Genomic DNA, 127599 nt, shown 5'->3' on the forward strand with positions numbered 1-127599 from the left:
CATTGTTAGAGATGGAAAATGATTTGTGTTCTTCCTTACTTCTGTATTTATGCTAGTTTCAGTTTTAAAACTATATATTATGTGCTCAATAATAAACTTTTTAAAATTGCTGTTGCTAAACAGGACAATCCTCGCAGTGTCTGCATTGAGATGGGGCATGAATAGGAAGATGTGCACTTGATCTGTCTCCTTTTCCTTTCAGAAGGACATTGAAAGTGTGTGCTCCCACATCTACTGCAAACGCTTTCTGCATCTCAGGTATGCAACAAGCTAGCAAAAGGCCTTTTTCTTAAGCAGTATATAAGTTCTGTTTTCTTTCCTCTTTCACAATTCAAAAGATGGAGAGGCACCTGGTAGGGGAAGCGCTGCAGCTCAGCAGTAAAAGATGTGCTTTGCTGCAAAAGGGTTCCAGTTCAGTCCCAATATCTCTAGGTAGAGCTGGGAAACACACCTGCCAACCTCTGGACAGACATTGCCAGTGAGTGTTGACAATACAGGATTAGGAAGATGCTCGGCTTAGCTCTGTGTAGGGCAACTTCCTATATCCTCACTTCACCCTACAGACACACTGTCAACTCTGCTGCTTCCATGAGATTATGCAGCTAAAATCAAGAGTCCAGGGGTGCCATCTTCTGGGGGAAACACGCAAGGCACAAAGGGGCTTTGCAAAACTGCTGTGGCCTCTTTCGTTCCCATCCTCCACTATCCAGTTCACCCATTCTCTCCTGGAAGATTTTGAGTAAGATACAGTTGAAGCGCAGGACGAGATCAGAAACATAGATCAGCCAAATTTGTGGGCCGACTCTGACACCAATCCATAACATTCAGAAGCAAATTGCCCATTTGTAAATGGGAACGCCGGACATTTTCACAGAAGTACGTATCTCACTCGATGGCTTTGCAGAAGAATACGAGAAATGCCTCCTTCCAAACGTATTTCGTTGGGGGACAAGAGCAGGCAACAGAAAAGTACCTCTAACAGGGCATTAAGGTCTTTGGGTGGTGGAGGTGTGAACTCATCCTGACTTTGGGCCAAAATTAGATGGGGCACAAGAGACATGGGAAAAGGCCTTGTGGGTCTGGCCACAGATGCATCTTGTCTAGCATCCTGCACAATGGCTAAGCAGCTGACTCCTGGTAAGTAAAAAACAGCACATGAAGGGAATAGTTCTCCCAAAGTATTGCTCCCCCAACAACTGATACCTTTTCGTTTTCACCTTATGCTGCAAACATCAGTGGGAAGTGCAGGGGGAGGGCAGCTTCAAATGGGAAAACACCTTTCCCCACAACACCACAGCCCCAAGCCATTCCAACTGTTTCTCCTTGCGACAGCTGCTAGTCACATCTTAGAGCAGGCATAGGCAACCTTGGATCTCCAGATGTTTTGGAACTACAACTCCCATGATCCCTAGCTAACAGGGCCAGTGGCCAGGGACCATGGGAGTTGTAGTTCCAAAACAGCTGGGGAGCCAAGGTTGCCTATGCCTGTCATAGAGCATGCAGGAAATCCTAACCACAGATTACCCACATTAACATCAAGTTGCACTTGTTGTCGTCATTTCTTCATTTTGCATCTCGCTCCCCACTGAGACTCACCAGAGTCTCATTGACAGTGAGAGAACCTTCATAAGTGGGAAGATATGACGCTGCCTTATACCAAATCAGACCATTGGTCTATCTAGCTCAGTATTCTGTACACTGATTGGGTTTCACAGATCCTATCCAACGCTCCCTGCAACATTGGAGGGAGGCTCTTTTGCATGCAGGAGGAGGTGTTCTGCTACCTCACCATGACAGCTGGTGGCAGAGGTAGTGCACTCCGATCCATGTTCACTCAGACACAATCTGTGCTCAGTGGGGCTTACTCCCTTGTAACCACGTTTAGGACTGCAGCCTTAAATGCTCCAATCCTATTCATTTCAATGGGAAACTTTAAAGCCAATGCCTGTAACAATTAAGCAAATTTCCTATAAAGGGACATTGGCCTCTGAACTGCTGGATTAAAATAAATAAATACCGGTAGCTGTGCATGTTTGCTATATTTGCATTTCTTAAAAAGTAGCGATTGCTCCCAGGTCAGTCCATGTCATCACACCTGTACACCTGCCTGGACTACAGCTCTTGCACTCTCTGGCACCTGCTATACGAACAGTCCTTTAAGAGCTTCTAGAGCTGATAATTTGAAGGCCGTAAGAAAAACACTTGAGGCAACACAGTGCTGCATGAACACAAGGCAGCACTACGAAACCAACACACACATCTTTTGAGGAGAAAAAGGGGGCATGCCAAGACAGCAGCAATGGACACTTCTTGTTGCAATTTACCTCAGGCCAGTAGCAAGCGTAATGGCTGAGAGCGGGGAAAGGACGCTTTTCTTAAAAAGAATGAAAAACAGCCTCAAGCAGCTGCACTCATGAGCACAGGAGCATTCAAGAGAACTTTGCCTCCTCAAAAATGCCCCTCAGCTGCTTATTTCCTAAGAGGGGAAAAAGCAGTGTTTGGGGGTCGGGGGGGGGGTGTTAGAAAAAGAAACCAATCAAAGCAGAAATGATTATGTGCCACCTTTCTCTGCCCCCTGCCCCCCAATACCTCCATGATGTAAGATGATAGCCTCTCATGTTGGCATTTCATTAAAGCCAAGTCCAAACTTCATCACACACATGCAGCTTGCTCCTCATAATATTATTGGCTGATGTGCATGCATGCATACGAAGATCGCTTAAGCACAGCGCAGTGCCATAAAAGTTTCATGTATGGAGCTTCCTTTTCCAAGATCTTAAGAAGCGCCAGCAACCTCTTAAAGAAACGAGCGGACGTCAGCCAACTGTTCTGCAGTGGGAGGAGGGAGGCACAGACAAGGGGGCTCTATCAGTTCCATAACTATTTGCAAGCGTGGCATCACTATGCACAGGAACACATCACGGAGCACTCTGAACACACTATGGCATTCCCTTGAAAAGGAGCCTAGTCCAGAGACGGCATTATTATCAATTTGTGATGGGTTGGAAGGTTCGCAGGCCATGAAGGACTTGCTCACAAATTTATTGACAGCTGCACGAATAATTATAGCTAGAAAGTGGAAGGTGCAAGCAGAATATAAAATGGAAGAATGGTATGAAGAGGATATAGCTATTAATGATAAATTAACATGTGCCATTAAGGTAAGACGGGGAATATGCAGGAGAAATGATTTTGAGGAGATGTGGAAGGCATTTTCAGAATTTGTACTGTTAAAACAGAAAGGGGTCAAACCATCGCAAGAAGTGTTGAAATTTTGGGAGGTTGGATAGTTACAATGGAATGGTCTCGGTGGTGGGGTGCACATTTTTATTCTTATTTATTTATGATTATTACTTTGTCCAAAAAAAAAGTATTAATGGGGTCACTTTCCCCCATGGTTGCTTGCTTATTGTTTTATTTTATTGAGATTATTATTGTAAAAGTAAATAAGAACAGAAAAAAAAACAAAGGAACAAAAGAAAGAAAGAAAAGGAGACTACATAAATAGGAGTGCAGAGCCATCAAACAAAAGGAGGGATATCCATGGGGTATCAGCAGGGGAACAGAAGGCACCAAGAGGGACTGAGAAGAGACAGAACCCCCTCACAGATGCTCTCTTCTCCTTACTGGAACATTTGTCGGTAGGTCTTTGGTGGAAAACTATACCCTGGAGCAAACTGCCATGGGCATGCCAAGGAAGAGTGCAGAGCTCCCTTCCTGAGTGCATGTCTCTTGGGTTAGGCTGGTGCTGTACATATGAAGAGTCCTGCTGCATCTGGCCCAAGGCCCACCTAGTCCAGCATCCTGTTCTCAGTGGCCAACCGTGTAAAGTACACAAACGGCACCCAAATGCAACAACCCTTTCCCTACCTGTGGGACCCAGCAACTGTAGCCCTCTAAGGCACGTAACTTTTCTGATCTGCACTTCCCAGTGTGTCAGTGTGAGAGTCAGTGTGGTGTAGTGGTTAAGAGCGGTGGACTCATACTGAAGAACCAGGTTCGAGTCTCCGCTCGTCCACATGCAGCTGCTGGATGACCTTGGGCTAGTCACACTTCTCTGAAGTCTCTCAGCCTCACTCACCTCGCAGAGTGTTTGTTGTGGGGGAGGAAGGAAAAGGAGATTGTTAGCCACTTTGAGACTCCTTAGGGTAGTGATAAAGCGGGATATGAAATCCAAACTACTCTTCTTCTTCTTCTTCTTCTTCTTCTTCTTCTTCTTCTTCTTCTTCTTCTTCTTCTTCTTCTTCTTCTTCTTCTTCCCAATTCTGCCTCCGCGATGCTGCAGCTGATTTACAGGAACAGAGGCTCTGATAAAGCACTTCAAAGCTCCTGCAGTTCGGCTTCCCCCATTTGTACGGCGGGCTTAATAGTTGCTGAATGGATGCCATATAAACACAACATATTAGTGCGATTAACCGCCTCTAAAATTGCCATAGGATACAGATAGCATGGGAAGCGGAGAGAGAGCCCTGCTTGGGAAGGAGCCGAGCCTGCCAGCCTGACGGTTGGTATCTGCACTGTGGCGGCTGGAAAGCAGCAAGCCCATCGGCAGCTGAATTATTAAACCTTAATCAAGTTACATTGAGTGGGCGACAGTTATTCAATAACACTCGAGCAATTCCAGCCACACAAGGCTTTTAAGAAAATAAATCAGCCAGCCATTTTATGTACGAAACTGTCCACAAAGAGGGAAGGATGCAGGGAAAACTGTGTAATTAATAGCGTAGAATTAACATACTGAATGCCAAAATAAAAAAATGAATGAATGAATGAATTTCAGGTGAAGGAAACAAAACTTCATGCCTTTGTTTAAAGGAGTGGAAACAGACACCTGCTTTTAGGTCAAAGGTGCAGCAACTTTTTGGGGGCAAAAGCGCCACATTTCCTCATGAGTAACTTTCTGGGGGCCAAGCTCCAACAGTGGGTGGGGCCAGTGACAAAAGTGGGTGGAGCAATGGTTGTGGCTCTTCATCCAAAGATTTCAGGGCAGCTCACAAGATAAAAATACAGGATAAAGGCAGTAAGCTACACTAAACTTAATCACCAGAAGAAAAACAAGGAAAAGGCCCCGTTTTTATTTATTTATTTAAAGCAAACATAAATCTATCTAGCACAATAGTTGTCTTTTAAATGAAACACTTAATAATTCATAAATGTGTGCAGTGACTGTTGCTACAGGAACCAGTTGCCATTAGCAACCTTTCTCAGTACATCCAAGTCTATCACAGAGCCGCCTGTTAACGCGAATACAGAGTGACAAAACTTTCTCTCCTCCATCACCAGATTGGTGCTACATGCTACTGAATTCATTCCAGCCGTTTAAACTTGGAACTGAAAAGTTCACACATGAGGCATGCCTGCCGCGTGAGAGAACGCACTGCAGCCTGGATGTTCTGTTTCAGAAGCTGTGCCTCAGTGAGGAGGAAAAGACCAACACCCCACACCTCTCAGCAAACACCTTTCAAGAGTGCGCTGAGGCTGCAAGCTAGCCTATTAGCGGCGTCCATGCTTCTTAGTCCCCCATTTCAGATGCAGAAGACACAGTCCGCTTCATCGGCTGCTCTTTGTTCCTGCTACAAGCTGAGTTATGAGCCTCTCTAGGAATATGTACAAGAGGTCCTGATCATCATTATGAGCTTATGTCAGGCATCGGACCAAGAAAGTGTTGAAGTCTTTGCTTCTGAAGGGGAAGAAAATCATGCCATTTCATTGAAAAGTTAAAAAAAAATAACAATGATGTTTGGGTTATGAGGAGGAAGAGAAACCCAAAGATTGGCTGTTGGTAAAATATCACAGCCAGGTTGGCAAGACAGGAGAGTTATCTTCCGCATGTGAAAAGCTGTTGGAATCCTTTAGCCAGAAGGCTTTATTTATTTGCAACGGCAGAAAGCTGGTCCCGTATCCTTCCCAGGCCATCTAACATAGTGTCCAATGTTTGCTTATTCAACTCTACTGTCAATGCTGAGGTTGTGAAGTCATTCCCACACAAGGCAGCATCTTCCTGAATCTGAAAAAGAAAAAAGACCCCAGAGCTTGAAATCACCATCAAAAACCCCTTCTTGGTTTAATCCCAGCCCTCCTTCTCTTTTGGCAGATTAATATTTCTACTGACAGAGAATAGGATATTTCCTTTTCCTTAAGGAACACAAAATGTCTTTTTCAATGTGCAGCTTCTACCAAACCCAACCAGGAAGGATGATTCGGTGGATAAGCCATAAATTCTAAAGCAGGGCTATTCAACAAGATGTCCTCTCCAATATTGCTGGGCTACAACTCCCAGCAGACTGACCACTAGGGCTCTGCTGGCAAGCACTAATGGGAGTTGGATTCCTACAGGATCTGCAGGGCTTGGCTACATCTGCTTTATCTTCTTAACATTCTTGAACTCCAGTTTATCTAGTCACCTTTCAAGAAAAGGAGTCACAGAAGTCCTAACTAGAGACTAACCCGATGCTTTCCTTCTTCTGGGTTAGCTGACTCATCATACCTTCTGAATGCAGCTTTGCTGTTCTTGCATAAAACAAGGAATGCACAAAAAGCTGGCGCTTCTGCTTTGCAGTAGATGCAAAGTCCCCATTACTGAACAGTCATCACTCCATCAATTAAGCCTCTATCAATACACTGGGTTGGAGCCACACTAAGTAAGCTACACTTAGTATGGATCTAGCCCACTTAGTGTGGATCCAACCTAGTTTATGGGATTTTCACCACTGAAATAAATGGGACTTTACACTTAAGTCTTGGTGATATAGTGTGACCTGGTAATAGCGTGAGTAAGCCATTGTACAAGTAGAGCTTCAGAAGCTGTGGGAAACTGTCTAGAGGCCGGGGGGGGGGGGCAAGAGAGACAGACAGTCACAGGCAATCAAGTGTCATCACAGATGCTCGCAATTTGCAACTCTCCCCTCATTGTGCTGTGGCTTTTCAGTGGCTTCACAATCCCAGACAAGCTGTAAAGCAAATATATTTTCTCAGCCTCTGGTACATTGCTAATAGGTAGGACTGTGTCAAGCATGGTGGGTCACAAGCTAAACAGTCTTTGAAGACTCGGGGGGGGGGATATTAACGGGGGGGGCATAGCCTGTGGCGGGGAGGGGGAGGGGGATAAGGATCTGCCTATTTGTTTCTCTTCATGAAGTGGGAAATGAATGGCTCTCTCTCAAGAAGCAATACCTTCAGCTGCAGCAGGCAGGTAGGGACAGCCATTCTGCTGATACTGTCCGAGGAGGTCTTGATATCCACCCTCCAGTCCAGATCCACAAGCCGGGGCAGGGAAACTGGAATTAAAATGGAATGAATGAACACACAGACCTTTGAATTGTAATTATCAGGATACCAAACTCACGGACCTCACTCCAAGGGTCATTTCAGAGCTATTCCAGGGGATATCTCTGTGAGCAAATAAAAAAAAAACACCTGGAAGGGTTCGCATGCTAATGGCAAAACTGTAGCTTTTATATAAAACTTCACCCGCGTGTAAGGTTGGGAAGAAGTGCAGCTCATCAGCAGAGCTTATGCATGCCGAGGGGGACCAGAGTTCAGGGTCAGAACGTCCCAGGCGGATATGGCTCAAAGGATCACAGGACCAAGTCAGACCAGTGGTTTTGTCAAGTCCAGTTTTGTCAAGGCAGACTCACAGTGGCTCCCCAGAGTTTCAGGCAGGGGTCTCTCCAGGCCTATCTTGAATTGGGGGATTGAATCTGGGACCTTTTGAAAGCAAAGCCAGTGCTCTAACTCAAGAAGTGTTAGGTTTTGGGGAAGTCTGATAATTATGATAAATAATGTTCTCGGGGGCAAAAAAAGTGTGTGCTCTGTCAATCAGTTTTGGCCTCTTCCTAATCAGGTGGCAGGTGATGTGGGTGACCTCTACCCAAGACCCTGTTTCATGCTGGCGTTTGGAGGATTTAAAATATGTTTCCAGCATTGTTTGCTGTGTATGTTCTGGCTCTGAAAAGAATATATTGGCTCTTGATCCTGCCAAGATAGACAAGCCATAAATAAGAATCAAGCTGGCTAAAAAGAGCCCCATTTCCCTTGAGAACGCTAAAGGTCAGACAAGGCTTCTCTTCAAGCAGAGACAAGAAGGGTCTGGCTCGGCCTGTTAAAATGACAACAGCAGCAGCAACAACAGAGCGTGAACTCTCCACTTTAGTCCCCAGAGCTGTGAAGAGAATTCGGACTAGGCAAGGTGTCCCCAAGATCGCCATGTGGTTGCCTGTATGTAGTTGCTGGAAGAGGAAGGGACGTAGCAGCAGAAAAGATGAAGGAGGACCCCGTTGTCTGCCACAGAGCAATGTGGTAACCATTCTCTGTTTCGGCAATGCTTAAAAGTCATACTTAGAGTTCTTAATAAAGTTTATTTGAATCTCATTTCCAGGTAATACTGAAGCGCATGTTTGAGAGCTCCAACACAACGTGATTAAGAAATCCAGTCCCAAGGTTATCCATGCAATGTAAATTTAGTACTGTGAATACATGTAATTTAGGAACGCGGGTGGCGCTGTGGGTTAAACCACAAAGCCTAGGGCTTGCCGATCAGAAGGTCAGCGGTTTGAATCCCCATGACGGAGTGAGCTCCTTTTGCTCGGTCCCAGCTCCTGCCAACCTAGCAGTTCAAAAGCACCTCAAAGTGGAAGTAGATAAATAGGTACAGTGGGAAGGTAAACAGCATTTCCGTGCACTGCTCTGGTTCGCCAGAAGTGGCTTAGTCATGCTGGCCACATGACTCGGAAGCTGTACAACGGCTCCCTTGGCCAGTAAAGCGAGATGAGCGCCACATCTCCAGGGTCATCCACGACTGGACCTAATGGTCAGGGGTTCCTTTACCTTTACCTTTTGCATGTGAATACTCACTACTATTAGTCCTCTCCGATTCTATGAAAACAATACTCCCATTCTCTTGACTGAACCTTTTTATGGTCTGAAGTAATAGCTAACCTTGCATCATGGATCTATAATGGCAAGTTGCCACTTGGTCCTTTGTTTTGCTGTATTGTAAAATAGTCTGATGATTCAAGGATTATTATTTTTTTTAAAAAAATGACACACATTTCAAGCCCATTTTCATATTCATAAGAGCCAGAAATTTTGTTGTTGTTTTTAATTTAAAAAAATCAGTTTGCAGGGTGCCAAATTCCGTATCCTTAACCTTAATTCTGCACTTGAATAGAACAGAATTAAAAGAATGTTGGCAAACATTTGAAAAATTGACGGAGGGAGCACAATTATGACAGTGATCTCATTTTTTTAAAAGAGTATTAGCAGCTATTTACTAAATCCCACTGCATTCAGCAGGGTTTACTCCCAAATAAGTGTATACAGGATTGTAACCTCAGTCCTCCATCCAATCTGGCTGAACTGACTTGGAGTTACTTTCGTGCGTTTTTTTGTTTTGTTTTTTTCATCTTTTTTCATCATCCCCTTTCCCTCTGACAAGCTTCCAGTTTGAGTGGTGCTGTGGGTAGGCACTCAGCAGCCACAAATAAATCAGGTTCTGAAAACCAACCAATGGAAAGAACACAACTGCAATTCTGGTGCCTGCTAATGAAAGGATGCCCTTATAGTGCATGGGATATCAGCCCCTGGGTGCCCCAGGGACACTTCTACTTGATTGATGACTCCTGGAGCAAAACCTTGACCTTATTTCTAAAAGAGCTGCAGAAAACAGTAATCGTGCAAATGTTTAGGAAGCAAGAAATCCCAAATATTCTGCAGATTGCAATCCAAAACAAACTTACTAGGGAGCCAACTCTCATTGAATTCAATGGGACTTGCTTCCAAACAAGCATACAGTCATACCTCGGGTTGAGTTCGCTGCTGGTTGCATACTTTCAGGATAAGTACGCAGCAGACCCGAAAGTGTTTACTTTCGGGTTCTGCTGTGCGCAGAAGCGTTCTGTGTGCTTCGCGCGTGCACAAAAGCACTGCTCTGGTTACGTACTTTTTGGGGTGCAAATGGCACCCCAGAATGGATCAGGTACATATCCGAGATACCACTGTACTTGGAATTGGGGCTTGCTCAATTTATCTACCAAGTCATTTGAAAAGCTGCTGTTTAATTCAACGCCACAGCTGACAACCAGCTAAGGACTTTTAACATGGCCTTTATTAAACAACCACCACCAAATCCTAATATCACTACATTTAGGGTTTCCATCTTTATTTTCATCCCCATCCTATCTTTTAAAAATCTCTTTAGACTACCACGAACCTTGAAGGCATTATATAAACAACAATAATAGATTCCTTGCCACGAAAAAGCATCACCTACAATAGTCCACTTCTCTCTCTCTCTCACACACACACACATCTTGTGCCAAAAAAAAAAAGCCAATACAGCTCTAGAACAAGGTGGGGAGAGGAATTTATCCAAACCGGTATTTGAAAAGAAATCAACCTTGTATTGGCATGAGCTACCGTTTGTTTTTCCCCCTGCCAGAATGAGATACCAGTCCTATCGTCCAACATCACAAAGACACCATATGTGCGAGCTGGAAGAGCCAGAGGCAACATAGTGAGGATGCTCAAAAATTAATTCCTTCCGCAGCCGAAGGATAAACTTTTTACAGGATAATTGCTAACAAGGCTGCTACATTATATGGTGAACCAAGACCAAGATTCCCACGCCCTACTAATAACTCTGCTGGTAAGTAAGCACTTAACTGAACAAACAAACAAACAAACAAACAAGCAATCACATTTTGCTTTCCTGTTTACTCTTTCCTCCACTTCCTCTGTTTCCTATGTTGGTTTTTAAATTGTAAGCTTCATGGGACAGGGGCCAATCCTCTCGTAACATGCACACCGATGGCACAGTTTAGTCACTGAGGTGTTCATTCCACACCTTTTACTAATGAATACCATGTAGATGCTTGTAATTCGTTCATACAGCACAAACTTTCCATATAGAAGGTTGCTAGTCAAAAGTTAGATAAGCAGCAGAGCTAAAAAAGATGGTTTCATACTATGAGGAAAGGAGCTGCCACTACTGACACTACCTATGTGTGGTGATGATGGTTATATTATTATTATTACCCTTCATCCGAAGATCACAGGGCAGTTCACAACATGAAAACATATAATACATAACAAAACAAAAACAAAACAATAATCCCCCTCTGTCAAACACATTTAAATGTCCACAGAATGCTTAATCAGCCAAAGGCCTGGTTATAGAAAAACATTTTTGCCCAGCACCTCAAGATATGTAATGAGGGTGCCAGCTGAGTCTCCCTGGGGAGAGCATTGCACAAATGGGGAGCCACCACAGAAAAGGCCCGTTCTCGTGTTGCCACCCTCCGGACCTCTTGCAGAAGAGGCATATGAAGAAGGGCCTCAGATTATGATTGCAGGGTCTGGGTTGGTTCATATGAAGGTAGGGGAGATGGTCCTTGAGGTACTGCAGTCCCGAGCTGTTTAAGGCTTTAGAGGTCAAAACTAGCACTTTGGCCTGGAAACCAATTGGCAGCCAGTGCAGTCAGGCCAGGATGGGTATAATATGCTCAAATAGTATTGCCCCAGGGAGCAACCTGGCTGCCGAATTCTGAACCATCTTCAGAGTCAACCCTCAGCATACAGTGTTGGAGTAATCTAACTTAGAGGTTTCCAGAGCATAGACAAGAGAAGTTAGGCTATCCCAGATAGGGGTGCAGCTGGGCCACCAGCCAAAGCTAATGGAAGGCACTCCACACGACTGAGGTCACCTGAGCCTCAAGCCACAGCAAAGGATCCAGAAGTACCCCCCAAGCTACATACCTGCTCCTTCATAGGGAGTGTAACCCTATTAAGAGCAGGCAACCCCCTATCTATCCAGTTTAGAGAACTGCCCACTAACATTGCCTCAGTCTTATCTGGATTGAGCTTCAGTTTGGTGCCTCTCATCCAGTCCATTCCCAAGGCAAGACAACCTAATAAATACCCCCAATAAATGTAAGGGATGCGAACTGCTCCTCCACAAAGCCCATTACTTACTTTGACTGGCTTGTGCTTCATTTCTCCAGGCAGAGCTGAAAAGAGCAGAGAAAACACAAATATGCACCATTTGTCTTTGAAACACAGAGTAGCAGCAGGGACTGAAAGTGGATTCAGGAAACTATTTTCACCACATGAAGTACCATTTTGCAGCCATCAAGTCTGAAGGAGTCCAAAGCACAAGAGGTTTCAGCCCCACCAGTTTTAATAAAACGAAAATTTGACAATTTTCAATATGCTACAGATTCTATGGAGGGCAATTGATCTGATTTAGAGTGCAATCAGATCCACGTCTACTCAGAAGTAAGTCCTATTGGGGCAAACTCCCAGGGATGTGGGGTACGGCTGCAGCCTTATTCCACCATTCAGGGAGTGCAAAAGTCACTTCCCATTGAGAGGGACAGGTCATCACTGCCTGCCTTTAATTCTAACACATGGTGACCATCTAATTGTGAATCTGGTGTTACCACACACCCAATGACCAGCTAGAAAGCAGGGACAACTGGATAACAGTGTGAAGCCTGACTAATCTACCAATCCACTGCCTTTGGGTTTTTTTTGTCCAACACCACAAACCTGACGGGAAGGGCTGCAGCTCAGGGTCACAGCACATGTTTTGCATGCCAAAAGTCCCAAGTGTGATCCCAGGTATATCCAGGCATGGCTGAGAAAGACTCCTCCCTGAAACCCTGCTTGTCAGTGGAGACAATGCTGAGCTACACAGACCAGTGGTCTAATTCTATGGAAAACAGCTTCAATGACACTTACGCATTTTCCAGGATTATCTTGGTCAAGAGGTTTTTTAGATTCTGGTGGAATCCTTCTGGAAAGAGGGCGAGAATTTCTTCTGGTGATGTCAGACCATGATAGACTGTGTGTCTTGTAAGATTGTGCAAAGATCGGATCAGCTGCAAGAGGAACCAGACAGATCTTTCAGGTACAATGTCAACAACACGTGGCAATCTCTCTCTCTCACCTTCAATCCAGCACCAACACACTATATCATATATATGCACTCTGCTGCCTGATTCCCATCAGTCCAGTTCACCATTTGGCCTCTGCCCTTTAATCCTGAACCCTGATCTCTTCTTGCCCCCTGAGCTAGAGTCTCTCTTCTTCCTGTTCTGAGCTCTTGCTGCTCAATCTTTCCACCTAACCAGCCCCTTCCTCCTCAGGATGATGATGTTGTTGTTGTTGATGATGATGATGATGAAGATGATGATGATAATAATAATAACAATAATAATAATAATAATAATAATAATAATTTATTCATACAATGCCGATCTGTCTGGGTTTCCCCAGCAACTCTGGGCGGCTACCAACAGAATATTATTAATAATGAAAAAAGTGATAAAACATCAGGATTTGTCAAAAAAGCCAACTTGACTTAATAGCACAGCACATGTCTATTCAGTGGGACTTACTCCCAGATAATCATGCACAGGGTTACAGCCTAAATCTTACCTGACTTGCTTCATTTGGGGTAACCGAGAGACTGGAACACGTGTTCTCGATCAGTTTGTCAGAACCACTTGCAGAGCTAGAAAAGCACTCCTGGCATAACTGCCGAACTACATCCTTCGATGAAGCCTGGCAAAGAGAAATGAACAGTGAGCCTTTTCAAAACACAGGATGTGGCGCAGCTCAAATTTATCTTTGCACAAACTAAGGAAAACTAGCTCATATCAGCTGCCATTAGCCATGTAAGCTGAACTGGATCCCATCTACAGAGGTTATTATACCTCTTAATATCATAAACTGGGGTGGGGAAATAGGAAAGGCCATCAATGTCATGTCCGGATATAGTTATCTATTCTCATTTCCTTTTCAGGCATGGCTCACTGATAACTAACTATTTAGCTGTACAACCTTATTTTATAAGTATTTATAAACTGCACTTTCATATATTCTGGAAGTGCAATGCAATGGGACTTAATGAACGCAATTGTGAACACAGGATTGTGAATGTAAAAAGAGCCAAAGGCCTATTTAGTTCAGCATGCTGTTCCCACAGTGGCCAACCTTCAAGCAGGACCAGAGTGTGAAAGCACTTTCCTCACCGAGCTCATGAAAGCTCATACCAATGACAAACTTACTTGGTCTCTAAGGTGCTACCGGAAGGAATTTTTTTATTTTGTTTTGACTACAGCAAACCACCACAGCTACCTACATGTAACTTGTTACTCCAAGCAACTGGCATACATTGGCATACAGTGGTACCTCGAGTTACAGACGCTTCAGGTTACAGACTCCACTAACCCAGAAATAGTACCTCGGGTAAAGAACTTTGCTTCAGGATGAGAACAGAAATCATGCTCTGGCGGTGCAGCGGCAGCAGGAGGCCCCATTAGCTAAAGTGGTACCTCAGGTTAAGAACAGTTTCAGGTTAAGAACGGACCTCCAGAACGAATTAAGTTCTTAACCCAAGGTACCACTGTACTGCCTCTGACAAGGGTGGCAGAATGTAGGATGATCAACAGCTACTAGCCATGATGGCTCTCTTCCCTGAATTTCTGTAATCTTCTTTTAAAGCCATCAAAGTTGATGGCTGTTACTAAATTTTGCGGGAGCATGAAGGAAAATGTTAAATCTTCCAACATTCAGTGTCATTGGATAGCCCTAAACAAACCAAAGGATATTACCATTTTTTTGGAGGGGGGAAAGGCTATTTAACCTTACATGTCAGCATCAATGAAAAATCCCTCCCATGTAGTCTATAAAATGTGACACAATGTTTCTAGGCATGCATCCTGGTTGGTTTTCAAACAGAAGAATGAGCCCATTGAAAACACGATTCTGCTAACTAACAGGTTCCTTAAAAGAGGGGAGGAAATAACAGTGACTTCAGCGAACTTCAATCTGATCAGAGCTCCAATTCTGACTCCACCATGATCTCATTTGAAGAGCTTTCTTTTCTTTTCTATTTATAATTTTAAAATTTATACATTTCAATAATTTTGCAGTCATTTTAATATTTTCTAATTTGACTTTCCCCTCTTTCTGCAGTTCCTTAAATTTATTTTTTACATTTTCTGCATATTCCAAATTAACTTTACTTACTCATTTATTCATCTATACTCTTATAAAACTGCAGATTATTATAGTAATCCTGCCAATGTTCTTATCTGTTCACAGTTTATTTGTAAATATTCAATAAACCATTTCCATTCATTTATTAAAAAGTTTGTTATCTTGATTTCTTATTTTTGCATCCATTCTTCTTTCGCTGGGACTTCTTCAATCATTTGAAGGGCTTTCGACAAATCATTTATACATCATTAAAAATTATCAGAGCTGAGAGATCTTCCAGTAAACAACAACTGCCCGAAAATAAATAAATATGCACCTACTTTCAACAAGATCTGAAGCGCCGCGAACTCCTCCTCGCCCACTGCAGCCATACTTCCTTCTTTCATGTGACCTGATGCCACCCAACATCGGAAGAAGAGAGGGTGATTGTAGTCACGTGGCAGCTTGTAAGGCTGCTTTGCATTGTGGGAGCTGTAGTCCCTTCGTGAGCCTGACGGAGGAGGAAGCTTTAGTTACAGGTAGGTAGCCGTGTTGGTCTGAGTCGAAGCAAAATAAAAAAATTCCTTCAGTAGCACCTTAAAGACCAACTAAGTTTATATTTTGGTATGAGCTTTCGTGTGCATGCACACTTCTTCAGATACACTAGGAGGAGGAAGCTTGTTAGGCTGCTATGGGAAAGTACTGTACAGTATCTGTTTGGCAACGGAAGTCGTGAAGCTCATTTCCTTGGCGCAGCTCGTTCGTTTTTCCTTAACTTGCGCAAGAGAAGCTGTGTGACCCTGCGTAAATTTTACAGGGCTGATGAATGGCGAGATACTTAGTCTGATTATTAAAATTCGGGCTGCCTGCTTCGCAAGATGCAAATCAAACCAGTTGCTTAAATCCTTGACCGAGGAGAAAACGCAAGACGCGCGCGCGTGTGTGTTTACGTTGAGATCGCGTTATCTCCAGAAAACAAAGGGACTTAAAGAAGGAAAAACAACAGAAACAAAGGAGGCTGCTTTTGCGGTGTAATATCACCGATTCATCAAGTTCAGTATTAGCTCGGCATGATTTCTCTCCGGAGTCCGGGATTCCAAAGCAAGGAAACAACATCTGGAGATGCTAAGGATTGAATATTTTGCATGCAAAACATGCACTCTTCCACAATGTTGCAACCCTTCCCAGGCACTAGAAAATGATAACATGCCCATCGCTACTAGCTTTCTTTTGGGTGGGCGCTCATTTCAGCTCCAGGCTGTCATTATTTTGTGGGAGGGATTCAGCTGCAGCCTGACAAAACGGGCTTGCACAAGTGGAGTCAAATTCTGTGCTCTTCTTCAGCAAAGGCACGTAAGGAACATAGGGACTTTTTGTAGTAAAAATTGATGGGGAAATGCACTAGAAAGGGTGAGGTAGCAACCATAGATAATAGAATCCTAGAGTTGGAAGAGACCCTGAGGATCATAGTCCAACCCCCTGCAAGACAGGAATATGCAGCTGTCCCATACAGGGACCAAACCTGCAACCTTGGCATTATCAGCATTGTGCTCTAACTGAGCTATCCAGGTTTTTGTCGTTGTTTAGTCATGTCCGACTCTTCGTGACCCCATGGACCAGAGCACACCAGGCACTCCTGTCTTCCACTGCCTCCCGCAGTTTGGTCAGACTCATGTTCGTAGCTTCGAGAACACTGTCCAACCATCTCGTCCTCTGTCATCCCCTTCTCCTTGTGCCCTCAATCTTTCCCAACATCAGGGTCTTTTCCAGGGGGTCTTCTCTTCTCATGAGGTGGCCAAAGTCTTGGAGCCTCAGCTTCAGGATCTGTCCTTCCAGTGAGCACTCAGGGCTGATTTCCTTCAGAATGGAGAGGTTTGATCTTCTTGCAGTCCATGGGACTCTCAAGAGTCTCCTCCAGCATCATAATTCAAAAGCATCAATTCTTCGGCGATCAGCCTTCTTTATGGTCCAGCTCTCACTTCCATACATCACTACTGGGAAAACCATAGCTTTAACTATACGGACCTATCCAGGTTAGAAATTGTATAACTGCAGTGGAAACAAATTGGGATGAACTCTCAATAAACAGGTTGTCTGGAGGCAACCCAATAATTTTTTTTTTCTAATTTGTTGTGGGTTTAAAAAACAAGTAGCATGCCAGTAATATCTTGCCTGTGCCCTCATGGCTGCAAAGTAGTCAATAAATCCACAGATGTACAATACAGTATATGGTATAAAAAAGGGCGGCATTTAAATCCCCTGCCCCAATGTTTTAGTCCATAATTATGCTGTTACAGCCTACTTTTTCACTCTGCAGCTCTCACTCCAAAGTAAGTGCTCATGGGTTTAGGACAGTTTTCCTATAATGGCTTCACGTGAGTGGGAGAGGGGTGCCATTTGAGCTGTGAATTCTGTTTTCATTGTAAAGGGCTTTCTGAACAAGGGAAGGGTCCTTAGCTCAGTGGTAGAACACCTGCTTTGCATGCAGAAGGTCCCAAGTTCAACCCCTGGCATCTCAAGGTAGTGCTGGGAATGTCCCCTGTAGGAAAATAGAACAGGGGCTGGTTAATGTGGACAATAGATGATAGACCGAGGATAATTGGTAATTAGGCAGCTTCTAGTATTCCTGTTCCAGTAGCTGGATGTCTGAGTACTATTGGCATGTGACAACCTTCTTGCCCTCCCTCAGCCACATTGGTAGATGTGCTGTCTTCAGACATTCCAAGGGAAGTTAGAAGAAAGATTCAGAATAAATGCTTCCTGAGCACATTCTCTGTATACCTTAAATTACCGCCCGTCCCCCACCCATACTTAAGATCAGGGAGGAGCCCACCCTTAGACTGGCATCTCCAGCTGGGACTGGGAAATGCTCTGTGCGGAAACCCTGGAGATTTGCTGCCAGTGTTGACAGTAGCAAGCTAAATGAACCAATGGACTGACAGTATAAGGCAGCTCCGTATGTTCATCTTCTTACCTGATCAAGTCCTGTTGACTCTGGAGGGCTTATTTCAGACTAGACCTTTATAGGCTACTGCTGTTCAAACAGAGCAACAATGGAATCCAGCCACGCTCCACCGTGAACTACACATGTGCCTTAAAACAGTCCCCAGAAACCTCTGCCATGTGTTGGATGAATTCGGAAAAAGGCACCCTAAAGTGGGATATCTGAAAGCTACTGCTCTACGTCCTCGAGGCTAGTGGGTAAATCTTCCTATGCAATAAAAGTTCAGATCTCATTTCTGTGAGCAAGATCTTCTTCTGCCCTATTTAATTCATCTCTCTCCCACCTACAGTGCCTTATACATTACATATTCCAAAGGCTTCTTTATTTGTGCATATCTTTCAAACTGCTGGCAACACAGGTTTCATTTGCATTTTTCTCCTGAAATAAATCACAGAATGCATCTAACCAAACACACAAAAGTTGTTTGCACTGCATTGGAAATGCAGGACTTTCCTAAGGGATGGGCTTCTGTTTGCAGAAGTCCTGGGTTCAATTTCAAATTTCTCTAGTTACAAGAGTAGAAGAAATGTCGAAGAAAGTATAATTTCTCTTCTGTTTTTTTTTTTAATGAGCAGTAGGAAAAGAGATTCCTGAGGGAGCTGTTTGAGAGTATCATTTTACCATCTGCGGCCTCTTGAAATTAATTAAGATTGATCAGCTGTGAGGAGGGACCACTTACATGGATTCCTTTGAAACATTAAAGAGGCTTTAAGGAGACTGTGTAGTAGAGAGCATTATCTGCAATGTGAAAGGAAAAGGGCAGACATTTTCCATACAGGTTTTTGCACATAGGATTGCTATGTAGTTGGTTAACAGATTTCTGGATGTGCAGGCCCCTTGATTTCTCAATCAAAAGTGCGTGTGCAGAGTGCATATCTTTCTATACCTTGGACATATGTAATATTGATTTGCACAGTCTGAAGTTGTGGGTTCTTTCCTGACTCTGAATTGTTCTGTCTGGAATAACCCTGGTTAAATTCCTTGATTGTCCTGTGTGGTGTACTTCTAATGGTTGCTCTGTCATTAGAGTTCAAAATTATTTTGTTCATGGGGTGTGTGGGTGTATGATAGCAACCCTGACACTTCTGTTGAAAGGATTAAACGATTTTGAAGTGAATTTGCACACAGACAAGGGCTAACCATAGTTTTGGCAGCTGTGGGCTTGGTTGATGCCAGCAGAACTGGCTTTGTATATAGCAATCTAGTACTTCTTTTAAATAGATTTAGAGTTAACCAAACAGCATAAAAGTGTGTTGTGTAATATTGGGCTGCATTCAATCAACCTAAATCCTACTCAGAGCAGAACCATTGAAATTAAAGCACTTAAGCACCATGTCCATTAATTTCAATAGGTTTACTCAAAGGAGGACTAATGTTAAATACCACACATTGTGTCTATAATTATCTGCACATCTGGTGAATGCTTTACTCAACTCTTAAACAAGTACTTTGGTTAAAAAGGCGAAAATTCTGGTGGCAGTGCTGGACACTTTTATTATGTGGTTGATCTTGTCTCAGCTGCATTATACCCCACCCTGCTATTTTTCTAGAAAAAGAGGCCTCCCTTTTTCTCCCTTGTTCTCTTATCCACCTGAGAAGTGCTGGAACTGAGTCCTGGTGAGTCCCGGTGGAAAAAAGACACACACACAACTCACACCCTCATACACAAATACTGTATATTTCTGCGTATAAGACTACTTTTTAACCCAGGAAAATCTTCTCAAAAGTCGGGGGTTGTCTTATACGCTGGGTCGTATTTCTTATACGGCGAGTATATCCCAAACTCTATCTTTTAACTGGAAAAGTTGGGGGTCGTCTTATATGCCCGGAATATACAGTACTCTCCTGAATAACTTTTAAGGACATTGACTGAGACTGCTTCCACACTCAGATACTTGGCTTGTTCAACAAGGATGTTTTGCTGCCACCATTATCACTTTTAATGTGCTACTATTGCTATTTTCAGTGTTTCCCTTAAGGCATCGGTGTTGCTTATTAAACTAGCCACCACAAATATTTCCAAACTGAAGGGTCATACAAATAGGGCTAGATAACAGTATGGCTAGAATGCCTATTGCAGAGAAGAATATTTTTGTATTTAGCATTATAGTATAATGCGCTTGTTGTTGGCATCATTTGGACTCATTGATCAAGGTTGTGCCATTCCCAGGGATGCTTGCTTATTGATTGCAAAAGCTGGCTGACGTCTTTTTCAAGGTCTTGGGCTCCCTCTGGTTCCCCACTCTCACTCCATTCATCTCTTTGGACTGTGTTCTCTTTGCAGTGATTACTGCAGCTCATTGCCTGATGTCCGTTCATAGGAAATGCATTACCTTTTAACTTGATCGGATCACTCAGTCCTTGGGCTATTATCTAATTGCATGCTCTCACTCTGAAAGCTCTCACCCATCTTTCGGATATTATCTCCCTTCCTTTGTGGGTGGGATATAGAGGCAGCTTGACCCTCCTATAAGGGACAGCAAGGCAGCAGCTGCTTGAGATGGCAGATTTTGGATTTCATGAAATATATGGTAGCTGATGATTTTGCCCTATGGGGCACAACCTACAGGGAAGTCCCTACCAAAATGAAGAGCACTTGTGGTTTTGCATAGTCTCCATGCATTCCAATGTTGCTTGCATAGGAGAACAACCTCTCTTGGACCATCCTTTAAAAAAATCATTACTGGAAATTTGTAGCTAAAGATTTGGGTAGATAGTTAAAATCAACATGTCCAACCCGGAGCCTGGATTTTAGGTTGCATAAGCCTTGAAAAATGGGCATTCTGGGAAAGTGGCAGGGGTAGGACAGGGCATGGGAGACATATGCTGGGTCTTAACTTTGTTTAGCTCAGTCACACGATCTGGCAACCCAGCTGAACTTACACTGGCGAAAAGGGTGGCGTAAGTCAACATCTCTTTGAAAGGTTCATGGGACTGCATTTTGGTTGATTTGGGGCTACTGAGTGAGAACTACTATTTGCGCCACAGCAACACAGGAAGAGCAACTATCCTGCCTCCACACAGCTGTCTATGGTGTCAATGGGTTGGTGTTTTTGCTGGCCCCTACAAAGGGCAGCTTTTAACTGGCAACCAGCTTGCAGCAGTAGAGTCACTTTTATGCTCAATCTTAGCTTTGCTTCTCTCTACGAGGCACACACTGGAGAGTCAGGATCACTAAAGGCAGGACTACACATTTCTGGATTGTGATTGGTTTGGGGAGGAATGCTTGTGTTCTCAAAAGTGGTTCCAATGTAACTTTCAGAGATCCCCAGCTAGATGTTGGAAATTGAAAATAGATGTAATATCTGGCATAGAAGAATATCAGACCCAAGGTGGTTCTTTGGTCACCCCATATTAGGCCAACCATTAAAAAAATTGCTTTCCTAAGAGGAGGCTGAAAAAAGAGTGGTCTTTGCTGTTTCAAATGGTGACAATGGAACCTGTGGTTCTAGGAGCACTCAATTCCCTTACACTGTTATTGTGAGCAGATGTAACATTCCATAAGAGCTACCAGATGCCAAAATTTGGCAGGGCTTCAAGCCCTTTATTTTTGTGCAATAGGGATCTGATCCATTTAATGTCATCATGAAGAAGAGATACTCTAAAAGTTAATGGCTCTCATCTAGTACAAGGACTGGCTTTCCTCAACTGCGTTAAATTCTCTGCAATACTACCTTTCAGTTTAGGACCAGCCATGTTCTTGTGGCTTTCCAAAACACAAGATGTCCAGAGATGAAAAGGCAATTTACATTCGTTTTCAGCAATCCAGTATCCAGTGAACCTGCCCATGGCACGAGATCAGTCCCAAATCTAAGTATGGGTCCTTGGGGGACAATTTCACAAAGCAAAGATGAAAAGGCAGCATTATCATTTTAGAAAGAAGGGAATCTCATCATTCTCAGTGGGTTTATTTCCAAATAAACATGTTCATGGGTAGGGTAGCAATTGCAGTGAGCTTGCAGTGGGCAAATCCCCATACAGTATTTGAGCATGGTCCACTCACCCATCTTCACCTTATTGGCCTGTTTTTGTGCACGATAAATTTAGTGAAAGAAGCTAATGGTTGATTATGAGTTTATTACCTCATGTGAGGAAGTTTCAACTGAACTGATCATTGTAACAGGCTTCATATACAGGCATCATTGAAAGGAAAGATAAACCCATCTAAACTTTGTAGGTGAGGATGATACTGAAATTATATTTGTACTGTCCATGAAATGTAAGGTTTCTCTGTCCTTCAACTGATTAACATTTGGAAAATTTAGAAGAGAGATGGCAATGATGATCATTTCCAGTGGCTTCCAGATGCAAAGCCTTGATGAAAGTTTTTGCAGCTCACTTTCACTTTAAATATGATAATAGTTTGTGTCAGACAGGTAAAAGAAAAGAGAAAACTGTTCTCAATATGAACATGTACCTCTTGGTTTAAGACAAAAACAAATATCATGTAGAAGCAGCTGGAAGGAATTTCCTTTGCTTGACCGTGCCACATCTAAGCTACCAGATCACGTAAAGGGAAGTCAAGACACCTCTTGATATTATTTCATCCCCTAAAGGACTTGAGACAACCGTCCAACCTCTCTAGTACCAACCAATATGCAGCAAATGTTCAGCACAAACTATCCCAGTAAGGATTTAAGCTAATTGGGAGCTCCATATTGCTGCTGGTTTATAAAGTGTCTCATTATGGTTGTAAAACATCACCACTGATAGCATAATTCAAAGCCAGAGGTGCTCCTAGGAATGCCCCCTCATTTGAGGAAACTGAAAGCAGGAACCTTCCAAAGGACATTTTACATGTTTAATAGCACTTTCTCCTCTTTTTACACCCTCAGAAACACTGTGAAGCAGACTAGGACGAGACACACAGCATTCAAACAAAGCCTCCCACACGTTCAACGAAAGTGTGATGAGGAAAGGCCCTGCTGACCACACATTGACACTGATGCTCCCATTGATTGTGCTCTTCCTTGCAGCCTGTTGCAGCCATGCATTCAGTGGTCTGGGAGAGAGAGAGAGAGAGAGAGAGAGAGAGAGAGAGAGAGAGAGAGAGAGAGAGAGAGAGAGAGAGAGAGATGGCAGAAAATGGCTTCAGAGTCCTGGTGACTTGGTTTGTTTCAATATCATTTTATTGTGATTTTATTCATTTATTTAATTTTATTTGTATGCCACCTTAAAGGCGGAATATACATAAATAAACCTGTGGCTGGCTAATCAGGGGTTCCAGTTGGGTGGAAGAATCTGACAGCCTCCTTATCTCTAGTGCCCAAGTTGTGGGCAGTGATGGCATTCCTACTACATGCTTATGTGTTCATTGCATGTGTGCACTCCTTTTTTGGGGGGGGGTTGTAAAAAGAAGGTGCTGATACTCATATACATAAAAGTGTGGTGGGTGCCAACACAAACCAGCCCCCCCCCCAGTTCACATCTGATTTTTCTACCGCTACTAACACTGGCTCCCTGTTGTTGCTTTAATGCAATTAACCATTTTACTTGCTTTTTGATACATATCTCCTCTAATCTTGTTACATCCAACTGGCCAAATCCTTTAGAAACTTTAATTAATACCCAGAACCCTTGTAATATCATGATTCTTTATAGAAGGGTAAGACACCGTCAGGTCGATTAAGCACCCAATTGAGCCTGAGTTGGGGGAAATTGGTGTAGCGGTCTCTGATCAATGGAAACACTTCAGTTTAATAAAAGGTGAACGAAAGCAGGTTTCTGTTTGCCTTGGAACATTTGTTGTTGCTGCTGCTGCTATTGCAGCCCTTTGCAATTGGCAAATTAGGGAACTGAGCCAAGCTCGGAGAAGGAGGAAGGCAAAAATCGACTTGAAACGGAGGCAATTTTTAAACTTCCTTCCATGGAAAAGAGAAACAACAGAAGTGAACAACGTGAAGGAAAAGAATGTGATGGATGCTTGCTTTGAAGAAAGGTTTAAGAGTGCAATTCAAAATTTAAGGGTGGTGGGGCACAGCTGAAGGTGTTTAAACTGCTGATCTAATGCCCTGCTAGGCTGTCTGGCTGCTGCAATGAAAGTGATGTTGGAGGTGCATTCTTCTGACCCCCAGTCCATTTTGCAGTTGCTTTTTATTTTATTTTTAATTGCTCCTGGTGGAAACAATAGAATGGAAAGAAGAAGGGGAGATGTCAACCAGTCCCTGAGCCAAGTTCCTGAACTGTTTGCAACATGACCCCCACTTTTTTTTTTTTTTACTTAACTGATGTTAGAGACTGATGTTACTTAACTGATGTCAGTGTCACGGCCATGGTATGTGTGACAGTAGCTCACTTTCCTCAAAATCACTTACGATCCTAGCAATGCAGAAAGAGCACTCCAAAACTTCAGCTGTCAGTACTACAAATGTCTTCAGAACAGATTTCAGAGGAAGACAGCGCTAGGGAAAGGAATAAAACCCCAGAAAGTGACATGGCTATAATTACCTTGAGCCCATCCAGATTTGCAGTCAATGAAGTGAGCGCTAGTTCACGAAAAGCCCATAACAGAATTTGTACATCTTTAAGGTGCCACGACACCTTGTCATTTATATTTCTTATAATGTGACTCACCGTCATTCCAAAGACATGGTTGGAATTACCAAGCAGTGCAGGGGATAAGGAGAATTGGAGAGACCTGGGTTCAAATCCGCAGCCTTTATTTTAATTATTTATTGATTTAACGTATTTCCATCCCACCCTTCCATTTAAGCAAGAGAAACACCGCCACCACCACTCAGGGTGACTTGAAACCCAATTTTGAAAACAATCGCAAACATCTCAACAAGAATTTAAATCAGGCACCCCCAAACTTCAGCCCTCCAGATGTTTTGGACTACAATTCCCATCATCCCTGACCACTGGTCCTCTTAGCTAGGGATCATGGGAGTTGTAGGCCAAAACATCTGGAGGGCTGCAGTTTGGGGGTGCCTCATTTAAATACTAAAAGATGGCACAGCAGACGAGCACAACCTGGGCTAGTTCTATAAAAAAATGATCAGAAATACTTTCAGTTTGGCCTGCCAAAAGAGGAAGGTCCTCATCAGACGACAGCAAACCAGAGAGGAAGCAAGACAACTGCCCCAGGCTGGCTATTTAGGGGTGGGATTCAACCACATACCAGCAAACTCCGGTTGCACAATTACACTTGAGTGATTTTTGTGCAATATAGCCAATTCCCTGCAAAGCCAGACACTTTGTGTTTGGGAAATGATAGGGAAATGCACTGGAAAGTGTGGGAGGACAATGGTAAGACACAGCATTGTCTAACATCCCCATAAATCGGAACACATGCTCAATAAATAGCCTAACCTTCCTGTAACTTGTGTGCGAAGAAATCAGGAGCAATGCAATAAACAAGTTGTCTGAAAGCAACCACTGAGTAAGATGGTCCAACCCCCTAGGTGTTGCCACAGAGAAGGCTCACTGCTATATAGGTACCTGCCAAAATTATTTTGGATACCAGCAGGATTGTGAGTAGAGTCTCTCTAGTACAGGTGTAGGGAACCTTTGGCCCTCCAGATGCTGATGAATGACAACACCCATCACCCCTGACGATGCTTGCTAGGGCTGATGGGAATTGTAGTTTAGCAACATTTGGAGGGCCAAAGGTTCCCCAGTCCTGTTCTTGTGGATCTTAAAGAGCAGGCAGGCAACCAAAGACAGTCATTTAGGTGTCCTGGTCCTAATCTGTGTTTCAGAGCTTCATATAGCCATGAAGTTTGCTTGGCGCTCTTGGGTCCTTCATAATCTCTCCCTTTACCCTTTCTCACTGTGAAGATAAAAAGGAATTGAGCCGAGAAATGTGTGTGTTGCCCTGAGCCCCTTGAGAAAGGGCAGGCGGAAATGTAAAATATTTTTTTCGGAGGTAATATGATTTCAAAAGTTATTCCACCACATTACTCACTGTGTGCTTGTATAAACTTTAAAAAACACACAGTAAAAACAACAAGAACAAGGTTTTGCATCCAGGCAATTTAAACATAATCAGAAGGTCTGTTTTCTCTAACCAATATATATTATGTAAATTAAGAGGGTGGGGAAAAGGTATAATTACATTTATTTAATAAGACTTCTGCTACCATAATTTGCACGTTTTAGGCTTCTGGCTACATGCACACATCAGAAACAAATATAATAATCAGTACATGGTAACAGAAACAAAGCTGTACTAGAGTTGAGAATTAGGCTATGTGAATGAAACACAGCATTTAAAATTCCATTCTCATTACGTTTGTCTTTTGAAAGCATTCCTCTCCTTGTGACTTACCAAACCTCTTTATTTGTTAACCTCATCGCTTCCAGTCTTTGCCACGAGGTGTCACTGGTTTGCCCACCCATGGGACTTGCACGCTTCTGTCATCTTGTTCCCTTCCTGTTAAATAGAATTGAATGCCATTGCTCATTCTGATCGAAGTTGGAAATAAACAGCTAGACGTGGAAATGAATGCGACTTGTGGAAATGTTGATATGGAGCTGGAGGGAACGGTATCCCGTAAACATCAGCTGCTTAATTCTTTTTCCAGTTTTGAAAATAATGAATTTAGCCTGTGCTTGAGGCTCTGCCACACCATTAGGCAGCTGCTCCAGATGGCAGATATTGTGAACCATTAAAGAGCAGCACACTGTTAGTTATTTAATCGACTATGATATTTTTACTTCTGGTAGGTGCCATTTGGATTTTCTACCTCAGGCACCAAGCATCTCAGAATTGGCGTATAGCTCCGGACAGTGATTAGCACAAGAGACATAAAGAAGAATTCTCTAAAGGTGAGAGCTCGCAGCCTGCGCTGCATATATCAGGGGTCACCTCACCAACATGTTGCCCACAAAAACACCTCCCTCCCTGAAATTAAGCTTGAAAGGAGCATTCTGTTACTGTCAAGAGAACACGCCGTGGTGTGAGTTGCAGGGCATGTCATGTTTTCAAATGCCCCCCCCCAAAGTTAGCAACCCCTGGCATAGGTCAGTGCCATGGATTGGCTGGATGTAGAGGCACCAGCTGGAGAACCCCCAAGGGAAACCCCCCCCCCCAGGAGAAGAAGGTCAGAGCCAGGGGTCTGGCGTTGGGACGACAATGAGTGAGCAGAGGAGGAAGAGGGAGCAGACTGGAAGGAAGAGGTGTCAGAAGCAAAAGAGGGGTAACAGGGTTTAGTGAGCAGAAAGAGGCTGGGGCAGATAGCAGGACAGGCTCAGATGCAGAAAAGGAGGCTGGAGAGGAGGGGGCTAAAGAGGCAGTGATTAAGAATCCAGGGAGTCTCCCCATCCTGCTGAGACCAGCTCCACTCTCCTTTGGTCTCCTAGAACACAGAGAGAAATAAAAAGGGCAGAGGAGAGATTGCTTGCATGCAGGCATAATCTACATCTGCTTGGAAAAAAACCCTGGAGGGGAAGGGACCTAGGAAGTCCTTGTAGCTGCCTCAATGGGGCAAGAACAACTGGGAAGAGTTTCTGGGATCACTAGGTTTGCATTGTTTTGATTTTTGTGAATAAAGAGTTAACTTCACAGACAGTGTTTTTTTATATATTGCAGACCTTCACCTGACTCCAGCTCCTGACATTTAAACTGTGCTGATCTGGTATAAGCCTCAGTATAAAAATTAAGAAGCAAACAGATGAAATCAATGTTCCAAAACTCTTCTGGCCTCCGACCAAACAGATACGTACAAAATATAACACCAGATGAAACAATTCCCTCTCTTTTAAAAGGCCATATATTTGGGTAAAAATTCCATCTGAACCACAGTCTATTACGTGGTAAATGAAGCTTGCTTAGCGAAAAATTAATACAGGCATTTTCTCCAGAAAGCAAAACAGTTACCACTATGTACCAATTCATTATTCTAATTCCCATCCCTGGATCAGGAATGTTATCATAATTAACAGCAGCAGCTGTCTGGGGCCTGAAACTCACAGAGAGGCACAGAACGGAAGAGATGTGCTAGAGACATCAGGAGGAGATGTTTGCGTGGCGGCAGCGCCATCTGTCAATCTGTCACTCCTCTGCTCTTGGGGAGATGAGTCAGAGCTGTCTTCAAGCAAGTGTCTGAATGGCAAATGCTTGACCATTACCCCTCTGGCAGATTTTGTAGCTGTGCCACTCTTGAATGAGACCAGCAACTGCCACTGTGCTGCACCAACTCAGAAACAGCGAAGTGTCATCACAGCTGCCTGTATGTACTCCCTCTCATTGCTTGCCCAACTGGGGAATCATCATGGGATGCAGTCACAGTTGCCAAATCTTGGCCCATTCCACATATTCCCTGAAATAGCACCATAAATCCTGCTGCAGTGATTCGTTAACATGCTGTGAAACACTGAGGCTGCATCATCTTCTGCCAGGCGAGGTAAAGGGAACTTGCAAATTGTGGTAGAATGAAGATGGGGGAAAGAAGTAGGAGGGGGGTTATTGGTTTGTTCTGTTCTTGTTTTTATTGTGTGTTTTGCATTGCTATCTTGTTTTTTGTGCTCAAAATGCCCTGAGATCTTCCAATGCAGTATACAAATTTAATGATAAATAAATAAAGCAAAGAAGACAAAGAGGGGTGATCAGAACAAGAATTCCCTCCCCATTGTAAGGTTCCACTTGGATCTGGTGGAGGCTAAGATGCCTAGGTAAAGGTAACTGACCATTAGGTCCAGTTGTGGATGACTGGGGTTGCGGCATTCATCTCGCTTTACTGGCCGAGGGAGCCGGCATACAGCTTCCGGGTCATGTGGCCAGCATGACTAAGCCGCTTCTGGTGAACCAGAGCAGTGCACGGAAATGCCGTTTACCTTCCCACTGGAGTGGTACCTATTTATCTACCTGCACTTTGACGTGCTTTTGAACTGCTAGATTGGCAGGAGCTGGGACCGAGCAACGGGAGCTCACCCCGTCGCGGGGATTCAAACCGCCGACCTTCTGATTAGCAAGCCCTAGGCGCCACCCCTGTCCCATGCCTAACCACCCCCTTATTTATGAAGTCATTTATTTAGATTTTTAGCTGGCCAGATCTCAAGTGCCCTGGGCAGATCTATGAGTATATTAAAACATACAAAACCTAGCCAGTTAAGATTAGTGGAAGAAACAGATTGCCATTGTTATCTGAGATAGTCAAGAACACATTATTTTCAATGACTTGCCCAAGCGCATAAAGCAAGTCGGTGTCAGAAGAACTAAGTGCCCTGGTTAGGCAGTGTGGTGGTACAGTTCTTTTGTACAAAGACCTCAACTCTCACCTTACCATCCTTTTTTTCTGCTCAGAAATCCACATGTAAGACTAGAACTTTGGGAATCTTCCTCAGTTTGATCTGCGCCAAGGTCTCTCCCTGGGATGTTGCGCTCTTGTTTTTCTCTGGCTGGTACACTGAGCAGAGAAGCTGATTTCATCCCTCATTGTCACAATGAGGGTATTATATTCTGAACTTTAATTCAAAACACCATTCAACAAAGAGAATCTTGTCACGCAGTGCCAGGGCCTGTACTGAGATCTTAAGGCACAATCAGTCCTAACTTATGCTAGGTGCATAAATGGTTTCCTTGCTGTCTGGTTAAGTACCGCTTCCCACTTAGGGTCCCATTGCTTTGATAAGAGAACGTATTTCTGGCATGCCATCTGCATTATAGTGAAGGTTTCCTGTTTATTTTACATATCCTCTGGGCCTTTGCAAGAAGTATTTCCCTCCGACAAGCTGAAAGACAATATAGATGCATCGTTTTTGTGTGTTAAGTCAGGGCTGGGGAATATTTGACTATGTGCACATTACTGGCTTACAATGCAGGCTGGCCATTCTTTTTCTCAATTCAGCTCGTTTTCGGCAAAATACAGTATTTCATAAGACGCGACAGGATCAATACAAAATAGGTATAGATTGTGACTAATGTCGTGTGTACACGGCTTCCCAAACCAGCGATGGTAGTGCACTGGATGCAGAGTAAATGGGCCACATTCACACCATACATTTAAAGCACTATGATACCACTTCAGATGGTCATGGCTTCCCCCCAAAGAATTCTGGGATATGTAGTTTGTCAAGGGTGCTGAGAGTTGTTAGGAAACTCCTCTTAATCTCACTGAGCTACGATTCCCAGAGTTCCCCGTGAAAAGGGATTGATTGTTAAACAGCTCTGGGAAGGGAATTGGCATTTCCTAGCAACAGCAGTCACAAAATTAAAAGACGCCTGCTTCTTGGGAGAAAAGCAATGACAAACCTAGACAGCATCTTAAAAAGCAGAGACATCACCTTGCCTACAAAGGTCCGTATAGTTAAAGCTATGGTTTTCCCAGTAGTGATGTATGGAAGTGAGAGCTGGACCATAAAGAAGGCTGATCACCGAAGAATTGATGCTTTTGAATTATGGTGCTGCAGGAGACTCTTGAGAGTCCCATGGATTGCAAGAAGATCAAACCTATGCATTCTGAAGGAAATCAGCCCTGAGTGCTCACTGGAAGGACAGATTGCAAAGCTGAGGCTCCAATACTTTGGCCACCTCATGAGAAGAGAAGACTCCCTGGAAAAGACCCTGATGTTGGGAAAGATTGAGGGCACTAGGAGAAGGGGACAACAGAGGATGAGATGGTTGGACAGTGTTCTCGAAGCTACAAACATGAGTCTGACCAAACTGCGGGAGGCAGTGGAAGACAAGAGTGCCTGGCGTGCTCTGGTCCATGGGGTCACGAAGAGTCAGACACGACTAAACGACTAAGCAAGCAAGCAAGCAAGTAACTCTCTGCACCCTTAACAAACAATGGCTCCCATCATTATTTGGGGTGGGGGTGGGGATTCATGACTGTTTAAAGTGGAAGATGGCATGGTGTGAAAGTGGCCACAGTCTTTTATCAGCCTGAGGGCCACATTCCTTATGGATATCCTTTCAGGGGCTGCATGCCAGGGCTAGACAGGGCCAGAGGCAATGGATGAGGCTCTTTTGTACAGTGGGCTGCATTCCAGCCCCCCAAAAGCCAGAGGATCCTACATGCCCCCCTCCATCTCTCCATCCAAGCAAGCAAGCAAGCAAGCAAGCAAGCAAGCAAGCAAGCGAAATTAGCACAGCTGAATGACACATTGAAGCCAGGCAAAATCACTTGAGGGCACAGAGCAGGGGCAGAGAGTGCCATGGCCTAGAGAGAGCCCTGAGGGCCAGGCAGAGAAGCCTGGAGGGCCACAGGCAGGCCTGAAGTTCCCTCTGTGTTAAGTGAACCTGCAGCTTTGCGAGCAAGCCGCTTAAGCACTATCCTTTTTGATCTACCGATTGGATGATGTTCGTCGAGAAAAGCAGGAGGTTAACGATGCATGCAGAGGAAGCGCTGTGTTGGAAAAACACGCCACATTTTCATGGAGGAATATTTGCACACAAACACACTCACCTTTTTTTGCTGATGTGGGCATTTCAGGAAGCACAGCTCTTAAGAGACCTGCATCCCATGTCGCTTAGTTTAGCTCAGGAAAGCACGACCCACAGTCATTTTCCCTCTCGGTCTTCCTGTGCTAGGAAATGTAAAAACAGCTATGGTGTTTCTCAACTTCCTACAAATGAAGGTGACCATATAGAGCCGGTCCTCTTCCTTCCTCTCAGAACCCTCTGATGATACATTACCGTATTTCCACTACAAGATGCCAATGTTGCTGTGAAGGAAACAATGTAAACTCATTAGTGTAACGCAGAATAACTTTAAACGGGCATGTGTGCAAGTTAGGCCTACATGAGGCCAGGAGGTCCTCCCACCCACATGGCATGCATTAAGCTAAACATGAAATTAGCTGCCCAAACTACATACCTACAGTAGTGCCAGATTTCACAAATGATTGTAAACTCATCTATAAATTTACAGGAAATGGCTATAAAAATGTGTCACACAATATTTAGCCACACCCCTCCCTGGCTCTCCTTTGACCTGGCTGGAATATGTCTATGAACTGTAGTATTGCCTTTGCCTGGGTGGAGAGATATAAGTGTTGACACCTCCAGTGTTTCTGTGGCTTGCTTTGCACAGGGAAGAATCCCCAACCACCATTGGCATGTAACCACTGAAATGCCAATGGGTTGCCCATGTTGGAAAGCCCTGAAAAGTGTTTCCCCACGCTGGAGATACGGCACTCTCAAATTAACCTTGGGAACTGTAGTTCTGCCAAGATTCCATCACCTTTGTAAAGTCCCAGGAATTTACTCTTAATTCAATTTTGTTTTTGTTTTGTGCACCACTCAGTTTTTAGGTCATGTTTATCTTATTATTAGGAAAGTTTATTGAATGTTGTTGCATTTTTTATTGTTTTTATGTAAACCACTTAGAGACTTTTATTATCTGAAGCAGATAAATAAATAAGTAACTGACCTAATCGATCTAGAATAATGGACCAAGTGGATAATGGTATTTCAAGCAAGGTGTTTCTAAATCAATGAATGCTTTAATAATGATAATGGGCATTTTCTACCTTTCTTTGCCTAGTAAAATCAATGTAAAATGTCACATAATTCCTCATTTGCAGTCATGTCGCTTCTCCCATCACGGCGCTACATTGTTAAAAGAAGTCTCAGTCCGTCAAATTCCTTTCCGCACACAAATTGTTAAAGGCACGGGAGCTCTGGTGATCCACATTAATTCTGGCAACTCTGTTCTCCACAAAAGGCTCTAGTCTGCTCCATTTTCCTGATGCATGAGACAAGTGAAGTAGGAAGCAAAAAAAAAAGTGCCACATACATACAGGGAAGGGATTTAGCTCAATGGGCAGAGGACGTGTTTTGCATCCTGAAGATACCAGCTTCAGTCCTCAGCATCTCTCAGGGAAGACTAACTGTTTGAGACCCTAGAGAGTTGTTGCCAGTTTAGACAGAAGGGGGCTAGTTGAATCAATGGTCTGATTCAGTTTAAGGCAGCTTTGCATGCTCATTCTGTTCTGCACGTTCATTTCTGAATTCCCCTTCATTTTTCAGACTGTGCAGAGGAATCCCAGAGTAACATTCCCCATTGTAATTCTGCTTAGAATCTGCAGCATCTAACACATGCAGGAAAGCAGGGCTAGTATGATTAACTGGAACTGAATCTATGCCCTTAGACGGAGAACAGGATACAGGATGACTGTAGTACGGCCTGCACTTCCTGGATGGAAGTCTGGTCAAAGGGGGTGGCATGCTTTCTTCCGGGGCTATTGTTCATTCTCAGCCTTAAGCCCTAGCCTTTCTTATTTACCTATCCGGACCGACCATCTGCTTGCATATTAGATGTTGTTTGTTCCATAAACAATGGCATCTCATTGTGATGATAATATATGCACTCTAGCTATGCACTTCCTTATCTTCCTAAGTTTATCTGGCACATTGGCTTTCTTGTGCCATTGCTAGCAGAATGTGAAATATTGCGACATTTGGTTTCTTTGTGCAACAATAAATGAAGAACGTTCACCGACAAGGAAAGCATTCGGATTATCTTCCACTTTAAACAGTAATGAATCCCACCCCCCACCCCAAATAATGATGGGGCATTCTAGGAAAATGAAGATGGTGGGCAGCCTCAGCCAGAACTTCACTTTTCTGCACCCTAGTACCATAAATGTTAAAACAGTGCAGGAGAGTTTGTTGTGGGAACTGCTGTCAGCCCCAATGGGGCTCCTGGGCTCCTGACCATGCCAGGTGCTGAAGGTGGGTCCACATTAGGGATGTGTGAGAGTTTCAGTCTGGTTTGCATTAAAAGGGGAACTTACCTAATTCACACTTTCTGAGATCATCCATGAACTGAAACATCACCACCCTTTGAATTTTGCACATCTCCAAATTTTGCAGTGCAGTTCTTCAGCAAAGCATTGTCTACAAAAATCCCCTTTTTAGAAGTTTTACAAAATATACAACACAAATAAAGACCCAGATATCAGTAGCACAGAAGGATCTATAGCAGGCATCCCCAAACTTTGGCCCTCCAGATGTTTTTGACCACTGGTCCTGTTAGCTAGGGATCATGGGAGTTGTAGGCCAAAACATCTGGAGGGCCGCAGTCTGGGGATGCCTGATCTACAGAGTCTGCTTCTGATACTGCAGAGTAGTTATATTAAAGTATAATAACTATAAGTCGTGGGGCTGGGAGCTGGGTCTGCGCCCTTGGTGGGGGCTAACTTCACTAACTCCTAGGGATGCCTTTGGACCTATAGTATCCTGCATTGCATTTTGATAGCCTATAACATTCTGTTATAAAGCAAACAAACCCAGCATTTTACACAGAGCTGGAATTATGAGAGGCACTCTCTTAAACAGGGCAGTTTTGAAAAAAAGTTCATCTGGCGAATGCAAGACCATTATGCAAGGCCAAGTGACTGTGTGTGTGACCACTTAGGTAGGCTTGGGACTGGCAGACTAAGTCTCTTTATGGAGAGAATAAAATCTGGGAGTTCAAATGAACTATTCACTTGTTATGTGCATAATTGCTGTAGGTGAGTGTTCTTTGTGTTGTAAAGGGTAGGATAGTCCTGTCACGAATAGCGAAAGGGCATCATTTTCCCATGGGAACTCACAGTTGTGGAGTAACAGTGATTTAGTCCAGGAAGCTAAGTTCAGGGTGAAGCACTTCTGGGGGACACCTTTTTAAAAAGAACAAAACCAGAGAGCAGCCACCCAAATTATGTTATGCAAGAGTGGCAGAAAATTCAAAATTCAGGCTCCAATCTGCTAAATTTTATATGAAGCTTGCAGAAGCAAATGTTATAGGCTATTAAGGGAATGGGAACAATCAAGCTAGTGAAGCGGATAAATTTTGAAAGGGATACAGTCTCCAAACCTGCCTACGTTTCCTAGTGTATACATGCAGAATATCAGTTTAGTTAGGTACTACCTCTTTGCTCAATTGCGATGCTTCAGTGTCTATGTTGTCTTTACAAGGGAGAGAAAATCAGGACAACTTGGCCACACCTCTGTAACCCCACCAGCCATACTCTCTAACACAGAGGTCAGCAAACCTTTTCAGGGGGCCGGTCCACTGTCCCTCAGACCTTGTGGGGGGCCGGACTATATTTTTTTTTGGGGGGGGGAAACGAATTTCTATGTCCCACAAATAACCCAGAGATGTATTTTAAATAAAAGGACACATTCTATTCATGTAAAAACACCAGGCAGCCCCCCCTCAAATAACCCAGAGATGCATTTTAAATAAAAGGACACATTCTACTCATGTAAAAACATGCTGTTTCTCGGACCGTCCGCAGGCCGGATTTAGAAGGCGATTGGGCCGCATCAAGCCCCCGGGCCTTAGTTTGGGGACCCCTGCTCTAGCAGCCCTGCCAAGTCCACCAACCACCAACTACCACGTTACATCTGGGCCTTGCACTGATTGTGGTTTGAGCCTGTAAGATTGACACTCCTGCAAATAGAGATTCAACAGATTCTTGCAAAAGTGTTTTTGAAGACATTGGCACTCTGTTCCCTTTGACCCTGCATAGGCTGCCCTGAACTTTTCACCACTCGGGGAAGAAGGAGAAAAACAAACAATATTATCGCAAGGAAGGTGTGGGTGTTTTGACAATTAACAGGAAGGCAGAAAGGCAGCGGTCCAGATATTCCTAGAATTCAGCATGGATGGCTGAAACCCATACCACTTGGACTCTTGGAAAGGGAGAACAAATAAACAAAAACGGGGAAGCCAACATGTGAAAGAGCATCTACAGTGTCAACATCAGGAAGAATGAGCCATCTTTCAGCAAAGGTAAAGCAAGTGGGGAAAGAAGACATCCTACAGGGGTCCCCTCCTTTAAACACTCTGGTTAACAATGTCCTGAAAAGCTACTGCAGTGCTCTTAGACTGCGTACACACCAAAGGATCATGGGAACTGTTGTTTTTAAGAGTGCTTAGAATTGTGGCTCCATGGTGCATCACAGCTCGAGCTTCTATGCACAAGAAAAGCAAACACCATTGTCTTCCATTTAAACTTTCATAAAAAGAATTTAAAAAGAGGCAGAGGAGTTGCAGGTTTTCAATGTAACAGTTTTAATGGTTTCCAAATAATTCTGTATTATCAACGAGTTGAGACACTTTACACTCAAATATACCACAGCATCTGATGACGGTCAAGCTATCTTGTTCAGACCTGTGTACAAATGAGACGAATAAATGATACAAGGTAAATCATAAAGAGGTGCAAGGGAAGCTGTGTCAGTAGTCTGTGATTCAAATTCTCCTGGTTGATATTTATTAATCAGAATAGTTTCATTTCTGGTGATTCACTGGTGACACTCATCCACAAAGAAAAGTACTATTGTGTCCAAGATGCATTTTATTTCTTATAAAATGAGTCAAGGCTTGCTGACCAGCTGCTTAGACTTGCTGAATGCCAAGATGTGTACTAGTGGATAAAGAACAGTTAAGGCTGTATGTGTTTCTCTTTACGACTGTATGATCTTTGCATAGTAACTGTATGATTTCATCTTCATAAGCGTTAGAATTAAACGACCCACCCCTGAAGTTGCTTTCAAGCATTTCCCCAGTAAATGTTGATGGGAAGTGTGAATGCTGGGATATAGGGCTGTGTTGGTGGGGCAGGCAAAGCCCTGGGGGGCTGGCAGTGGCACAACGGAGGGGGTGGGGAAGCGGACAGCTCTGCCGCCTGAAGCAAATGGCTTCACCTTGCCCAATAGACAGGCCGCCCCTGGGTGTCCCATTCATCTCACCCTCTGGAAAATTCTAGAACTATTCTAAAAGTATTTCAAATGTTTGATGATGACTTCGTGAGGGCATGTGGTTACATCAGCAGTTAATGGCATAGCTGCCAAGTCTCCTGCTGAAAAATGCGGGATCAGCAGTGGCACGGCACCGGAAGTCGCTTCTACGCATGTCTGGACATGTGTAGAAGCGACTTCCAGTGCCGCTCTGCCCGATTTCCGGTGTCCAGACATGGGCAGAGCGGCACCCGAAATGGAGCCTCCCTGGCAGGTAGGAAATCCGGGGGATTTCCGGGATTTTTTTCTATTCGGGATAACAGCGGGAAACGGATTAAAATCTGGGGGTTTCCCACGAAAAACGGGAGACTTGGCAGCTATGGTTAATGGCAAGCTATATTGGGTGATGACCCACTTCTCACATAGTTCATATGTAGCATCTGCTCTTGAACTAGTTCTGAGGAAGAGAGGAAGATTCCAGAGTCCAGGCAGTTGTACCTAGTTCTTGAGCTCTTGGGAAATTTTCAATAACTTGGTTGAATAGGGTGCAATTTACGCACATATAAATCCCTTCTGAAAATGCTTAAATTTTTTTTTAAAAAAATACAGTGGTACCTTGGTTTGCGACCACAATCTGTTCCGCGGAGCCGGTCGCTCCCCGAATCGGTCGCTCACCTGAGGCACGCTTCTGCGCATGTGTGAAGCGCCAATAGAGCGCTTCTGCAAATGACATGTGCGCGCTGCGCAGATTGCTTCTGCACATCTGAGCGCCGCGTAACCCAGATGTAAACACTTCTGGGTCCGTGGTGGTCGGAAACTGAAGTGGTCGCAAACAGAGGGGATCGCAAACTGAGGTTTGACTGTACATTGAATTTTCCATAAGTTTCACCATCAACATCTAGTGTCACATTGTATATTGCACTTAAAACACACTTTAAACATTTTATTTGTAGCTGTATAGCTGAGTCCTAGTACTCTGGTAAGAGAATTTTGGTTAGATGTCTATTGCAGTTTGTAACAAAGACCTGCAGGATTACATTATGCAAAAGAATATCCCCTCTTAATACTCAGAAATCCTCATCCCTTTTTTATGTGTCTGTCTCAGTTGTGGATATTTCCATAGTGAAATAATCATAGCTACCAGCATATTTTGCTAACTAAGGGCAACAAGAGATGTGATTGAGTGAGAGGGTGCAAAACATTTAGTATAGTAAAGCTAGCACAGATAATCTGAGCCATATTTTTTGTAAACCCACACCTCAGTCTTATGCAAGCAAATCCCACAGAGAGTTTGTACCCAAATAAATGTAGATAGGATTGCAACCTAAAGAAGTGCACACACATATGCAATAGTCCGTGCTGCTCTGGCTTCAGATGTTTCGCCCTCTTAAACTCCTTCCCAATCCATCCTCTTTAGAGGCATGTTCTTTTGTTATGCCACCCTGCTCCTGCCTCTATCCACCTGGCCCAGGGTGGGGCCTGACAGGTTTTATGAGGATTGCTGCTGCTGCTGCCCAGCAAAGAGGGCTTCTTCTTTTAAATTGCTTTTTATATCCTTAAAAATAATAATTGGTGTGTGTTTTAACTGTCTTTAACTGAGTTGTAAAGGCATTTTGTGGGGCGTGCCTGGGAGGAGAGGAGCAGGGGAGACCCAGTTACAGTGGTTCTGGATAGGGGGACGTACTGTATGGCATGGGAGGGGGGGCAGGTCGGGTAAGGGGCATAGACAGTTAGTATGTGTGCCAGCCCCTCCTCCAGCCTGGGGAACTGTGGTTGTCATATCAGTCAGCCCTTGGATCTGCAACTGCTGCTGTTGAATGCCAGGTCAGCACAGAATAAAATCTCCCTCAACCATAATCTGAATATGGATGAGGAGGCTGACCTGGCACGTATCACTGAAACCTGGGTGGGTGAACAGGGTGGAGTTGGTCCATCTGGGTACTCAGTGCAGCATCAGGCCAGACTCCAGGGCTGGGGAGGGGGAGTTGCTGTGATCTCTAGATATTCCCTCTCTATCTCCAGGCTCTCTGTCCAGTGGGAGGGGAGGAGATTTAGAGTGTGTGTTCCTGGCATTGGGCAATCAGTATTAGGGATTCTAAAAGTTGGAAGAAAAGCTGCAGGCTGGAAAAGCAGAACAGTGATTGATTTCTGTTTGAATCAAAGGCTGCGGCTGTGGGGGAACAAAGACCCTTTTGGGGTTGTTCTGCTGTGAAATCTTCCATTGCAGGCTCAGGTTGTATAAAACATACTGTATATCATAAAAACACACCACAGTCTTTGCTGTGCCTCGTTTCCAAAAGGAAACACTAATCCTGATCAAGTTCCAGGAACCCCTGGAATCTCATATCACTCAGAGATTAGAATGGCATACAACCAGATTCATCTCTTTCTCTTAATACCAGATACAGGGAATAAATCACCGGATAATACTATACTGTTGTTCTCTGAGAAACATTTGGCTGATCACTGTTAGAAATGGAATGGACAGGATGGGAGGAGCTTGCTTACTTAAGACCAAGAATACAGTACTGGGCAGAGGTGCGTGATGAGCCTCAGAACACCAAACCAATTCTTCAAGCCCCGTATTTACTCTTGCAAATTACCCATTTCACCAAAAAACCTTTTAAATAGAAGAATTGGCCTTTAAAATGCATTCAGATCTTGACTCACCTGCCTCTCATTTAATATATTGTTCTACATCCATTACCGAGATCTCATCAAATGATGTGTCTTCAATTAACCCCCCCCCCCCCAGTTCTGATTGTCACCTGCCCAGTCCAGCCCCAAAGGAAAGCAAATAGATCTCTGTCTTTGCCTTTGCTTTCCTGCCCAGCTACTGCAGGCCAACCCAAAGAAATAGCACCCAAGGAAAGCAGGTGCCACCAATCAGTTTCTGACAGAGCAGGTGCCTTCCCGACGTCCTGCAAAGGCAGTACAGAATCCTGGAACCTTAAATGTGCTCAATTCCATTTCACTGGAGCCATCTCTGTTGGAACCTTGTGATATGAAACGAAGTTTCAAAAACAACACACACGCAGCTGGAAGCACTTGTGTTTGTTGGTTTTGAGTTTGCTTTTGAGTTTTTGCCCTCTTCAAGAATGGCAAGTGTCAGCAGCAAGCATGTAGAAAGATGAGCAGCTGCTGTAAAAGTGAGGCAGACATTGCAAAAAGAAAATGAGAAAATAACACCTTGGTCATTTAATGTGCTATTGATACGCTTCTCTGTGAAGGAGGCAGAAATTTTAATTTACTAGGGCGGAAAAAAAGCTTGGTTCGTCTCTAAAGGTTGCAGTTTCACTTGTTGGGGGTAGCAGCCTGAATGCGAGGATGCCACTAGTGCAGGCACCCCCAAACTCGGCCCTCCATATGTTTGGGGACTACAATTCCCATCATCCCTGACCACTGGTCCTGTTAGCTAGGGATGATGGGAGTTGTAGTCCCAAAACATCTGGAGGGCCGAGTTTGGGGATGCCTGCACTAGAATATGCCTTTTCTGTGGTGGCTCCCCCTTTGTAGAATGCTCTCCCCAGGGAGGTTTGCCTGGCACCTTCACTACATATATTTAAGTACCAGGCAAAATCATCCCTCTTTTCCCAGGCTTTTGGCTTATTGAACAATCATGGCCTCTTAAACTGTGTGTGTGTGTTACTGTTATGTTGGTTATGCTATGTATTTTTGTGTTTTATATTGCAAATCGCCCTGGGATGAAGGGTGGTGTGTGTGTGGAAATTTAAGAAATAATAAGCAATACTTGGAAGCGATCTATAGTTGCACCATCGGGGTGTACTAGAATACCTGACTCTTTACCTGAGGCTGCATTCCTCAACACCTGTGGGAATGAGCCTCAGTGTGGGTGGAATTCAAGGAACACATTCTTCCTTCCAAGTACACAGGCACAGCGTTGCTCTGACAGTCTCACTGAAATCAGCAGCAGGATCCACTGACCTGGGAGTATAAAGCAGCCCCACCGAATTCACGGGGGCTTACTTCTGAGTAGACCGCTGCATAGGCTAGCACTGCTAAACTCTCACGAACACCAACCGGGATATGGCTGCTCTAAAGATTTAGAAACAAGGGGAATCGCTTCCGGCCCATGAGTTAAAGCAAACACAGCGAGCAAGAAAAACACACAACCCTTGCACTGGCAAGAAAAATGAGTGGGGGAGAAGAAGGAAGTTTTTTTTCTTCCCCCCACCCAGCTATTACAGCTCCATTAGTCATTTCTTATTTCCCAGTTCGCCAAAAGTGGCGCTCGAGTTCCATTTAAAGGGGGGCGAGTGGGAAGTTCCGCTCTCTCCCGCCGCGGGTTCCGAAATGTAAAGGGGATGGGACAGAAACGGGATGGCAGCAACTTCCCCTGAAGTTGAAAGGGAGTTGGGAGGAGTTTTTTGGGGGGTGGGCGTGGAGAGAGCTCGGAGCCGCCGCGTCTCCACAGCAACGGCTGCAGATTGATTCTCCATCAAGTTGTCAGCGCGCGTCTTGATGGCGAGGAGATAATTGCAAGGTAGCCGCTTTCCACGCGCGCTCTTTCGGCTGGGCTACACTGATCGCGGGCAGCAGCTGAGTTATTTGCCCCGAAAATAAAAGGAGAGGAGATCGATGTGCTCCGCAGTGCCCGATCTGGTAGGAGAGAGAGAGCGGCTCCCTTCCCCCACCCATCCCTTTGTAGGTAGAAGCTTGTTGTGGCGGGAGCGACGCGCACGTTGGCTTCGCCGTCAAAACACAACGCAGAGGCAGCTTCTCCTTTGTGCGCTCCGAGCCAACGCAAGTTTCCTCGGAAGGAATAGGGAATTACTCCGGAGTAAATGTGCGCAAGATCCCGATCCCGCTGTCCCTTACTCGGAAGTAATGCCCTCTTTGCTGGGAAGGAATCCTGCCTCCTCCCTTTCGAAGTGGGCTTAAGATTCCAGCCTTAAACGCGGCAACGCGGAATTTGTAGGTGGGTTTATTTATTCAAAGCGTCTTCGAGAAGTGTCCGCCTTCGCCAGCCTCCGACAGGCACGCCTCCGGTTCTCAGTCTCTATTTTTCTTCTTCCCTGGGGAGCTACTGAATCCCGAAACCCCAGAGTGGGTGGGGACGGCGGAGATAACCCCCCCCCCTTTTATTTTGCTAAATGACTTTAATTAGAGAGCATAACCGGCTGCGCCCAGACTGCAGACTCTTCAGTGAGTAAAGGCGCCTGGCGGGCTCCCCCCTTCACTTTTATTTATTAAAAAAGAAAGAAATTATTTTCTCAATCGCCTCTGAATTCGCTGGGCTGGCTGGTGATTTGGTGAATGAAAAGTGGAACGTTTTTTGTTAACTAATGAGTCGCCTAGAGGGGGATATCTCACTGCTCGGGAGAGGCTGATAATTGGAGGGTTTTATCCCTTAGCAGAACCATATACTGTACTTACGTACTTATTTATTTTAAAAAACTCTTCTCCTTTTGCAGTAAGTGCGATCAATGGTGGATCTTCTCCTGGTCCTTTTCATTTCTCACTTTGCTTGTTGAGAACTCCCCATCGTTTGCAAGAGTTGCATCTTTGCTTGAGGCTGAAAGACATGCAAATCTTTTTTATGCAGATTCTGTGGCTCTTACAGTTTCAACAGGCTTAGAAGGGGAAGAGTATCACAACACAGAGTGGTTACCCACCCCGCCCCGGCGTAACTCTCTAAATGACTAAACTTGTGCTGAAGTTTCAGCTTCTCTCCCATGGCTCTTTGTTTGTTAGCAACAAGTGTGGGTCGTATTTATAGACAGCTCTGCTATTTTGTGGTGTGGAAGGTTTCAATTTTGTTCAGCCGGTAGCGAGCCACATTCCCCGGCACAGCACCTCTCTAGGGCTTACATTGTGTGTACATGAATAGCAACAGGTTATGTAATGGGGAAGGCAGTGCTGCAGCATTTTGGCACAAATCCAAGTAGAAACCCTTTGTGCTCTTTGCTATAGGTTTCTGTGCAAAACTGAGACACGTCTTGGCCTTCTGGGAAGTGTTTGTGTGTGCTGCTTTTGGGAGTCATCTTCTATGCACCTTGATCGAAGGCAATTCTGCAGGCTGCAAACCCAGATTTCTTTATTGGTTATCACTTATAGCCATGTCAGTTGGGAGAAGGGGACACATGGGTTCAAAACTCCTGATGTGCTTTTGCAAGTTGGAACAGGTGGAATGAAAATTAGGTGCAAGTAAAGAACAGGCGGGTGGCACTGTGAGTTAAACCACAGAGCCTAGGGCTTGCCAATCAGAAGGTCAGCGGTTCGAATCCCCTCGATGGGGTGAACTCCGGTTGCTCGGTGCCAGCTCCTGCCAACCTAGCAGTTCGACAGCACGTCAAAGTGCAAGTAGATAAATAGGTACTGCTCCGGAGGGAAGGTAAACTGTGTTTCCATGTGTTGCTCTGGTTTGCCAGAAGTGGCTTTGTCATGCTGGCCACATGAACTGGAAGCTGTACGCCGGCTCCCTTGGCCAATAATGCGAGATGAGCGCCGCAACCCCAGAGTCGGTCATGACTAGACCTAATGGTCAGGGGTCCCTTTACCTTTTTAAAGAACCCCAAAGTGGCTGGAGTTGTCAGATGGCACCATTAGACAATAGGACGGCCAAACAAGCAGGGGTGGGGAGTGGCCCGATCTGTCTTTTAACAGCAGCTTGATGTGTAGGAATGAGAAAACAGAGGTTTTTGCAGCATGGAGTTGTTGTTGTTGTTGTTTATTGAATTTATATACTGCCCTATACCTGGAGATCTCAGGGCGGTTCACAAAATAAATAAAATCAAAATATAAAACCACAAAATACACAATCAAAACAAAAAGAACAACCCAATAACCCCCACCCCTAAAAAAACACACACATTTTAAAATGGCATAGGATCCTCACAACATTTAAAGTAAGACAATTAACAAACGTGGACAGGAGCCACTCGTTGGAAAGACCATGATGTCAGAAATGTCTGTGGCAATATTTGTTGACAACCAAATTGGCCGGGTGCCTTTCTGATACAAAAATAAGAGTGGGAGGGAGGAAAATTAGCTTTGGTTGCTGTTCAGAGTTGGGCATAATTGCCTTCTAAGGTGTTGCATGTCAAACGCACGACAACAGTGGCCAGCTGAAAACTTGACACACCTTTCTTCCTCTGGTGCCTGCATAACTGTTGCACTGCAATGTGGGTGGAAGGTGTGTAAACAACCCACCTCCATGCCCAGTGCTTGTTTGTTGGTGGGTGTGTAGTGTGAGAATCTGATGTATTGGGAAAGTGCATAATCAGGCTGTGAAGGAGGCCTGTTTTGACCCACAAAGCCATTTTCCCCAAGCCATTTTCCTGTGCCCTATACCTGATGTCGTATATAAGATGTCAGATGTGAGGGCAGATAAAGACACCATCTCTGCTGTCAACTGATAACCAGCACCTGCAAAGCTTTGCCTGTGTGGTTTGCTTTCATACCACACAGGCAAAAGGAAATGCTTCAACTGATGTCATGGTCAACATGGGGCCCACTGGCTGGATCCAGTTTCTTATCCTTGTTCCACATCCACCAACAGTGTGGTGATGAAGGACCTTGGCAATATATTTTGGGATGTTATTGGTAGTTTGAGCCCTCTTACTAATGAGACCTTGATGGTTGTCAGAATGAGGACTGTACAAGCAGATGAGAGATCTGTAATTTGGACAAATTGCTGTTGCTTTGATAAAATAGGCTATCAAATAAAAAAAGGTCAACCCACCACATAACTGTTGAATAAAATTGTCCTATGAACCAACTAAAACATTCACCACCTTATTGAAGATTTTTACCAAACAGTTAACTTTTTCAGTAATAGTTGTGTAGAATGAAGCATCGGGTCTGGTTGAACTGCACATGAGCTGGCCCATTTTTCTATTTTGTTACTCAGCTAGACTTTGCAACAAATATTTCCAGCACACTAGTTCCTTAACGTTTCAGAGGCAACGAAGCGAGATCTGTGTTGCCTACATTTTGGCAGCTCCTTCAAGATTCTGATGTCACAGGCTGACCTAGTCCTGCTTGGGAATGTAAAAATGTTGTCAATCAACAACTTAAAACACAATTTCTTAGTAATCAGAGTTTTAATCACATTGTTTAAAGATTGCCATCTTAAAATTAACTCTGGGGAATGGCAGTGGGCATTTCTACTTTCTACTAGGGCTGCCATAGTAGGATGATTATTACTATTTTTTAATGTTTTAAAAATACCCCCCCCCCTAAAGCTCAACAACTTTGTCTGGATTTTTACTTTTGGGAATATGGCAACCCTATTTCTACTTCCCCCAATTGTGTCGCCAAAATTCGTTCAGGTTCTAGAACATGCATCTTTACTTGGAAATGTAGCATTTAAGTATTGAATATATTGTTAATATGTTAACATTTGACTGCATTTTAAAGACTTGCAGTCACCTTTAAAAACTAGTTTAAAGAGATGTGTGAACAATGTGATTGGATGGTTTCAAATACTGAAGTTAGGCTGACCTAGTCTTGCTTGGGAACGTAAAAATGTAGGGATTGTGGCAAACTTTATAAAAGGCTGGTGCGGAAGTAAACTAATCCTAGCTTGGAAAAGCTGAGCCAATTATGAGCCGATCCAAATTTGGTATGTGACTGGGTCTGGCTGTTCCAGCACTGCCATTATTTGTTTCCATATTCCTTTCTATCCAGGTAAAATTAGGAAAAGGGTGGGGGGGGGGGAGGCCTAGGTGAAGAAAGGGGTTGGTAGAACTGTAGAGTGGGAAGCGACCCCAAGGGTTATCTGGCCCAACCGCCTACATTGTAGGAATCACAGCTAAGTAATCTTTGACAGATGACCATTCAATCTCTGTTTAAAAACCTCCAATGAAGGTGTGCCAGAAAGTTCTTCCTTATGTTAAATAGTCCGGATCTCCTTTCTTGTGATTTTATTCCATTGGTTCCATTCATCCTGAATCAGCAGGAAACATACCGTACTTTCTCCATCTGACAGTGCTCCAGCACTGGGGGGCGGAGAGCAGGTGGGGCTGGCATGCGTCCCGGGGGTGGGGCGCGCTGCCTGCAGGGGTGTGGCATGCGTTCTGGGGGTGGGGCATGGTGCCCAGCATGGGCGGGGGGGGGGCAGCCACGATGGCACCCTACCGGGCTTGCGCTGCCAGGGGCGGTGCACTCCCCCCGCACTCCTCTTCCTCCGCCAGTGTTCCTAGCTTCCACTGAACTTGCCAGATCCTTTTGAGCATTCTCCAAAGAGTTTGGAAAGACTGAGCCTATTCCACATCAAGACCGGATAGGCATTTTGTTCAAAAAGAAGTTAAAAGTTACTTTGGAATGGTTCTGACAGTGACAGAATTGTGACTAACAAGCTGGTCAGCTGAGCATAGGATGCTGTTGTAGTGCAAGATGGTTTGTGCATAATTTTCTCATTAGCTCTGTGCAGTCTGCTGTATATAGCTTCTGCCATTTCAAGACGGAGGAAATGTGACCTAATTAAATTTAGTATTATGGGGCTGGGGAAAGTATTTATCCACTTTCCTATGCTGACTAATACGAATGAGGGCTCTAGGGGACTGTTACTGGCATTGGTAGCCTGATCTCATGGAGACTTAGCCACTGAAAACAATGCCTAACAGTGTAGTCATATGCATGTATACTTGCGAGTTAACCACAGTGAGTTCAGTTGGGCTTATTCGCAGGTAGCTGTGTGTAATATTGCAGCCAGTTTATAAAACTTCCAACTGACCAGTAAACCAGTCAAACAATCTTAGGTTTCGGGACACACTGAATACAGTCCAGATGCACGATATGTGCTCTTGCTACACTGCAGTGTCTCTTTGATCTTGTGTAAACACTTTTTCTAGTACCCACAGCTACAGCTAAAAGTTCTGCATTCCCCCTGCTGTCACCTACTAGAAAAGTGTTGAATTTACTACGTAGCAGAGGGGAGATGTGCTCCCAACTACTTTGAGATTGGTCCTGAAGCAGGGAATCATCAGATCCATCTTCTTTTAGTCTGCCCATTTCTTCATGTGTTCACGAGTCTGTTCTGTATAGTCTCTGTATTAATCTGCATTTTAAAAAATCAGCATGAACATTTGTATTTTAATATGCATCTTTCATAAAACAGGCATTTGTAAATGTTTCTGATTAAGACCTGCGTCACAACATTTTGGGAAGTACCAGTGACTGCCTCTCTCACTCTGTAGGCCATGTGACTCTTAACTTCTGGGTTGTGTGTTTGAGTCCCACATAGAATCATAGAGTTGGAAGAGACCACAAGGGCTATCCAGTCCAACCCCCTGCCAAGCAGGAAACACCATCAAAGCATTCTTGACATATGGCTGTCAAGCCTCCGCTTAAAGACCTCCAAAGAAGGAGTCTCCACCACAGTCCTTGGTAGCAAATTCCACTGTCGAACAGCTCTTACTGTCAGGAAGTTCTTCCTAATGTTTAGGTGGAATCTTCTTTCTTGTAGTTTGAATCCATTGCTCCGTGTCTGCTTCTCTGGAGCAGCAGAAAACAATCTTTCTCCCTCCTCCATATGACATCCTTTCATATATTTGAACATGGCTATCATATCACTCCTTAACCTTCTCCTCTCCAGGCTAAACATACCCAGCTCCCTAAGCTGTTCCTCATAAGGCATTGTTTCCAAGCCTTTGAGCATTTTGGTTGCCCTCTTCTGGACACGTTCCATGTTGGGCAAAAGATTCCTGCATTGCAGAGTGTTGGACTAATGTCCCTGGTGCTACAATTCTATGATTCTACCGGTAAGTGCATTCAGAGCTGTACATTAGATCAGGTGGTGAGGATAAGTCAGTTGGTATTGGCATTTGCAAAGAATGAGTTTCTCAACCACCCCTGTTTTGAAGAGGTTGAGAAGCTTGATGTGATACACAGCCCTTGTGCCTCAGGAGGAAGATATGTCTGTTTTCTATAGTTTAATTAGAAGTTCTTGCTCTTGTTCTTTCATCTTAACAGTGCTCCAGCATCTGAGAGCACATCTTCTAATCTGTTTCTTGTATTGCTTTGATGAATGCCACCATACCATTTCAGATGATAATGAAATCTTATTTACCAGGTTTTTCTTTTTCTTTTTTTTTAAAAAAATCAAACCCCAAAATGGCTATAACAGCAGAAGAAATATTGCTGTACCCAGCACCTATCAAGATCTGTTTTCTCTGAAATTTTCTAGGTGGTAAGTGTAGCACTTAGTGATGAAAACAGGGCTGCGACTTGTACAGCCCAGTGCTTTGCTTGTATACTTGATGATCAATTTGTCTGCAAACTGAACCCAGTTAATGGAACAGGAACGGTAAGCTGGCAGCCTAATGAGCTTGTGTTCCGAGACTTTTGTATTCCTCAGCTCCATGCCAGGTTTCCAACCTACCCTTGTTCCCCTGCCTTTTAAATGAGGCTTTTGATCTGCAGACATTAGGGTGTGTTTGTGTGTGTACCACTACAGTAGATTCCATGCAGTGAAAAGTGCTATCTGCTGATTTGGACAGATGGAAGTTCTGTTAAAGGCACAAGAACAGATTATGCTGTCTCCACCCTGCACCCCATTCATCATTTGGCAGATCCAATGACTGGCCTGCTTGAAAATTAACAAGATACATGTTTTGTGAGCCATTTGAAACTGGATGATCAAACTTACTGTTATAACCACAGTATCCTACTGTCCCTCCAAATGGGGTATATTCCATTTGTTTGGAATGGCTTTGGGTGATAATGGTGTTGAGAGGAATACATTTTTGTAAATTCCTTATTGTTGTTGGCAGTGATATCATAGAAGTCATATTGTAGAGTTGGAAGGGAGCACGAGGATCATGTATTCCTGCAACGATTGAATATGCAGTTTGTCCCATACAGGGATCGAACCTGCAACCTTGGCATTATCAGTATCACACTCTAACCAACTGAGCTGTTAATTTCACTGTTTTTTAATAAAATAAAAAATCCTCCTACGTAGAAGTTGTGCTATTCACAATGTTATATGTTCTAATAGAAAAAAACCACCATATGAACTGTTAAAAAACAACCACCTTCTACCAGAGGTGGTTGTTTTTTTGCAATAAATGGCTTCTGTTACTAAATCTTTCCAGGTGGTGATGAGTTGAGCAGCCACCCCATATCATCTTAAAACCTTTTACTAGATTTCCCCTAAGTGGCCAGAAATTCATTTATCCGTCACAATTCATTCTCGGTATTCAATCAGCTCATTTCATAATTCAGCTGCAATCCTAGGTAGACTTACTTGGGAGTAAGTCCAGTTTAATTTAGTGGGGCTTGCTTCTGAGTAGACATGGATTGGATTGCACTGTTAACATGTAAATTTATGTACATTTTGGTTTTTCTGCATGCCTCCTGAAACTAGTTTCAGTGCTGAAAGAGTCAAAGTGAAACCAGGATGATAAAACAGAAATTCATGTTAGGTTTCTGTATTTTTAGCTGTGGGGACAATTTTGTTGCTACTTTCTTGGACTATAATTTCTCTTGTTGACCCTATAGTGTGTGTTTCTCTCTCTCTCCAAATAGAATATATGTTCTCTTAGCTGCATTTCTTTTAGACTAGGTTTAAACTCCCCAATAGTAAAGAATTTTGAGTGGAAATTTTAACATTAAGGGTATATCAGAGTTTGCTAGCTGTTAAGCTTTTCTTAAAACCATTCTTTAATGCAGGCTTCTGAGTGCTTGGAATATTGCATTTCCCCCTAAATTCACATGGCTATCTCTAATATCAACCATCCATATTGCAGCGACGTCTCCAGGGGGTAACAGCCATCCAAAATATTTCTTGCTATCTTCTCTCTCTCACACTTTTTTGTTCCTACACCATTTGGCAAAGTCCCATGGCTGCAAGAATTGCAGCAAATGAGTGACCAGAGATTTGCCATTTGTTAATCTCGGCATTTGATAAAAGTCTGCAGGTGACTTTAAATAAAAAATGTTTCACTTTTTCTCCAGCTCAATGAAGTTATGTTCGTTACATATCTTTAGGCACCAGTCAAAAACATCTGCTAGGCCTTTGGCTAATTCAACAACCCATGGCCTTTTCAACTGTGGGGGCAGTATTGTTTTTGTTTCTTACTATGTTATGTATTTTTGTGTTTTTATATTGTAAACTGCCCTGTGATCCTCAGATGAAGAAGGGCAGTATAGAAATTTGATAAATAAAATTAAAATTAAAAGTAGATATCTGGCAGGGATTTCCAGATTGAGGACAGATCAGCCACCTTCAGCAAAGAGGTGAGAACATCAAAGAAAAACCCAGCATCTTAGACTTCTAGTCTCCAAGATGAAGTATTCTAGAATCAGCATGGTCAAGCATTAAGGGCTTGCTTCCCACAGAATCCCATAAAAGAGCATTTCTACACATCAAACTCATACTGATTCTGATGTAGTGCTCATGAAGATCTGCTTTCCATGTGTGCAAGTTGATACTGGAGGCTGCTGTGTATAGATAGGCTAACTAACAGATGCAGATCTGCAGGGGATAGAGATGCAGATGAGTTCATATCTACATCCAACTGACAGCAGAATCCTTCTACCAGATGGCTCACTCGTCTTCCAGTGTGCTATGCCACTATGCTTCCAATGAATGCTGTTGTCATGAGTGGTTTTATGGCATATAGTGCTACTCTCTCCCAGTGACTTTTGAAGTTACATGTACTAAGTGGGATGAGCCAGTTGAGAGCAAGAAGAAAAGATGAAGTCACAACAGCTTGTTTAGGCTGAATTGCCCTCCCTTCCCAACCCCAACAGGGGCAGCTACCACCAAGTATCTTGTGGAAAGGACCCCAGGACAGCAAGAAGGGCAGGTGGGTGAATAATATGACCTGCTTCTGTTTCAGTTGGAGTATGACTTCTTCTTAGAGCAGTGTTTCTCAAACTTGGGTCTCCGTCTGTTGTCGGACTACAACTCCCATCATCCCTTACCCCAGGACCTGCTAGCTGGGGATTTGTAGTCCAACAACAGCTGGAGACCCAAGTTTGAGGAACACTGTCTTAGAGGGTTATCTACTGCCATCTGCCCTGTGGGAAGGATCCTGTAGATTTGTTGTGCTTGATACTGCTTATTGTGGTGGTGCATCTAGATGGTATCTAAATAACTATTAGGAAGGTGTTTCCATTGTTTTGGCATTTATTTTTTAAATGAACAGTTTAAAACCACTTTTATTTTGGGTTTTAGAGGCTAAGTTCTGTATTCAATAAGTCACTTCGAGACATTTATTAAAAAGTGTTGGATTAAAAGAATACTAATAAAAAAACAAATTACAGCAACATCTGAAGGTTGAAGAACACAGGAATATAGGAAACTGCCTTACCTTTAGCTCAGGATTGCCCATACTGGCTGGTAGTGGCTGCCCCTGAATTTCAGGCAAGGATTGAACCTGCCACTTTCTGCATGCAAAGCAGATTCTCTGCTACTGAGCTGTGGCTCTTCCCCATTTTGCTTCTATGCTTTAATATTTTGTGAGATGCTTTGTAAAAAGCAACGGATAAATGTTAATGATCCAAATGGGAAAAGAGCTGAAGGTATTACTATTACAAATGTGGCTTGTGATAAAAAGAATCCCGAATTTCCTCCAATGAGGATGGGAAAGGGAAGGGAAGGTGGAAGGAAGCTGCTGCCACAGGGCTCTAATTTTGCATCATGACTAACTCACATCATGGTCCATGAGCCTAGGGCAGGCATCCCCATGAGCCTAGGGCAGCCCGCCAGATGTTTTGGACTACAATTCCCATCATCCCTGACCACTGGTCCTGTTAGCTACGGATCATGGGAGTTGTAGGCAAAAACATCTGGAGGGCCGCAGTTTGGGGATTCCTGGCCTAGGGCTTGCCGATCAGAAGGTCAGCGGTTCGAATCCCTGCAACGGGGTGAGCTCCCGTTACTCGGTCCCAGCTCCTGCCAACCTAGCAGTTTGAAAGCATGTCAAAGTGCAAGTAGATAAATAGGTACCGCTCCGGCGGGAAGGTAAACAGCATTTCCGTGTGCTGCTCTGGTTCACCAGAAGTGGCTTAGTCATGCTGGCCACATGACCCGGAAGCTGTATGCCAGACTCCCTCGGCCAGGAAAGCGAGATGAGCGCCGCAATCCCAGAGTCATCTGTGACTGGACCTAATGGTCAGGGGTCCCTTTACCTTTACCTTTACAGTGAGGCATTGGCCAATAGCTCCTGCCTCCCCTAGGAATTTTCTATGTGTCTTCCTATGGACACCTGTCGCCCACTTTGATGAATATTTTCTTTAGGGAATGTTTAAAATACATGGAAGAGTATGAACCCTAAGCATGTTTATTTGGAAGGGGGTTCCACAGCAATAAATGGGATTGACTTTCCACTAAATGTGCTCGGGACTGAAATCAGACTTTCTGAAGGTGGCAGAATCTTTCCCTCTGGTTTCATTTTGTATCAACTTCCTTTTTGTATCTTGGCTTAGTTTGGGCTGAGCTACTTAAAGTAAAATTTGGTGGATGCCAATGAAATGTGATGGACGCTTTGCATGCTAGTGCCCAATTATGTGTACAGCTGACAGTGTGTTTCGCTGATTTTATCATTCCGTTGAGATCAGCGAGAATTAGTTCAGTCTGATGGAGAAGGCTTTAAGATGGAAAAGGCAATAGATTTAGCTAATGCCACAGATTGATTTATGCTTGCTTGTGCTTTTGTTTCATATCATGCTGGTCCTCTTCCGTATCGAACCAAGCATTGTTGTGTCATGTTTTAATCATAGCCTTTTGCATAACTGCTGATAACACAGAGGTGTGGCTCCTACTGGTTTTACAAGGCTGTTCATTTGCATTTTTGTGCTGCTTTTCTGATCTAAATGAGCAGCCAAGATGACATCCATATAATTAAATAATGAAACATCAAATAAAATACTGTAGCCCATACTGCTGTTAATAAAACACACTAGCCCATAGCACAATAAATGCAACATAAACCACCTGCAGCAAAACAAACCACTATATTAGCTGTAGTAATAATGAATGAAGCTGTTGTTAGGTTTTCCCTTTAAGACTGATGTGGTCAATGGTGCTACTCAGAGATGTGTGTTTGTAGCCCTCATCTGAATGATAGCACACCTGTGAGCTTTTGCTAATTTAAATAATTGAAGGTAGAGTTTGCTCACTGTAATGTGATTGGGTAATTGACTATTTTGAATTCTGTATTTAATGGTGTGTGGTGGTGATGGATTGTGAAACGAAATTGAATGGAGTAGAGGAGTGTGTTGTATATAATTGTAAATAAAAGCAAGCAAAGATACTGAAGACGACTTTGTTATTTCGTCGACCCTGCCGCTGTTGCCACTCGGTTGGTGCGTATTGCCCAACATCCGTATCAGAAGACCAAGATCTCAGATAATATTTGCTCCCCAGTATTGGTCAGAAAGAAAGAAAGAAAGAAAATAATAGAATCATAGAGTTGGAAGAGACCACAAGGGCCATCCAGTCCAACCCCCTGCCAAGCAGGAAACACCATCAAAGCATTCCTGACAGATGGCTGTCAAGCCTCCGCTTAAAGACCTCCAAAGAAGGAGACTCCACCACACTCCTTGGCAGCAAATTCCACTGTCGAACAGCTCTTACTGTCAGGAAGTTCTTCCTAATGTTTAGGTGGAATCTTCTTTCATGTAGCTTGAATCCATTGCTCCGTGTCCGCTTCTCTGGAGCAGCAGAAAACAACCTTTCACCCTCCTCTATATGACATCCTTTCATATATTTGAACATGGCTATCATATCACCCCTTGAAAGAAAGAAAGAAAGAAAGAAACAGTGTCAAGGATTTTCTACACAGTTCCTTCCAACTAAGTACATGATAGAGCAGCAGTAGTGAGCTCTGCCTATGACTGGCATGTCTTGTTTTAGTAATATAGCTCACACATCTTTTAACAGGTACCCAAGAGGACATTCAACAGGTGAAGCCATTTGTAGCATGGGAATGCTCCACCTGTTGAAATTTTCCAACTGTTAAGAAATCCTGTTGTTGTTTTTCCAACAGTGACACTTCGGTCTGCAACCTTTCTTGGCCCTTGTCGCTTCTAACCTGAGCCTTTTCACATTCTTATTGTTGGTTGTTTGACTGTGTCTCGTCCAGGTCACAGAATGCAGAGCTTATCTTGGCTGGCTGTTCCAGCATTCTTCTTGTCTTGAAGTCCAGCCAGTCTTAACCTTCTTCTCCTCTTGGCTGCCAGCTGGCACTTTGCCTATAGTGACAAGTGAGAGGAGGAGCTGTGGACAGGGGGTGTCCTACTTTTGTCCCGTCTTGCTTGCAGTTCTTGTGTGCCACCACAGTTCTTGTTCTGATTCCTTGAGAGGCAGAAGTTTTGCTCTTTGGTAGGACCTAAAGGTAAGGGACCAGCATTAGCAGGTTTTATCAGAGTGTTAGGAACAAAAAGTGCTTTGGTTTATGGGATTTTTGTGTGTGCTTATAACTTACACCTCTTTTGAATGTCTCAACCGTTCGGCTAATGTGCAGCATTATCAGCAATGATAACTTACCAATAACTTTCTTGCACCTGACTTTTCTTTTTTAAGAATAAAATATAAATAAAGCAGTACTTTAGGCTGCTGTTATAACCACATTCTGAGAAATAAGTCTCATTTAATTAAATGAGGCTTACTCCCAGGTAAGCAGGGTTAGCAGTTCAGCTGTGTAACCATTGTAAATGTGTTGCATTTTAAGAAAAGAATTCAGATTTGCATATGACTTTTGGTACAAAACCAGTCTTTTGAAGTTTATGGAAGAGCACACACTTTTCAATGAGAACCAGGGCAGCTTTAGAGAAGACAGTGATAGTGTTCTAATAATACCCCAGTGTTATTTCACTTTTAATTATCATTTCATAATAATAATTTTAATATCCAATAACTATTTTTGGTTGTCCAAAGCACACTTTCTAGAGAGCAAACTCCACTGAAAAAGGGGGATTTACTTAAGGGTACGTATGCTTTAAGTCTGGACTGTTAATTCTTGTAGTTTGTACTACCGTACTGTTACTCCACTCAGCTCACTTGGGCTAACAAATTTTGGAAGAGATTGGAAGAATAAAATGTAAAATTATAAAAAGTAAATTCAGAACAAGCAGTACAGGACATCTTGGCAGAAAATTAGAAGAATAAATTTCTGTAGACTTGCATGTGCAGTTGCTTCTCTGAATGCATTTTCCAGTCATGTTTTTAATAAGGCTTATGAGACTCCATCGTATTTTCATTAGAAAATGTGTTGATGTGTTCAGATAGGTGGGCCATGGTAGAAGTGATGTTTAAATTCACTGGCTGATGCATTCTGACTAATCAAATGGCAAATGTTTATTTGAATAGCGTAGCTGTGGTAATATAACAACACTAGAAAATAGGATTCAATCAGATTGCGTGTGAGAATAGAATAGCATTTCTTTTTCTCCCTACAACCAGATTTTAAACATATCTAAAATGCTTTTCAACCTTACCAAGACATGTCTGGAATATAAACAAAACAAAGGACATAACAAGCCAGCTTAAATTTTAAAATAACCTTTAGATTTCCAGTGTCCCTGCTACATATAGACCACCTATTTATAGGGTGCATATATGAAGTAGAAAGAGCTGTATAGTCCTTCAAAAGTTGCAATTTGTGGACATGTTGTGGATTGTCTAGAGTTGCTACATGTTTCTTATTTTACATGCCATTTCAAAATATCTTGCAGCAACAGATTTTGACTTATTTTGGGCTATGGCAGCAGGCTAGAACATTTAGTGAAACTTACTGACAAGTTCAGGACACAACAAAATAAATTTCTTCTGTAACAATTGTACTTAAGGGATTCAGTGCCGCAGTTTCTGGTGCTGGTTACTAGCTCAGGGCTACTTTTCATCATGAACCTCCTTGCGGCAAGCTGTCCTTTGTGTCCCAGTTTGCTACTCAGATTGACCCATGTAGCACCGTTTGTTTTCATCCTAGTGCAATCTCTAAACAGGAATGTTTTGTAGCTCTGGTCTGGATAAGTACAAGCACAGTCAATTCAAAGAAAGTGGAGGTGCTATTAGCTGCTGATTCAGGTGGAAGTGGGCAACTTAATGTGGCTACACGCCGCTTGAAGAACCAAGTGTGTAGTTTGAAAACCATTAGCCTTGTCTGTCCAGGCGATGCCTTCAGCTAGGAGTACCTTTCCCCAGCTTAATCCAGTGCACCAGCAACTGCAAGCTTGTCTTGAAAAAGTAGATCTGCTCTTAGTCACTTGAGCACTGGTTATATCCAGGCTGAATAGCCAGAATTCTCTGTTGGGTTGCACTTTTAAAGATCGTTTAGCAATAGGTTCAAAATGCACTTGCCAGAATCCTGGTAGGAGCTATCAGAATATTTCAGGGGTGGGGAATCTCTAGCCTGTGCACCTAATTAAGACCACAAGTCCTCCCCATTTGGTCCACAAACTATGCACACCTTCCCTACAGGTGTGTGATGTCAGGTGTGGGGCAGGTAAAGATGGTGCCAGGCCAGTGTGTGTGTGTGTGTTTGGTTATGATACCATATGAGGTGTCCAGATGCTTAGAGAACAGTCAACCAAACAGCTTCCAAAATAGGTAGTAGGTCTTTGGTGTCTGAAAATCAGTGAGCATATACAGTGGTACCTCTACTTACGAATAACTCTATTTACGAATGTTTCTACTTACGAACGGAGCTCCATCTGCCATCTTGGATGCGGTTTAGATAGGACTTTTTCTACTTATGAATTTTTAGATAGGGTTGCTTTGACTTACGATTTTTTCTCCCAATGCATTCCTATGGGTTTCGACTTACAATTTTTTTCGACTTACGAATGTGCGTTCAGAATGCATTTAATTCGTAAGTAGAGGTACCACTGTATGTGCTTTATAAATATACAAGTTCCAAGTACATGGGTGCACATAAATGCTTTTATATAGAAGATGCTCATAATGAAAATATTAAAGTTGCTTCTTTCTGCTGGAACACACACACACTCATGTTTTTAGGAAATGAACATGTTGTTTTGAGTCGGGACCTTATCAGTGGAACCCATATAAAGGATTTCACTAATCACAAACCTAGTTAAAGATTTACTTGATTTGAAAGGGAAGGAAGGAGCAGAGCATAGATTCCATGCCGATTCTTTCTCTATCACCTGTTATAAATGGGTGGGAAGGAACTGCATGATATTTTTAAAAACCAGAGAGTTTGATTGATCTTCCTTGGACGGATACTTTTGAAAACCTCCCCCAAAATATCTAACATATTTCAGTCACTTGCCTTTTTTTGTGGAATGGCAATCCACCAATAGAAATCTAAACACTTTAATTTGTACCAGGCTTGTAAATGGGCACTTGCCAAGGGCAAGTAAGAATCACCCACAGGTGGCTAGGAAGCGGAATCTACTTCATGTTAAAAATAACTAAATTAATGACGTTTCAATACATATATCCAGCTGACAAAGTCCAGAAGCCACTAAAGCTAGGTGTGGAGGAAAAATGCTTCTGGAACTGTTTCTTGGCCGGCCATATTTGAACCATTATTTGTAAGGCTGTTATAGATTTACCATTCCTACAGCGTTATTCATCATCTGCGTTTCAGGATGGTTTGCTTGTTTCAATGTCAGCTGATTCAGGAAACCTGTGTGTGTTAGAGCTGAACGAGAATTGGATGCTTTGGAAGTTCAGGTATTTTATATCCTTGGGCAGCCATTAGAAGTATAACCCAGAACCCATCTATGAGAATGCCCAAAGGGCTTCTGCATTCCTGATGGGACTTTTGACCTCTTCCTTGCTCCCTGCTTTTAATAGCATTGCCTGTTCCTACGTTTCGAGAAGTTTTTTGAAACTTTTCCAATTTCGGGAAATGGTTTGCCATTTGAGGCTACACTTCAAAATACACTGCATGGGTGAAGCCAGTGATTCTTTGGATGGTGGCTTTAGAGCTAAATATGTTCTCGCAATTGGCTGCCTCTGGGCTTCCAAGCAAACACAAAAGATCAAACACAGTCAGTTTCTTTGCTATGAATGCAGGTGATACTGAATATTACTTAGCACCATCATCCCCCTGCATGCTGAAGCATAGGAACTAAAAAGTTTAGGGCAAATTATTAACGAGAGGAGGGAGAAAGAGTTTCAGCATCAAGATTAAAAGTAATTGTTCATGTGATACAGAAAAATGTGCAGCATTTCTTATTTTCCTGCTGCAGCAGCCTCAGGGAAATTCCTAGTCTCTGTGGCAAAATTCGTGAGGCTCTGTGAAATTTGATTTGGTACTGCGACGGATCTTAAACGTCTTTTTCATCTTATTAGCACCCCTGTGCATTCCTGCCTTCGAGCCAGCTGCATTAAACCTGATAGGATTTTCTTCTAAGTTAACATATATAGGAATGGGCAATGTTTATGTTCGTTTATTCAGACCTTGCCAAGGACTGCAAGAAGTCTTCTATCTTTGTAGTAAGTCTCAGTCCCTGGCTATACTGCTTTCTGAATAAACTGTTGTTACTTGTCCTAACATGGCAAAGGGAATAAGAAAGGACAACTAAAATATGAAAAAGTTATCATCTCTGCTTTTTGTGGGGGAAGAGAAGGGGAAGCATAATTTGGACAGATAATGCTAAAACTTGCCTTTCCCCAAAGCTCCTTGTTTGAAATAATGCAGATAAAATTTTCTGTTTTGCTTTCTTCCTATATAGTGTGTAACCTAAACAGAAGACCGCTTTTGGTGGTAGTGGAACTGTTTACTACTGCAGTGGTACCTCTGGTTAAGAACTTAATTCGTTCCGGAGGTCCGTTCTTAACCTGAAACCTGAGGTACCACTTTAGCTAATGGGGGCTCCTGCTGCCGCTGCGCCGCCAGAGCACAATTTCTGTTCTCATCCTGAAGCAAAGTTCTTAATCCGAGGTACTATTTCTGGGTTAGCGGAGTCTGTAACCTGAAGGTTTGTAACCTGAGGTACCACTGTATCTGGGGAAAATGGCTATAAGGAGCGTGTGTGTGTGTGTGTGTGTGTGTGTGTTTGGTAGCTTGTTGCATTTGCTCATGGGTAGGTATTGTTTCACATTGCTCCAATCTCCGAGTGGCGTGAGATTCCAAGGTTCATGTTTGCTTTTGGAATTGAGGCGCAGTGGGAGACTATGGTGTCTTTAAGATATGTGGTTTATTTCCACATATGCAGTGCACAACCTGAGCCTATGATGGAGGGGTTCACAGCATCAACAACCCCCAAAGAGTCTTGTTTTCCCCATAGTCTCAGCCTTGGATTCAAACAGACACAGTTGCTCTGTCTCTCTGTCTTCTCCCAGCTTGCTGTTTTACATCTGGCCCATATCACAGCAACTGTCTCCCTCAACTCTGGCTTTGTCTGTTGAGGGAGGGGAGGTACCCATTTGTCATGTCACACCAAGCACCATAATCCCCCATCACCTCACCAGGAAGCTAGCTTGGCTATTCCAGGAATTAGAAGGTTTGGGTAGCTTTTAAAACACTTTCTGGATCCAGGGACTAGAGGGGTCTGGCATACAGCTTAACACCCCAAACTCATAATAGTAGTTTAGTTAGGGACAGAGACCTATCAACCCGTTTTTCTTTGGTGATCACTCGTAGCCAAGTAAGATTGTCTTCCATGAACACAGTCTTAACAGTGAGTCTGTAAGTGACTGTGGAGGCCAATTCTGGATCCACACGTCCTTCCACAGTGGGGACATAGGTTTCCGGGTGGGAGTTGATTAGGGTATGGGTTTGCCAAACAGGCCTTCCTCTTACCACGTTTCCCCCTTTCGTCCTGAGTTCAAGCATCTTCAAAGTCCATGACACCTTTGGTAAAGGCTATTCTGCACTTGGAGCGTTCTTAGGCCGGTGTTTCCCAATTGTCAGTGTTTTTCCTACATTTTTAAAAAGATTTGCCTTGAGAGAGTCTTTCAACCTCTTTTGTTGACCACTAGCATTATGCTTTCCATTTTTAAGTTTGGAACAGAGTAGTTGCTTTGGAAGACAATAATCAGGCATCTGAAAAACCAGACCAGTCCAACAAAGTTGATGTCGAAGCAGAGGCGTAGCAAGCCCAGGTGGTACCCGGTGTGGAATTTTTTTTTTGTCATCCCCCAACACCGCTTTGCCGGGGTGCTGGCAAAGCTGTGCCCTCTTGGGAGCCACAGCTCCAGTCCGCCCCCCTCCCTCCCTCCCTCCCTGGCTCACTGTAAATAAAGCTGCAAAGCGGGAGCCACTTACAGCGAGCCAGGGTGGGAGGGAGCGACTCGCAGTAAGCAGCTCCCGCTTTGCCGCTTTACAGCAAACTGGGGAGGGAGGGGGAGCTGTGGCTCCTGTTCATCCCTCCCTGGCTCGCTGTAAAGCAGCAAAGCAGGAGCTGCTTATGGTGAGCCAGGGAAGGAGGGAGGGGGAGCCATGGCTCCAACCGCCCCTCCCTGGCTCAGTGTAAAGTGGCAAAGCAGGAGCCACTTATGGCAAGCCAGGGAGGGAGGGAGGCTGGGAGGGGCGGGATCCTTTGCTCGTGGCTGCAGCCATGAATGGAGGATCCTGTACATGCGGCTGTGGTGCCTTGTCACCCCCAGAGACCTGCCACCGGGAGCGCACCGCCCCCCACTGTCCCCCGTTGTGAAGCCACTGTGTTGAAGAATCCTTGCTTCAACACCAGTGATCTTTGCTTCTTCCAGTACACTGGTATTAATTCACCTGTCTTCTCTAGTGGTATGTAATTTTTTTGTCAGAGACACCATTGATGGAATCTTTTGAGGAGTTGGCATTTATAAGTGCTCCATGTTTCACAAGGGTACAGTAAGGTTGGTAGTACAATAGCTTTGTAAACAAGCATTTTGGTTTCTCTGCAAATATCCCGGTCCTCAAACAGCCTGCACTTCAATCGGGAGAAAGCTGCACTCGCCGAGCTCAGGCAGTGGTGGATTTCGGCATCAATGTCAGCCCTTGTGGAAAGATAATCGGAAATAAACCAGTAGCGTATAATATATGATGATGCTTTATGCATAATAATGAAAAAGGTAGTCAAATCACCAACAGGACCTGAAAGTTTTGTGCATGTTTTTCAAAACACCCAACCCAGGAAGTGGAGCTATTTATAGTTTGGGTGGTAGTGAGGAAGAACTTTCACTCTCTCACCTAGTTCCTCAGGACTTAGCCCGAATTCTGAAGAAACAGCTTGTCTTGCTGTAAGGATCATCTTTGCATTGTATGGTTGCAACATGTCTGGTGGCTCTTTCTTACAGCCTTCTGTACCGCAGTAGGATCCTAATTTGCTCACAGGGCAGCCCCTGTTATCAGACTGGAGTCAGCACAAAAATTGGGTGCTGGTGAAAGGAAAAGAGGGAATTCAAACAAAGAAAGCTAGGCAACACCTACCACAGATGTTTATTCCTCGCACAATACTGGTACCTTTTAAAGTTGCAAAAGCAGTCCTGTGAGAAGCATCTTCTCTTTCTCCCCTTCTGCTTAGGGTACTCTGTTCATGCAAAAGGGGTTGCATGGGTTCACATCCCCTCCATGCATTGGCTGCACAACCCACAGGATCCTTGTGCAAAAGCTTGTGTGTTTTGAATGCACTGAATTGTACAGAGATGGGACCCAGGTGGCGCTGTGGGTTAAACCACAGAGTCTAGGACTTGCTGATCAGAAGGTCGGCGGTTCGAATCCCTGCAACGGGGTGAGCTCCTGTTGCTTGGTCCCAGCTCCTGCCCACCTAGCAGTTCGAAAGCACATCAAAGTGCAAGTAGATAAATAGGGACCGCTCCAGCGGGGAAGGTAAACGGCGTTTCCGTGTGCAGCTTTGTCATTCTGGCCACATGACCCAGAAGCTGTCTGCGGACAAACGCTGGCTCCCTCGGCCTATAGAGCGAGATGAGCGCCGCAACCCCAGAGTCGGACACGACTGGACCTGATGGTCAGGGGCCCCTTTACCTTTACCTTTAATTGTACAGAGAATACTGTGCAAGCCCTCATCCCATGGTTTTTGCATCATCTGGTTGGACAACATGAGCGAATGGATTGGAAAGCTGGTCTGTTACAATTTAATTACTTCTGGTTCTTTTGCTTCAACTGTGTCCTCCTCCTTTTCCTCCTCTTGCTGTGATGGGCTAGCTGGTCAAGGTTGCTGCTGTGGCTGCCTCTGTGACTAACAGCCTGTAGGCTCCACTGCTTTCATTAGTGCTGTTGTGGTTGCAGGAAGCAATTCAGCCGAATGAGGGAACATTTCAAAAGAGCAGTAATGGAAATTACCTTTCCTAAAATGTGTGTGTGTGTGTGTGTGTGTGTGTGTGTGTGTGTGTGTGTTTTAAAGAATGCAGATTTATTCCCCCCCCCATTGCAGTTACATGCATACTGCTCTGTGCTGTGTTTATATACTGTAAATTCCTGATAGCTGAAATGGATGGAATCTCCAGCAGATTCCCGAAAACCCTATTCAGGATTTCCAACCCCTAGTATAAGAATAAATTGCAGGGCATGTGGAAATGGCATGGGCCAGCAAATGACTAAGAGCTGCCTTGGTAGACAGAGCAGCATTCAGAAGGAAACCTGGGAACTCGGGATGAGAGAAACCCCATACTGTGAAGGGGAAATGCTGGTGTCATTTGAGTGTGGGAAACAGCTTTGTGGGACTTGGTCTGTGGTAGGTGCTTCAGAGTAGGTCTGAAGTACTCTACAAATTTATCCAAGCTAAGCATAAGCTAAACCTAGTGGATTTCAGTGGCTGGTGTGCCATCTCTGTGGTCTGAAAAGGGGTTTTCCTTTTTTTTAATTGCCATCATGATTGAACTTTGTGGATGCCCACAAGCAAGCACCTGTCAGCTAGCTTCTATCTGGTGCGAGCTTCAATCCAGTGGCATTTTTACACATGCACCCACAAGTGATGCAAGGGTGTGCATTTTTAGTAACACTGGCTGGCGTGAAGAAGGCAGCATTATGTTTCTAAAATTAGGAACACAGGAAATTGCTGTATACTGAGTCAGAGCAGTGGTCCATCTCTGACTGGCAGCATCTCCAGGGTTTCAGAGGGCATTCCCAGTACTGCCTGGAGAGGTCCCTGGGGATTGAACTGGGACCTTCTGCATGGAAGCAGATAGAATCATAGAGCCCCGAAGAGTCATCTAGTCCAGCCCCATGCAATGCAGGAATCTTTTGCCCAACATGGGTCTCGAACCCATGGCCTTGAGATTAAGAGTCTTGTAAACATAACTTAAATGTGAAATGATGACCCATCTCCTTTCACATGTTCACCCTAGAGAAGTTGATCAGAAGCAGACAATTTTTAGCATGCCTGGGGTTGGAGCATACTAAAAATTGTAAATCTCTTGTGAAACCAATGTACGAGGAATCCCTTTTTCTTTTTTTAAAAGAAGAAAACTGCCTTATGCTGAGCCAGACCGTTGTCCATCTAGTTGTTATTGTCTACATCAGGCATAGGCAACCTTGGCTCTCCAGATGTTTTGGAACTACAACCCCCATGATTCCTAGCTAACAGGGCCAGTGGTCAGGGATAATGGGAGTTGTAGTTCCAAAACATCTGGAGAGCCAAGGTTGCCTATGCTTGGCAGCTGTTCTCCAGGGTTTCAAACAGGAGTCTCTCCTAGCCCTGTGTAGAGATGCCTGGGATTGAACCTGGGACCTTCTGAATGCAAAGTAGATGCCCCGCAGCTCAGCTACAGCCTTTCTCCAAAGATTAGTTCAGTCATCGTATGTAATTTCCCGTCCTCCATACTTTTTCTATTTGTTTTCTTTATATACTATTTTTTGACCGTACATTACAAACTTAAGTTTCTGAGGGGGGTTTCTGTTTTTCAGAGTACTCTGAATCCTTCAGTATTAGTGTCTAAAACCAAAACCTCTCAATAAAACTGAAATTTCCCAGTGGAAGGACTTTTATTACTTCTTTTAGCATGACCCTTCATGAACTGTGCAGCTAGCACAGCAGTGCTGATACAGATTCTCCGTTTTTCCTCCCTGTTGTGCTACCAAGAGATGCTTTGGGAGCGGTGTCATTCTGTAACATTGGATCATATATGGTATGCAATTTTGTGGAATATTCCTCTGTTTCCATCCATTCCTTTTTTTTCTTGCTACAGGTTGAATTTTGCTTTTGAAAGGTGGGGGGAAAGACATTATCTCTGGCATTTTCTATTGCCCCCCACCACAAGCCACTTCCTGGATCCTTTCCACCCGAACTTATGACCAAGGATTCCACCATAGCCCCAGCTCTTGCTTTCCAGTTCCAGAAGATGGGCTCATTCCGGAGGCCCCGGCCACGTTTCATGAGCTCCCCAGTACTGACTGATTTGCCACGGTTCCTGGCAGCTCGGCAATCTCTGCAGCTTAGCTCCAACTCTGCCTGGAACAGGTGAGCAGCACTCTTTTCATTCAGAAAAGCTGCCTTTGCATAGCTTAATTGAAGTTAATTGAGTAAATGTGTGTACAGTATGTGGGAGAGGCTCCATTATATTCCATCATGCCTCTGCAACTTGCCTACACAGGCATCCCCCCTCCCCCTGAATGTAGCAAGTGCATTAAAACTAGATGAATGAATTTGTTTAATGCCTCTATTTTTGTGTGTTTTATGGCATCTGGTTCTGCTTCCCCAATCAACCTTTTAAGCAATAGTAAGCAGTAGAAGCTATGCATACTAGGGAGTCTTCACCGGTAGGTATGGTACATATTTTCAGAGTGTATAATTTTATATTTGTTTTTTACAGAAATTGTAAAAAGCATTCAGAACCATATCCTGCCTCTTGGTGCATGTGTAATCTCAAACCATGGCTTTCAATTCTGGTTTGCAGGGCAAGTGCAAACCATAGCTTGCTGATTCAAATGTTTGTTCTAAACTGGAAGTTAGGAAAAGAATCTGAGCGCTAGCTTGGCAGGAATGCAAGAGCCCAAGGCTCAGTTGTATAATGTCAGACAAAGTTTGATGTTGCGGCTTCTGACATTAGATCAGGATCCAAAAGCCCATCCCTAATCTGATGCTTGCTGTTCTCTGTAGACAACATCAACATCAGTGACTGACTCCAGTCACATTTCACTCTCAAAACTGTGCCGTGGAATTTCTTTGCTAACAGCATTGTTCCGCATGATAGAGGGGTAACTTTGTGTAAGCAGATGCCCACATAGCTGAATTGAGTCTAATTCCACATTCAGTGAAGACTCTTGTTCTCTTGACTATGGTGTTCTGTTTTCCCCTACCTTTCCTGGGTAATACTCTTGATGGAATAGGGATCCTTGGTTCCTTGCTGTGATGGACCACATAGTAACACAGGTAGGAAATCTGCAGTCTGGATCATACACAGTACTAGATCCCTTTCCCCCCTTGTTATAGCTAGTACAATCCTGTGAAACACAGTCAATTTTCTTAAGTGTCTAGCCATCCATTATATTTCTACTCTCATATTTCCAGGAGTAAACTGGAATGTTGTTGTTTAGTCGTTTAGTCGTGTCCGGCTCTTCGTGACCCCATGGACCAGAATTGGAATGCCAGATGGCAAATTTTTATAATGTGTTTTTTGTTGCTGAACAAGATGATGCAGCGGTCATGAAAAATGGCACTGAAAATGACCTGTGCCAGTGGATATTTGCCGTGATGGCTATGCTCTACCTCCACTGTCAGAGGCAGGGAAACACAAGTGGAAAGAGTGTTTTTGCACTCTGGTCCTGCTTGTGGGCTTCCAAAAGGCATCTTTTTGGGCACCGTGAAAACAGGATGTTGGATTAAAAGGTTCTTTGGCCAGCAGACCTCTTGTTAGACCTCTTGTTTAATAGCAGTAGCTTAAAGATAAAGGGACCCCTGACCATTAGGTCCAGTCATGACCGACTCTGGGGTTGCGCGCTCACCTCGCATTATTGGCCGAGGGAGCTGGCGTATAGCTTCCAGGTCATGTGGCCAGCATGACAAAGCCGCTTCTGGCAAACCAGAGCAGCACATGGAAACGCTGTTTACCTTCCTAATTATCTACTTGCATTTTGACGTGCTTGCATTTTGACGTGCTTTCGAACTGCTAGGTTGGCAGGAGCTGGGACCAAGCAACAGGAGCTCACCCCATCACAGGGATTTGAACCGCTGACTTTCTGATCAGCAAGCCCTAGGCTCAGTGGTTTAACCACAGCGCCACCTGGGTCCCAGCAGTAGCTTAGTGTGGGTCTAATAATTTCTGCTTGTTGGTGAGTGAGTGGGTATTAGTCCCTTGGTGTGTATAAACTGTGTTTTCTGCTCTGTTACTTATTGGCAGCCATTGGCAAACAACTCTGATGATTCCAGGGAGAGTGGGGGGGGGGGGAAGCAGAAGCAATTTAAGGACAATTAATCTACTTCTCTGCTTACTGATATATGTACATGGCTCCTGACTGCCGTTTCATTGCTCCGTGTGAATCATACTGACGTAAGTTATTTATGGCTGCCCTAACTGTCTTGCTTCTATTTGGCAGCGTTCAAACAGCAGTGATCAATGTGTTCAAAGGGGGAGGCTTGCAAAACAATGAACTCTACATCCTCAATGAAAATGTAAGGTATGTTGCTCTGACTCTGTTGTATAGAAGTGCCTGATGCAGAACAGGTGGCGCAACTGAGACCTGTGTGTATATGACCCTGGCAGTTGGTTGGTTTACGAGATTCACAGCCTGCCTTTTTTATTTTTATTGGCAGTGATGCATTAACTGTTGCTTGAAGCTTTTCTTATATATCAGCACAAAAATGCACTAAGCAGTGGTGGGTGGAGTGGTGGTGCTCTCTCCAGTCCTGACAGCTGAATTACTGCTTACCAGGAATGAGAGGGGCGAGGCACTGGGGAGGTTGACATGGTGCAAACATAGTGTTGGGAGCACAGGATTGGTTGTCTCCCTCTCCTTACTGATGACCACCAGTGAGTCAGCTGTTGGGGGTTTTGTGAGCACTGCCACCCCAACACGCAATCTTCTACTGGCACTAAGCATAAGGCTCATCATGTACAAAATGATTCTACATGGGGAAGATGAGTACTGGATCAGACCCATATGCCGATTGATGACATCGGGCTCTTAATAGGCTGCTTTGATTTACACTGTACCCCAATCACACACACACCAAATTATTGAACACTCTGTGGAGCCAGGAAGCTGATAGTATTACAAATGTTCTAGTTTACTAATGGCAACTATTCTGTACATGGTCAGAGATGCCGTTATGCATAGTTATATTTGCAGGATCCAGAGCAGAGATCCCCCAAGTTAGAGAATTTCCACATACCTATTATTTTTTTAAGGTATGGTTGTTATTGAGCTCCCTTCTCCTCCTCTTGCTGCTTCAGGAATGAGTGAATGTGTGTTCTTTGTGGTTTGATTAAATAAGCTTGAACCTGGGGTTGCTGCCCATTCTTCAGTCATGGTGATTTGTGGAGGTATATTTTGAAAGGTGAAATCAGATTTCTGCTTTGATGGTTGGATTCTAGTGGCGCTGGGTGCTTGCTGTTTGGGTTCTAACTTAGGTGAAATTAATGCTTTGGAACTGAATTTTGTGTGTGTGTGTGTATGTATGTGTATGTATGTATGGCACCTGGGCAACAGCTGGATGGGGGGCTCTGACCTCCAACATCTTGACATATATTTCAAAGTTCATGAATTTCTGAGTATCTCAGTCCACTGGTAAAAGCTGGGATACTCGCAGTGTGAAAGGCAGACTACGGTACTTACTTGCATGCTAAGTTCATTTAAACAAAAGCCCCCATCAGACAATTATGCTAAAAGATTAACTTCCTAGAGAAAGACTCTACAAAGTGAGCACTGGGTAGAGTTCGTTTTCATTTCCTAGACTTGGGTTTCTCTCTTTGCAGTGCCAACGATCATGGCTTTTCAAATACTACTCTTAACCTTAAAAGGTAAAGGTAAAGGACCCCTGACAGTTAAGTCCAGTTGCGAACGACTCTTGGGTTGTGGCGCTCATCTTGCTTTACTGGCCAAGGGAGCCACAGTTTTTCCGGGTCATGTGACCAGCATGTCTAAGCCACTTCTGGTGAAACCAGAGCAGTGCATGGAAACACTGTTTACCTTCCCGCTGGAGCGGTACCTATTTATCTACTTGCACTTTGACGTGCTTTTGAACTGCTAGGTTGGCAGGAGCTGGGACCGAACAACGGGAGCTCACCCCATCACGGGGATTCAAACCGCCGACCTTCCCCGATTGGCAAGCCCAAGGCTCAGTGGTTTACACAACAGTGCCACCTGCACCTCACTCTTAACTTTGAGTAACCATAAGAATGATCTCCTTGTCTTTTCTCATCCTTCAATGTCCTCTCCCCACCCGCCTCTATGAACTTAGTTTGAACGTTGTCAACACAGAGGAAGCCAAGCTGTTTTGACAAAAGGTTAGCAGTGTTTTGAGTGCCACTGTTTTGGGGATGAAACTGCTGAGGTTACGCAAAGTTATGCATTAAGTTAGGAACAGTTTTAACATTCTCCATGGCAGTATAAAAGCCTTTTTGTACTCGTCTTCTTTTTTTCAATATTCTACTTGAAAACAAATCTATAAGGCATGAAATTCCTCCCACAAGGTTTGATTTAAAAATGAAGGCTCCTTAAAATTCTGTTCACTGATTTTTATATCATCGGAGTAAGACGATTGCTTCTGCATGCTTTGACAAATTACTTTATAAGTTGCCTCTGGAATCTGATTCCTCCCTCCCCTGCCACCCATCAAACTGTTTTCTTAATGCATTCTCCAAATTTAACCTTAGAAAGATAGGTTGTCCTTTAAATGGTGGAAAGAAAAGTAGTACAATTGATCTTGCTTTATGGATTGACAGTATTATTATTATCCTTATTTTCATCATTTATTAGATTTATATAAATATAGATTTATATAGCCACCCCTCAATAAATGTTCTCTGGGTGGCTTACAACAAAATAAAATCACAGTAATATATAGAAATGACAATAACCGTAAGGCAAGAAATGGCATTAAACAATTTATAGCCAGGATTTAAAATACACTTGAAAAACTTGGGTGAATAAAGATATATTCACCTGGCACTGAAAAGGCCACCAGGATGATGCTGAGAAACCCTTTCTGGGTAGGCTATTCAGTAGCAGAGACACTATATTGAAAAGGCCCCCCAATGCCATGGACTGATTGGACACAGAGGAATAACAAAATAAGTTGGAAGATTGGTAGATACTGCAATTTCACTTGGACAATGTGTGGCTTTTTGCTCCCCCCCCCCTCATAACATTCTGTGACTTGTTTTATTTGTGGTCTGCAAACTGTAAATTATATTCATATTTTGGAAGTTAGGAATCGTGGTCATGCATTTTATTGAGCAGATTGGCTCATAGGGAGAACACAAATAGTAAGTGTATTGGAGTGGTGGGGGGTGGAGAGAAGGCTGGAAGATGTCAGTCAGTAACATGATGGAGAGAATGGCCTTTTTTCATATTCATATCACATTCCCAGATAAGAACTCCGCTCCACCACCCGGTGGGGAGGAGTTGCGGTGGACCACGTGACCACCCACTCTCCTCCGGGGGTGGGGACGTTGTTCCGCGCCACCTGGGGGATTCCAGCCATGTCATCCATTGGCTAGCCAATCAGCTGGCTGGGGCGTGGTGTGGCCGGGACCAGTTTAAATGGCGGCGCGAGCTGGCAGGCTTCCTCTTGGCTCACGTTCTCCACCTTTCAGATTGGGGAAATGACTCCTGGTTGGCTGACATAATTGAGGGCGTGAGGTATTGGTTGCAGTTGTGAGGGTATGTGGTGGTGAGCCTTTAGGGCTCTTGTGGCGGTTAGGCATTGGGTGACCTGATGGGGAAGAGGAGGCCTGGCCATCGCCTGCCCTTCCATGCGTAGGTGTATTCCGTTAAAGGAATCCGGGGGTGTGGATCTTGTTCGAAGCCCGGGGTGGGGCTAGGACCATGTTGATGTTTTTATGATCGTGGTGCTATAAAGTTCATTAGTGGGTCATAAAACACTTGTGGACCCACGCTGCCAAGTTGCAATGGTGCCCAGCCACGTTCCCGCTGTGCCAGTTTAAAATCCTCTTCTTGTATCTAGCAGAGTTACTGCACAACTGGAACCAGATAGCAGTTTGCCGGTGTCTTCAAGAAAACAAGCACACTGTAGCTTCAAAGACTAACTTAAACTTTATTTACTGAAGCTTAACATAATACATCTAAACCAACTGAACTAAGCTGCATTTTAGCAGCACTCTTATCTCTTAACACTCCTCTCACCTAACTTTCTGCTCTCATGCTCCGACTCAAACTTCACACACAGACAGAGAGCATTCTCTTCAGTGCATGATTTATGACTACACGGCAATTAGCAATCAGCGCACAGCTGTGGGCTAGCACCCAGAGAAATAAGAACGCCTGAGAGGGTTTTTTAACTCCTTGCTGTCCAGAATCCCAACAGACCATACCACGACCCTTCCGGGAACCCTGGGGTGAACTTGAGTTGGTTTGCATCGACGGAGCTCCCCCTACCAGTGGTTTACCCTACCAGACTTCCTGCGCAGCAGGCAGGAGTCAGATATAGCCTGGTCTACTCAATGCCTAAGCCAATACCGCTCACATTCTGTAACCAATAATGTTGTGGCCTAAATTTGCCCAATAACATTAACCTTATATCCTGTGTCTTAGTGTTTTTATTCCTCCTTGAGGGGGTGGTTACTGGGTCTTCGACACGCAAACTAGTTTGCCCAGTGATTAGGATGATTAAAAAAAAAGCAAGTGAGAAAAGGACCAGTGACCAGTGAGAAAAGGATTGACAGATGGGTTGGAAATGGTTGCTTATAATTTGCTAAGCACTATTGTAAGATAATTTAGCACCAAAATACGTCCCTTGCATCTCTTTTGTGGATCAACTACATCAAAAGAAAACACTGTGAACCATAAATATAAAAGTGATTTAGGACAGCAGCCCCTCCCTCTCTCCCTCTGTGTGTGGGTGTGCACACGCATGCATGTGTACACATGTGATGTCACAGTAGTTGACATAGAAATGGGTTCATTAACTGGGAAGTCTTAGATAAGGGTTAACTTTGTTGAATATCTTTTTACAGGTTAGGTTTAGTTCAGGTGGTGTATGAATTTGGCATAGTTTGTGATCCTGTAGTGGTGTAGCACTCCTTATCACCACCCCGAGCTTCTACTAAGCAAAATTGAGGGTTGAGATGTACCTAATTCTGTTCAGGGTATTCCTAAAAGCTGTTTAGGTAGGATTGCTATATTTCAAGAGGTAAAAATCTGGACATAAAAAGTTGTTGAGCTTTGTTAGGGCAATTGCCCAATAGCCCCTCTGCTGCTGCTGAACCAGTCTAGGGCACCTGTGCCAGAACCAGAGCCACAAGCACACTTTAAAAAAAACAACCCCAAAATCCAGGACATTTGCTTTAAAATGTAAAATTTTTCTCCTGATGTGCATGTAAAAGCCCCCAAAGAGGACATGCCCAGGAATTCCTAGATGTATGGCAACCCTAGTTTCATACCTTCCAACTCCCGGTTAGAAAAATCCGGGATCAGCAGCGCCGGCACCAGAGGTCGCTTCCAGACATGCGTAGAAGCAACTTCCAGTGCCGGCGCTGCCCGATTTCTGGTGCCCAGACATGGGCAGAGCAGCACCGGAAGTCGCTTCTACGCATGCTCAGAAGTGACTTCCGGTGCTGCTCTGCCCGATTTCTGGTGCCGAGACATGGGCAGAGCACCCGAAATCGGTTCTGTGCATGTCCAGACAAACGCACAAGGAGCCTCCCTGGCAGGTACTGAAATCCGGGGGATTTACGGGATTTTTTCTAATCCGGGCTGCCAGCGGGAAACGGTTTAAAATACTGGGGTTTCCCGCGAAAAATGGGAGATTTGGCAGCTATGCCTGGTTTAGGTATCGCAGGGACCGAAACAGAATGACAGTCCATTTATTCTGGACCACTCCCAGAAGCTTCTCTGACAAGCTCCTTGCTTTACAAGATGCAGACAAGAAGTTTGAAATTGCCCTCTCAGGTCTACCACTAATAGAAATTGAAAAGCAAAGTAGCTGTGGCCATCTGTGTTACACTGCTCAGCATTATGGGGGAAAATGTCAGGTCACATGCTGCCTGCCTGTGCAGTCAAACGAAACACAATCCATTGGAACATGGGATTGGCCTAGTTCTGAAAAGAAACCCTGTCTCCCATGGCAATTGCTCATGCTACCTTGGAAAGCAGCTTGGCAGAGAAGAAGGCCACCTGATCAAATTCTCTTCCTAAATTCAGCCTAGTCCCAAATAGATCTGTTTTTCTAATCCAGACCACCTCATGCTCCAAGGAGATGAACTGTGCAGCAAGGAATAAAGCAGGTATGGGGAACCTGTAGCCTGCCTGATGTTCTTGAACTACAATTCCCATGATCCCTATTAACCATGCTGTTGGGCTGATACAAGTTCAATCCACAACATCTGGAGGGCCACAGGTTTGCCATCCCTGGTGTAAAGCAAATGGTTCCATGTGACTCTCAAAAGTCAGTCGAGCCAAGTTAGGAAAATTGCTTTAGCTTTGAGGACAATGTGTTCCTGTAAGAACTGTTCTGGGTTTAGGCAACAAACCCCCAAACCCAGGGCTGTTTCTCTGGTCAGTGGCCATACCAGAAGCATCATGAGAAACAGGAAAGAATTTAAAACAAAAAGAATGCTTCAAAATGGTTTGCAGTCCTTATTGGTACACCTGTGTTTTAAAGAGTTGATTTTTATTGAATGGGCTCTGGGAAATCTGCCTGTAAAACATTTTTTTAATGACATGTGATCCATTCCTTTTCAGGCGATTGTTGAAGAGTGAACTTGGATCCTTCATCACAGACTACTTCCAGGTAACATCTGTTCCTTAAAGCTTTCCAAAGTTGTTTTTGTCTTATCTTTTAGCTTGTTCTTATGATGCTTGCTTTGGCTTTTCCGTTCCCGTAAAGTAAAATGGATGGATTCATTTTCATGAGTAGGTTTTGCATACTGTTGCCTCCTCCAAGCAAAATCTTGGCTTTTGGACAAAGGGTTGCATAGTTTGTATGAACAACATTGCTTACATGGTAATAATAACGGAAATAAGGTTGGACAACTTATTTCAATTTGCCAGGAGATACACATTGGCAGAGTCACAGTTTTTTTTATTTAATTAGCTAACTTAAGGAGGCCTCACGAGGGGCTGGTTGTAGTATTTTTATATCTGCAAGCAATTTCCCCCCTTTTCTTTATGTATTTCAGGGCGAAGTCCTGGCACTAAAAATCAGTGTCAGGAGTAAAACTTTGTTTAAATTGGCTTATGCCCCATCCCAGTTGCTGCTAATCCACACTTGGTGTAGTACACTTAGAATGACCAGTTGCATCAAAGCAACAATGGTAGCTCAAAGGAAATGTCCCATTCCACAAAATAAATTACTTTGGGGGGCTCCTAATTTCCCATTCCTGGTGCTTCTTGTCAAATGGCTCTAGGTGCTGCTCTAAAACTAGAGGTGCTTGTTGTGGGTCTGTGCTATGATGACCACACTTACCCCATGCAAGAACTATGTGATGGTGAGACGAGATGCTATGCAAGTACAAATTGGTGGCATTTATGTGTGGGATAGAAATGAGATAAGTGGTCAGCCCATACATCCCTAGTATTCCATTGTGTGAGCACATATTCTGTGTCTGGCTTTGAAATGGTGAATGGAAATGTTAACAAGGCTTTCCAGAAATTCTGAAATTTGCCAAGCAGCAATCATTCACATACTGGAGGGCAAATGATACATTCGTCAAAGTGAGATACTATAGTGGTAACGCACATGTTTCCCGCAGCCATCCTAATGTCACCAGTAGCTCCATTGAGACAGCAACATGATTCACTGTGCCTTATTTCTCTTCCAGTCAAAAAGAGAGGAAAGAAAAGCTATAAAAATTTCCGAACTTGCCAAAACTGCCTGTATGTGTGCCAGCACTATAAAAATAACTGGATGTGATCGTTTCCTGTAGATATTTTATTGCATGCCATTTTGTAGTACAAATTTGCAATGGCAATCCTCAAGGCAAGCGAGCTTCATCATGGTAGATTAATCAATGAAAGCTTTAGTGGATTAATTGAAAAGGATTTGAGTTAAAGGCACTTCTGTTGACCGTTTGGTTCTGGCATGCATCTGTGTTAGAAATGAAAATGGGAATTGAGGGAAGATACGTAAGTTTTTCTTCCAACTTCTTGGAATAACCAAAGTTTAAAGTTGGGAACTATTTTCAACACAAGAGTCTCATTTATATTATTAGCAGCATTTGGGGGCTGCGTGACCATGGTAGGTAGGACCAGAGTCAAAAAAGGATGCAGTAATAGATGTGATGCTTACCTTTGTACAGTAGGCTACATCCTAGCCATGTAAACGTCAGTAGGTTTTCATGAGGCCAGTCCTCTCCACTGTCCATCAATGGAGAGCCAGATGGACTGAAACATCCCTCTAGGCACAGTTCAAAGTCTAGTTTCAGTCAGGCAAATGCACCTGAGGCAGAGCAGGGTCAATGGATGGGGTTGGTTAGGGCCATATAGGTCTGAAAGGCCACATCAAGCACCTGGACCCTGACAATCCCCTTCCTGCCATAGTTTATCTCTGAACCCCAGACAATATCTGGTTTGTGGTTATAAGTATAAACAAACACAAAACCTTGGGGTTGTGCATTCGTTATTCTCTTCCAGCCATACTCTTGGGGATCAGAATGCAAGCTTTCTGTTTCGTTAGTGTCAAACTGTAGTTGGCTCACAAATCAGGATACTATAGTTGAAGAATCCTGGCTTGTGCTCATAACAGCAAGCCCTGGACTGCTATTGTGTCTGGATTGAGTTGGTCTGAAAGTCTGCAGCAGGGGTCAGCAAACTTTTTCAGCACGGGGCCGGTCCACTGTACCTCAGACCTTGTGGTGGGCCGGACTATATTTTGAAAAAAAATATGAACGAATTCCTATGCCCCACAAATAACCCAGAGATGCATTTTAAACAAAAGGACACATTCTACTCATGTAAAAACATGCTGATTCCTGGGCCGTCCGCGGTCCGGATTTAGAAGGTGATTGGGCCTTAGTTTAGGGACCCCTGGTCTACAGGATACAATGTTTGATGACAGGAGAAAGCACTGGAGGGATGAGCTATGGAGAGCCAGACGGATTGAAACACTTTTCCTATCTGCATTGTGTGAGTGCTCTATCATTCCTGCTCTGATCTAAGAAGGAGGGAGTGCTTAATACAAATTGTCTATGTTTCTAGATGTATTCTTCTAGTGATGGATCAGTTTCCAGGAGAATAGATTATTGCATGCTGTAGGAGGCTGCATATATCCACTGAACTCTTATTCAGACCAGACTTCCAGAGGTAGTGGAGAAGCTGGAGAATGAATTTCTGCTCAAATAATACATGTATCTACCTCAACAAACTGCCACTGATTGGGGGGAATCAAATCGGGGGGAAGCTGAAATAGGACTACCATCATCCCTGGCTATTGACCATGCCTGCTAGGGCTGATGGGAGGGTTCCCCACACCTGATCAAGACTGACACAAAGCATAAACACTGTTCTACAGGAACACTTGATCTGCAACAGATGTAACTTTTAAAAATAACATTAGAAAGAGCTATTGTACTATGGGAAATGTGTGTGTGTGTGTGTGTGTTTTAAATGTCTCAGCATTTAGGAATGAGGACTGAGGAACATCTACAGCAGAAGAGGGTAGAAAAAAAATGTATCATCTGTGGTACTTTTGAAAGTTCAGTTAATTGCTCAAGAATAAAAATCCCTTGTCGAAAAGCTCCAGGAAGATACTCTTGAATTCTTTTGCAATGTCGTTTCTTGAGAAAGGAGACCAATCAACAAATCTAAAAGTCGACATTGGCAACAGTGGGTGAAGCAATGAATGTGAATTTTACCTTTTGTACAGTACACTGGTTTCTCCATATGCTCATTTCTAACCTCCATCCACTCACACAAAAGCAATTGTCAAAGTTAAAGTCAGTGCTTTCCCCCCTAGGGGTACTCAAGGGTGTGCAGTACCGGCACCTTTTGTTTTCTAGAACAAAAGAACTGGTTAAAAATGTGGCGCTTACTTTAAGAACTTCATGGTGAGAACCAGCCCCATTTTTCTAGAACAGGGGTCCCCCAACCTAAGGCCCGGGGGCCGGATGCGGCCCAATCGCCTTCTAAATCTGGCCCGCGGACAGTCCAGGAATCAGCATGTTTTTACATGAGTAGAATGTGTCCTTTTATTTAAAATGCATCTCCGGGTTATTTGTGGGGCCTGCCTGGTGTTTTTACATGAATAGAATGTGTCCTTTTATTTAAAATGCATCTCTGGGTTATTTGTGGGGCCTGCCTGGTGTTTTTACATGAGTAGAACGTGTCCTTTTATTTAAAATGCATCCCCCCCAAAAAAAATACTCCGGCCCCCCACAAGGTCTGAGGGACAGTGGACTGGCCCCCTGCTGAAAATGTTTGCTGACCCCTGTTCTAGAAGAAAGGGCACATTCCAGTCAGCAGGAAAAGCACTCAGATGGTGTGAGCTAGGCTCCTGGGGGTTGGCCTAGGAAGACTGGGGGTGGTTGGGGCAGAGTCCCAGGGATCAACTAGAGAGGTGTGGAGGGTTGCATTCTACCTTGAGTCTTGACGTTCTTCAACCCCGATCTAATAGAGCACAGCACAAGCATGCATATTATTTGCCATTCTTATCATCAGTTAGACTTCTATTAATCTCTGTATACAGTTAATCGCAAGACAATGTACAATGCAGAGATAACATACATTGAATATGGTAGAAAATTATATAAATCCACTTCAGTTATCACATCTATAGAGTCATCATACCAACAGTAAATTGTTCTCCTCCTAACAAGCAGGATGTGAATTGCCAAATAAATAAACAAACATCTCTCTCCTGACCTTGTATTTAACTGCAAGCATAAACTGTGTCCACATGTGCAGAACACAGCCACAGCTCCTTCCTCATTCACTTCAGCGGTGAAACGAAGTGCATAGAGAAGATGTACATACGGGACAAATGTGAGACTTTGCCATTCACTTTAATGCCGGAGGTTTGTTCCATATGCACACCTCATTCCACCATCAAAGTTTTGAGTCTGGGTCAGTTAAAACTTCAAATGTAGATTACAAAACTGCTGCATTAGTGATTACTGGAATTCAGATTGAATGGGAACCGTTTCATGTGGGAGATGTGTTTGTATGCAGCCGCTTGCCACGTGGAGCCTCAGATATTGTCTGTGCTTTCACAAACCTGAAGGAGGGAAGTTTGCAGAGCTGTGGGGAAGATCAGAAATTTCAAGCGGTGATTATGGCAATGTACACATTTGCCCATTTGTGGTGCAAAAAGGTAGTTTCTTAAAAAAAATCAAGACACAATTGTGCATGCTTTTCCTCAGCGTGCTGCTTTTGATCACGGTTTGGTTCCAGATCCTGCTCTCCACAAGGATGGGTGTGGTTAGTTGATATGTTTGAAAACCCATCCCTTAATTAGATTAGCCAATTATACCTTTTCCTCCCCACACCTGCCCCGGGTGAAGGAAGAAGGAAGTGGTAACCACAATCTTGGTATATGTCCACCTGCAATGCCATTGGTCAGGTGTGGATATGCCACATTGCTGGAGCCACCTTCACCAGTTTTCAAATGGGCACACTGTTTGGTGGGCTAGGGGGTAATATAGAATCAATCTGCATTGAGCTTTTATTTTTGGAATGAAAAAGCAATTTCCAGGAGCATAGAGCATGCAGTTGGTGCAGTGTGTGGACTAGGTAGAAAAACAACGCTGGCAAGATTCAGTAGGTATTGACTGTAGCATATAATGTTGCTTGTATGCAACATTACTGGAGTAGACTATTCCAGAAGCGGAATAACCCAAAACTCATGTGCTATTGTAGCTGAGATGACAGAAGATTAACCCCCACATCATTTCCCTCCTAATGCAAGGCAAATGAGCTAGCTGACCCTTGTCAGCTGTAGGAGGCATATCCGTCTTTCCTTCCATCCTTTCTTCTAGTTCAGCAGGCTGAAATGTGCCACTTCTACACATCTTTACTTAATTGTTGAGGACTCTTATTGGCTTCAGGATCGACAGATTTTGCAATATGACTTTCCTGTGCCTTAATTGGACCTGTGTTACAGATCTTCTATAACTGCATATGCATGCAGGCTAGATGTTCCTATATGGAGTTAAATCTCTCCTGGATTTTCCTTGGAGATGTAGGTGGTAGAATGAAAGCATATTTTCCACCATTCTGAGTTCAGAGCAGGACATGTTATTCAGCTAGACCACTGACTGCTGTGTCTATATGGCCACTGTGTATGGAGAAAGAAGTCCTGAGGAAATGGAAAGCAGAATAAATTAGCGTTCCTGATGTGACCTGAGTGGTGGGCAGGGTTCCCTCAGAAACTTGATTTCTAAAGAAAAGATTTGGAGAGAGTTTGGCCTAATTTTGCCATCATCCACCTTGGCCTAGCTTAAAGTGTCAGTGGGTCTCCGTCAGCTGAGCCTTTTCCTGTTGCTTCACCCTCAAACTTGCATTTTCATTCAAGCTACTTTCCATTACATTGAGTACCTGACACCTTTTGGGGGGTGCCAAATCATTTTTCCACGGGACATGTGAAATGGCATGAATAATGGGTATTTGTCTTCCTACTCTGGAAAACACAACAATATCTTCTTTCTTGCTGCCCTGGGCTTCCTTGAGGGGAACAGCAGGTCAGAAAACTGAATAAATTTTAAAAACGAAAACAAAACAATTATAGCATTGTTTGTTACTGGCAATTTCTTAACTAATTCTAAGCACCTAGTTCTAAGGAATGCCCTACCATTAAAAGGAGACACAGACCTCCATGTAGCAAGAAAAACAAACAGTCCCTGATTTATTTTATGTGTATACTGTCTCTGGGAATGTCTTACTTTAATCCTAAATCCTTTAATTAGGGTGGCATAATCTTTCTAGTGCCACAAAATAAATATAGAACTTTTGAAAATAAGGCATTGCAAGCAAATTTATGATTTGTCAAAATGAGAATAACTGCTTCCCCACCAATGCTAAACATTCAGAATGTCTGTGTGATTTTTTTTCACTTTCCTGGCTCCATTCCTCTCCTTTGGCTTTTTTAAAAAATGAAAATACAGGGAAGTGATTGTTTATGTAGTCAGATGTGACTGTTCCTCCTTGATTTTTTTAAAAAAAGCAAAACCCAACAACTTTTGAATATTAACTTACAAATCTGTTTGTTCACTGCCCCTCCCCCAATATGTTGGCTTGCATATAGATTAACCATTAATAATTGGAATATATGAGTAGTCATGAAACCACAATGAATGGATGCATGTACACTCAGAGCAAAGGAGTGAAGCCATTCCTGTTTGAGGGATCATTGCACTACTGCAGAACCTACACGCCTAGGCGGTTTGAGTTTGACTTCATCCCCAAAGGTACAGTCCTCCATTGTCTTCTGAGACAGCTGAATGTCAACAGACTGTGTATGAACCTGAAAGTTAGAAAGAATAACCTGCCAGTAAATTTTGAAGCAGGGTGTCACATCCATTACTCACTGTGTCCTTGTTTATATGCGGTGCTAAGCAAAATACCGTAATTGCTTAGGGTGGATGAGCAAATGGACAGGCTTCTAGAGAAGAGTTTATGTCTGTTTTGCTCCTCCCCAGTTGTTCTGTGTTGTGCTGACCTAAGCCATGGTTTAGATTAGTGTTATGTGCAAACCATGGCAGGTTTGCATGTGCTCTGCTCCTGTTTGAGTCTGTTTTATTTTTCCCCAAACTTGAGGAAACCAGTCCTTTGAATCTTTAGTCTTCATTCCTAACTTTAACAGAGGGCAAATATAGATAATTAAACAACTGGCTAACTTATTCAGTTAGAAAGTAGATAAAAGGAAGTTTTTATTATTAGCTCATAACAGTAGATGATGGGGGTCACCAAGTTACACTGATTGTCGGATGATCAGGAAAGGCAAAAGGATAGGCAATGGATGAAGTTTCTGCCACATTCATGAGATAAAAACATTTGTTCTCGTTTATTTTTTGCTTTTCTTTCCTCTCTTCACTACCCAACTTGAGGTTGTTGGTTTTATGCAGCAGCTTATTCCACAAAGCATTACATATACACTGAAAATGTCATATGCAGAGTAAAAATTGTATTGTACTCCTAATTCCCGACATAGTGGAAGACTAGCTGGGTAGTCATAACAACGTGCTTTATTTTTAAATTTAGACAAACAGTTAATTTCCTGAGACTGTCTCTTGCAGCTCCAAAGTGATTAGCCTATTGCATTAGAATTTGGTGGAGGCTGTTGACTTTAACAAGAGATGTGGTTATAGTGTGGGACCTTCAAGGTATGCATGGTGTGCTACTGTTGTAAGGAATATTTTCTACTTCATATTTCTGGTGGTGCTGTGTTGATTAAATTGCAAGTAAGCTCACATCGAAGGCATTCATTCATTATTCTCAGGAACTTGATAAATGTGCAGAATGGATTTCTCAGTTGTGGAGTTGTGGTTATTGTCTATAGCACTGCATGCACATTCTAACCCAGTTTAACTGAATTTAATTATCCTGGTACTACTCATGGGTTTGTTGGAAAGTTGAAAAATAAAGCATGACTGAATTGAACTGTAATGCAGACCCTGCTTCTAAATCATCGTATGAAAGAATAGGCTAAGGACAGATGTCCTGGCTGTGGTTTTTGAGTGATAATTACTACACCATTTGACAGCTTAGTTATATGAAATAGGTATTACTGTAAGTTTGTGCTTTGCCATTAATACAAAACTGGATGACTGAGAGCATACTGGGTTGAAAGCATATTGCCACCTGGTTGGGTGAATCCACTATAAATAGCATTCTTAAAAATGGAAATCATCACATGTATGTTCAATCTGTTTCTCTTCTCTTTTTGGTAGAACCAGCTCCTTTCGAAGGGCTTGCTGTTCATGGAGGAGAAGGTTAAACTTTGCAAAGGCAAGTATAGAGGGGCTGCTGCACTTCAGGAAAGGGCTCTGGACTCCCTAAAAGCCCTTGTGAGTTATCTTTTCAGGCTTGGGTCACTTAGGTGGTTTTGTGGAAAAACCAACACCTGTGAGTCACATGACTAAATATTATAAGGTCCTGTTATGTACAAGCAAGAAACTGAGCCCTGGTGATAGCAAAGAGTAGAAATTTATTTGGAGCACAGAGGAAGTGACTTTTTCTCTTCCTAAAAGAAAAAAGGTAATAAAAATAATCGCTTATAAAGTGGGAATTATTACATATAACACTTGTTCATGGACCCACTTCTCTTTGTCCTTATTGTCTTGCTAACACCTAGGTTGTTGTTGTTTAGTAATTTAGTCGTGTCCGACTCTTCGTGACCCCATGGACCAGAGCACGCCAGGCACTCCTGTCTTCCACTGCCTCCCGCAGTTTGGTCAAACTCATGTTCGTAGCTTCGAGAACACTGTCCAACCATCTTGTCCTCTATCGTCCCCTTCTCCTTGTGCCCTCAATCTTTCCCAACACCAGGGTCTTTTCCAGGGAGTCTTCTCTTCTCATGATGTGGCCAAAGTATTGGAGCCTCAGCTTCAGGATCTGTCCTTCCAGTGAGCACTCAGGGCTGATTTCCTTCAGAATGGATAGGTTTGATCTTCTTGCAGTCCATGGGACTCTCAAGAGTCTCCTCCAGCACCATAATTCAAAAGCATCAACTCTTCGGCGATCAGCCTTCTTTATGGTCCAGCTATGGTAACACCTAGGTTAGATCACTGCAATGTGGTATACATGGGGCTGCCTCTGAAAGTGGTTTGGAACTTTAGCTGCTACAGAATTCAGCGCCCAGGACCTTTTAAACTGTGTTTGTGTGTTTATTGTTTTTGTTCGTTACTATGTTGAGTAATTTTCTGTTTTTATATGGTAAACCACCCTGTGATCCTTGGATGAAGGGCAGTATCGAAATTCGCTAAAATAGATAAGTAGTGGTAAGGTGAATCTTGTGACTTCTGGATTCCTAGCTGGCAGAACCGTGGCAAGATATTTCTCACATCTTAGCAGAACAATTAACAGAACGATCCCTTGTGCTAGGCTGTCAGGGAATGTTTGGATTAAGTGGAGGCTTCCTGGCTGAGCTGACTCCCCTCTGGCCACTCTCACAGCAAAGCAAGCATCTCTCCATTGGCACCAGCCTCCTCCTTCCATCCACTGAATGTGCAGGCAGCTGAGCAAGTTGAGGAAGATATCCTTAAACAGGGCATTCTGAGAGTGGGGAGGGGCTTTGCCTGCCTAGCTCACATGATGTTATTGGTGCCTGGTCATTGGGTCAGTGATCAGTCCAGATCATTCTGCTCTCTCCCCCTTTCCACTATGGCTACTGTGAGTTGCTGGACTGTGGCAGCGATGGCTGTCCTGCTGCTCTGCAAAGGGCTGCTAGCAGGAGGCTGTTGATTCTGGATTTCTCTGTTCGTATCCTATGATTCAGATGGACAGCGTGTGACTGTCAAAACCAGGAAGATCTGGGAAGGCTTCCAGTGGTCATGGGATATGGCTTTTTCACAGACATGCAAATAAGCCCAGAATTTTTTTACTAGCCCACAAAAATGTTTATTAGCTTGCCTGTACATATGTATGTCACTCACTAATGTCCCAAAAAGAGAAAAATAAGAAATGATTCCCTTCTAGTTTTAGTTACCAGGAGGTAATTGTGACTTGTGATAGGTAAACAAGTGAGATTCAATTATAGGCCTGCTTTATCATGTATGTCTCTCTTGTCTAGTTTCTTATCACTTGGACCTGACCCTAAACCTGCAAAAGTAAAGGAAGAGAGGAGCTCCTCAAATAACCTTTTGCAGCTCTTATGCTGAGATTCCTTCTATTCCAGCTGGTCTAGTCCTGGAGAATGCTGGCTTCCTCCATGGGAAGAATTTCACAACCTGAAGTTTAATTTTGAAAGCAGTAAAACTTTATGTTGAAAATCAGTGGGGCATAGGTTGCTCAGGCTGCAATTCTAGGCACACTTATTGGGAAGCAAGCCTGAGCTACATTAGGTGGGAATCTGGCTGTAACATTGCAATATTCAGATCTGCAGTACCGTGTTTCCCCTTTTTTAAGACACCGTCTTATAACTTTTTTTCCTCAAAAAACCACACGGTGGCTTATTTTCAGGTGGTGTCTTATTTTTTTATTACCACATAAGTACCGGTATGGTAAAGCAATCTACAGCACATTTATCCAGGGCTGTCTTAAGGGTGCTGCCGGCGGGGCTGGAGCTGTTGCTCGGAGGCGCAGTGTCCAGCCTCGCCTCTTCCTTGGTGCCCTCCAGAACTGCGCCTATCACTATATCTTATTGCCAAGTCTTGCGGGGGGCGGTGCGGAAGTGACACCACCCGCTTGGCCACCTCCTGTGATGCCAGAATGTTCCCAATCGGAGGGGAGGCAAAGCGTGGTGTCCAAAAGCCCCCCCCCCCAAGAGCTGGGTCTCTGAAGGTTTGTAAGTCCTACACACCAGATCCTCCTCCAGGAGAAAGGGAGAGAGAGATTATTCAGAGCCCGCCAAAGCCACTCCTCCTCCAGATTTGCAGTGGGTCTCTTGGCAAAACTAGACGGGGAGGGGACGTCAGTTTTTTAAAAAGCCAGACGGTGCTTTTTAGATATGAAAACAAGCAGAAAATGAAATGAAGCTATTCTGAACCACCCTATGGCCATAGAACATCTGTAAGCAGCATTGCCCAGGAAGATACCATTACCTTCCCCATTGGGCAAATGTACACCCGACTGGAGCCACTTTATGCTTCCAAAAGCATCAGATTACATGCCATGACAGTTCACAGAAGAGTTTGCCAAGTCTGCCTCTACAATCTTCACATTTGAACTGTCAGTTCCTTTACTACTTTATTGGAAGTTTCATGTTGTGTATGTCACACCACCTGCCCTGCCTACTCTAGCCCTCAGCTGCAGTGCAGGATACTACGGTATATTGTAAACATCAGTGTTGAAGCAAGATTCAACTGTGAATTCACTCAGCTCCTGAACAGGGAATTGTGGAGTGGGGGGGGGGGAAGAGAGAGACGCATGCACACAGAGAGAGATGTGCACACGGGGGGGAGAGAGAGACGCGCGCGCAAACACAGAGAGACAGACGTGCACACGGGGGGGGGGGAGACAGACGCGCACACACACACAGAGAGACAGAGACAGACACGCACGGGGAGAGAGAGACGCGCATTCACTCAGCTCCTGAACAGGGAATTGTGGAGTGGGGGGGGGGAGAGAGAGAGAGAGACGCATGCACACAGAGAGAGATATGCACACGGGGGGGGAGAGAGAGGGACGCGCGCGCAAACACAGAGAGACAGACGTGCACACGGGGGGGAAGACAGACGCGCGCACACACAGAGAGAGACAGAGACAGACACGCACGGGGAGAGAGAGACGCGCATTCACTCAGCTCCTGAACAGGGAATTGTGGAGTGGGGGGGGGAGAGAGAGAGACGCATGCACACAGAGAGAGATGTGCACACGGGGGGGGGGAGAGAGAGACGCGCGCGCAAACACAAGAGAGACAGACGTGCACACGGGGGGGGGGGAAGACAGACGCGCGCACACACAGAGAGAGACAGAGACAGACACGCACGGGGAGAGAGAGACACGCATTCACTCAGCTCCTGAACAGGGAATTGTGGAGTGGGGGGGGGGAGAGAGAGACGCGCATTCACTCAGCTCCTGAACAGGGAATTGTGGAGTGGGGGGGGGGAGAGAGAGAGACGCATGCACACAGAGAGAGATGTGCACACGGGGGGGGAGAGAGAGACGCGCGCGCAAACACAGAGAGACAGACGTGCACACGGGGGGGAAGACAGACGCGCGCACACACAGAGAGAGACAGAGACAGACACGCACGGGGAGAGAGAGACGCGCATTCACTCAGCTCCTGAACAGGGAATTGTGGAGTGGGGGGGGGGAGAGAGAGACGCATGCACACAGAGAGAGATGTGCACACGGGGGGGGGGGAGAGACGCGCGCGCAAACACAGAGAGACAGGCGTGCACACGGGGGGGGAGACAGACGCGCACACAGAGAGAGACAGGCACGCACGGGGAGAGACGCACGCGCACACACAGAGACGGACGGACGCGCACACACAGAGAGAGTGCGGCGCTGCTTTGCGCTTTGTTGGAAGCGGCGGTTGCTGCAGCGTTGACAAAGCACGAAGCAGCACCGCACTTAGGGGAAGATGGCCAGGGAGGGGTCTGTGGGGCCGAGGCAACATTTGAAAGGGAGGGATGGCGATGAGGAAGCGGGGAGTGAACCGACTGGGGCTTTAACACGCATGCACGCGCAAAAGGGAGGCTCGGAATGTGGAGATCGTTTCTCTTAAAGTGCCGCAAGTAACGAGCCTCTCTTTCCTCCTGCCGCTCGTGCCCTTGGTGCTCCGTGCGGCGCTGCTTCGCGCTTTGTTAGCGCTGCAGTCGCCGCCGCTTCCGGGCGCCGACCCGACCCGGCAGGCTTCCTCCTCCTGCCGCAGCCGGCATTGCAGGAACTGGGTCCTGCTGGCTTGTGCCCTCGGTGCTCCGTGCGGCTGCTGCATGCTTTATCGGCTGCTGCGCAGCCGCTTCCGGGCACTGTCCCAACCCGGCAGGCTTCCTCCTCCTGTAGCGGCCGGCGTGCTGGGTCCCACTAGCTGGCTGGGGCACTTGGTGGTCTTGCGCCGCGCGGCACTTAAGTATGGCTTATTTTCAGGGTATGTCTTATATGTCTCAAATGCTTAAAAACCCTGCCCTGGCTTACTTTTTGACTATGTATTAAAAAAGGGGAAACACGGTACTCAATTTGAGGTCTGCAGTGTAAGTCACACAGTCCTTTTGGAAACCATGTCCATATGTGGGTTAAGCCAGGACATACATCTATCTGCTTGTACTGCCCTCTGAGAACATCCAGAAGCTTAAAACCAGTAGTTCCAGATTGGAAAGAAAAGCTCATTTTGGCAGCTTCTGGGTGGTGAGTTTCTGAATCACTCACATTTATGTAGAATGTAAATAGTGCCAGTTTGTGGCTGCTGAAACTTACCGTATTTTGTGGCAGGGGAAATGAGTGATGCTTATTTTCCATGGTTATGCCAAAGATCACGAAGATGCTCCTTTGCTTTGGCTTGCGCATGTGAACTGAAAAATGTTTCAAAAGCTGGTGACCACAGGAGTTATGACATCGGTGGTGAAGATGAGAGCTACTTAGTTAATCAGATGGTGGGGCATTTGATCTTGCTCTGTGTGACATAAAGATGCCTCCTCTGCCCCTTTGAAATAGACCATGCTGATAGGATAACAATAGTGGGAAGGACACATTTCTGCAGGGGAATCTCCATACATATGCATCTGCGCTGTGAGCCAACTCGAGTTGTGGCTGAAAGTAGTATTTTTGTGAAAGCTGCTGCACCAACATCAGAAAAGAGTTGGGGATGCACATTCATGTTTATATCCCACTGAAAACAAAATCAGGTCCAGATGGGTACCAGTATCAACATTCAGTATCAACATTCAGATTTGCATTACAATGCAAATTTGGATTTACACCAATGGTTTTACCCTGAGTAGATACATACAACCCACTATAATGGTGATATAGCTTACTATATTCCATGGGTACTGAGTGGTTCTGCAGTTACAGAACACAGGACTTGGTAGGATTTAGGGGAGCACCTGAATATTCATGCCCTGAAATCAACAACAAGGAGGTCAGTTCCTCAAATTAAACATTTGGCTGTTATTTTTGCCCCCTCTTTCCCATAAAGTGTTCGTGGTTTTAGTTGAAGGCTAACTGCCATATTTTTTGCTCCATAAGATGCACTTTTTCCCTCCTAAAAACAAAGGGAAAATGCCTGTGTGCCTTATGGAGCGAATGTGTGGTCCCTGGAGCCAAATTGCCCAGGAGCGAAAAGCAGATCCTGCTATTTTTTTTTTAAAGAAAGAGGAAGGGGATGTTGAAAGGAAGCCACCGAGCAGCTGATTGGCAAGCGATCGGGAGGGAGATAAGGCTGGAGGGAGGTAAAGACAGCGAACTTTACAAAAAGGCTAACCCTTGTTAAGGATAAACCAGACAGAGGGCCTTCTCAGTAGCAGCACCCGCCCTGTGGAATGCCCTTCCATCAGATGTCAAGGAAATAAGCAGCTATCCTAATTTTAAAAGACATCTGGAGGCAGCCCTGTTTAGGGAAGATTTTAATATTTAATGCTGTGCTGTTTTAATATTCAGTTGGGAGCTGCCCAGAATGGCTGGGGAGACTCAGCCAGATGGGCGGGGTATAAATAAATAAATAAATAAATAAATGACAATAATTTAAGATAAGATAAGATATCTTTATTGTCATTGTCCCCTTGCGGGAACAACGAAATTACTCGGTTGCTACACCCACTCAGATAAAGCATTCCGTATAATCCAAAATTACAAAACCTAATTAAAAACAGTAAATATAATACAAATAACAAGTAAAATAAGATGACTTCAAAGTCCAGGCTTTCCATTTAAGGCCAAAATCACTTTAGAGAAGAAACTGTTCCTGAGACGGCTCGTTCTTGCCTGCATTTATAGGCTTCACATGACCTTTGCCAAAGGCAGTGTTATTTCTGGACCGAGGCTAGCATTTCCCCCCTTTTTGCATGTGAAGACCCCCAAAATAAAGACACAATAGACACAGAATCTAGTTTAAGGTTTTTGACATTAATTTTGGCCACAATTTTATTGAGTACAGCATGTGACTGCTTGCTTAGGCATTGGTTCCAGACTACCTGAACCTGCACGGTGGCAGGAACAGGACTGACACTGGGCCCCACCATATGTCAGTAAGGGAAAGCATCCTGGGGGAGCAAGAAGCTGGCTTCAATCTCACAGCTCACCCCAGATGCTCCCAGGGGCTCTGGTGTGTCCCTAGCCCAGGCATCTCCAAACTTCGGCCCTCCAGATGTTTTGGACTACAATCCCCATCATCCCTGACCACTGGTCCTGTTAGCTAGGGATCATGGGAGTTGTAGGCCAAAACATCTGGAGGGCCGCTGTTTGGGGATGCCTGCCCTAGCCCATTGACAGGGTTCGGACAAAAGCGAACCTCTGGATTCCTTTAACGGAATTCTCTAGCAGCAGCGATGGAGGGGCAGGCACAGCCAACCACTCCCCCCCCCACAAAACATTGAACCAATGTCTAACCGTCAACCTTACAAAGTTGTGACGATTTGCTACATGGTAGGCAAAAACCAAGTGGTAGCCAATCAGCCATATGGCAAAATTCCTACCAAGCCCCTGCTCCAAAACAGACGACCCCTAGACAGGCATAGCAAGGCCTAAATCTATAGGGTGGGAGGGCAGGTGATCCGTCGCAGGAAAGAGAAAGCTCCCAGCAATGTGCACCAGCTTAAATAGCCCCTCGGTAGCCAATAGACGACCCAACAGACCAAATTTCTACCCCAGCAACTGAAGGGCAACCAATGGGGTGTTGTGGCTATCCAAACAGTCCCGCCCCAAAACAGGGAGGCAGTTTAGGTGATCTCACATTAACACATGCCCTCCATGATGGAGGATACGATATCTTGGAAGAGGTGCAAACATAAACTGAGCTACAGCTGCCAAGACTTGTCTGCCTTTACAGAGAATTAGGCAATAGTTGGATGGCTTGCTTTGGGTAGAATATAGCTGAATATCAGAGACCAAGTTCTAAAACAAGGTTCTTTTTCTCCACCCCACCCTCTGTTTGCTTAGAAGAGAATCGCATTGACATACTATCTGAACTCTGGGATCACTTCTTCACAGAGACTCTTCCCACACTCCAGGCTATATTTTACCCTGTTCAGGTAAGTCTAGTTAAAATATAAGCTTGGCAGGGAGGAGAATACAGTTCAAACTTACCACTAACTACCTCTCTGAAAGCTGTTGAGATACCCAACACTTAAACTGTAAAGAAATAGATTTCAGGGATAAACCACACATTTCTTCAGGTGTGCTGCTGGACTTGTTTGTCCAGTAAAGATGTATAGAGGAGGTTTTAGTATTCTAATAGGATACAAATTCTGTGTGACTTCAAATGTACCTTAAAACAGACTTCCTCAACCCATGTTTTGGACTGGTTCCCACCAGTTCTAGTCAGTTCAGCTGTGCATTGCTGAATATTTTGACCCCACTTACATGGGCATACTTGCTTAAACAGGGGCAGAAGAAACTTCCAAAAAGCAAAGGAGGGCAGATGAGTTGTGAAGATCCTTCAACATATTTATATACTTTGATATGCTAATGGAGTGGAGCTGTCATGTGGGGCAAATGGTGCATTGACATCTAAACACCCAAGAGGTCAAAAAGAGTGAACCTCTCTGGAGCTTCCTTAAAGGACAAGATTTCTGCACTTTGTAAATTATCTTTCTGGCTTCCCTTTCAATCCCTTTATAGCAGATGCGAAGAAAGTAGATTTGAATCTACTGGTAGATCTCTCAGTGAGTTTCATTCTATTCACAAGCGTTTCTGATTCTCAATTGGTTAACAGATAGAAAGGCCTCTCACCTTCCCCCATAAAAAAATCAGATTGCTGAAAAGGAAAAGAGGGTGTGTGTGTGTGTGAATAACCAGGGATGGATTTTTGTGGGAAAGTTCTGGTACTGAAAAAAAATTCTGAGGGTGAGCGTATACTTAGACATGCTCTCTTCTTGAATTCTGAGGGTATCGCCTTGGTCACACTTATCCACCTGGCTCCTGTTGGTAGATCAAGTGGTTCCATTACAAAAACAAAGTAGGCTAGATCCCCACAAACCTAACTTCTTCCTCCTCCCACAATTTATAGCAGGCATCCCCAAACTGCGGGCCTCTAGATGTTTTGGCCTACAACTCCCATGATCCTTAGCTAACAGGACTAGTGGTTGGGAAAGATGGGAATTGTAGTCCAAAACATCTGGAGGGCCGAAGTTTGGGGATGCCTGATTTATAGTATTCCTTGTATATCATTTCCTGTCATTGTAGTTCCTATCAAGACATTGCAAATTGCACACACAATATATATTTTGTAAGAAGGGTAGCCGTGGAGAGAAGGGCGTGCCCATTTCCAAGGCTGGCTCTTCATTTTCAAATCATGGGTTGATTTGCCAAATGGCATATCCAGACAGTTAAAAGGGTGGGCATTTTGCAACAGTTACCGTAGCAGTTCAATTTTTCCTGCTGTTTGTGGGGCTGGATTCTCCTCTCCCTTGAGCAGGGGAACAACATAATTTTTGTTGGCCTCTTACTCAGTTGGCTTCAGCAAAGGACCAACCATTCTATGTAGTCTTTGCTTGACAGACCCTAACAATCCTAACTACTGAGTAACTTTTAAATGGGCATTTTAAAATAGCTACTTTGAGCTAATAGGGCAGAGAATACCCAGTAATTCCCTGCTATGTTTATTATTCTGGAACTTGAGGGACCTAAAAGATAATATCCACCCCACACCCTATGGTACCCCCAAGGAGTTGAGTCACCTAAATGAGAGAACCAAATACCTTGTGAACCAAATACGAACTCTTGTCTGGGCATGAGAAGCTTCTGGCAGCACAAGTTTCCCACAGATGAAATTCTTATGAAGGTCACATGCTTTTATTTCTGCCCTTGGCAATCTAGTATTGGCTGGCTTATCCCACTCCCCTTCCAGCTCCAAAATATCTACTGCATGATACAAGCCCCCAACCTGGCAATTTCCAAAAGGTCTAGAAGAGTGGAAATACTTGCTTTTTGTTATGTATATACTAACTTCCCATGATGTCTGTATTCATTCTCTCTCTTCCTCCTTTCCTATCCCTCTTTATTTCCCATCCTTGCAGCAGATGATAGACGGTATGTGTGAGAATTCTGGAGGCTAAATACCCATTTTAGAAGGCTTTGGTTTCTCTCTTGGTGCTTTTAAAGTGATTTATTCCCCAATCCTTAATATATTAAATGGAAATAAGACTTTTAAAAAGTGAAATGTCTTTCCTTGTAATGTATTCAGAACTGGAGTGTAAATTAGGTGAGAAGTCAATTTCACCAAATGGTTGATCTTTATATACTGCTTTTAAAGTAGACGTCACATATGGTTTTAAACAATAAGCATAAATTAAAAAATTCTACGACAGTTTTTTTCAAAGTTGGATCCCCAAATGTCATAGAATCATAGTATCATAGAACTGTAGAGTTGGAAGGGACCCCAAGGGTCATTTACTTTAACCCCCTGTAATGCAGGAATCTCAACTAAAGCATCCATGACAGATGGCCATCCAACCTCTGCTGAAAAACCTCCAAGGAGGGGGAGTCCATCACCTCCCAAGAGAGACTGTTCCACTGTTGAACAGCTCTTACTGTCAGAAAGTTCTTCCTGATGTTTAGTCGGAATATCCTTTCTGGTAACTTGAAGCCATTGGTTCAAGTCTTGCTCTCCAGAGCAGGAGGAAGCAAGCTTGCTCCATCTTCCATGGGATGACCCTTTAGAAATTTGAAGGTGGCCATCACATCTCTCCGTCTTTTCTTTACCAGGCTAAACATACCCAACTCCCTCAACCGTTCCTCATAAGGCTTGGTTTCCAGACCCTTGATCAACTGCCACCATCCCTCAACATTGGCTACGCTGGCTGGTGATGCTGGGATGGTGATGTAGTCCAACACCATGTGGGGACCCCAAGGTTGAAGAACACTGTTCTATGATAAAAATGTTTTATTACAGAGTCTGCCAAGCCAAACTTTCTGAAAGTCTGAGAGCTGAATGGTGGCACCTAACCAGGCAGTTCTCACTTCCTATTCATGGCAATATGGTTCTTCAGAAACCACAGTGTTGGGAGGGAGGTACCACCTTAGGTGGGAGTTAGATACTATCAGCCCCCTTGAAATATCCCTCCAGTCTGAAGAGGATTCATTTATGAGAACACTTCTGCAAATAGTTTTCCAACCAGCTCTGAATCCACCTGACAGTATTACCACTTAGGTAAAGGGATGCAGGTGGTGCTGTGGTCTAAAACCACTGAGCCTCTTGGGCTTGCCAATCAGAAGGTCGGCGGTTTGAATCCTGTGACGCGGTGAGCTCCCATTGCTCTGTCCCAGCTCCTGACAACCTAGCAGGTCGAAAGCAAGCTAGTGCAAGTTGATAAATAGGTACCGCTGTGGCGGGAAGATAAATATTCTAATCTTGAACCAAATTTAATGTTTGGCTGGCCATGTTGTTTTAAGGAAATCAAAACCTTTATTGAATGATTTGTGGGAAAGGAGATCCTGATGAAAGATCTCATATACAGCAAAGTGTTGGTGCAAAGGTTTTACAGGATTCTACACTATCATTCCTTTGCAAAGGAAAGATGGGAGAGAGGGGAAGTGGTATGAAATAACATGAGAAAAATCACTATGAAGCTTTCACATATTTAAACTTTATAGTAGTCAAGTACTTGACAAGTTGCCCCATAACTAAATGGTATTACTAAGTGGTAATAAAAAGTAAAAAAGGCAAAGGACCCCTGGACGGTTACATCCTGTCAAAGGTGACTCTGGGGTTGCAGCACTCATCTTGCTTTCAGGCTGAGGGAGCTGGCATTTGTCCACAGACAGCTTTCTGGGTCATGTGGCCAGCATGTCTAAACCGCTTCTGGTGCAACGGAACACCGTGACGGAAGCCAGAGAGCACAGAAACACCATTTATGTAATCTATAAAATAGAATTCATTATTAATTTTAAACTTGGTTTCTGTAAATTCATGTGAAGTCCAGAGTTGAGCTTGTTGAACTCTGAACTTTTTTGGGGGGTGGAAGGAATACAATTGAAGTGTCCGGACTTCCCCCCATTATTTTGTATGTGTGTTAAAGGCCATTCAGAGTTATATGTGCTTTTAAAGCATACATAGTTCATGGCACAACTTGAAAGCCTTACAAAGCTCTTCACAAGTCTAACTTCACAATGTTTACTTGGAAATAATTGTTTCGCCAAGTTGGTTCCTGAAAATGGACTAGAGCGAATGCCAAGTGTTTGTAACACTGAATGATATGAGGAAATAGACTCTGTGAGGGAAAGAGGCTCTAGGGAGATGCTTAATCCTTTTCCAAGCACTGATCCTCCCTAGAAAGTTCCCTTTGTTCAGATACATTATCTCCCATGCCCCGCTTCCAACACAGAAGCAGTAAAAATTGTCTTGGTTCGACAGTTGGTTCATTTGCAGGTAATAATTGCTGTGTGTGCGAACCACTTCCCCATTCTGTTCTGCAAATGGCCACATATCCCTGCATTCCTGTTACCTCAGCAATGGATTGAAGACACCCATTTGCAGAGGTAACACTTAAACTTCCATCCTTGGTAAGCCCTGTCATTGATTTAATATGTGAATAAGTACATTTTTACAGCATGTTGAATTTGCAAGATAAACTATGTGCTTGATTTAGCTTGTTTACACTTACAAAGCTAATGCTGCGATCCTGCAGAAATCTCATACTTTCTACAGCTTTATCTTGTGTGCCCATAAATACCCGCTCTGATACCCAAAGGGGGCAAAGCATTTCTTTGGAGCCATTGGCTTTTGTTCCTATTTTGCATTTTGATGAAGATGTTAGCTGCATCATTAACCACATTATGAATTGATGATTAACAAACATGGATTCCCTCCAGTCAGAGATTTGCTTCAGTGGTTGTGGAGCGGTTACCTATACGACTATTCCCATGGAGAATATAGGGCACAGTTTAACTGGGTTTTGGCGGGGGGAGGGGGAGGGGGGAGATAGATTCATTGCTGGAATGACGCATTGGGAGTTGCTTTGAATCTCCTTAATTTCTATTTTATTGTTTTTATACTGTTTTATTGCACTACTAAGCATTGTTTTAATGTTATTGTTTGTTTTTCTACCGCACAAAATTAGGATATTTTTAAAATATTCAGCAGTTCATAAATGCCATTAAACAAACAAACACTAGGAAAGCTACCACTTAATTTACCTGCTTGTGTAGGAAGTCTTCCTTTCCCCAGATTCTTTAACCAGCCACTGTAAATACCTCTCCATCCACATGCCTGTAGTGGCTAGGTTTATAACTTAATGTGACCAGTCATATGCTTACGTGAAAGCATGAAATTAACCCCTGGCATTATTTACAACTGCTCTGAAATTGGTGGCGGATGGAGTTAAATGTACCCCAGCACCAACAGCCACTTATTCCCCCACTGTTTTCTGAATGTGTGTACAGGGCCAAGAATTGACTATTCGCCAGATTGCGTTGCTCGGCTTCCGAGATTTGGTCTTACTAAGAGTGAATTTGGATGAGATTCTTCCTCGGGTCCAAACCAAGCTTCCACCTTCCATTGTCCAGATGCTGCTGATTTTACAGGTAGGGAGGAATGTGTTTCTTCTAGTCATATGTGCCTTGTTTAGTGACTAGTGAGTAGGTGGCCTGGAGAGGTTTCTGTATACTATGAAGAAAGAGCAGAAAATTGAGCAATTGCTATGAATGACATAGACTAAAGCTGCTGTCCTAACCCCACTTACCTGAGAGTAAGCCCCATTCAATTAAATAGGACCTACCTTTAAGTAGACACAACTAAGATTGTGCTGTAAGTTACTAGCTACAAAAACGTTTAGTAAAGGGATACCAATAAGCAGATTTTGCCTTTGATCTGAACCCACTAAGACTATACCCTCTGTTTTATCAACCATCTTCCTCCTCATTTCCCTGTCTCATGGAAAAAAATATCAATCTCTGGTGCTTTTTATGCATCTGATGATAAAGGATTTTACTCTTAAACCCTTATGTCACAATACAGTTGTTTTCTTTAAGTACCATAGGATTTTGTTTTGTTTTGTTTTTTGTTTTGCATTTTCTCACTTTCTTTACTCTGGATGGCTTAATCCTGCTCCCTGTTCTAACTTCATAGGAGGATTGTTCAACATTTATTCACTCTCTTATTTCCCAGGCTTACACCATCCATTTGGGTGCCTCCGTAGCGAGCACTTAAATCCATTTTGGTGCAGCTGCTTGAAAAGCTTGCACCGCTCTACCTGTTCAGCCTTAGAGGGTTTTTATTTATTTATTTTAGCAGAACAGGTCTTCCCTTGGGGCAAGTCCTATTCAACCCCGTTGACCCACTGGATCCTATCAATCTTCTAGGATGCTCTGTTAAATTACATTTGCATGCCAGGTTCGGTTGACCTGGGCATGCTCAGCAGTGAGTCCTTTTTACCTCGGATAGCCTGAATCTGCAGAGTTATAGAAAGAGGTGTGCATTTGTAAAGCATTAAGCATGCTCTGAATGGTTGTCTTAAGTTTTTCAAATCCTCAACAGCACTGCATTGTAACATATATCAGGTGGCCAGACGTCACCAACAGTGAACTGAGCGACAACAGTATGGGAGCCAAAATGGGGTCACTGAGAAACAAGTGGGGTGTGACTGCAATGTTGGAGGAACTCTGAGGTTTGCAGAAGTACAAATTTTTCTAACCCCAGACCTCCTTCAAAAAGATACCCAAGCCCAATGATGACTGAGCATATTCAGGAGCTGCAGAAAGCTGACTGTCCATTGGAATAGAGAAACAGAAAACCAGGATATGGGGGGGAATCGAGTGGCTTCTTTGAGCCACTTATGGAAGAGGGTTGGCTGGAACCCTGAAAGCAACCTGCATTTTGTTGCAAGCTCCATGTAGGATAAATAATTCTGTAACGGGCTCTTTTTTCTTCATTTCCACAACTTTTTCCTGTGTGCACAATTATATTTCTTCTGAAAATATTGTAAAAGAAATAGATATGTTCATATGCATATCTGTTGGATGCTTTTTTTTGTTACAGGGAGTACATGAACCTACAGGTCCCAGTAAGGCCTTCATGCAGTTGGAGGAGCTTGTTAAACTCGTGGTCTCCCCATACCTCGGTTTGTGCGAAGAACACTGCTTCCCTGGTAGTACATGTGCTCTGGGTAAGATGCAACGCCATTCGAGTTTCTTTTCTCCCAAGATCTCTTCTTAAACCAATGTAACTTGCATCTGTCTTGGTCAATAGTTTGCTTGAGGGTTGTGCAAAAAGAAAATTGGTACCCAAAATGTGTGTCCTCGTGTCAGTGCTGCCTCTGCATTGTTGCAGAACACGTTTGACCAGAGACAACACAGCGCGACAAAAGAACTGTACATCAAGAGTGCTGCCTCTCGCATACCACTTGCAACTCTCTTTAAGAAAACAACAACTATTGTCTCTCAGCAGCCAGCACGGTCTAATTAATATGCAGCTTTGTGCAAGACAGAGGTGGGAGAATAAAAGCTTAAATCTTCCCTGAGTAGATACCAATCAATGAAGCCTTAAACATAATTAGTTTGTATGGAAACAGCCTTCATTTTTTTCCCTTCTCGAGTCTTACCGAGTGATAATGAGAGTTCAGTATTCACAACCTGGTTCTACAGGTGCTTAAAATCTGATTTTTTAAAAATGGTAGCTGAAAAACTTATCGCCACATATTACAGGTTTCTAGTTTAGTTTCTTTCCCTTCCTCTATCCTGCAAGGGAACTTGCCAAACACCCATTGTAGTTCTTTGTGGATCCATGTGCCCCTTGTTTCCAGAGCATTATCACACCTGTTGCCAATGTTCTGCCTGATCACCAGATTGTTGGTTTGACAACGTCAACTCTATTGGAATTATGTTATTCAATCACAACTACTTTGTACTGCTCTTCCCAGTGCCCAGGGCTATGTTGTAGGCACGAAAATGGCAAAAGAGTCAGATCAGCTTCCCCCCTAGCACAATACTGTCTAATACCACCGCTAGCCTGTGTGTGTGTGTGTGTCCCAACAGCTGCCATCATCCCTGACCATTGGCCATGTGGGCTGGGGCTGAGTTGCAGTCCTTAACATCTGGAGGGCTGCCCCTGATCTCTATAATATCTGGCTTTCCCAGTTCTGCTCCCTGCCACCACTGGACAAGGAGTGTTTGAAACTGGCATCTTGTCAGAAAACATGTGTTCCCTTTTGTGTTGTGATTCCAGCAGCTGTGGGGTCACATCCTCGCCTTTAGATGTAATCTAGTGTGTGTTGTGTAGTTCAGTGGACATGACCCTTTGCCTCTCAACTCCTCCAGTTCTAATCCATATTTCCCTTTCCTTCTGACATTTATCTGTCTTTTCAGCCTTACATTTAAATCAGGGATAGGGAACTTGCAACTCTCCATATCTGGGTAGTCCTTCAGATTTTTCTGGCCTGCAAATCCTGTCATCCCTGGTCATTAACCAGCTGACTGGGACTGATGGGAGTTGTAGTCCAGCAACATCTTGGAAAGCCACAGGTTTCCCATCTCTGGGAATTCTGGGAATCGGGATTGCTATGTAAAATAATCATACATTCACAGAGTTCTTAGGCAACTTAGGCACACTGTATATAAATAGCTGGCATTTTATTCGTTTGTTTAAAATATATGCTGCCTTTTAAAAAGTTATAACCCTCTAAAGGTGGCTTCTATATATGCATAATGCAATGTAGTTGCCTATCCCAAAATAGCCACCAACTTCTATTGGTAGTGGTGGGCATGTATTCAGGGCCTCTGTTGGTCTTAAAGTGTGAGCAGCTTGGAATGGGTTGTTGTATGTAACCCACATGGCAAAGCTTCTTTGACATCCTATGCATCCTATGTTGATTACTATTAGTTCAAATTAGAGCTATATTGGATCCTCCTTTTCCCATGCCAGCTGATATTCCTTCCTTGAGCCACCCTCTCCCACGTCCGGGTTTTGCTGAAATCGGGTGGAAGTTCCACTCTGGATATAGCTGCATGGTCCAGTCTTTCATCTGAAAGGAAAGCCCACTATGTTTAAAGCCAACATGGTGCTCTCCAGAACTTGCTGAGCTACAATTCCCATCATTCTTTATCATTGACCATATTGTCTGGGAAGTGATGAGACCTATAGTCCAACAATATCAGGAAGGCATCACGTTGGCTGCTTTTGGTTTAAATTGACTTAATTCTGAATAAGCATGTTTCAGTCTTTGATTCATCATGGTTACCATTTGGTTCTTCCTTAATAAATATTTGTTAAGAACAGCAGGCCTGAGAGACATGGGCCGATCTCTCTGGAGCAGAGCTTTCCAAACTGTGTGTCATGACACGTTGGTGTGTCGGCGGCAATGTCTTGATGTGTCGCGCAAATGCTCTTATAAGGGGCTAGTTTAACTTCTGGTTTGCTAGCAAAACTGAATTACTGTGTCACAAAATGATTGTGTCTAAAAAGTGTGTCACCAACATGAAAAGTTCGGAAAGCTCTACTCTAGAGTGTCTGTCTGTAGGACATGCACACCTTCTGGAGTTTGCTGCCTGACTCTTTAAAAAAGAAAGAGGGTGGTAAGACCACATCTGATTACAGCTGCTCAGATTTTACACAACAAATACATGCCTTGCGGAAATGAGATATGCTTCTCCCAGTGCAAACATAATCACAGCACAGTTTGCTATTCACAAGTAATAAAATCATGACCCTTCTCCAGAAGGGAAATGATACAAAGTGCATGCAGACTTGCACGGTGCTGAAATTGTTTTGCCTGAAAGGTAGCCACGTGACTCTTGGGAAACTTCTCTGCTATCTTCTTGTCTGCCAATAAAACAAGGGATTGGTGTCATAAAGCAGTTTTATGAACTCAGTGGCCTTGAAAGGACAATAGATTCAAACCCGTCACATTTGCTTCCTGTTTAGAAGTTACGTGTGGGCTATTCACTGTTCATGTAGGTAAATATGCAAAGCACCTGTTTCCCATGTCAGGTTTGTGGGATTGGGATCATGTTTCAACCAGGATTGAGGAATACTATAATAAATGGGTATAAGACCTACTAATTTTTATTTTAACGGGCTGTAAAACAAACACTATTGGACACTGTATTTATTTGTAAGAATATTTATAACCCACCAATTCATATATACAGCATGGTGGTGTATAATAAAACTTTTTAAACATCTTAAAATTTTAACATATAAAATGCAGAACAACTGACTAACATGGAATCAAATTAATTCAACAACACTTGATGAAATGAACAATTTCAGCAGGCAATGGCATTTCAGAATCATAAGCACTTGTCTGATTTATGTAGGAACAGCATTTCAAAACCATGATGCTAAAAGCCTTCGTCCACTAAGAAACTAATCAAACATTAGATCACAGTGAATGCAGTATACTTCCCCCTCCCCCCCCCACAACGATCAATCTGTACGTTGCTTTGAGACACTTTTTGTGAAAAAAGTGACTAAAAATTATTATTATTAACGATAAGGCTAAATGAGCCAGCATGAGTTTTGTATTTTTATATTGCAATTAAAGTATGCGGGTGGAAAAGATCTGATGGGTTGGGGACTGCTTTCCTTATATTGCCATGCTGCAATAAAGGAACTGCAAGAGCTTAATCTAGAGACAAAGAGACAATAGAGCTGGACAAGGGCCTCCGCTTCCCAACTCCCAATTTCACTGGCACTTTAAGAGACTAATTAGACACTTAGATGATTTCCGCTGACCACCATCTTCCTTCCTCCCCCATCTCCCTGGTAACAGTTTCCTAAAAGCAATGTGTGATATGACTTCATTGTTTCCAGTGTTTCCTTAACTTCCTGCAAGCAGCCAATGATTTGAAGTTGGTGTGGAGAAATGCTGAGTATGAGGGTGACACTTCCTGTGTTACTTTTCCCAGGGGATGCTGGAGGGACCCCTGAGAAACATTATTAGGCCCTCAAAGCCATTGACTTCAGCATCCCAGACAGCAGAGTTAAGCAATATCTCCACCTATTGGCAGTTATAAAGGGGGGGGGGATTCCACTCCACTTTCTCATGAGCACAGAATAACTCATTGCATTTTGAATGAAAGGCTCAGAAAACTGATGGTGTTGTATAAATTTTTGAACACCTCAGTCCCCGATGCTCAGGCTGTTCTGACTGAGACGGCAGCAGTCAAATAAATTGCATTTGCATGAGCCTAAATGCTTGGAGGGACAAAGGAAACTGGTGCTAAAGACCAAGGTTTTTTCACTAAATTTACTCTAAGCCCTCTTAAAGGGTCACACTGTGGAAATCTTGGGTAGTGTTCTACCGTATGTCTGGACTCTGGAAAACTCTTATTGTTCCTCTTTGGTTGAGCATATTCGGAGCTGACTTTTTGTTAAGCTTTTGGCAAGAGAGGATGGTATTAAGCTAAGTCCTATCCAGAGGAGACCCAGGGAAATTTATGAACCCATGTTAGCCAGGCCCATTAACTTCAGTGGGTCGACTCTGAGTAGGGGTACCATTTCTTAGTCTGTTCCCCAGTTCCAACACCAAGTTCATTTTGCTCCCCACCCCCTTTCCTTTCCCCACACGATTGCTTCCAACTTTTTACGATGAGTGGATATTTTCTTAATTTCCCCTTCCTTCCACTCAAAAGCTTTTCTGTCTCCCATTCCCTTTTATGGTTTTTCAACTGTTTTATGACTGAGTTATTCATGATCTCTTCTTTGCACAAAGCATTTTCATTTTCTCGCTTTTACAGCCTCTCTTTGCCTTTTTATCTTGGTTATATAATGTTTGATGCTTCCATTGCTCTTCCTGTGATCTTGCCTGGATTCGTGGGCTTGTGTGTGAGATGATTACTTCTGTGAGAAGTGATTTGTAGAAATGAGGTGGCAGCTGAAAGTGGAAACAAAAAAGTTGAATCAGCTTCCTCCACTCGTATTGTTTTCCACCTCTGCTTCATTCTTCTAGTTTGTAGGCCTTTTGCTTGCAGCACCATCTTACTAACCTTAACTTTAACTTAATTCTCTCAGAAACCCATTTGCATCTTAGCCTACTGTGTAGAAGCAGCATTGCTTCAATATACTGGTTGTCTGTTTCTCATGGTGCCTGATGTGGACGTGTAGTTTCCTTCATACTTATATCTAAGTGACCTAAGAAGAAACCTGTGGCCCTCCAAATGTTGTTGGCCATGGGAGTTGGAGTCCCAACATCATCTGGGGGACCAGGGGTCCCTCAGTCTGGCATTAGGCAAAGTGAGGCAACCGCCTCAAGAGGCAGATGGTCAGGGTGCAGCAACAGTTCCTGCCTGTTCCTTATGAGTTCCTCAGCTAAGAGTGGCCTGTCCTGTCCCCCCTCTCAAATCTGACCTACTGCCTGAGGTACAGGGAAGAATGCTATTCCACCACTGGTGTTCGAAGGAAGGTGCAACTGGCATTCCAGTTGGTTTCTGGTTGTGAAAGCTGTGTGAAGACACCATCTTACCATTTGCCTCAGGCGGCAAAATATCCTGAGCTGGCCCTGGGAACTGGATGTTCCTCAGGTGACGTTGTTGTTTAGTTGTTTAGTCGTGTCTGACTCTTCGTGACCCCATGGACCAGAGCACGCCAGGCACTCCTGTCTTCTACTGCCTCCCGCAGTTTGGTCAGATTCATGTTGGTAGCTTTGAGAACACTGTTCAACCATCTCGTCCTGTGCCATCCCCTTCTCCTTGTGTCCTCAATCTTTCCCAACATCAGGTTCTTTTCCAGGGAGTCTTCTCTTCTCATGAGGTGGCCAAAGTATTGGAGCCTCAGCTTCAGGATCTGTCCTTCCAGTGAGCACTCAGGGCTGAATTCCTTAAGAATGGATAAGTTTGATCTTCTTGCAGTCCATGGGACTCTCAATAGTCTCCTCCAGCACCATAATTCAAAAGGTGACATTAGTCGTATGCAATAGCATAAGCAACTAACTCAGATAAAGTGAGTGTGATAATTCTGACACTAGCCAAACAGGAAGTTACTGGTCTTAGCATGATTCCATGCTAATTCTCCCATCTGCCAAAACTGTGGTTCCAAGTTCCACCCTTATTTCAATTTTTGGTTTCATCCATTATCTGCTTAGCTGAACCTGTTGATCTCTCTCTCCTTGTTGCTTTAGTCAGCCTGCAGCAATTTACTGAGTTGTCTGGCTGTAGCAGAAGAAGGTTATGGGTGGCTTGTCATAGTAGCATGGGGCTGTGGAACAAAGCCTGCAGTGTTTTGCTTTTTCCTTGCTCAGTTGCTTCCATTTTGCCATTATTGGATTTTGGAATGCATCACCTTCAAGATACACGTTCAGCTGCTTTTTATTGCTGTTGCTCTAAGTTGGAAGGGACTATTGGAGGCAATGAGTTGAGACCGCCAAAAAATGAGATACAGAAGGAAACCATTGCAAAATCTAATTTTGAAAAGTGGAATCATATGCTGGCTAGCAGAAAGCATCTATTCGGATGCCTTCTCATCTCAACTGATTTTTTTTTTTTTAAAAAAAACAAATCCAGAAATTTAAATGAGCTTTGGCCTACAAAATTGAACAGCATGGAGAGACCTGAGTTTTGTAAGCTGGAAGCTTCTGTATCAAAGTCCACAGAGTTTCTCCAACCTTGTTTTGCATAAGCTTCCTGTATTCTGGCTTTACCACAGTGGTCCATGCATGGGTAACCTTAAGGATGTATAACTGCAACACATTCTATGTGTAGCTGAGTCCTAGGTCACTGTGGTCTGCAGGAAAGCTCCTGCAAGTTTCCATAGACATTGGAAGTCTGCCCCATAGTAACTCTGAGCTGGGCTATCAGTAGGGCTGCCTGTGTTCTGTGGAGCAGCCATTCCTGTCGAGAAACTATCTGCACTTTCTAGAAACAACTGAATATATTTTGGTTCAGATAAGCTTTCCCCTGCTGGATAAATAGGTTTCTGCCATGGGTGTACATACTGTTTTTTGTTTCTTAAAATTCACAGTCACAGTCATGCAGGAATCTCAGCTAAATCACCCACGGCAAATTCTGTTGGTATTTTATGTTTTTAGCTGTTTTCATTTCATTTTCTTTTCTTTTTTTTCTTTTTACATTATTCAACATTTAGAAAAGTGTGCTCAGGCTGGCTGCTTTTATTTTGAAGGAGAAATGGCTGTGCAGGGATGTGATCTGGGCCCAGGTCTGCGTCTGTTGAAAATCACTCCCCCTTCCCTTCATAGTTGCTACTTGTCCTTGAAGGTGATTATAGCTACCTGTACCTTTCAAGAGAAACAAAATTTTTAAAAATCTTTCCAGTAGCACCTTAGAGACCAACCAAGTTTGTCATTGGTATGAGCTTTCGTGTGCATGCACACTTCTTCAGATACACTGAAACAGAAGTCACCAGACCCTTATATATAGTGAGAGGGTGGGGAGGGGTATTACTCAGAAGGGTGGTGGGAATGGGTGATTGGCTGTTAACGACTGCAATTGGTCTTACAGGAAAAAGCAAGGGGTGAGATGGCTAAAAATAGCTTTATCATGTATAACAGGCATCCCCAAACTGCGGCCCTCTAGATGTTTTGGCCTTCAACTCCCATGATCCCTAGCTAACAGGACCAGTGGTCAGGGATGATGGGAATTGTAGTCCAAAACATCTGGAGGGCCGAAGTCTGGGGATGCCTGATGTATAATGAGATAAAAATCTAATGTCTCTATTCAGACTAGGTCTCTCCATGGTTTTAAGTTTGGTAATAAGTTCCAATTCAGCAACTTCTCTTTCCAGTCTATTTCTGAAATTCTTTTGTAATAAGACAGCTACTTTGAGCTCTTGTATAGAATGTCCTGGGAGATTGAAGTGTTCTCCTACTGGTTTCTCTGTCTTGAGATTCATTCATGTCAGATTTATGTCCATTTATCCTTTGGCGTAGGGTTTCACCTAAGCCTTTCAAGAGAAAGTGCAATGGGGAGAGGATTTCTAAGAGAAACCAGCATGGGCTCCCAGTCTGGATCAGGAATACATACCGATCTGAGGCCCCACATGGCTGCTTTGGGGGAAAAAGAAGTCCTTTCCTTTCACCTGCTTCAGTGATACATAACATACTTCTACTGTATTGCAGAGGTGGGACCTGTCTTTCCCAGTTGCTCAACATTCCATAGCAGTAGTGGGGAATCTCTGGTACCCTCCAGATGTTGTTGGACTCCAGTATCCAGCAACCCAAGCCAGCATGGCCAATAGTCAGGCATAATGGGAGTTGAAGCTCAGTGGTGGAGTACCTGCTGTTCCAGGTTCAATCAATGGTGCCTCCAGCTAAAGCTGGGAGAGATACAGATCTGAAATCCTGGAGGGACACTGCCAGTCTGCGTTGGATGGTCCCAATGGTCTGATTCAGTACCAGGCAGCTTCCTTTGTTCCTGTACAGCATCATCTGGAAGGGTACAGGTTCCCCATCTGTGCCTCACTGACTTTTGAATTTTTTGACTATCACTAGGGCATTCCCTGGACTAGTTATGTCCCATTGTGTGTGTGTGTGTGTGTGTGTGTGTGTGTGTGTGTGTGTGTGTGTGTTGAATTCTGGCAGCCCTCTTGGCTCCAATCCACTTGCTAGAAATACATTCATGCTTTGGCATCAGCAGGGCAGGTTGCTAGTTTAGCATGGCAGAGGCGTACTTTGCTCCATATCTCCAGGCAGTTAGAGCTATTCGCCTGTTGCTTTTTGCTGTCACGTTTCCACCCCTGCCCTCCACCCCATTATTTCAGCCAGTGATAAGTAATTGCTGAAATGCAGCCTTTGCCATGATGGAATGCAGAAATCTGCTGCTCCAGCGGCACCCTAGAACGATTTCTTAGCGCGGACAATGAAGCAGATATTCATTTCCAGCTGAAAGGCCTGGAGGGGAAAGAGATGCACGATACAATGACAACTGGAGGAATATCTTCCCTTTACCACTCAGAAAGATAGACTGCATTCCAGGCAATGCTGCTATCAGCCTCGCTGTGTGCAGCTTTTACCATACTAGAGGGAGAGCCTCTGTGTGGGAGCGAATGCTCTAACCATTTTGTGTGTGTGCGCGAAGCGAAATTGCAGTAGACTTCTTATGATTCAACAGCATCCGTTATTGATGCTGGAAAGCAAAGTCTTGGTAGCGTCTCGCTTCATAACCCTTCATGGATGTCAGAGGGCCTGATATGGCTACTCTAGAGTAACGACACCAGCATGGTCTTTTAAGGCTTTTATTAAGTGCTGATTATTTACAGTGTTCAGAGCAGTAAAAATGCATCCTTAAGGTGAGGTGTCAGAACCTCCGAATGGCGATTGGCGCGTTTTCTTCCAGCACCAAAGCTTTGGCAGACCCAACCTCTTCCCCCTACGTTTGCGTCGCAATTCGGGAGTTGGGGGGATTGGCCTCCCCCCCGTGCGTCCAACTTCCTGTCCCACCTGCGGCATGGGCTCCACAACCTTGCCTGAGCCTCGGACACCACTTCCTGACTCTCCGCTGGAGGCAGAGCTCTCCTTACTCTCTCCAGCGCTTGGGGATGGGCTGGAACTTAAGATGGGAGGGACTTCCCTGTATCCCTTGTCCCTCACAATGGAGAAAAGGGAAAGTTCTCCCAGGTTCAGTTTGAATTGGGACCAGCAATTACAAATGACAGCAGGGAAGCAATCAAAGTACCGTATTTTTCCGTGTATAAGACTAGGTTTTTTTCTTTTAAAATAATGTCAAAAAATAGAGGGCGTCTTATACACAGATGCATCTCCCCACATTTTCTTAAATCTGAGTCCCCCCAAATAGGGGGCGTCTTATACACGGGGGCATCTTATAGACAGAAAAATATGGTAGTTGCTACCACCCCCATGCTCTGCCATGAGCTCCCGAACCCCCTTATCCAGTAGTCACAGCTCTGGTCTGTACTGCACACCTGCCTTTTCTCCTGCTGCCATCCCAGAATAGGGAGGGAGACTGGAGTTTCTCTCCTTTCTGTCCTCCGCCCAGTGGGAAATACAGTTGGAAGCACTGAGAATATGAAGGCTGTGTACACAGTAGCAGCTTAAAACTCAGCAAGGTCACTTCCCCTTGCTGCATTTCAAGTTGCACAGATGGGACCTTCACCACAGTGGGATGTTAAATTCCACACTAAGGCTGCGATCCTAGCCGCACTTATCAGGGAGTAAGCCCCACTGAATTCAGTAGGACTTACTCCAGAATAGTTTTAGTTAGGATTGCACTGTAAAACAGTAAAAAGGACAGAACAGTAACTTCGTAGCCTTGTTAAAATAGGAAAGCTTTATTCCAGCTGTTAAATATCATTTCATAAAACCATAGAATTGTAGAGTTGGAAGGGGCCCCGGGGGTCATCAGGTTGAACCCCCTGCAATGCAGGAATCTCAACTAAAACATCCATGGCAGATGGCCATCCAACCTCTGCTTAAAAACCTCCAAGGAAGGAGAATCCATTTAATGAAGAGACTTCATCAGTGTGTAGGTAGAGAATTTCAAAGATCAGGTGCTGCCTTTCAAATGACCCTCCCATGAGACACTCGGGAGCTGTGTTGGAACTTTTAAGGGTTAACAACAACAACAACAACAACAACAACTTCTTTATTATTTATACCCCGCCCATCTGGCTGGGTTTCCCCAGCCACTCTGGGCGACTTACAGCATATATAAAACATAGGAAAACATCAAACATTAAAAACTTCCCAATACAGGACTGCCTTCAGATGTATTCTAAAATATATGTAGTTCTTGATCTCCTTGACATCTGAAGGGAGGGGGTTCCATAGGGAAGAAGCCAGGGCGGGTTAAAAGTAACAAGCTTGGCCTCCTGTATGGATGTATATTAATAGTTCTCTGTTGTGTGTAATAAAGGTAAAAGATGAAAGGGAAACAACTTGTTCAGGATTTCCCTGAATTACGTAGGCTTCAATCCAATGGTGTGCATGCATGAGTAGAAAGGATTTCTTCTGCTTGCACAGCAGGGCTTCCCCTTCCTCTCCTCCCATGTAACTCCAGTATCTACTCTTGGTAGTTGGGGACCATCCTCAGCAGATTTAGGGGTGCTGCAGTTGAGAGGAAGGAGAATGAGGCCTATGGCATGAGTGAAAATCTGAGCAAGGCATGCTGGATTTTGCCCTACCTAAACATGTGAGTAGTCAAAAGCTATGTATCCTTCTGCCACATTACTATTAGATACCGTGCCATGTAATCTGTGTTGATCTTAGTGCAGCTTATTACTTCATCAAACTGTGTATGTGAAACACATTACGTTAACAATGAAAAGAATCAATAAGGATTTTGCTGGAAAGAACTGTGGCTGGGAGTCTATTTTAGTGCAAAACCCAGCTGATGTAATGTTTTGCACAGGTAGTCATTGGTTACGGGGAAAGAAAACATTGCACAACCATGAGAGCACTTACTTAAGATAATTTAGACAAATTCATGGGGAATCAAAGGTAAGGACTGCATGAGGAATACACCCTTCATGGCTAGATTACCTCCAGTAAGGGAGACAATATTTTTTTAAAATATTTTTTTATCCCACTCTTCAGTCAACAAAGTCTCAAATTGCTCAAAAGGCCAGCCCCTACCCTCAGGCTTACAATCTATGAAAAAGACACAACACAAAAGGAAAACGGATTGGGAGGGAGGAAGTGAAGATCTTAGTTAAAAATGTCTCTAATGACCAGATGCAGTGGAAGGGCTCCAACAGGGGAGGTGTCAAAACTTGCTGCTCTCTCAGCTGTGTTGACTATGTGGCCCTGCACACCTTTCTCCCCCCCCCTGTGCCTCTGAATACCAGTTCTTGGGGATAATAGTGGGAGAGTGCTATTATGTTCATGCCCTGCTTGTGGTTTTCTCATAGACATCTGACCAACTAAGTTGGGAGAAAGAATGCTGGACTAGAAAGGTGTTTTAGTTGGATGCAGCAAGTCTCTTCTTATTCGTGTTCTTAGCGCTACAAGTTGAAATTGTATTTTTAGGAAATCTAACCTCTCTTTAAATCTTACAATTCAGACTTTGAATCGTTCAAATTTCAAAAAAGTAAACTTAAATTTCAATTTTCCAAATGACCACCAGGAAATGGATTGAAGGAAATGTTTCCCGGGTGCATTAAGTTAGTATGGATATTAGAGAACAAGTCAGGCTCTGAGGCTGGCTTATTGGTTTAACTGACATTAAGGTAGAGTTTGGATGCAACAGACAATTGAAGGCAGCATACAAGGGGACAGATGAGGGAGGAGTACTTGGTCCGAATCCTTGTTTTTAGCTTCATAAACCATGTTTATTGTTCTCAATTAAAAACTTGCTATCAAAATTTAGAGATGGTAATTTGGAAGATTTTTTGGTGGTGGTGGTAGAAGGGGAATGCAGGCTAATTTATTCAATACTATTTAACAACCTTTTATATTTGAAATTAGGGTGATAGTTGAGAGAATAATGGGATATTAGCTTGGAATTGAGCTGAGCTTCAGAAAGCTTAATTTTGGTACAAATAATATTAAACAAAAATGTTAAAGATCCAGGATAATTTTCTCATTTAACGGTACTATCTGAAGTCCTCAAACTCCAGGTCTGTCTGTCCTTAAAATCTGGTGTCTTGTACAAATCAAGTTCACTTTTGTTTTTCTCCAGGGAACAATTTGGGAAGTGTCTGTGGCACAGCATGAAGAATAGTTGGCTGTGATTTTCTCTCTGTGTGCTGATTGCCTCCCATTCATGCTTGCTGGGAATGTGCCAGAAGACTTTAATATAAAGAGCTTTATATTCCTCAACTATTTATTGCAACTTATTGCAGTAATAAAATTTTGCAATAATTATTTTGGCTTGGAGCCAGAGTTCCCACCAGTGTTACTCTGCTTACAGAACACTGAAGGAAGAAGGGAAGAGGTGACTTTTTTCCTTTCTTTTTTCTGATTCCCCTCTTCCCCCTGTACCCCCTGAAGATCTGCTCTGGAACAGTTGTGGGGAAGTGAGGGGGAAATCAGCAAAAAGAAAAGGCTCCTCCCTTTGTAGTATGGCAACTCCGGATCCAACCTCTTGCCATTATAATCTGCAATAATAATAATAAAGCTGTTCTTTTATAAGCATTGTAAATTCCAACATTAAAAATACCGGCAGCCAAAAAAACCAGTGTTTTCCATCTTAGCTTTATGGCAACTTTTACCATCTTCTGCAGATTGAATCTGGCAAGGGAGCGGAGGAGAGAGCAAATGCTTGACCTGGCCCCAAGAGAACTTAGTCCCTCGAGGCTTCATTAGATAACTTAGCCATACCCATGAAGTTGAAGCAATGAAGATTACTGAATTGAGTAAATTTATACTAGCTTCATGTAAATCCCTAGGGCTACTAATGCAGGTCGTTTTAAGCTTAGAGGCTGTTTGCTTATTTTGCGGTGTTAACATTCAAAGCGAAGGTGGATTATATGGCTTTAAAAACATTGTGCAATATATCACTCTAATACACCCAAGGGTTGGCGTAACATTTCAAGAGATATACAAACAAAGCCTTAGCCAGAGACCTCTTCTCCTCTAAGTATGTATGTGGTGTGTGTGTGTGTGTGTTGTAATGGACTTCCTCTCCTTGTGTGCCCCATACCTCCTAATCTGTTATGAGGGCTTCCCCAACTCTCTGGAACAGTTTTGGGGAGTAAATCTAGGAGGGTTGGCTGCAATCCTCAGTTTCTCCCTAGCTGACACCTTTAGGTTGTGATTGCTGGCAGTGCTCAACTGTGTAGTATGACCAGCCAACTGTCGGTCATCCCCTAGTAGGCCAGTGGATAAACAAAAAAGACATCATGTACATAAGGTCTCAGGCTGGATGCCTTCCAAAAGGACACTTTCATCCTTCTAGCCCACCTCACAAGCATCTTACCATACTTTCATGAATCATTTGGCTGATCATTATTATCTGTACCTTGTTATTAATCTCTCTTTCCCCCCATTTCATGCCAGCATTTCATGGTGGGTGGGTAAAGAAGCAGTCCTTGTGGGGTTGCCGTCAACTAATATTTACCCAGAGTTAATCTATTGAAATTAGTGGTCACAGCTAACTTAGATCTATTAATTTCAGTAGGTCTACTTTGACTAAAAGTTGAATATAACACTGGGGCTCTATATTTACTTGGAACAGTTGTTTTGTTGTTGACAAGGGAGGCAGGCCTACAACCAGAAGAGGATTGGAGTCCCAACTAAATAAGCCACTTTTACTGCCATGCTCCTTATTCACAGATCATGGTCCTTATTCTCCACATGTAGGGGGAACTGGGACCATGCTTTCAATCTCCATTCCTGACATTTGCACATTTGGTATGAGTGTCTGAAAACAGGGATGCTGCAGATAGAGGGATGGATGGATGTGATCCTGAATGCAAGGCACAAACAGCAGGCAGATGAAGGCTGTCATTTTTCAGATTCTTGTTAACTCAAAGATAGGATTGCATGGTTAGAAAATACAGGAATAATAAAAAAAAAAACCTGCTTCCCCATTGCGAAATTCAATCCAGTTAATTTGGTGAAAGATTAGAAACTAATGTTATGCGAATAAGTACAACCTCTGGAGTCACTTGATGCAAATGTTTGTAACAAATTACCAACGCTGGAGAAATAATTATATATGTACATAAAACAACAACAACCATTCCTCCACTGGATAACAATATTAAAGGAAGGATTAAATAGTTTTTTTATTCTCTCTCTTGGTGTGTGCATGTATATGTACAGTATATATATACATTCACATGTACATACATGACTATTCCTGCCTGGCAGAATGATGCACTTTCTTTCGTTCCTTTGTCAAAGATATGTCACAGCCCACATTGGAAGAAAACAGCTGGGTAGGGATGGCACCCAGTCTAGGGAAGTTTTCTGAAAAATTGCACTGCCGGTTGCTCTTGGATTTGTATGCGGACCACAATTAATCTGCTTGCCTTCCTTCTTATTTTCCAGAGAGAAGGTATCATAGACCTCGTCCCAAACCCAATGGGCTGAGCTTCTCTTCTCACGCTGTGGCAGACCGACAAGTCAGCGAGACTGCCTTGACGCCTCTGACTGAGCAGGAGGGCGAGGCATATCTGGAGAAGTGTGGGAACATCCGCCGCCACACCGTTGCCAATGCTCACTCTGATATCCAGCTGTTGGCCATGGCTTCCATTATGCACTCTGGGATGGTGGTGGAGGAACCAGACAGTGGCGACACATGCCTCCTCCTTCAGCCCAGCTTAAACCACAGGCAATGTTCTAGTGAGCCCACAATAGTAGATGGACCAGAAGGGCTGGGAACAGCATCCATGCAGGAACCCACAGAACTGAACTGCACATCTGTCTGCTGAAATGCCGTGTGGAGGGAAGAAGGACCAAGTGTGTTAGGCAAACCATTGTTTTGTCATTGCTGAGTACAATGGAGGAGTCAAACTCCAGAAATGAGATCAACATGCCATGTCCTAACTTAATATTGGAAGACTTTTTGGAAATAATAGTTTCCAGGCCAGGTTCTAATTTTACGTGGCTTATATATACTGTTTTCAAGGTACAAAGCTGCTACGTTCAAGCATTCCAACATCACCTCCCCTTTCCTTTTTTCTATATTTTTCAGACCTATTCTCCTCCTGAGTTGGTCTTTCACTCTTTTGTCACATCTTGTGTGGGGTGTCCTATGAAATCAGGGGAGAATGATCAATACTATTAGGCACACACTTTCGCCTAGCAACAGTCTCTGGCACATACAGGAAGCCAGCTATGAAGCATGCTGGTTTTCCAGAACACAGATGATCAGTACTGAAGTACTGTGCAAGCTGAACCAGCAGGATGGGTGAAACTGCCCCCAGTTACCAGAGTTAGAACTCTGTAATACACTGAATGAACATTGCCTCATTCAACAGCAAAAGCTGGTGACCAGGTTGCACAAGCCATTTCTGAATGTTGTGGATTTTTAGGTTTTCTTTACAGCATTGCTCTTCTCAGGGATCCTTTAAGTATATTCCAAAGAAAAATCTTCCTTCCAGTTGTTGGACTCCAATTCCCATCAGCCCCAGCCAGCATAGTCAATGGTCTGGTGATGGGAGTTGGAGTCCAGTGACATCTGGAAGGAACTAGGCTGGGGAAGACTCTCTAAATTTTTAGATTCCAGCAGACTCAGTTGGGGAAGAGGCTGTTTTTAAGGATCTCATGCTAAGGAACTTGTGGGTGGTATTTAACTAAGTTTTACTCAGAGGAGACCCACTAAAATTAATGAACCCAATTTAGTCATGTTAGTTAATTTAACTAACTATGGAGTGGCAATGGTTCTATGCTACTGAGGGTATTAACATGTAGAACTGAGAACTGTCCACCCTACCCATTGTTTCCATGAACACCAAGAATGAATGTCTTACTAAACAATGGGATTCCATTACATATGGGAAACTTTAGGCTGATGGGGATCTAACCTCATTTGGGGGCAACACCCCTCCTCTTGTAAAACAGGGTAATTTGTTGACTGGTATAGAGAATGTGTAATGCCTTTTATACTTACGTTCATACCTCTGACACAAAGCTCAGCACCAGGACAGACTTGCTTTCTGGAGGCTGTGTAGTAATGTCTTTCTGGAGTCCAGGGTTCCAGTTTCTAGAAAACTAATGCTTCAGTCACAACACAGTTCTGTTACCAAATACCTTTGGTAATCCAAGTTATCATGGGGGTGGTTAGGGGTGATGTTCCTCAGGTGCAGGGCTGTTCTTCTTCTCCCAATGAGGGTGATTCCAAGAACCTGTTAGCAACTGAAATAGCCAGATTTTTACTTTAAAAAAAATCAAGCATCATAATAGTGTGTGAAAGTTGTTCTGCAACAGTTACCTCTTTATGGAAGTAGAATGCAACCCAAGGAATTATATTCAGTCTTGATAAAATTAAGGAGCAGGGTCAGGGATGGTCACGTTAGACCAATAGGTGCACAGACAAGAGACGATGCCTCTGTGATGATTTGACTTCAGAGGTCCAGAATGATGAATGAACTTTTAAGCTGTAAAAGGGCCAGCTTAATAAAATGAATGGGCTTGTGGGTGGCCAGGCCCTAATAAGGGCTTCCAATGAGATATAAACAAAGGCTAGGTAAATCCTAGTCTTAAAGCCTGATTCTCAACTGCAAGTGTATAGGCTTACAGCCTTCACTCTATAAAATGTTCCAAGTAACTAATTTGGAATGAAGAATAACATTTCCCCTTTATTCTTCCACTACGTGTCCATTTCTGGTTTTGATTTGAATGTATATGTTAGAACGCATGAATAATTTTCCAAGTATGCTTGCCCCTGTGGAATTGTGCCAAGCCACGGTGATGGTTACCAATCAAGTCCATGGTAAGGATTAACTTGGTAAGAGAGCTTTACTCTGAATGTCTAATGGAAGCTCACAAAGAGGGAAAAAGTTAATGTTTGGAAATGTGGTAGGAACTGGTGTTGAATCCTCAATTAGAAATCCTTTTATTTAAATGGAACCTTTGTTGCCTGCCTTCATTTTACATATTCACAAGAAACAGCTTTGATGAAGCCTGCTGCAGAGATGTCTGTGTTTTCTCATGCCTATCAACTGCATTGCCTTCTGCTTGCCTTAATCTGCTGAAATCCCCATTATATTACATCCACTTGGCCTTCTCATCCCCATGTGTACACACAAGTGTGCATTCTTTCTCTCTTGCTCATAGGTATAGTTTCCACAGACATTCATTTCATTCTTTCTTCTCCCATCCAACCACCAATTCTCCCAATCAAGGGTGTGTGCTTGTGGGTCCATGAAACATCAAAGTACAGTAAACATGGCAGTGAAGGAAGTCAGCTGAAAGGCTGACTAAGCAATAGTCTAGCAGAGCCAAACTTCATGCACCATCTTCTCAGCAAGTTTTGTGTTACCAAGAGTAGGCCTAATGTATAATTACAACCATAATAGTGGATCTGTTGTGGAACCACACATAGCCACAGTTTTTCCTCTGCATCTACCTTCTTTTAGAATGAAAATCTTTGCTGCCTTCCAGGAAAATGTGGCACAGATCAGTAGTAGGGCACATGTTTTGCATGATGACAGCACTGAGTTTTAATTCCTAGCACCTCTAGTTAAAAGAACAGGTAGGTAGTTGATGATGGGAAAGACTCCCTCTGGAGAGCTGCAGCCAGTAGACAATATTGGGCTGACCAGACAAACAGATTGGTCTGCTATAAAGCATCACATCTGCAAGGCAAAGAGGGGGGTCTTGTCATCTGGGCAGCCCAGGACCTCCATATGCACTGCCCAGCTTGAGCCCCGGGGAGGTCACTTTGGTGCTGCTAACACAGTAGTTTGACTTCACCCCTAGAGACATGCCCCATTGTCTCTTGAGAGCAACAACGCAGCAAGCAGAAGGTGCATTGGAATTACACTGGAATATTGTCAACTATATTTGCAGCTGTCCTTTAGACCCATGTAACAAAATGGACCATAAAGAAGGCTGATTGCTGAAGAATTGATGCTTTTGAATTATGGTGCTGGAGGAGACTCTTGAGAGTCCCATGGACTGCAAGAAGATCAAACCTATCCATTCTTAAGGAATTCAGCCCTGAGTGCTCACTGGAAGGACAGATCTTGAAGCTGAGGCTCCAATACTTTGGCCACCTCATGAAAAGAGAAGACTCCCTGGAAAAGACCCTGATGTTGGGAAAGATGGAGCGCACAAGGCAGCCCCTCTGGCTTCAGCTTAATCCATGGCCAGTGCTTTCTCCACTGCCATGGAGCTCCAAGAGATTTCTTTAAAAGGGGCCTTCCTTTTATGCCGTTCTTTTTTAGTGAAAATTTCCCCCCCTCCCTCCTGAGCAGTATGAATTATTTTATTGAAAACAAATGCCGCCTCCCAAAATTGAGTGAGGCCAGTTTCTATATTAATTTTTAATCTGGGCACAGCTCATAAATCCCTCCCTAATAATGCTCTGTCATTGCTAGCAGCAGGTGCCTCGCAGCAGGGGGAAGCATGTGGAGTCATCATTTGAAAAGGAGCTGCTGCCTCCCTCCTTTGGGTTCTTATTCACCCTGGTCTGAATAGAGAGAGGGAAATCAGATTTGGACATCCCTAATAAATGAATCACCTTGATCTTACAGACAGAGGGCTTGTGAAAATTTTATGGAGTTTTCTTCGGGGGCAAAAGAAAAAAAAGAATCACATTGTTTTATACTCGTTGCTTGCATCCAAATTCTAAATTTATGGAAGATACTGTTAGTCTGTGCTTTTGTAACACAGAGACATCTGGTACATTGTTATGGAAGATTTCATTAGCTTGCTCATCTCAGTTCAGTATTAAAATATCTTACGCCTGTTCATGCCATACCCCCTCAGTGTCCCTATTTTCTAGGGACAGTTCTGGATTAACAGAAGCTATCCCAGTTTCTGATTTGATCCTAGAATGTCTCACTTTTCCTTACGATGTCCCTATTTTCATTGGAGAAATGTTGGATGGTATGCCAGGCCAGGCCAATCACCCCACCTTGCTTTTTTGCACTTTGGGATGGTGGTGTTGAAGTTTCCAGCACAGCAAACCACTTGCATAATTGGCTAACAATAGACACTGCCCAAGGGATATCTTCACTGTGTGCTGGGCCAGAACATCCCTAGATTTGCTTCAAGGCATCTCTAAAACTGGGCCAATGTAAGCTTCTTAGTAGATGATCACACTGTTTGATCCTCTGAACAGAAAATTAAAAAAAAGTAGCACCTTTGAGACCAACTAAGTTTGCCATAGGTATTCATGCACACGAAAGCTCATAACCATGACAAACTTAGTTGGTCTCTAAGGTGCTACTGGAAGGGAAAAAATTTTGTTTCGACTATGTCAGGCCAACACGGCTACCTGCCAGAAACTAGTCCTCTGAACAGAGACTCAGAAGACCAAGTCCATTGCAAGGAACCAAAAGTTATACGTCAAATTAGCTGTGATCATCCAAATAGTTGAAATAGGTCCAGGCAAACTGCTCTTGAAACTCCTGTGCCTATGTGGAAACTTTCTCTGTGCATCCCTTTTCAATTCCCTCCTGGTTCTGGGAGACAGTGGTGCAGGAGAGGGTGTGGAAGCACACAGTCCTTCACTTGCCCGACCTGCCTCTTTCTCCTCTTCTTCTTACCTATCCTGTGCTCCACCTTCCAACTCTGAAGTTTTCCCTGCCTCTCATTCTTGCCTCCTGGCTGGTACAGGTTCCTACAAACCACTGCTACCTTCTCCAGAGTCAGACTCCACGCACACTCTTCAGTTGCTTGGCAGTCCCCAATATGGCTTGATCTGCATCTTCGCAACTCTTCTCAAGGGGAAAGGATAGAATTCAGCAAAGGGGTCAAGGCCCTGGGCTGGACCTAGCGCCCAGGCTGTAAGTTTCCAATCCTTGCTTTAAAGCCAGCTGGGGGAGTGGTGGTGGTAAAAGGGAATGAAATACTTGAGAACCAGAGGACTTCGCCACACTAAATTTTCTCCAGTAGCAAAGTTCAGAACCCGCTTTGCATTATTTTTCCATCTCACATTGAGATACAGAGAGGGGCTTGCTTATGCATGGAAGACAATCCATTGAAGGGGACTGAGTTTTGCTGCCAAGTCCTTGCCTCAGATGTGTCAGGAGCAGAATCTGGGTTGCATCAGGCAGCTGATGCATTCACAACTTCTGTGGCATTTCTGTTCCCCGTGCTACTAGGTTTTAACCACTTCTTTTCATATATATGTAGATGTACAAACAAACCACCATCTGCTCTAGTTTAAGTGCCCGTTAACAAGGTGAAGAGGTGGTGTTACTGAAGGGTTTCCCGCAGCGTTCACAGAGTGTGTTTAAAGATCGCTTCCCCTGCCTGTAATGCTTACATATCTCCTCACTAGCTAGCTTTCTATTTACTATCTACCATTAAGTTAAAACATACAGTCTTAATGCGAAAGGAAAACATTAAAATTCTAACTACTTACCACCTCTTTGCCAAGTGCTGCAGGGGAGAATTTCATGGTTTTCAGCGAGAGCACATGTTTAGTTAAACAGGGTTGCAGTTAACTTACGGAACATTTTTTTTAAAAAAAAACCCTTTCTTTCAAGCTGCCATATCAGCATCCCAAAACTCTGCAGCAAAGCCCGCCAATTTGCAGGCACAGCTGCTCCAGATTTAATAGAGTAACACTGCCCCCTAGTGTTACAGTAAGGACCCAACTCCATGTATATTGATGAACTCTGTTTAAACAAAATAAAAAATTCCTTCCAGTAGCACCTTAGAGACCAACTAAGTTTGTCATTGGTCTCTAAGGTGCTACTGGAAGGAATTTTTTTATTTTGTTTCGACTACACCAGACCAACACAGCTACCTACCTGTAACTCGGTTTAAACAAAGTGTCTAGTAATATGCTGACTATTACCAAAATATTGTTATGCCCAGGGCTTTTTTCTCCAGTGGGAACTCAGCGGAACTCAGTTCTGGCACCTCTCAGATGGGTACCATTGCCATTCTAAGAGAAGGATTGAGGCTTTACATCAGGCATAGGCAAACTCCGGCCCTTCAGATGTTTGGAACTACAATTCCCATCATCCCTAGCTAACAGGACCAGTGGTCAGGGATGATGGGAATTGTAGTCCCAAACATCTGGAGGGGCAGAGTTTGCCTATGCCTGCTTTACATGGTGAGTTCCAGCATCTCTTTTTCTAGAAAAATAGCACTAGATGCCTGCTCTTAAAACAGGTAATCACCCTTCATCAGAGCAAATAAGAGTGAAGTCTGAGTTGAGGCACCGATGAAGACTTGCTCTACTCTCACAACAATGAGGGATCAGATGTGTTCTTCAAGCTGTTTGCCTTGAAATATTTAACATAGGTGTGCTGAATATTCGGTCCTCCAGATGTTGCTGAACTCCCATTGGACCCAACAAGCATGAGCAATGGCCAAGGGCAATGTGAATGGTGGCTCAGAAACATATGGAAGACCAACAGTTCCCCACAGCTGATTTAACTGAAGGTCTAATAATATGCCTTCTCCGTTGTTTCCCTAACATTTTAACTTTTAGCCCTGTTTATATGTTCATCTGTGTAGAATTGAACAAATGGAAGCTGAGGGGTGAAAGCTCTCTCTCTCTCTCTCTCTCTCTCTCTCTCTCTCTCTCTCTCTCTCTCTCTCTCTCTCTCACACACACACACACACACACCACTTCTATGCAGTATGCATATAGGTTCAATTTGTGGAGACTGGGGTGTGGGCAGTGGTTGCAATCTTAAGCCACATTCACACCATATGTTAAAAGCACTAGGATACCATTTTAAACAGCCATTACTCTCTCCAAAGAATTCTGGGAGATGTAGTTAAGGGCGCTGAGAGTTGCGCGTCCCCAAGGATAAATAAATACACACTGACACAGAATTTTAGTTTAAGGTTAATGGGCAAAAATGTAGGCCACAACTTTATTGATTACAGCAATGTGAGTGGTATTGGCTTAAGCACTGGCAATTACTATATCTGACTCCTGCCCGCCTTGCAGGAAGTCTGGAAGGGTAAACAGCCAAACGAGGGAGCTCCATCGATGGCAACCAACTGAAGCTCACCCCGGGGTTCCTGCTGGGTCCTGGCATGGCCTTAGCCCCTCAAGCAGACTTTGGATGAGATCCAGACCAACAGATTCCTCTAACGGAGTACCCTTGTACCTGGAGGGGCAGGTGATGACGGCACCTCCCCTCCCCCACATTACAATAAGCCAATGCCTAACTGCCAAATCTTACAAAAGTTTTGACGATCGCTAAGAGGTAGGCGAAAACCAAATGGCCAGTGCCAATTTGCCAAATGGAAAAAAAATCCTACCCAGCCCCTGTTCCAAAACAGGTGACCAACCGAAGTCCAGAGCAAGGCCAATGCAGACACCTAAAATACAGGCTAGGTGAGTGTTCGGTGTCACGAAGCCAGGTGAATCCCCAGAAATGTGTCGCCGCCTTTTATATGCCCCCACAAACGCACCACCGATCTCTGATTGGCCAATAGGCCATGGTGTGATTGTGAGGCCATCATGTGGGCTGGGCTCAATCCCCCCCCCCCCGCAGCACGGACCCTCAATTAGGAGGATCCGATTTGTTAGGCAATCTCTGTTTCTGAGAGGTACAATTCTCTACTTGTGAAGAAAGAGACAGTTAAGCCACTCTGGGAAAGACCTTATTCTGCAGGTGGTGGATCCAACCCACTGAGGGCATGCCATTTGCAAACTGTTTCCCTTTGTATGTGGGAAACTCTGCGTTTGGCATATGAGTCAGGGGAAGTACCAAATATTTCATGAACGAAGTTCCTCTTTAGCATCAAATAACTTTTCTTCCTCCTCTTCTACAACTGAAGTGAAAGTAGTCAACAACATTTAAGGACAGCTTTGGCAAGGGGAACAGTAATTTGGGGCTGTATAGCAGGCTATGTTCCTTGATCTGATCGTACACCCACAGATTTGAGCTATTCGAATAATTCTTCTACACATGCTATCTTTTAGTGCAGTTGGATGGATGGATTGGAGTGGACAAAACTCTATACTTGGTAAGGCAAAGGTAAACTTGGTACACAATATACAACAGTATATATTGCCAAACAATGACTTGGAATTGGAAAGTAACTGGTTATTACCAAATAACTGAAAAGAGCCTCTACTTTTAGGCTTTAGTCTGCTAAATTCACAGCAGCAGTCAGGCAGGGTGAAATAATGAAGTATTGCTTTTCAGTTAAGGGAAAATAGGAAGCTTGCATTCAAGATTAAATTAGTCAGGACAAGTCCACAGCATTGCATCTAGAAGGAAGCAGACTTCATTTTGAACCTCAAGAGGAACTTGCTGAATGTGTTTACTTTTTTTCCCAGTGGAATAGGGACTATGACTCAGGAGCTTGCTATTGAAGAAGTGGAAAAACAAAGCAGTTGAGAACTATTTCTGACCTTACAAATTCTGTTACCAATATCTGGTTTATAATGCAGCTCAAGTAGCTGTTGGACCACATTTGCTCTAACAGAAACCCAAGTTCCAGTTGCAAAAGCCACACTGTAACTTATGAACTTCATTCATAATGCATATGGAGACATTCAAGTGCCAAGTCTAATTAGCAGAGATTGGTTTATTATTCTTTAACTCAGCCTTTCTCAGCCCCCGGTCTCGGTTGTTGTTGGACTACAACTCCCATCATTCACAGCTAGCAGGGATGATGGGAATTGTAGTCCAATGAAATCTGGGGAGCCAAGGTTGAGAAAGGCTGCTTTAACTGGTATAGGCAAGTTTTGTTTTAGCTATTATTATTTTAAGAGTACTAGTAAACTAAACTGGTATATAATGCTACAACCTATACTACAACGAAGGTTGGTTTATATAGGAAGCACCTGATTCTCTGTACAGCCCTGGCTTCGAGGGTTTGGGACTAGGGTAACTGAAGGACCACTTAGTCCAGTACAAACCTGTCCTCCTATTGTGATTATTGTCATTCTGCATGCTCCAACATCCCCTAATATATGCTTAGATGGATCAGAGAGAGGGTCCTTTCAGTGGCAGCAGTACAGGTACCATTTTGGGCAAAGCAAACATATTGCAGTTTGAAGGAAGAGAAAACTCCCCATACCTCCAAGATCTCACATCCATTATTTAAAAACTGATAAAATAATCTTTTGCAAGGATAGTTTCTAATGGAAACCAGGAGCTAACATAATGTCAGCACATGTAACAATCAATTTTAAAAGAGAAAACAACAGCAGCCCACATGGAGAGAATGGTGTAATGTTAGACACCCAAGGAAATTAGCTGGAAGAAGCCAACTTTGACTTCTCTTATGATCTGTTGACTATAAATTCTTGCAAAGTAGCTAGGGAAACAAGGCTTTCTTGGAGCTCTCCTGCCTAAGATTTACAGTTACCATTCCCCTGATACTTGTAGCTTTATTTAAAAGACAGGAACTTCAGCTTTAACTTTTATATGTTTACGCAGGAAATCTGTGGCAGAGACATCAGTGAAATGCCTGCTCCTATCCTTACAGCTGCACAACCTTGATCTGTATGTGCCCAGACCTTACATTACATGGTAAAAGTTTTCCTCCTCAAATCCTATTGTATTGGAAGCTTCAACTGAAGTCAATGTGCAAAGTCTGTAGTGGCTGTGAGAAAAAAAAGAGAGAGATCAGCTTACAGTTTGGAGATGGGATTCAAACACAGTTACCATATTTTCGCTCCATAGGAACGCACCTGACCATAGGACTCAGCTAGTTTTTTAGAGGAGGAAAACAAGAATTTTATTTTATTTTTTTGCAAAAAAAAGCTGCACAAGAAAGCAAATGGGAAAAGCCCCGTTTTTTTGGGGGGGGGGTCAGCTCAGAGATGTGCATCTTTTTTTGCAAAGGGGGGAAGCTCCATTTTTTAGGATCAGCTCAAAGTTGCTGAGTTTCCTTGCAAAGAGGGAAAAATCCTGTTTTTATGGGGTTCAACTCACAGTTCTGCAGCTTCTCTAGGAAAGGGACCCATTTCTACAGTTTCCAGACAGATAATCTAATCAGCCAGTCACATGTCTCCCTCTGCAGACAACAATTGAGGCCTAGGCAAGGGGCCGGGAAGAGAGCTAGCTCCCTTATCTCCCTCTCCGATCTCTTGCAATCAGCTCCTTTCTCCTTCCCTCTTGTTAGCCTTTAGCACCTTCTTAAAAAAAAAAAAGCATGATCTGCCTTTAGCCCCTGGGCAAATCGGCTCCAGGGACCATGTATTCACTCCAGACGCTCCAGACGCACAGACATATCCTCTTACTTTTTAGGAGGAAAAAAGTGCATCTTATGGAACAAAAAATACAGTACTTTGCTCAGTGCCAGCTGGTCTGTGTTTGTAGCTGTTGTTTGCCATTTACTCTGAGCTTCCTTTTTGGAGCTGCATGTTGGGTAACTTGGGTTCATGAATAGTTTTGAATAGATGCAGGTTTTATAGGGTTTTATTTCCCCAAAAAATTAATTTAATTTTGATATTATCTTCTGCTTATTTGTTTGAGAGGCTCAGACTTCACCATTCCAATTTTTAGGAGGATGTGATTCAGGACTTAGTAATCCATAAATCACTCTCTCATATTTTATTCATATATTCTTTTGTCTCTTATATTTCAGTTATTGCAGAGTTTGTATATTTCCATCATTTCTGTGCTTTGATTTAAATGTATTATATTCTTGGTCTGATTCTGATTCCTTTTGGATTACAACCAGTAGCTCACCAAAGCAAAATTTATTTTCATCTCTCACTCTTGCTGTCCTGCCATTTATTAATAAAACCCAGTGGTTGGGAACTTTAGGTTAGATTACTGCAATGTGTTATACACAGAGCTGCCTCTGAAGACGGTTCAGAAACTTCAGCTGGTGCAGCATTCAGTGGCCAGGTTGCTCACCGGAGCAAGACAGTTTGAGCAGATTACACCAATCCTGGTCCGACTGAACTGGCTAGTTTCTGGGCCCAATTCAAAGTGCTGGTTTTGACCTATAAAGCCTTAAATGGCACAGAACTGCAATACCTCAAGGACTGCCTCTTCCCATATGAAACTATCTGGACCCTGAGATCATCTTCTGAGGCCCTCCTTTGTGTGCCTCCTCGAGAGGTTCGGAGAGTGGCAACACGAGAACCGGCCTTCTCTGCAATGGCTCCCCACCTGTGGAATGCTCTCCCCAGGGAAATTCGCCTGTCGCCTTCATTATACACCTTTAGGTGCCAGGCAAAAACGTTCCTTTTTAACCAGGCCTTTGGTTGATCTGATTTACATACTACGCCCTTTTAAAATATGGTTTTTTGGGGGGGGGGCTATTGGGTTATTGTTATTTTTATTAGATATTTCATGATTTTATATCTTGATTTTATTCTGTGACCTGCCTTCAGACCACTGGGTATAGAGTGGTATATAAATTCAATTAACAACAACAACATCATCATCATCATCAACAACAACAACAACTTCTCCTTGCTGATGTAATGCATTATTCCACCATGACAGCTAATGTTGCTCTTGAGGAGGATCAACAAATGAGCATTTTAAAAGCTGAAGTTGGAGGAGTCATAAACCTGTTCAAGCCCTTATAAAAGTATGTCACAATAGCCATGTTAGTCATTATTCTTTTTATTAGTTGCTGTTGCTCTTTCCTTGTTAGTGTCACCTCAGTGGACAGCAATGTGACCCCCCACCTTGCCCGGCTTCCACGAGCTCTCCCTTCATAACAACAACAATTATGGTAATCACCCCATCAGGTGCAATGCCTACTAGCCATCACTGTGATTTTGGACAGTCTAGGAAACCACAGATTTTTTCCTGCATTCTATGTGCAGTAATATTGTAGAATCCGCCCCCTATATTACTTCATGTCCATAGCACTGTTCCTGTGCTGCTTTTACTAGAGATTGTCTGCAATAAAACCTGAGGGAATGAGAGAGTGCAATGTTCTCAACCGAAGGCTATAAATCAGGAACAAACATTAGGAGTGAACTGGAGGACATAAAGTACAGAAAAGATGGAAAACTCAGGTGTCTCTTGTTAAGAAAAAAGCAAAGAGGAAGAGTTAGTCTTTCCAAGCACTTCCTTGAGACAACAGTATTGATATTTCTGAATCCAAGTCTGGATCAATAGCAGCAATTACTTGCTAACATGAGATTCCGAAGGGGAAGAGAAGGTTAATGTTCAAACAGAAAAGTGTTCAGACAGCAATAATCACTTTGTAAAACCATAATTGTAGCTTCAGTTACAGTGCTACATAGGAGTTTCCTGAACAAGGAGTTCCTGTTTTATTTTAAATTGGGGCAATATTGTCTCCAGGATTAATTCTATTCAGTATTTTGAAGAAGTTGGAAAGTCCCCTGGCTGCACAGACAGTTTTCCCATCAATAATGCCCTGATTATCTCAGAGCCACACCTTTCATTTTATCAGATAAATCAAGTTCTGTGATCTGAAACTTAGCGCAAGAACTGCAAGAACTTTCTACTGCTTCTGTATTTATTTTCTTTTATTAAATATGTATGCCGCCCTACATCCGTAGATCTCAGGACAGTACACAACAAAAAAATACAAGATAAAAAAAACCTAAATATATAATAAAAGTAAGAACAAAAACAAACCAATAACAACCCCCTCCCACAAACAGATTTTAAAGGGTTGTTTTTAAGATACTATCTTCAGTTCAGAAAAATTATATGAGGCCCTCTATGTTTACTATATGTGGTAGTCAACTATGTTTTACTCAAGAGTAGGTGCATTGAAATTAATGGACCTAACTTGGTCATATGCATTCATTTCAATGGGTCCACCCTGAGTAAGAATTAGTTGAATACAATTAAGAGTGCATTTATCCTTTCCACAAGCAATTGCCACCTATGCCTTCATAACCTTGAGGCTTAGCCACTGAAATACATTATAGTGCTTCTGATAACCATTCTTGGAGTTTGCTTAGAAGCTGTAGTCTGTACCTTTGTGAGTAATGTAGAGCCAGTGTGGTGTAGTGGTTAAGAGAGGTAGACTCGTAATCTGGGGAACTGGGTTCATGTCTCCGCTTCTCCACATGCAGCTGCTGGGTGACCTTGGGCTAGTCACACTTCTTTGAAGTCTCTCAGCCCCACCCACCTCACAGGGTGTCTGTTGTGGGGGAGGAAGGGAAAGGAGAATGTTAGCTGCTTTGAGACTCCTCCGGGTAGTGATAAAGAGGGATATCAAATCCAAACTCCTCCTCCTCCTCTTCACTATTACTTTCTGACATATCAGGAACAAGTTATACTGGGCTTCAGCATCCAAACTGCTTTCTTGAAAGCCCTAGGGGCAACCTGAGAATGCTGATCACAAACTAAATTCTAGACACAAATCATAGGTACCATCTATGCCTTATTCAGATCCGAAAGACTTAGCAGGTATGTTCTCCATTAAGTCATTTTTGAAAAGCACTTGCAGTCTGCCCTGCACCTCTGTGGTCTCCCAGGAACAGATTGCTGACATCTTCCAGGAGCAATAGTTTAGTTCTAATACTGTTGATTTTAATTATTATATATTATTTTAAATAATATTTTGCTCGTAAGCCATCCGAGGGATATTTATTGATGACCTCTCTCTCATTAGCACCTTAGAGACCAACTAAGTTTGTCATAGGTATGAGCTTTCGTGTGCATGCACCAGGTATCTGAAGAAGTGTGCAGGCACACGAAAGCTCATACCTGTGACAAACTTAGTTGGTCTCTAATGTGCTACTGGAAGGATTTTTTTATTTTTATTTTGACTGCGTCAGACTAACACGGCTACCTACCTGTAACTAACTCTCTCTCATTGTTATTTAAGGTGCCTTAAGAATGGAGTAGACAGAGAAACAGCAATTCGATAAGCTGATAGTGCCATCTGGTGGCACTTTCCTTGAAAAACGCTGTGAATAATTGGCAACATTATCTGAGTTTGACAAAAGACTAAATTGTAAGGTAATGGAAAAAAGCAATATTAATCAATAGAAATTTCTCTCTGGTAGATCTTGGATATGGAAGATAAATAGGAGAGGAAGATAAGGGACATTGCACATTTATAATATTATTAATAGGGGCTGCATTCCTGCTTGCTTCTCATGCCAACTCCCTACACGTTAACACTCCCTATACATTAACCCCCTTGAGCTTCCCCTTCCCATCCCAAGTAACAACTAAGTTCACTTTTCACCTTCCTAATCCCACTTCTGAAGACCCTTCACTGTTGTATTCTGCACAACTGCTTTGCACTCATTTTCACTTTCAAACCCATGCTTCTCCTTCCTTTTGTAAAACTACCATTGCACACAAACTACACCCATGATAAACTTCTGCATCTTCCTCCTCCCATGCATTGCAGCTACTAAGCACCTTTGCCACCTTCCATCCAATTATGAAGCCACTTTCCCCTCCTATTCTGCAGACCTATTGTATCACCATCACCATAATCATTTATTAAATTTGTATACCGTCCTATCCCTGCAGGTCTCAGGGCAGTTCACAAGATAAAACCACAAGATAAAAAATAAAAACAAGAACAACCCAATAATTTCCCCAACAAATTTTAAAAGGGCATTGGATGTTAATCAGCCATAGGCTTGGATCAAGAGGAATGTCTTTGTCTGGGGCCTAAAAGTGTATAATGAAGATGGCAGGTGAACCTCCCTGGGGAGAGCATTCCACAAATAGGGAGCCACTACAGAAAAGTCCCTTCCCCATGTTGTCATCCTCTGGACCTGTCATGGAGGAGGCACACAAAGAAGGCCCTCATTTGATGACCTCAGGATCTGGGTAGGTTCATATGGAGAGAGGTGATCCTTGAGGTATTGAGGTCCTGAGCCATTTAAGGTTTTATATGTCAAAACCAGCACTTTGAATTGGGACCAGAAACTAACTGGTAGCCAGTGCAGTCAGACCACGATTGATGTAATATGCTCAAGCCACCTTGCCCTGGTGAACAACCTAGCCACTGAATTCTGTGCTAGCTGAAACTTCTGAACAGTCTTCAGAGGTAGGTAATGCATTGCTGTAATCTAACCCCAAGGTTAGCAGAGCATAAGGTAAAGGTAAAGGGACCCCTGACCATTAGGTCTAGTCACGGACGACTCTGGGGTTGCGGTGCTCATCTTGCTTTATTGGCCGAGGGAGCCGGTGTACAGCTTCCGGGTCATGTGGCCAGCATGACTAAGCCACTTCTGGCAAACCAGAGCAGCACACGGAAACGCCGTTTACCTTCCTGCCAGAGCGGTACCTATTTATCTACTTGCACTTCATGCTTTCGAACTGCTAGGTTGGCAGGAGCAGGGACCGAGAAAATGAACCTATGCTGCCAGTTCTCGTAATAGACCGATATGAAATAAGCAGCACAAAGACGGCACACAAAAAGCTACCACACTATTCCATGTTCTAAATCTACATAATGTTAATGATCCAAAAACAGAGAGAAAAATGTACAAAAACTGTTACAGAAGCCACAAACAGGCAACGCATACAAATTTTGTCCAAAAGGAAATTTCAGTCTTTAGAATTCCTTAAGCCAGGCTCCTGTAGATATCAATCAAGGTAAAGTTGATAAAATGAAGTGTCAACTCAAGGTTTTGATATATTTGTACACATACACTGGTGATATAAACCAAACCTTATTAATATTCTTATATTAATATAATGTTAATAAGGTTTGGTTTATATCACCAGTGTATGTGTACAAATATATCAAAAACCTTGAGAGAAAATTTACTGAAGAAGCCCGAAACTCTTTGTGGGCGAAACAGGTGACAAACGCTGGCACCCTGTCTAACTCTTGTGCGCAATACCGTTGAGATGTCCTTTGATCAACTTATTTGATTTTTGGGTCATTAACATTAGATTTAGAACGTGGAAGAGTGTAGGAGCAGGGACTGAGCAACGGGAGCTCACCCTGTTGCAGGGATTTGAACCGCCAACCTTCTGATCGGCAAGCCCTAGGCTCTATGGTTTAACGCACAGTACCACCCAAACATAGATAACAGTAATTATTAATCTATCCCTGTTCAGATAAGGGTGCAGCTGGGCCACCATCGGAAGCTAATGGAAGGCACTCTGTGCCACTGAGACCACCTGAGCCTCAAATGACAGCAAAGGATCCAGGAGTATCCCCAAGCTACGAACCTGTTCCTTCAGAGAAAGTATAACTCCATCAAAGAGCAGGCAACCACCCAGCCATCTGGTCCAGGAAACCAGCCACATAGTCTTATCTGGATTGAGTTTCAGTTTATTTGCTCTCATTCAGTCCATTATCGAGGCAAAACTTCCACTGCCTCACCTGCAGATGTAAAGGAGAAGTTGAGCTGACTGTCATCAACATATTGCTGACAACCTACTCCAAACCTCCAGATAACCTCACTCAGTGGTTCCATGTAGATGTTGAACGGCATAGGGGATAAGATTGGGCCCAGCAGAACCCCACACTGAAGGCTCCACGGGGCTGAAAAATATTCCCCAAGCAACATCCTCCGGAAACAACCATATAAGTAGGACTGGAACTACTGCAAAACGGTGCGACCCATCCCTAACTTGGACAGTCACTCCTGAAGGATACCATGGTCCATCAAAAGCCACTGAGAGGTTGAGGAGAATTAACCGGGACACATTTCCCCTCTATCCCAACAGAGGTAACCAAAGCAGGGTAACCAAAGCCGTTTCTGTGCCAAAACTGGGCTTAAACCCCAATTGAAATGGATCTAGAAAATCACTTTCCTCCAAGAGCACCTGGATGTGGTCTGCAACCACCTGCTCCAATATGTTTGGCAGCAGCTTGGCTGCAGGAGTTGTGGAAGGAAGCCTTTCAACCACCTTAAGGGCTCCACTCAGGATTTGTATAGGGTTTATTCCTTAGCCTTTTTTTGGTTTTGTCTGCTCAATTCACTGGAGCCTGCTTATGCATGCAGGGAAAGTCCCTATCTCACTAAGGGTTTGA

General features: G+C 43.6%; 2 protein-coding genes and 1 long non-coding RNA gene across 9 annotated transcripts; 2 read left to right on the forward strand and 1 right to left on the reverse strand.

Moving 5' to 3' along the window:
* Window positions 1–5068: 5068 nt before the first annotated feature.
* Window positions 5069–15391, reverse strand: COMMD9 (COMM domain containing 9). The gene is made up of 6 exons (XM_060274796.2): window positions 15324–15391; window positions 13438–13563; window positions 12739–12878; window positions 11971–12005; window positions 7174–7277; window positions 5069–6007 (listed from the first exon to the last, which is right to left on the reverse strand). The coding sequence occupies exons 1-6, from the start codon at window positions 15387–15389 to the stop codon at window positions 5867–5869; spliced, it is 612 nt and encodes a 203-aa protein (XP_060130779.2). The 5' UTR covers window positions 15390–15391; the 3' UTR covers window positions 5069–5866.
* Window positions 15392–15433: 42 nt separating this feature from the next.
* LOC148687641 (uncharacterized) lies at window positions 15434–28525 on the forward strand. Its single transcript, XR_015949867.1, has 3 exons — window positions 15434–15521; window positions 26654–26755; window positions 27519–28525. It is a non-coding gene; the product is annotated as an uncharacterized LOC148687641 (long non-coding RNA).
* Window positions 28526–40910: 12385 nt separating this feature from the next.
* On the forward strand, window positions 40911–112662 carry PRR5L (proline rich 5 like). Of its 7 annotated transcripts, none has more exons than XM_035116144.3 (9): window positions 40911–41225; window positions 63622–63893; window positions 65969–66049; window positions 72296–72344; window positions 80434–80491; window positions 88244–88335; window positions 93686–93826; window positions 95280–95406; window positions 110140–112662. In XM_035116144.3, exons 2-9 carry the CDS (start codon window positions 63724–63726, stop codon window positions 110520–110522), a joined length of 1101 nt encoding a protein of 366 aa, XP_034972035.1. In that variant the 5' UTR covers window positions 40911–41225; window positions 63622–63723; the 3' UTR covers window positions 110523–112662. The 7 variants fall into 7 exon arrangements, with proteins under 7 accessions (XP_034972035.1, XP_034972062.1, XP_088525146.1 ...); XM_035116171.3 differs by having other exon boundaries at window positions 40990–41106; XM_088669010.1 differs by lacking the exon at window positions 40911–41225 and adding an exon at window positions 41355–41541.
* Window positions 112663–127599: the final 14937 nt, after the last annotated feature.

This window comes from Zootoca vivipara, chromosome 1 (assembly GCF_965207765.1).
Source record: "Zootoca vivipara chromosome 1, rZooViv2.hap1.1, whole genome shotgun sequence".
NCBI classification, from domain to species: Eukaryota; Metazoa; Chordata; class Lepidosauria; order Squamata; family Lacertidae; genus Zootoca; species Zootoca vivipara.

Excerpts from the sequence above, each read along its gene's own strand:
- PRR5L (XM_035116144.3), top strand. The coding sequence starts at position 63,724 with ATGACCAAGGATTCCACCATAGCCCCAGCTCTTGCTTTCCAGTTCCAG. Across the intron at positions 72,345-80,433 it reads TCATCACAGACTACTTCCAG|AACCAGCTCCTTTCGAAGGG; the intron begins GTAACATCTGTT and ends TCTTTTTGGTAG. Across the intron at positions 93,827-95,279 it reads AGATGCTGCTGATTTTACAG|GGAGTACATGAACCTACAGG; the intron begins GTAGGGAGGAAT and ends TTTTTGTTACAG.
- COMMD9 (XM_060274796.2), bottom strand. The coding sequence starts at position 15,389 with ATGAAAGAAGGAAGTATGGCTGCAGTGGGCGAGGAGGAGTTCGCGGCG. Across the intron at positions 12,879-13,437 it reads CCCCAAATGAAGCAAGTCAG|CTGATCCGATCTTTGCACAA; the intron begins GTAAGATTTAGG and ends TTCCTCTTGCAG. Across the intron at positions 12,006-12,738 it reads AAGATAATCCTGGAAAATGC|CTCTGCCTGGAGAAATGAAG; the intron begins GTAAGTGTCATT and ends TGCTCTTTTCAG.